This window comes from Littorina saxatilis, linkage group LG15 (genome assembly GCF_037325665.1).
Source record: "Littorina saxatilis isolate snail1 linkage group LG15, US_GU_Lsax_2.0, whole genome shotgun sequence".
In the NCBI taxonomy this organism is placed as follows: Eukaryota; Metazoa; Mollusca; class Gastropoda; order Littorinimorpha; family Littorinidae; genus Littorina; species Littorina saxatilis.
Window position 1 is genome coordinate 21,636,075 of NC_090259.1, and position 144,179 is coordinate 21,780,253.

The 144,179-nt window shown below is 43.3% G+C and overlaps 3 protein-coding genes across 4 annotated transcripts in view; all 3 read right to left on the minus strand.

The window, feature by feature from the left end:
• Positions 1-8,540: 8,540 nt before the first annotated feature.
• LOC138947951 (uncharacterized) lies at positions 8,541-107,894 on the minus strand. Its single transcript, XM_070319475.1, has 15 exons — positions 107,776-107,894; positions 105,219-105,356; positions 96,420-96,549; positions 31,761-31,854; positions 27,734-28,836; positions 25,817-26,041; positions 24,888-25,037; positions 22,119-22,196; positions 21,411-21,599; positions 20,374-20,683; positions 13,362-13,563; positions 12,504-12,627; positions 11,163-11,420; positions 10,182-10,340; positions 8,541-9,461 (listed from the first exon to the last, which is right to left on the minus strand). Exons 3-15 carry the CDS (start codon positions 96,513-96,515, stop codon positions 9,186-9,188), a joined length of 3,264 nt encoding a protein of 1,087 aa, XP_070175576.1. The 5' UTR covers positions 96,516-96,549; positions 105,219-105,356; positions 107,776-107,894; the 3' UTR covers positions 8,541-9,185.
• Positions 45,530-95,427, minus strand: LOC138948310 (uncharacterized). The gene is made up of 12 exons (XM_070319821.1): positions 95,346-95,427; positions 94,889-94,891; positions 92,317-94,046; positions 87,585-87,809; positions 82,136-82,285; positions 67,709-67,891; positions 60,768-61,077; positions 52,774-52,969; positions 52,040-52,163; positions 48,789-49,046; positions 47,323-47,481; positions 45,530-46,833 (listed from the first exon to the last, which is right to left on the minus strand). Exons 1-12 carry the CDS (start codon positions 95,425-95,427, stop codon positions 46,612-46,614), a joined length of 3,642 nt encoding a protein of 1,213 aa, XP_070175922.1. The 3' UTR covers positions 45,530-46,611.
• Positions 107,895-114,427: 6,533 nt separating the features above from the next.
• The window catches only part of LOC138948811 (uncharacterized), a 37,039-nt gene continuing 7,287 nt past the window's right edge, over positions 114,428-144,179 (minus strand). For both annotated transcript variants that reach the window (XM_070320436.1, XM_070320437.1), the window contains 9 exons: positions 142,370-142,585; positions 141,671-141,820; positions 141,105-141,344; positions 138,531-138,834; positions 137,780-137,981; positions 126,698-126,821; positions 117,212-117,646; positions 115,913-116,071; positions 114,428-115,199 (listed from right to left, as the gene is read on the minus strand). In XM_070320436.1, coding sequence (XP_070176537.1) covers positions 114,639-115,199; positions 115,913-116,071; positions 117,212-117,646; positions 126,698-126,821; positions 137,780-137,981; positions 138,531-138,834; positions 141,105-141,344; positions 141,671-141,820; positions 142,370-142,585 — 2,391 coding nt within the window. In that variant the 3' untranslated portion in view covers positions 114,428-114,638. The remainder of the gene's footprint in view (positions 115,200-115,912; positions 116,072-117,211; positions 117,647-126,697; positions 126,822-137,779; positions 137,982-138,530; positions 138,835-141,104; positions 141,345-141,670; positions 141,821-142,369; positions 142,586-144,179) is intronic.

Here is a 144,179-nt window from a genome sequence, read left to right on the forward strand (position 1 = left end):
TGTCTGTGTGTGTGTGTAGAGCGATTCAGACTAAACTACTGGACCGATCTTTATGAAATTTGACATGAGAGTTCCTGGGTATGAAATCCCCGAAAGTTTTTTTCATTTTTTTGATAAATGTCTTTGATGACGTCATATCCGGCTTTTCGTGAAAGTTGAGGCGGCACTGTCACGCCCTCATTTTTCAACCAAATTAGTTGAAATTTTGGTAAAAGTAATCTTCGACGAAGCCCGGACTTCGGTATTGGATTTCAGCTTGGTGGCTTAAAAATTAATTGATGACTTTGGTCATTAAAAATCTGAAAATTGTAAAAAAAATATAAAAATTTATAAAACGATCCAAATTTACGTTCATTTTATTCTCCATCATTTTCTGATTCCAAAAACATATAAATATGTTATATTTGGATTAAAAACAAGCTCTGAAAATTAAATATATAAAAATTATTATCAAAATTAAATTGTCGAAATCAATTTAAAAACACTTTCATCTTATTCCTTGTCGGTTCCTGATTCCAAAAACATATAGATATGATATGTTTGGATTAAAAACACGCTCAGAAAGTTAAAACAAAGAGAGGTACAGAAAAGCGTGCTATCCTTCTTAGCGCAACTACTACCCCGCTCTTCTTGTCAATTTCACTGCCTTTGCCATGAGCGGTGGACTGACGATGCTACGACTACGAGTATACGGTCTTGCTGAAAAATGGCATTGCGTTCAGTTTCATTCTGTGAGTTCGACAGCTACTTGGAGGGCCCCAAAGGGTTTAAAACCGTGATCGTGATTGGCGTTTTTTGACCTTTCTGTGACCGTGATTGCCGAAATTTCCATTTCTGTGATCGTGATGGGACTTTGCCCGTGATCCGTGATGACAAAAAAATCAAGTCTCGTGATCGTGATCGTCATTTGTTTTCGTGATCGTGATGGGCATTATTGCAAAGCATTTTATTTTCAACGTACATTTTTTCACAGCTGTATTACACTCTATGATCCTCTAGTCTATTCGGTAAGGAGCCAACCCCGATTGAAAGGGAAGCAACAACACATTCAGAAATATGATTTTGAGAGCGATTGCTTCCCTTTAAAAGAACCAATTACACACTGACAAAAAGAGATCCAATCAGAAGGCAAATTGCAAAAGTCTACCAAACTTCATCCAATGGAAGGGCTTCGTGCAAAAGTTTTGAGTGAAATTCGAATTCGAAGATCAAAAATGGCGTGCAGCGGTACTGTCATCGAACTTCTGTTATATTTTGTGTATTCAAGCCAGACCAAAGCAGGCGGCGAGAATGCCTTCCTTGGTGGAAAGGTCAGGCTACGGGTCGGTCTTTCTGAAGACGAAATACCAAGGTATGTTGATCTATGTTGCTCTATGCCTGTTCTGAATGTAGGCAAAGATCTTGAAATTTGTTCAAGATCTTTGAGTTTGAGTGAGATCATTGACATTGTCGACATTGCCACGTCCGGCTGTCACTCGCTCAGTGTGACCTCGACTGGCTCGAGATCGAGTCTGCGTTTAGCCAAAACCGAAACTAGAAATGTGTTTTTCATCCCAGCAACGTGGACACGCTTGGCATAGATTCTAATTGTCGCTTCTTTGCATTAAGCTTAGATTTATTTTAGCGCCTGTAAACTTTAATATCAACAATGGGTTAAATTCAGAAACAATGGCGAGGGCCCCAAAGGGGGGGTATCATCACGATCACGGAAAGGGAAATTTTAGCTTTCACGATCACAGTTACCTTGATTTTTGTTTTCACGATCACGAACACCAGTGGCAAATCACGGTCACAGTAAAAGTTGCATGTACAGAAAGCACGTGTCAAAGTAAACACAACCACACAGTAATTCGCTCCTCTGGATCTATTGTTTATTCAACACAAAGTGAGAACTGTTGCACTTTCTTCTTATTATTTTTTGAATTCTCTTTCATACACACATAGAAATACATATCATGATTTGTAATAAGTAACAAGAATGTTGTTTTCATTGTTTTCTCTCTCTCTCTCTCTCTCTCTCTCTCTCTCTCTCTCTCTCTCTCTCTCTCTCTCTCTCTCTCTCTCTCTCTCTCCACTCATACACATTCAACTCCCACACCCTCACTCACACACATGAATATATACTTGCACAATTTCACATTTCCAGAGCTAAATCTTGTAAACCCATTTTCTCAAAAACTATTGGGTGGATTGAAATTAAAGTACATGTGATGGGTTCTTTATTTTCAACTTTGCCATACAATTTGAGGTACACCATCGCCTGATTTCATGGCCTTGAAAAACAAACAGGAATGCTGCAGGCCAAAAATGGTTTTACCTGAAAGAAGCGCGCAGTGCCAGTGGCGAAGCCACAAGCCTGAGCCTGCGAAGCAGGCGAGCCAACTAGGGGGGTCCGGGGGCATGCCCCCCCGAATTTTTTTTCAAAAAACGGTTAAAATCTGTGCAATCTGGTGCATTCTGGGCATCATTTTCAGGGCTGTAATAGTGTTGTGATCTTGTTAAAAATCCCATTTTAGCCTCCCCCCACCACCATTCAACACACCTCCAAACTGGTGAAAACAACACTACTGTGCGCTGGCTTCATTCAGACCGGCGCCCGGTCGCGTTGCGCGATATTCACACGGATCGTTTTTGCGGAAATGTTTCAACTTCACCGGAATAAATTTGACTTTACCGGATTTTGAAAACGGCTTTATCGGATTTCCGGCAATTACCGGAAAAGTAGCATGCCTGACAAAATCCCCAACGAACATGACTTTGATCGTCTTTGACATGAGGATCAAGTGACCCAAACTGGCACGTCTCCCCGCCATTGTTTCTGAATTTAACCCATTGTTGATATTAAAGTTTACAGGCGCTAAAATAAATCCAAGCTTAATGCAAAGAAGCGACAATTAGAATCTATGCCAAGCGTGTCCACGTTGCTGGGATGAAAAAACACATTTCTAGTTTCGGTTTTGGCTACACGCAGACTCGATCTCGAGCCAGTCGAGGTCACACTGAGCGAGTGACAGCCGGACGTGGCAATGTCGACAGTGTCAATGATCTCACTCAAACTCAAAGATCTTGAACAAATTTCAAGATCTTTGCCTACATTCAGAACAGTCATAGAGCAACATAGATCAACATACCTTGATATTTCGTCTTCGGAAAGACCGACCCGTAGAAGGAAGGCATTCTCGCCGCCTGCTTTGGTCTGGCTTGAATCCACAAAATATAACAGAAGTTCGATGACAGTACCGCTGCACGCCATTTTTGATCTTCGAATTCGAATTTGACTGAATGCACTCAAAACTTTTGCACGAAGCCCTTCCATTGGATGAAGTTTGGCAGACTTTTGCAATTTGCCTTCTGATTGGATCTCTGTCAAAATCATATTTCTGAATGTGTTGTTGCTTCCCTTCAATCGGGATTGGCTCCTTGACGAATAGAGGATCATAGAGTAATACAGCTGTGAAAAATGTACGTTGAAAATAAAATGCTTTGCAATAATGCCCATCACGATCACGAAAACAAATGACGATCACGATCACGAGACTTGATTTTTTTGTCATCACGGATCACGGGCAAAGTCCCATCACGATCACAGAAATGGAAATTTCGGCAATCACGGTCACAGAAAGGTAAAAAAACGCCAATCACGATCACGATTTTAAACCCTTTGGGGCCCTCAATGGCGGGGAGACGCGCCAGTTTGGGTCACTTCCTCATGTCAAAGACGATCAAAGTCATGTTCGTTGGGGATTTTGTCAGGTATGCTACTTTTCCGGTAATTGCCGGAAATCCGATAAAGCCGTTTTCAAAATCCGGTAAAGTCAAATTTTTTCCGGTGAAGTTGAAAAATTTCCGCAAAAACGATCCGTGTGAATATCGCGCAACGCGACTGGGCGCCGGTCTCAATGAAGCCAGCGCACAGTAGTGTTGTTTTCACCAGTTTGGAGGTGTGTTGAATCAAACACTGTACATATTGTAGTTTCTTTGGTTGAATGGTGGTGGGGGGAGGCTAAAATGGGATTTTTAACAAGATCACAACACTATTACAACCCCTAAAATGATGCCCAGAATGCACCAGATTGCACAGATTTTAACCGTTTTTTGAAAAAAGTTCCGGGGGGGCATGCCCCCGGACCCCCCTAGTTGGCTCGCCTGCTTCGCAGGCTCAGGCTTGTGGCTTCGCTACTGGTACTGCGCGCTTCTTTCAGGTAAAACCGTTTTTGGCCTGTAGCATTCCTGTTTTTTATTCAAGGCCATGGAACCAGGCGATGGTGTACCTCAAATTGTACGGCAAAGTTGAAAATAAAAAAACCCATCACACATACATGTACTTTAATTTCAATCCACCCAATAGTTTTTGAGAAAATGGGTTTACAAGATTTAGCTCTGGAAATGTGAAATTGTGCAAGTATATATTCATGTGTGTGAGTGGGGGTTGAATGTGTATGAGTGTAGAGAGAGAGAGAGAGAGAGAGAGAGAGAGAGAAAAAAAACCCAATGAAAACAACATTCTTGTTACTGATTACAAATCATGATATGTATTTCTATGTGTGTATGAAAGAGAATTCAAAAAATAATTATAAAAAAAGTGCAACAGTTCTCACTTTGTGTTGAATAAACAATAGATCCAGAGGAGCGAATTACTGTGTGGTTGTGTTTACTTTGACACGTGCTTTCTGTACATGCAACTTTTACCGTGACCGTGATTTGCCACTGGTGTTCGTGATCGTGAAAACAAAAATCAAGGTAACTGTGATCGTGAAAGCGAAAATTTTCCTTCCCGTGATCGTGATGATACCCCCCCTTTGGGGCCCTCTACTTGACTAAATGTATTTTCGCCTTACGCGACTTGTTAACTGTTTTTCCCTCCAGGGAGCCCGGGTTGTTGGAGCTAAACTGTATTGGCCAGATTTTTTTTTCTTCGCATAATTCAACATTGTCATGCTCGCCCGTTTTTAGGAGTTACACTGTATCAGTCATATTACCGTATTCCTTTCGCAGAATTCAAAATTGTCATTCAGTTTCCTTTTTACAGTTAGTCAAGTTATGACTAAATGTTTTAACATCGAGGGGGGAATCGAGACTCGAGGGTCGTGGTGTATGCGTGTGTGTGTGTGTGTGCGTGCGTGTAGAGCGATTCAGACTAAACTACTGGACCGATCTTTATGAAATTTGACATGAGAGTTCCTGGGTATGATATCCTCAGACGTTTTTTTCATTTTTTTGATAAATGTCTTTGATAACGTCATATCCGGCTTTTCGTGAAAGTTGAGGCGGCACTGTCACGCCCTCATTTTTCAACCAAATTGGTTGACATTTTGGTCAAGTAATGTTCGACGAAGCCCGGACTTCGGTATTGCATTTCAGCGTGGTGGCTTAAAAATTAATTAATGACTTTGGTCATTAAAAATCTGAAAATTGTAAAAAAAACAAAAACATTTATAAAACGATCCAAATTTACGTTCATCTTATTCTCCATCAGTTGCTGATTCCAATAACATATAAATATGTTATATTTGGATTAACAACAAGCTCTGAAAATTAAATATATACAAATTATTATCAAAAATAAATTTTCCAAATCAATTTAAAAACACTTTCATCTTATTCCTTGTCGGTTCCTGATTCCAAAAACATATAGATAGGATATGTTTGGATTAAAAACACGCTCAGAAAGTTAAAACGAAGAGAGGTACAGAAAAGCGTGCTATCCTTCCCAGCGCAACTACTACCCCGCTCTTCTTGTCAATTTCACTGCCTATGCCGTGAGCGGTGGACTGACGATGCTACGAGTATACGGTCTTGCTGAAAAATGGCATTGCGTTCAGTTTCATTCTGTGAGTTCGACAGCTACTTGACTAAATGTTGTATTTTCGCCTTACGCGACTTGTTACTTTATATTATGTACTACTGTAGAGGATGAGCCGAATGTATGTTTGTTACAGAAACGTTCAAGAATACTAGTTCTTAAAAGCGATCTATTCTTACCTTGCACGGTCACCAAAACATCCAATTCAATAGTTTGAAAATAGCCGATTTCTTCAGTATCTGCGCAATCTTCTGTGACCTATATATATATCTGCTAAAGATAGCTTAGGCACAATTCTGCGACAGTAATACCGCATTTATGATTATAATCTCTTGGCAAAACAATTTGGAGTCAAGTTGGGTTTGCGTCGGTTCGGATGAATAAATAACGGATCTAAGACCGTCGGAGAGAGAGAGGGGGGGGGGGGGGCAGGGAGGGAGAGAGAGAGAGAGAGAGAGGGAGAGAGAGAGAGGGAGAAAGAGAGGGGGAGGGAGAGACACAGAAAGAGAGACAGACTGACTAACAGACAGACAGACAGAGACAGTCAGACACAGAGACACACGCAGCGAAGACAGAGGGGGGAAGGATTGCAAATATGAAATACAAACTATGGTTCAGCTTATAAATGTAGACAATGTAATAAAAAAAGTTCAGCCTGGTAAGCTCTTCGTCATGGCCAGTTATGAATATTTCTCCAAGCAAGCAGAAAAAAGAGTTGAATCTTATTTCCAATCTATTGTGATGATCTCGTCTCTGAAAGGGTTCAGTTCATCCTTTTGTTTGCTCTGCGCGCGCACATGTGTGTGTGTGTGTGTGTGTGTGTGTCAGTGTGTGTGTGCCGGCGCGCGTGTATGTACATGTGTCTAACCTAGTATAATGACACCATGTGTCCTTGTCGTACCATGATTTGAGTAGCTGGCTTTCAGACTTGTTGAACTTATCTAGTGCTTCGCTTAGCTTCTTGATTTTTTTTGAAAGCAGGCACCAGGCTCTGTCAAAAACGAGTTACCGTCATATTTTGAGTGTATGAAGGAGGTGCAGCCACTGACACGCCTGCAATGGGGACTGGGTGGCCGAGTGGTAAGCACTTGCGCTCGGAAGCGAGAGGTTGCGAGTTCGACCCTGGGTCAGGGCGTTAGCAATTTTCTCCCCCCTTTCCTAGCCTAGGTGGTGGGTTCAAGTGCTAGTCTTTCGGATGAGACGAAAAACCGAGGTCCCTTCGTGTACACTACATTGGGGGTGTGCACGTTAAAGATCCCACGATTGACAAAAGGGTCTTTCCTGGCAAAATTGTATAGGCATAGATAAAAAATGTCCACCAAAATACCCGTGTGACTTGGAATAATAGGCCGTGAAAAGTAGGATATGCGCCGAAATGGCTGCGATCTGCTGGTCGATGTGAATGCGTGATGTATTGTGTAAAAAATTCCATCTCGCACGGCATAAATAGATCCCTGCGCCTTGAGTCCGAGTCTGGAGATACGCGCGCGATATAAGATTTCATATTATCATATTATTATCAATGGCACTTTCCATGCAGACGCCATGTGCTGAGGTGCACGAACCGAAAGTGGGTGCTAACAAAACGGGAGAGAAAAAAAAATGTGGGGTCTAATTCCGACATTCGTTGAAATCGCAACAAATCTCAGTTTTAGCCAATTCCAACAACGCGGCTGGCTCCCGTGTGGGTACTAACTTCTCGTGCATCTCAGCCCAAGAAACCAACAACGCTGAAAGGGGAGCTATTACGTTTACTTCTGAATGTCATCATATTCTGTGGTTGTCTCCCTTGACTGTGATTACAGCTTTTGGCACTATTTACTGTGTGAACTGGACTCTGGTGGGCTGCGCTCCCATGTTGAAATTGTTGATTGTGTTTTATTGCATGGTTTGGGGGTGTGGAAGGGGGTTTAGCTTATCAGAAGTATTCATCTGTTAAACCACTGGGCGGTGCAAGGACAAATTGCTTGCTTTGAGGTTGTACCCAGTCTAGAAGCTCAACAGCCATCTGATGATCAATACAAATACATGTAACAAGTTATACACGCGTGACACACGAACAAACGAGAGAGAGAGAGAGAGAGAGAGAAAAAAAACCATACATAGTTTAGAGGTAGAAGAGAGACAGGATAGTAAACATTCCATGCACATACAGGGTGACCCAAAAAAAAAGAGTACCCAAACAAAACGTCATAAATTGAACAAAAATAAAGCAATCTTCATAAAATTTATTTACACACACAAGTAGCCTCTGCATGATTCCAACAGAAAATGTTAGCGTTCTAGCTTGTCTTTCAGGACAGTTATGCTCATTCTACAGAACATGCTCCAAATGGCCTCCCCCGGATTTAAATCCCCCAGATTTCTATCTTTGGGGGTTCCTGAAAGACAACGTCTGCAGAAACAACCCACAGACAATCGCAGAACTCAAGCGAGCCATCACAACAACCATTCGCGGAATCTCGCAACAGGAGTGTGTGCGGGTGATTGATAACTTTGCGCGGCGAGTTCAAGTTTGCCTGAATCGGCGCGGAGGCCATTTGGAGCATGTTCTGTAGAATGAGCATAACTTTCCTGAAAGACAAGCTAGAACGCTAAAATTTTCTGTGCAAATCATGCAGAGGCTACATCGTGTGTGTAAATAAATTTTATGAAGATTGCTTTATTTTTGTTCAATTTATGACGTTTTGTTTGGGTACTCTTTTTTTTGGGTCACCCTGTAAAAGCAAGCAAGATGGTTTGTAAATATTATTTATTACGATGTCATCATTCATGTACAAAAACAAATCGTCAAATGCAAAATAACTAAAACAAGTTTTGAACACATCCAATTTTTTTTTTTTTTAAACACAGATACATGTATATATGCATTTGCGTTCAACTAAGCAGCTGAACAAACCTAAAACTATTTTTAAAACTAAACAAAATAAATTCTCAAGTGATAAGCCTGAGATTAGCCCATCACTTCATAAAAAAGTCTTTTACATAGGCAGAACCCCTCCAACCCCCCCCCCCCCCCCCCCCCATATTATTCCATGAATACAACATCAACAATAACAGGCTCCAAAATGAGAAGATTAAGACGCAAATGTAAAATTAAAAAGGAAACTGATGGTAAACCACTACAAGTACTCATGCCAAACAGACTACAAAGGAACACACGTATGAGGCACCCTCACCCACACAGGGATGAACAAGAGAAACAAAATATCTGTGCTTTTAAAAGTCACAGTCCAAACGTAACACATAGTATAGTAATAAGATTTGGTCCTCAGGAAAGCCAAAAAGCAGGTGACTGAAAAGCTAAAATCCTACTTGGTGTCATTTGTTGCCATGAAATTGCTCAGTGGAGTAACAAAAGTAGTGTTCCTTGATGAACAAATTACACTTTCTTTTTCTTGACAATGTCACCTGCAGGAACATTCTGCGTAGGAGTAGTAGCAGTGGTCGACGTTGTAGCACTGGCACCAGAGGTGGTTGAGACCTCTCCTTTTTTCCCTTTGTCTGCCTCAAGAGAGGCTTTGGCCCGAGCACGCCAAATCTCGGGAAAGTTTCTCACAAACTGCGCCTGCTGAAGGACGGAGATCTGCTTGTTGTCTCGCACCAGCTTGTAGCGGCCACTGGCGCCCTTGTTGATGCGCAGAATCATCGCCATCTCCTGTTGAGGAAGAAAAGTAAAATAAAATCAACAGACCCACAAGCGTAACAGTGTGGAATTTGCAACAAAAGTAACACAGCCTCTCCTTTGTGTACTCTTATGTATTCCTTGTATGTCCATGTATGTGGTCTAGGTACATGCATCTCACTTTTCTCCTTCCAGTTACAAGTTTGATTGATCTTTTCTTGAAATGACCAGCAGTCAGGGTTAAACAATTTACCACATTCTTTCTCTCTCCTTCTCTTAGGCACACCTCTCTCTCTCTCTCTCTGGGCGTGGGTTGAAAAACAAGCTTGGTTGTATTGCTTATGCCACAACCCTCGTAAAATAAAATATAATTTGATTTGGTTTGATTTGACATCTCTCTCTCTCTTCGATTTCAAACAGGCAATCACCACTAAGGCCTAAAAAAAAAATAGGTGTGGTTACGGTAACCCGACCTACCCTATTTTTTTGGGCCGACCCTATAACTTTTTATTACATTTGTCAAAAAAATACCCAAAACAACAAGTAAACGAGTGCAGAAAACGCAATGAAAGCGAAAGCGCCCGAGTCGCACACTTATTTCCCTGTCAAGTAGGTTTAATTTGTACACATTAGAAAAAAAAAGTTTAAAAGAAAAAAAGTGATTGCCTACCTTCCTACCCTATTTTTTTTGGCTATGTTACCGTAACCACACCTATTTTTTTTTTTGGCCTTAGACTCATACACAGCTCTTACCTCTGGTACGATGGAACGCTGATGAGCGATCACAAAGGAACCTCTGACTGGGTCCTCTTTGGTGGTGCTGCCCAGCAGACAGTGTTTTGCAGCCGCCGTGACGAAACGCCGCATTTCTGGGGTGATGCCTGGTCCAATGATCAGCTCTTCCAGCGTCAGCTGAAAAAAAATGCATGGGCATGAGTCCTCATAGGTGAACGTGCACATTGTAAACCATCTGATTTTACCATCCATAGACTGGAGCGTAGCCTAGAGGTTAAAACATTGGCCTTCCATGTGGAAGGTTCAGGGTTCCAATCCTGGCTGCGCCTGTTGGGTTAAGGGTGGAGATTTTTCTGATCTCTCAGGTCAACTGTTGTGCTACCTGCGGGTGTCTTATCCCCCTTCGTGTGTACACGCTAGAAAAAGATCCTGTCATCAATGTCACGAGTTCAGTGGGTTAGAGAAACATGAAAACTCCCAGCATGCATTCCCATGAATTTGAGTATGACTGCCCAAATGGCAGGGAGACGGCCACACACATTAAAGCCCACTAATGCCTACAAGTGCACGTGGGAGTTGCAGCCCACACACACACACAGAAGATGAAGCATAAGAAGAAGACCACATCCATTGGATAGATCAGAACTGTAGATGATTTGATTGTATCCACCGCTCTTGTCAAATTCCAAAACTAGACTCCATTTCTCAGTCTTCCTGAGATCTTGTTCAACTAGATGTTTGCTCAAAAATGAATGAATGCAATGAAATCGTAAGCAAAGCTCAGGTAGACACTCACAGACAAATATAAACAGCAATGAAACGTATAATCTATAAATTGTATAATCTATTGTGAATACCATAATGGAATCCCTGTGAAGTATAATGTACATATACCTCCCACATATGTTTCCGTGTTTTTAAGCCGCCATTCGTATAATGGGGCTTACTGGATTTGCTCTGTTTTTAACCAAATTTCGTTTCACTTTTCGCAACCCTTACCTTTTTGCCATGGTTTACCATCATCTCTACGATAGCGTCTTCAAACCATGGCTGCAAAGGGTTGGCCATCCATTTCTGCTTCTGGCTCAAGGCCTCTTCTGGGGTGTCAGCTGTTTTTTCCTTGGCCGACAGTGCCTCCTCATGCCAGACATTTTCTACACGTTCCTTTCTGGGCGGACCCTCCAGTTTTAATGCTTCTGCTCGTGCTGTTATTTCTTCCAGAGAGGTGGCTTTAGTCAGGTCTTCAACTCCTTCGCTCTGTAAAAACAAGAGGGAAAAAGTAAAAACAAATCAACTGACCTATCATTAATCAATCACTTTGCGATCTAAAATTAAAAACAGGAGGTTCACACTGTAAAAACGGGAGGTAAAAAAATAAAGACTATTAAATTGCCCAATCAATCAATCAATCAAGCAAGCAAGCAAGCAAGCAAGCAAGTAATCTACAAATCTTATCAATCCACCAACTTTTCTTTGCCATGGAATAAAGTTCATCATAAGACCTCTGATCCCCTTTCATCCCAACAAAAAGTACCAAAGAGGTTGATACTGCTAACATCTCTAGCTACATACTAGGCCTACAAAAAATACCAAACAGGTTGACACTGCCAACATCTCTAGCTACATACAAGGCCTACAAAACATACCAAACAGGTTGATACTGCCAACATCTCTAGCTACATACAAGGCCTACAAAACATACCAAAGAGGTTGATACTGCCAACATCTCTAGCTACATACAAGGCCTACAAAACATACCAACCAGGTTGATACTGCCAACATCTCTAGCTACATACAAGGCCTACAAAACATACCAAAGAGGTTGATACTGCCAACATATCTAGCTAGATACAAGGCCTACAAAACATACCAAACAGGTTGATACTGCCAACATCTCTAGCTACATACAAGGCCTACAAAACATACCAACCAGGTTGATACTGCCAACATCTCTAGCTACATACAAGGCCTACAAAAAATACAAAAAACGTCAGTGTTTCCTTTTCCTAGTACGACCCTTTTTTTCTTCCCAACCCCAGAACTTTTTTTGACTCTTTGAAAAAAAAGAGAATTGTGCAGACTTTACAAGGAAAACCAGTCTTAGCTGACATCAAAGGGACATAGCTCGCACGAGTTAGTGCTAATAAAAAGACGTGTCTGGGGGGGAAAAAAAAAACCAAGACTTTTAAATAAAATATACAAAATATACAAAAATGACCAACTTACTAGCCCTCATTTTTTGCCTTGTCATCAAAAACAAACATTTTTATTTTTTGGGACAAACGCTGACACCTTTTCAAAGTCATTACAAACACAAACAGATGAAAAACAAAAACTTACGCTGATGACGTCATTGCTCATGTACATGTCCATCAAAATCATGGCTGCCGCTGCGTTGCGAGCTTTTGGCTTGGAAGCGCCCATTCCTGTGGCCGACTTCTGGCCGTTGACCGACATCTCACACCTGTCAATCAGCAAAAATACAGGAGATGTGGAGAGATGTGGATGACCATGAAAAACACTGCTAGGTCCAAACACATACTTGAAGCCTTATCGAAGAGCCAATAAAAGGAAATGAAAAGCACTATTTTGTCTTGGGCCTGTTTCTCTCTGCCTCTCTCGTATTCATGTGCACACACACACACGCACACACACACACACACACACACACACACACACACACACACACACTATTTTGTCTTGGGCCTGTTTCTTTCTGCCTCTCTCGTATTCATGTGCGCACACACGCACACACACACACACACACACACACACACACACACACACACACACTCACACACTCACACACACACAAAAGCAAGAGACAGATTGATACTGATAGATAAAAAAAACCAGATAACACATGCATTCAATTATTCAGCGTCACACTCTTTAAATATCTAGATGCCTAAACTTATAAAGTTATATGAAGGCAAACACAGACAAAAGACACACAAACTCGTCTTCTCTGTCGGGCTGTTTCTCTCTCTCTTTCCCTGCACTTCTTTCTGTCTTCCTTGGTTTCTTCTTTCTAAATTCACAAAACATCTCTTATTTGTAATATTTTGCGTTTTTTAGACTTTTCATTCTTACTTTTTGTATTGTGTGTGTTCAGTAGATAAGCAAGACCTGTAGAGTATAAGACAGGACCATATAGACCTAAAACTACCCCAATCACTAGTTGATTTCATTTCTCACCTGAAACCATTCAAGTTGTTCCCCTTGTCCAGCTGTTTCCACTCCAGCAGCATGGAGTTCTTGGAGGCTGAGTACTCCAGGATCTTGTAAGCGTTTTCCTCAATGGTGTCGCCCACCATCTCTATGATCACCATGTCGCCCATGCTCTTCGTCAGGTCTGGAGGGTAGCTCCGCAGCGACATCATGCGGTGGTGGTTGTTGCCTGGAAATACAGAAAGGCTGACAGTGGTAACTGTGTGTGAAAGCTCTCCCACCCGTAAATCTGCGCTCTACCGCCTCTGTCTAGTTTTAGCAAGGTGAATTTCTGTTATCACTTTTGCCAGATTACGCCAGTTTTCCTGAATTTTTCCAAAGTTTATAAGAACAACTTTGAGAATACAGTGGAAGACCTCCAAAGATCTGAAAAAATTAGCTCTTAACAAGTCGCGTAAGGCGAAATTACTACATTTAGTCAAGCTGTGGAACTCACAGAATGAAACTGAACGCACTGCATTTTTCACAATGACCGTAGTCCGCCGCTTGTGCATAACGGAGTGAAACTGACGAGCCAGTTCAGCGCGGTAGTAGTTTCGCTGTGCTGCATAGCACGCTTTTCTGTACCTCTCTTCGTTTTAACTTTCTGAGCGTGTTTTTAATCCAAATATATCATATCTATATGTTTTTGGAATCAGGAACCGACAAGGAATAAGATGAAATTGTTTTTAAATCGATTTCGGAAATTTAATTTTGATCATAATTGGCTCACGTAAGTGTAGCCTATGCGATGCTAACTTTTGTCTGTCTGTGCGTGCGTGCGTGCGTGCGTATGTATGTATGTCCGTGGTAGAAACTTTAACATTTGACTGAACACCGAAATACTAATTTTACCTGGTTATTATTCAAGCAACAGCTTCAAAGTATTGAAGCTATGATCAACATTTCGTCGGCACGTATGTAGTTATAAGTGTGTATCCAAAGAAAACGGGCAGTGGGGAGTTTGGGGGGGGGGGGGGGGGGTAAAAGCACCTGACTGGTTTGTGTCGTGTGTGGTATGTAGACCAGGTCAGGGGTCAAGGTTAGGTCAGATCGCGTGAAGGATTGTGGTATAGCAGTGATGGCGCTAGTATTTGTTCAAACCGGTACGCAAACTTTTATGATGCAAACAGTCCAGAAAAAACCGGTGGGCTCGTCATTGGAATAGTACAACTCAGAGTACTGGTTTTATTGTTGGCAGGTTTCACGGTATTGATTTCAGCCATTTCCCATTTTCTCACACTTCCAGTCAAACATAAAACTGTGAAATACTGTGAACATGGATGTTATTGTAATTAATTAGGATCAGTACCACACAAAACAAAGAAAAAAATTATACGCAGAGTCTTATTTTCCATAGAAAATCAAGCGAAACGAAAGTTGCCCCCAAAACGTGAAAATCTATCAAACAAACTTGATGCAAGCCTGACTCCAGAAAGAAGACAGAAAACCACAAATACTAAATGATTTACATAAAGTTTAAACATATAACAGATTTTCACAACAAAGTTCCTTGCCTGAGGCTGTCTATATGTTTGCATGATGCTGTCCTTGATCAGAACGCCATTTTCACCTAAACCGGCCGGCGAAATGGTTTTTTTCACATTTCAAGGTCTCCATACACTAACAAAAGTCACATGTTTTGAAAGTGTATTTATGTGTGTACAAGATAAAAACAGATAAGTACTTCTTTATCATTTTTTTAATGGCAGAAATAAACTTATACTATCGATACCCCCTAATTTAGAAAACGGCAAGAAGAGCCAAGATACCTGTTTCATTAACAAGGAACACTTTTTTGTTCATAAAAAGACACTCACTCATTGTGATATAAAATAATAATCAATTGCATACATATATGAATACAGAATGTTAAACAAATCTACTTTTATTTTAAGTGGAAAAAACACACAACAAAAAACACGCACATAAGTGACGCACACAAACTGAAGGCTTACCACCAAAGACTGTGGGTACCCTAACTACTCTCCTCACATAGGGAGGGGGGAGATAGAAGGATCCCTAAACAAAGCCTGCCTCAACACGACTTTAGTAGGTAGCCGTGCCTGCTTGGTCATCCAATTATGCCGTCGAAAAACAGAAACAAAGAAGAACAAGTCGCGTAAGGCAAAAATACAAAATTTAGTCAAGCTGTCGAACTCACAGAATGAAACTGAACGCAATGCAATTTTTCAGCAAGACCGTATACTCGTAGCATCGTCAGTCCACCGCTCGTGGCAAAGGCAGTGGAATTGACAAGAAGAGCGGGGTAGTAGTTGCGCTGAGAAGGATAGCACGCTTTTCTGTACCTCTCTTCGTTTTAACTTTCTGAGCGTGTTTTTAATCCAAACATATCATAGCTATATGTTTTTGGAATCAGGAACCGACAAGGAATAAGATGAAAGTGTTTTTAAATTGATTTCGAAAATTTAAAGGCACAGTAAGCCTCCCGTAAACCATCACAGAGCTCCCCGAGCGTCTACATACAGTACAAGCATACTTCCATTTGAACGCTCACCGAACGGGAACATCCTGGCTGCTTTCTGTCGAGCGTGAGAAATTTTCAAAGAATTTATTTTCGTGGACTTCTCCTTAACAACAATTGCGCCTCGTTTTGGTGCTGGCCGGGACGGCTGTTATGAATATGATACCGGAAATCACGCCCGGACAGTAAGCCTCCCGTAAACCATCACAGATACTGTCAGGCTTTTACACACATTACAAACACCCTTCCATTTGAACGCTAACCAAACGGGAACATCCTAGGTGCCCTACGTAAAGAGCGAGCAATTTTTAAAGAATTAATTTTGCAGATTGTCTCGAACACTTTTTGGACCCATTCTGAACTCAGGTCAAAAATGAGTTACTTCCCTTCTATCGATGTAAACTGTCGATAGACGTGGATCGATGATTATCAGAATGTTTTTGGACCGTGGTGCGTTTTTGCGCTAGACCTAACTTTTAAAATCTAAATAATAAATTGACAGCTTGTTACAACATTCTTTAATCATAAAAGAATTTGTTTGTCATCAAGACAAGATCAGAAAAGCCCGGAAGCAGGGTCACGCAAGGGTCGTCGCAGACGACGGTTTACAGTGCATATCGCCGTTCCTCTCAACAGTCAAAAGCCATCGCTAGAGTTCTTGTGAACCACAACCGTTTGTTTCGTGCATAAAAACGTGCTATTGTAGATAAGCTCACATCGAGTCACATTCAAATGACTAACTGACGACTACATTGTGAAAAAGGGAAACTGGATGACACGAGTTTACGATGGCTCAGGGGTAAGATAAACCACGCAAAAATAAATTCTTTGAAAATTGTTCGCTCTTTACGGAGGGCACCTAGGATGTTCTCAATCGGTGAGTGTTTAAATGAAAGGGTGTTTGTACTGTGTGTAAAAGCCTGACCGTATCTGTGATGGTTTACGGGAGGCTTACTGTGCCTTTAATTTTGATCATAATGTTTATATTTTTAATTTTTAGAGCTTGTTTTTAATCCAAATATAACATATTTATATGTTTTTGGAATCAGAAAATGATGAAGAATAAGATGAACGTAAATTTGGATCGTTTTATTAATTATTTTTGTTTTTTTACAATTTTCAGATTTTTAATGACCAAAGTCATTAATTAATTTTTAAGCCACCAAGCTGAAATGCAATACCGAAGTTTGGCCTTCGTCGATGATTGCTTGGCCAAAATTTCAATCAATTTGATTGAAAAATGAGGGTGTGACAGTGCCGCCTCAACTTTTACAAAAAGCCGGATATGACGTCATCAAAGGTATGTATCAAAAAAAAGAAAAAAACGTCCGGGGATATCATTCCCAGAAACACTCATGTAAAATTTCATAAAGATCGGTTTAGTAGTTTGGTCTGAATCGCTCTACACACACACGCACACATACACATACACCACACCCTTGTCTCGATTCCCCCCTCAACGTTAAAACTTTAGAAGACACTTGCAAGACAAATTTTCGCGCCGCGGTGCCGATGACGCAAATAACTCTCGCGACAAAACGATTGGTCCGTAAAGTCGCGTCATCAACCGGTTCATGAATGGCCCGTGTATGAATGGTATTCCTTCTGTTGTGATGACGTGCGCACCTCGTCATTGATGTGACTTGGAAAATCGGTCGGATTTAGGTACCCCCAAGATCTTATGTCGAAATTAGATACCTTTACCTTACCGATCCAGAACTGCAAAGGAAACGTTAATCAAACTTCTATAATCATTGAAAAAGCTAAAAATCTGATCGAGCATGAAGAGGTAGCGATCGTGTGGTAGCGATCGTTGGCTGACAGACGGCATATTACTCGACAAAAAGGCAACAAAAACAATAAAATCTCACCTGAAAAAAATAATCACAAATCACGCCTTCGGCCTCAACTGTGAAAAGTGTGTAATATGTCACATACGGCATAGGATTGCCCGGAAATGACAACGAACGTGAAAGTAGCGATCGTTGGAAACCCCTGACAGACGACGGTCGGACATTCCAAGAAATGGACACGGCGCGGAATTTCGCGAAATTTCGGTCATTGTAAATGCTTTCCTATGAAGTACAGACTATAAAGGTGTGTTTTCAATGTCAAAATAAAATCATGTTATCATTTCTTGTGGTAAAATAAGCTTACTTGGTTTATCTGTGAAGACTTAGTTTTTCGGACAGACAGCTTCCAGTTCTCGATTCGATTTTTTGTGTGCAAAATATGTAATGCAAAATTCATATTTGTGCTTTTGTTTTTGTTTGTATGGTTAGATATTGCAGCTCTGCTATCAAATATGACCATTCAGTGTGAATTGAGTGCCTTTTCGTTTCAATTTTCACATCAATGGTTGGCTTCTGTCATGCAGAAGGAAATGGCGTCTGTCAGGATTCACACGATCGCTACCAAACACATGTGCATAAAATGCCAACAAAACAACTCAAACGATTTTTTTTTTCAGAATTGTATTCAAAATGACACATTTGTGCATTGCATATAAAAAAAAACACTGAGAAAATTGGTTCAGCAAGTTAGAAATCAGAGCACATTGTGCAGTCAATAGAATGTCTCAATACCGTGAAACCTGCCTGTTCTACCAGCGAAAAAACCCTGTAGTTCTAAACATCAACCGGTAGGTCATACCGGCAGCCATTTTTATTCCGGTATTTTCTCATTTGTGACCCTCCACCACGAAATGAGTCGCATGTCACCTCGCGCGGTTCTGCGCTAGGCTTAATATAAGTCCGGGGAGTGTCTGGTAACAGTGTGAGGGTCACCTTAGTCACAGGCTTATAACTCAAACAGTTTTCGCTCTTTTCTAAAACGGTTTTCACCACTGGATAGAGCATAAAAAACTCTTTAGGAAAATGTAAAAATATGAAAATCATGCAAAGGTGACATGCGACTCATTTCGTGGTGGAGGGTCACATTTCAACCGGTAAAATACCGCTAATTACCGGTTAACGCCAATACTGGGTATAGATACAGTTATCACCAAGCTGCAGTTCGCCGATTCGGAGAAGACGATTTCACATTGTTCGATTTCGTAGCTCCAGAAAAATAGATAAAGATACCAAAGGAGATTTCCTACAGGTTAATCTGCACAGCGTGTTTCCAGTGTCTGCGGTCGAAAGCGCTGTCGAAAGCGCAGTGTCGATCTGGCTATCTGGCAGTCGTGTTCCCGTAAGTAGGCTACAGACAGATCTAGATCTAGTGTCACCTATGCTTACTGTGTGTGTGTGTATGTGTGACGGAGTGATTGAGTTTGTGCAGAGAACAGTATCTCTGGTTTGTGTTACTGTTTGTCGATTTCTTACCTGAGCCTTGAAGGCTTCGCCGCTTGTTTTTATATTTTTAATTTTCAGAGCTTGTTTTTAATCCAAATATAACATATTTATGTTTTTGGAATCAGGAAATGATGTAGAATAAGATGAACGTAAATTTGGATCGTTTTATATAAAACAAAAATTATTACAATTTTCAGATTTTTAATGACCAAAGCCATTAATTAACTTTTAAGCCACCAAGCTGAAATGCAATACCGAAGTCCGGCCTTCGTCGAAGATTGCTTTACAAAAATTTCAATCAATTTTGACAAAAAGCCGGATATGACGTCATCAAAAGTATTTATCGAAAAAAAGAAAAAAACGTCCGGGGATATCATTCCCAGGAACTCTCATGTCAAATTTCATAAAGATCGGTTCGGTAGTTTGGTCTGAATCGCTCTACACACACACACACGCACAGACAGACAGACACACACACATACACATACACCACGACCCTCGTCTCGATTCCCCCTCTATGTTAAAACATTTAGTCAAAACTTGACTAAATGTAAAAACGGTGGAGTTTTTAAAATGGAGGTAAATTTACAGAGGTTATGAACAGAATCTCTGGAAAGGTAAGGCCTGAAAGTTATATGGGGGGAGGTCTTAAATGGGGGGTCATAAATTGGGGGGTCACAAAAAGGGGGGTCATAAATTGGGGGGTCACAAAAAGGGGGTTCTACTGTACCAGAAATCAATCGGCAACTGGTTATGCCTGCTGTTTGATATTTAGTTTTGCAATATTTTTGTCCAGTATAATGATAATGCAATAACTTGATTTGACTGGTTCGCAAGATAAGACGGACCCATTTTTGCAAGAGCCAGGATAATCATAGTTGAATGTCCATGGTTGCTACTCACAATAACACTGGTCATTGATTGTGCAAGATCCAGCACGATGATTTTAAGTACAAAAGTGGTATTCTATGGGATACTTATTATCATGCACTTAATCCTGAGGTCGTGACATAACGGTACCCTGTCATTACCATGGGGATGTCTTCATTATCATCCTGTATCAACACACACACACACACACACACACACACACACACACACACACACACACACACACACACACACACACACACACACACACACACACACACACACACACACACACTTTCTCTCACTCAATCCCTCTTGTAACAAGGTTCAGTTTCAGTTTTTCTCTTACCCGACTGTGGTTTCGCCCCTTTGTGGATGATCTCAAAGAAATTGGGAAGAGCCTCAGGTTGAGGGGGAATCTTGGGCCCTTGAGCGATCTGAGAAACGGGTTCCTTCATCAAACGGCTCTGAATGGAGTTGTACGCGGCAATCTGCGCTTCCTTGCGCGGCCGACCCTCACCTTCACCTATGAGGACATCGTCGTAGTAGATCTCGCAGATGAGGTTAATGTCAGGGTCACCTTTGTAAGGGCTGGTGTTGTACTGACGATTGTATTTCAGGTCGACGACCTTGTAGAGGGCTGCGACACGAATCCCCACCTGTAGATATATGCGAAAGATAGCGTTTCGTCAAAGTGCATGGCGCGCGCAGGGGGAAAAAAAATATCTAAAGTTAAAAGAGCAATGTTGATAAAAGGATAAAAAATATTCCAATAGAATACCACCATGCAAATTTAAAGCACAGAAAAACTGCTTGTATGCATAAAAAAACACACAAGTGAATAGACACATGCAGCGAGAAAACCCAAAGGGATTAAGAAATGATACATACAAAAGCAGGAAGGCAAGGACCAGCGCTGAGGAAGAAAGACATTGCTACCAAGAATACCCCCTTCCCCCCACACTCCCTCTCTTTTGAATGAACCCAACAAAAATTCACCACAAGTACAGTTGAGTCAACTACAGTAGTTATCCACTGCACCCTGTAGCAAATGGTACAAAGAGCAATACAAAAATGACAGCTTGCATCCCAATATAATTTGGATCTCATTCTGTTGCACTGAGACCCTTCAAACCCCAATTGTTTCCCCTTCATCACTACACTACTGGGTGACACAGGCAGAGCTAAAGAGGCAAGGCAACAGCTGGACAGAAGCGGAAAGAACAGCCCAAAGCAGAGTGCGATGGAGAACCGTCGCCAATGGCCTGTGCACTGCTGGGGGAAAAGGGCCTAAGTAAGTAAGTAAGTACTACACTAAATGTTCAATCCTGATTGCAATACTTAAAAAATAAAATATTAAAAACAAAAAGAGAAAAGCAATGTGACCTTGAAACAGAGGACATCATAGCGCGAGGCCATGGCGACGTCCGCCTCCTCCATTCCAGATTTCTCAATCTCCTTCAGAAGCATCATCATCTTGTCCGCCAGGGGGAAGTTGCGCTCAGCGGGCTGCGACTCTGACACTGCTGCTGTTCGAATCTGCTGGGATACGTCCACTTCACCCGCTTGTTTTTGCTGCAAGACGAATGCAGTGTCAACTTCATGTCTTTTTTTCTGCTTTGGAAAACATGCATATGGGAGCTCACTGTTCACTGTGACGCTACTGGTGTGTTTAATTTTAGACTCTCTTTCAAGGAATACAACTCTTCCATGATGCATAAAAACCAACACAGAGATATTTTTTTTATCTGGTAGAAGAACTTTCTGTTGTTACACTATTTGTACACCTCCCCTCCCTTTCACCCCCTTCTCCCCTATCTCTCTCTCAAAGCTTTTCCTTATATCTACCCCACGTCCCAGAATCATAACTATGATCTTTAGTTTTACTCAAATGTTTAGAAGGATTACAGATGGAAAACACCACATAAGAATCAGCTTGTAAAAAAAAACACAAAAAAACACACCCTTCCATCAAAATCAAGTACACAAGTTTAAAAGCATTGCTCATGCACATTCTGAAGTGGAAAACCACCTGAGTTCTAATGGTTAAACTATGACTGGCACGGAAACCTGAATCAATGAACGGGAACTCACTTGTGGTTGAAATTTGCTTGTTGGTGGCAGCTGACTGTGTGGATTTACAGAGGCATCTGTTGAGGATGCAGCCTTAGCCTGCGAAGGCAGAAAGGGAAAACATGGAGAAAAGTAAGTTCCCCTTAAAAAAAAAACATGCCGTATGCATTTAGAGTACTTAGTTCCTTTTGCTTTTTTAGATCTACCTTTAAAAAGCCATTCTGTATTTCTGATGCAATCCTTCTAAACATCATGTCTAATGTTTGAGATTGGAGAATCTTTTGAGAGTGTTAGACAAAGAGGCTAAACTCTTGTATATGAATTTGATCACTTTACTGCAAAAGTGAGAATTTTTCAAAACTAGGCGACTGCACATAAATGCTGATATTGATAACAACAAAACCACTTTGCACCAGCCATTAAAATAGTTCAAAAGTACATTTTCATGCCAAGAAAAAAGTTCCCCCTGTCCCATAATTGATTGACACTTTTCTCACCAAGCTATATATGTATAATTTGACAAAATAATGAAAACCACAATCTCCTTCGTTTCAGGCAGCAAAGTTCCTCACACAAAAACAACAACACAATCCAAAACAGACAGATGGCTTAATTTTTTTTTTTTTTAAATCAAGAATAAAAAAACCAAAGAAACCAAAAAATTTGAACTTTGTACAGTAGAACCCCCTGTTTACGACTTTGGAAAAACCTTGAAAATTAGGTCGTAAAAAGGGGGGGTCTTAAAAGGGGGGTTTGAGTTTTTGGCCGGTCGGTCGTGAATTTGGTTGCGGTGTATCTGGTCATGTTTACACACAAACACACAGTTGCAGTTTACTGTCATATATCAAAACCCAAACACATTACAGCAGAACAACTTGAACTCAAATTTCAAAGAAAATTTACTCATGGCGTAATACTCGCTCCCCGCTGAGTGAAGCACATTTGACATTGTGGCGCAACCAGTAAAATCCGAATGTCCTGCTCGATAAAAAGCATAACGACTTTTCTCCCGAATCCTCTTTCCGCTCATATGAATGATTCGTCGCCTTGCATCGCTAAACTTGACCACGATCGTTGAGGTCTTCGTACAGGCTCCTCTCTTTGCGTACTTTCGCTTCGCTATCCTTCTCACCATCTAGATAACACCGAGTCATTATCCCGGCTTGACGACACGCAGGATTTTCGTATTCCCGACTCCCAAGGAAGTCGCCGCGGATTGCCACTCCGCTCGATTAGCGATTACTTTATTAGCTCTCTTCTCAAGAGTCGGCGCTTTTCTTTTTCTTTCGCGAATCTTCGTTTGTCAACAAGACAGTCGTCGTGACAAGATAGTGTGCAGAAAAAAACCCTGGATGTATCAGGATCTCGCACGCGCACGATTTCGTTTTTATTTCTTCTTGCGATAGTTGGAGGAGCGAGAGCCGCCATGTTGTGTTTCCGTCTGCTCAAAATATGCGCAAAAGTCGTAAATCATCCCCAAAAGCTCGGTCGTAAGTCGCGTTTTGGGTCTTTATCCTTGACGATACACAGGATTTGCGTCTTCCCGACTCCTAAGGAAGTCGCCGCGGATTCTATTGTGCGCGAAATAAAAAAAATTTTTCGTCTCGCGATAGTTCGAGAGCAAGAGCCGCAATGTATTGTTTTCGTCTGTTCGACTACAAATGCGCGAAAGTCGTAATTCACCCCCAAAAGCTCGGTCGTAAGTCGCGTTTTGGGGTGAGTCGTTCACTGGGGGTTCATTATATAGTAGAATGCATCCGTGGTAGCAAAATCGGTCGTAAAAAGGGGGTGGTCGTAAACAGGGGGGTCGCTAAGGGGGAGTTCTACTGTATCTCGAATCTTAAAAAAGCGATTGTGATTTTCAAAACAATCTGAGATGGAAGAGACAACACTCAACTAAGCTTAGTTCTTGTTCTGTTGGGCTCTTTATTGTTGACCGTACAATTCAAAGACCACTAGGTCAATGTATCAGTGCATGTTTGGTTTTGTCTCTCAGTTTGAACCGTCCAATGACTAACCTGTCTTCTTTATTCATTGTTACTCAAAACAATCCCACCTACGACGGGCGCAGTGGTAAGACGTCGGCCTCCTAATCGGGAGGTCGTGAGTTCGAATCCCGGTCGCTGCCGCCTGGTGGGTTAAGAGTGGAAATTTTTCCGATCTCCCAGGTCAACTTATGTGCAGACCTGCTAGTGTCTTAACCCCCTTCGTGTGTACACACAAGCACAAGACCAAGTGCGCACGGAAAAGATCCTGTAATCCATGTCGGAGTTCGGTGGGTTATGGAAACACGGAAATACCCAGCATGCCTACTTAATGAAAGCGGAGTGAAGCTGACTATGCTCTCCGCAGAGTATAGTGTGGAGAACCCAAATGGGCAAACGAGCTCACACGTCACCAGAAAATTCTGGAACGCTGAAGAAGAAGGAGAATCCTACCTACACTGCGAACAAATTGAGAAGTTGTAAGAAGCGTGAGACAGACACCAAGAGTATCACTGCCACACACACCAGCCGACATGTTTTGTTCGTGGGGGCAAAAGTATAGTAAATCCTCCTACTTACATCTGCTGGGTTATTACGAACTTTGAGTGTGACACTCACTGGTAATGACACTCACTGGTAATAAGGTCAAAGTTGTTATTGACCCTATGTTGGTAGGTCTATCGTCTGAAAAAGGAGGGGGTCACCATTCGGAGGATAGTTACAGTGTAAGGCATTGGTGCCCAGAAAATTGGGTCGTTTTTAGGAGGGGCGTTATGGGAGGTTCCACTGTATTTTGTACACTCACAGAGAGGAAAGACTTGAAGGCTTCAATGTCGTCTTTGCTCTGACGTTCCACCTCCTCTCTCAGCGTCTCCTTCCCACAATCCTCCAGGACCAGAATCTCCTCCAAGGAGGAAATCCTCATGATCTCAACCGCTCGCTCAAAACAGTCGTGCTGCACGTACAATTTGCAGCATAAAGTACATGACACATTCTATGTGTACTCATAATCAGCTCTGCTTGGTCCTAACAGTCGTGCTGCACGTACAATTTGCAGCATAAAGTACATGACACATTCTGTGTGTACTCATAATCAGCTCTGCTTGGTCCTAACAGTCGTGCTGCACGTACAATTTGCAGCATAAAGTACATGACACATTCTGTGTGTACTCATAATCAGCTCTGCTTGGTCCTAACAGTCGTGCTGCACGTACAATTAGCAGCATAAAGTACATGACACATTCTGTGTGTACTCATAATCAGCTCTGCTTGGTCCGAACAGTCGTGCTGCACGTACAATTAGCAGCATAAAGTACATGACAGTGACACATTCTGTGTGTACTCATAATCAGCTCTGCTTGGTCCGAACAGTCGTGCTGAATAACTCTAAATCAACCATGTAAAAAATACTTGCCACACACTGTCCGTAACAATAACATTAGAAGAATGGACACCTACCTTTTATTCAGTACAATAGACCCCCCCCCCCCCCTCAATTTAAGACTTTTCCCCCATATATATACAACCCAGCTTTCTCAGAGTTTATGCCCACAGCATCTGTAGGTCTTCCCTTAGTTTAAAACTCCCTCTGTTTTAAAACCTTATTTCTTGCGAGTGTTTGAAGCATTCAACTGGGAGTCCCTTTTCATTCAACCCAACCACAAAATCCCTCGTAATTGTGAGGCAAACTTCTGTATTGTAAAGACAGACAAAGTATGTGTTCATTCTTCTCACCTTCACAGCCTTTTTGCTCAGCCCCAGCCCCCGGGTAAGAAAGACCCCGCCCACTTTGAGAACGCCGGTGAATAGCGGCTTGATGATGAAGCACAGCTGCTCCGCCTCAAACTCAATCTTCACGCTCAGACGACTGGCCGTCTGAGCGTTGCCGATAGTTTGGATGCCGTTCACGCGATCAGGGCAAGTGAGGAAGAACTCCAGGAACTGGTTGAAGGCAGCCGCCTGTGGAGAAACAAATTTTGTTGTTGTGTTTATTTTTATTGAGCAGCCATGGGGTCATAAGAGGAGACTGATTCAGCAGTCTCTTATTTTCTGTTTTGCTCCTTGCCTCCTCTTTAAAATCTATTGTGGGGGGAAACATAAAGGACAGAGCTGTTAATAATAATATCAGACCTGTTCAACCACAACATTTTACAGAGAAAATGGTCCAGTCAAAATAAGGAATCTGACCAGTGGTTACCAACCTTAGCAAAGCCAATCTTATTCCACGCGCATTTAACCCCTTCACTGCCCACCCCGTACTAGGTACGTGGTCATTTTCGGTTTGTCGTACGCCCATAACCGTACCTAGTACGTGGGATTTGCGTGAGCAACATTTCAGGACATTTCTGAAAACTAAATGGGAGGTAACCACTGTCCAAGTACTTGTAGGGGTTCTAAACAGTTCTTTCCCATAGACCGTTCGGATAAGTTAGTACCAAATGGTGAAAACTGTGTTAGAAATGTAGAACCAATCTATAGCATTCACAATGGCGGCCGAAAGTCGGACCTCAACTCGTAGACCCGTTTTCAAGCGATACAGTGTTCTGGAAGCTCTACAAGAAGTGATTTATGGATTACCACACAGAAGAATACTTTTATGGGCTGTAATGTGAGTACCTGATGTTTGACACCAGTTTTAGCAGTGTTTTGTGTGGTTTTACGTGCTGCAATGTGTGTGTGTGTAAGTCCGGAAACTTTAATTTTTGACAAAAATGGTCATTATATCAATTTTTACTTTAACAATCACAAACAAAGTCTAATGATCATGTCATCCTATAATAGCCAAGGGTATAAGCAAAACACATGCCAAAAGATCTAGAGATATCTCAATAAATGATCGAGCAGTGAACAGATTAGTGAACCTACCTACCGAAGAAAGCGAAATTTTGCCCTGGCACACAGCAATACCAAAATGCTGTTATACTGTGGCAGTGAAGGGGTTACAAATCATAATCTGGATACAAACGTGGTATTTCTTGCAAAACATCTTACAGTAATGTAATAAATTACTTCACAATAGTAAGGGTAAATAGGTCTCTGTTATCCTGCTGTCTCAAGCAGTTTCCCTTACTTTGCATGAAAAATTAAATTTTTCTTCCAAATCCAATCCCAAAAAGAAAAACAAAATTGATGCTCTTGAAATTTTCCCCTCACTCATAGTCATAGCTTTTGGCAACAAGCTTTGACCTAAATCCAGACAAACCAATAAAAAAAATAACATGACATTTGCACAAAAGGTACACTTATCTTTCACACCATGACAGAGCTCGCATCAAACCCCTTACTTTCCTCCAGTTCCACCCACTTATTACCTACAGTGCTTGTTTTCACTACCTATTTTATTCATGTTTTTATTACTTAGTTAGTGGAAGAATCTTTTGTATGTATGTTTGATGGTGTATGCTTTTAATTAAGTGTTGCTGACTATGAATGTAGATGTAAATGCTTGTATAACTGTGTTTTAATTTTAAATGTGTCGAGCGCAAAGAGCATAATTCAATTAATTGTAAAGTTATGATGTTGCGCTATATAAATGCTCATTTATTATTATTATTATAATCCTTTTTTTCTCTCTCTACCCTCAGACTTTTAAGCACAAGAACACTATCACAAAAAATCATACAAAGTAAAATGCAGAGTGAAACAACTCACCTCTGGACTCAGAGCGACATTTGATGTTTTGGAAAACTTGCGGGTGTACGCACTGTCCACCATGTCCATGAAAGAGGTGGGCTTACCCGCTGGGCCACCCCTCCCCCTTGCTCCCCGCCCTCTCCCCCCTCTGGCCCGCCCCCCTCTCACCATCCCCATGATGTTGTCTGAAACCGCCTGCACCTGTCCCGCTGTGCTGCCTCTCCCAAAGCCCCCCCCCCTCTGGTTGCCGCGACCTCTGCCCCTGGTGTCGCCTTGACCCCCTCTGCCCCGACTCTGATATCCCCCTCTGCCCCGATTCTGATATCCTGTCTGGTTTTGCGAGTTGTAACTACTGTACGTGTTATCTTGCTCTTCGTAGTTAGAATAGTTGTTGCTGTAGTTTCCATCACCCCCGGAGTAATTCCCTCTACCCCGCCCCCGTGGCTTTTGTTGAAATCCGCCACTCTGGTCGTTGTTCTTCCATGGCTGACCTTGACCTCTTCCCCAACCCCTGTTATCCTGACCTTGTCCTTGCTGTCCAAAGCCGCCTTGACCTCTGCCTCTCCCTCTCGGAGCCTGATTCCCACCAGCACCCTGATCCCCTCCCTGATACTGGAAGCTTTGGCCCCTTCCACGACCCCTCTGCTGAACTTGACCCCTGGCTTGGCCCTGACCTTGCCCCCCTCTAGCCTGACCTCTCCCACGACCTCTCTTCACTACAGCACCCCCTCCTCCTCCATACCCCATCCCCCTTCCTCCTCCAAACTGCATCCCCCCTCCATAACCTCCCCCCCCACTAGCATCGTAGCCTCGCCCTCCGCTGGCATCGTAGCTCCAGTTAGCGTCTGCACCATACGTGGCGCTCTCATTATAGCCATAGCTCTGATCGTACCCCTGCTGACCCTGATTAAGCTGAGCACCACTCTGATCATAGTCGTAGCCTGATCCCCCTTCCACCTCCATTCCTTGTCCGTAGTTGTAGGATTGACCCGACTGCGCCATTTCCTCCTTCAGGAGGACCGTTGGGGGTTTTGGGGGAGGATTGAGGGTAGCGGTAGCAGTGGGTCCAAGAATGGCTTTGAGTCTGTTTGTCAGTGACCCTCCTCCTCCTCTCGAATCTCCTGGGGAATTGTAACAGGGTTTGAATTTATGGAGCGCACAGTTAGTGAAAGAATGAAATTGATGAGACAAAAAGAAAAGGATGAAGTTCAGAGAGTAAATCAAGCTCCAGAGAAAACAACCGTTGTCCTTAATGGCTACGGGAGTGGTATCAGTGAGAACTATGTGCCCAAGTCCCAAAGCGGTGGTTTGAAAGAAAGGGGGGCGAACTCCGGTGAAACCGGCAGTGTAACCCTCTAGGGAGCGAAGTACTGCTGATGTTGTGTTTAAGTAAACGACAGTACAATAGCTGAAGCCGGAAGGCCGCAGCTTGAATGTTAAAGAGATCCCCGGCGAAACGGTCAAGAACAATTCTAGAACCATTCAATAAAGGTTCATGAATATTCATGAATTTATATTCTAGAAGTTTCTTGAATTATTCATAAAGATTAAATGAGATTTCTTGAATTTTAACTAGAATATTTCGATGTTTTGGTAAGGCATATTCTTGAAAAAGGACTTGAATAATTCTAGAATATTCTTGCCTACTTGAAGAATATTCCTAACATTATTCTAGAATATTCCTGACAATATTCTAGAATATTCCTAACAATATTCTAGAATGTTCCTAACATTATTCTAGAATATTCTTAACACTATTCTAGAATAATTAAAAAAAGTTCAGGAATATTCATGAATTTATATTCTAGAAGTTTCTTGAATTATTCCTAAAGATTAAATGAGAATTCTTAAATCTTAACATTTTTCTGGAATATTCTTGAATCCTGCTAACTCAAAGTATATTCTTGAACATGTCTTAAAGGGCAATTTGATGGTCTCTGCTGGCAGCTAAAATACAAAGTCGACACACACAAAAATGGATGTGGAAATGGACTCGGAAACATTGATTTTTTCCTTCAAGGAAAATTTTTCATCAGCCACCATTCTTTCTTTGTTTGGAAAACGGTGCCTTTCCTCTTAAAACTTTCATTTCCAAGGAGACTTCTCAAGCCAGTTTCATGCACTACGTAACTTACCGTATTTGACGGACTACAAGCCGCGCCTTTTTTTCAAAAAAAATCGCATTGCGGCTTATGAAAAGATGCGGCTAAAACGTTACCTAAACTTGAATAGCATTCACCCAGACCTGCCTACCCCTGAAATGTACCATGTGTAGTTTTGGGTGTGAAAATAAGGCAAATGTGTAGTTTGGCAGGTGAATGTGTAGTATTTCAATTCGATCAACCCAAACCGCAAAACAGAACAGTTACTTATACCGTACTAAAACAAACACTCAACACTCCAAACAAAACTATTACAATGTGAACAATACTCCTCATACAAATACAAACAAAGCACCCACAAAAATACAAGCCAAGCATTAAGTTTATTTGTTAAGAAAACATTTATTAACTAGTTTGGAACATTTGTTAAAAAAGAGCTATGTTGAGGGGTATGCAGTTCATTGTACAGTGGGACCCCCTATTCAAGACCTAGAACAATCTGAGAACATCAAGTCACAAAAAGTAGGAACTGGGAGTATGTGTATCAACATGAAGGCAAATTTGCATATATAAACAGAACAGGTTTGCGTCGGCAATAATAATAATAATATGGCAGGTCATTGCCTCTGCTCTGGTTACCGATCTCTCAAAAGTGAGCTTGTCTTGGTCTTCTTTCCCTGGCACGGGTTTCTTCACAAAACAGTCCAATTTTTCCTCTGCTTTGGTCGGGATTTCTCGAATTCCTCATGAGAAGTGCTTTTCTTGTGGCGGTTACACGGTCGTAAAGCCCACTGTGCTTCTCTGAAAAAGTCGTGTTGCACATAACAGTGCAGTGGGCAAAATGCTTCCCTTTTCTCCACGAAACTAGGCATGGATGCTCCTCATAGTACTTTGGCAGAAAAGCCTTGCTGGGAGTTTGACCAAGCTTCTTTTTTTTGCTCCGTGGCGGTTGATCGCCAAAGTCTTCTGAATCCGTGTTCGTCGCTGTAGCCATTTTTTTCCCTCCAGAAAGAATGAGCTACGAAGTGACCGCGTTCAGAAAAGTATGTGCTGAAACGCCCGCGATAGTTGTAATAACAGCAGCAAGACCAACTGACTACGCTACTCTCGCGGGCGCCGGGCATGTTTTGCACGCAGTACACAACCGGTTAGTACAAATTATGGATCGGAACTCGCTCGCGTTTTTGCGTATTCAAAATGTCAAAATGTGTAGTCGAAACGAAACGTTTGCGTAGTATAAGACAAGCATGCGTAGTTGCGTAGTTTGGGGACCAAAATCGTAGTTTACTACGCTCAATGTGTAGTGTAAACAGGTCTGTTCACCTAATGGAAGTCGCCGCGTATTTTCATTTCGCTCGATCAGCGATTACCGGTACTTTATTAGCTCTCTACTCAAGACTCAGCGCTTTTCTCTTTCTTTCGCGAATCTTCGTTTGTCAACAAGTCGTCGTGACAAGATAGCGTACAGAGAAACACCGGATGTATCCGGATCTCGCGCGTGCAAGATTTTGTTTTTTTGTGTCTCGCGATAGTTGGAGGAGCGAGAGCCGCCATGTTGTTTTCGTCTGCTCGAAATGTGCGCAAAAGTCGTAAATCATCCCAAAAAAGCTTATTCCGGGCGGGACTACATGTGTGTGTTGGTTACAAATTGTGTGCGTGATATTTTTCTTCAAACTTTTTAATTTTTCTTCTTTGTTTCACTTGTTTATTCTCGGAGCCGATTTCGCCAAATACCGTACTTTCGTTTGCCTGGTTGTTTTGATTGATTGACACGATCTGATTATATTTTTTTCGACGGCGGCTATTATAGTGACGCGGCCTATACGTGGCTCGTCCCAATTTTTTTGTTAAAAGTCGGGGGTGCGGCTTATAAAACGGTGCGTCTTGTAATCCGTCAAATACGGTAAGGTGTTACAACTTACATTACAGACACAGACGCTTACCTGTGGAGAATGCTCCATCCTCAAATGACATGCCCCCTTCCAGGCCACCATACATAGAATATGCTCCCCCGCCCATTCCCATGCTGAAATCATCCTGCAAAGTAAACACACAATCAGTTCATGCAATGTTGTAACGAACACATTTTGAAAGTGAACTCAACGCCATTGTACGCCATATTCACTCAGTCTTGATAAAAATGAAGTGAAGTAAGCCTTTAAATATTGATACAAAATCACAGGACTTGAACCATACCTGGCCAAAGTCATCTGCAGTGTAAGCAGTGGCAAGCACTTTGGGGGGAGGAGGGAGTGACCCATCTCCGTATCCTTGCTCCCAGGCTCGCTTCATGCCGCTTCAAAGATGGCGCCACGGAAATCAACACCTGTTCAGAAATGCATACATGTAAAACAAAACAGACAACCAGCCTCAGAGAAATCTTTGAAGTCAAAGAGTGTTATTAGAAAAATGTGGTCTATGTATTAAATATATTACAGTGGAACCTCCCTTTTAAGACTTATTAGAAAAATGTGGTCTAGATATGTATTTTATACAATATATATATTACAGTCGAACCTCCCTTTTAAGCATTATTAGATAAATGTGGTGTATGTATTTTATATTACAGGGGAACCTCCCTTTAAGACTTATAAAATCTGAGAAAATCAGTTTTTTAAAAAGCAGGGCGTCTTAAAATGGGGGGTACATTTACAGAGATTAATAATAGAAAGTCTGAGAAAACAAGGTCTTAAAATATATTGTTTTGATTGTTCGTTCATGGGCTGAAACTCCCACGGCTTTTACGTGTATGACCGTTTTTACCCCGCCATACGCCGCTTTCGGAGGAAGCATGCTGGGTATTTTCGTGTTTAATGGAGGGTGTCTTAATTTGGGGGGGGGGGGGGGGGGGGGGGTTCCACTGTAGTATCATGAATAATGATGTAGGTCTCTTGTGGACTACAAGATTTTAATATATAGTAATAGTATAATTGACATCCGTGTCCATTTTTTTCATTTTTCACTTTTTTGTGTGTCTTGTACAACACAACACAACAGATCACAAAACAAACCTCGCTTCAAAACGTTTTTGTTTTTTTTGCCTTGATATTTCAATCAGAAGCTCCCCATTAGGGATTTTTCTCATTAATATATATACAGAAAATGTTTTGTAGACCAGAAAATATGGTAAATTATAAAAATATATCAAATGATAAAAAAAAAAAATACTGAAGAAACAAGTGGACTCTTCTTCCCATAAATCCCAGTGATGAGACAATAAGACATCTTAATTCTTATTCTAAACCCATTACCTTCTTGAGCACTGTGCAGTTTTCAGAAGATGTAGCCAAAGAAAATTATCAGAGACATAATTTCTCTAATAATTACAAATCATTATAAACCTAATCTTCTGTAAAACTGCACGCATGTGGATCAAGACAGATAATGTATAACATTTTTAATTGATATAATCCAATGTTCGGTTTTGTTAAGTGGTGGCAATGCAAAACACTGCCATTTGCAGATCTACCGTCAAAAAGATGATCAATAATTTATTCAAAAGTAGTATTCCCCAGACCTGTTTACCCTAAACCTGAGGCAAGAGTACTTTTTCAAAATGTTAAGTGTATTTTTCAAAAAGTTGGTGTACTTTGCAAGCAAAGCCATATGGGCTAGGCAAAACGTACGCCGTGGGTGCAAACGTGTTTGTGTAAGAATAGTATGTCTTGTGAACATCTTCAGAATTTAACTCCTTCCGATACAACAGGAATAAAACAATTTTATTTACCTGTCAGTTTATAACATTATAACCAGTGTCTTCCAAGCAGATTGATAATGAAAAGATGAAGTTCGTGAAATAACATCTGCGGTTGACAGTGGCAAGTTCATTTTTACAATCATCTCAGAAAACATTGCTTCAGCACGGACTACAGCCTTTTGTTCTGGCAGGATTTGCTTTGCGGGAATGAATTTAATAATTCCTTAGCAGCTTTCAGCGGATTTCTTTGCAGCAACCTTGTCCATGTGAGTTTTGGAACTGCAGTGTCGTTTTTCCCATGGTAGACTCCACAATTCCTGGCTCTTTCTTATATTTCTCCAAGAAAATCTGCTGCTTCTGCTGTTTAGACTTGGTACAGTCATCCGAAACTGGCACAGTTTACCGCTTCATTTTGCCACGATTGTCCAGACGATCGCACGTGCCAACAACTGAACAAGGTTTCCACAGCTGAAGACTCGCTGTCATAGTTATCTCCCTTCGACCGAAACCGGTATCAGTTGTACCATCCTGTAATCAGCACACCAACACCGGAAAACGTATTCTCGACTTTTTCTTATGCGTATTTTGTGCGTGTGTCGCGTATTTGCGTACTGATAATAATTTGGCGTACAAAATACGCCCAAATCGTACTGGTAAACAGGGCTGATTCCCTCTGCAACTGATTACTTTTGTTCATGTTACATGTATGTATTTACATATTATAATATTAATAAACTCGTCAACTCATCAACTTACAAGTAAAAATAGCAATGCACATGAATTTTGCCATAACCACCATTAACAAACTGCATAAACAAGCAATAAGTAGCAAAGCAGTATGCAGTCACTCCACAACTACTTTGCAAGAAAAATTATTGTCATTGTAACATTGCGCAAAGTCTGCATAAACTGCATCTCGAATTTGCAAATCAATGCAAAACTTAACAAGAAGAGCAAACGCTCGATCGAGTCACTTTCGCAGTTCTGAATATTATATGAGGCATCAGATGGACAGGAAGAAATTGCTATTCACAACACAATGAGTCACGTTCACATAAAATTTGAGCCCGGTCACTTTTATAGTTTCCGAGAAAAGCCCAACGTTAAGTTGTGTGTTGCCGAACAGAAAAGGCTAGTTATCTCCCTTGTTTTTCTGATAACGTTCGTAAAAGGCTACAGATGTAAATACTTTGATGTAAAGAATAATCCTACAAAGTTTCAATCACATCCGATGAACTTTGTCAAAGATATAAAATGTCTAATTTTTCCTTTGACGATGACCTGTGACCTTGAAAAAGGTCAAAGGTCAACGAAACCATCGTTAAAGTGTAGAGGTCATTGGAGGTCACGACTAAACAAAATATGAGCCCGATCGCTTTGATAGTTTCCGAGAAAAGTCCAACGTTAAGGTGGTGTCTACGGACGGCCGGCCGGCCGGCTGGCCGGACGGCCGGCCGGACAGACTAACACTGACCGATTACATAGAGTCACTTTTTCTCAAGTGACTCAAAAACCGATTTTTAGTTTGTAACAGTATGATTTCTTTTCAGTCATCCTCAAAGATGGACCTACCTTATTGCCAATTGAACCAAGGCTTCATGCTGTCACTGTTAGTAGAAACAGGAACTGTACCAATGAGACATTTTTTCAAGTGTCAATGGCACAGTTCCTACTGAAGTGACAGTTTTTCGTCTTGCAAGTTTCTTGCTCCCTAGGGTACAATTAGCAATAAGGAAGGGTGACCTACCACCCCCTAGCTCTTTTCACTGTCCATTGTACAGCAAAAATACATTGCAACCACTTACATTTTCACACCAGAGAATGTATCAAGCTGGTACATGTTGTCTACGCAACTTATTTGGGACAAGGAGGTGCAACTATTCCAGTGATCAGCAGCTGCATGGATACAAATTTAATGTAAAATGCCTCAAATAAAAAAAGTGATTCCAAAGACAAAATCATGGACCCTAGTAGACTGGAGTCCTTGACTTGGTATGATTTTTGTCATGCGTTACAACTTACATGTCTTGGAAAAAGTTCACCACTACACATAGGTTTAAGAAGACCTGTGACGCAATGGTACAATGAGCGAGGATCCCATTTACCTGCACACGGAAAGTGTCAATCGGGAGATACTGACTTTCCGTGTAAGTCTCCCTTTCCTGCACCCAGTGTGTCACTGTCAAGTCTCAAGAGTGCGCTGATAAAAGTTCTGCAGTCTTCCAAGGCGTGCTGTTTCTTCACTGTGGTTGAATCATAGTAATTAAACAACAGTGAAGAAGCAAATAAAAATGCTGGTCAAGATTCATTTCTTCATCTTCACCAGCACATGCTTCATATTCATTATTATCATAATCATATTCATCAATATCAAAATAGATACAACAATCAGCACCATTCTTTCTTTCTTTATTTGGTGTTTAACGTCGTTTTCAACCGTTCAAGGTTATATCGCGACGGGGAAAGGGGGGAGATGGGATAGAGCCACTTGTCAATTGTTTCTTGTTCACAAAAGCACTAATCAAAAATTTGCTTCAGGGGCTTGCAACGTAGTAGTACTAGTACAATATATGACCTTACTGGGAGAATGCAAGTTTCCAGTAAACTACAAAGGACTTTAACATTTCTTACAGTATACTGCTTGACTAAAATCTTTACAAAAATTGACTATTATTCTATACAAGAAACACTTAACAAGGGTAAAAGGAGAAACAGAATCCGTTAGTCGCCTCTTACGTTAGTCGCTTCTTCTTCTTCTGCGTTCATGGGCTGAAACTCCCATGTACACTCGTGTTTTTTGCACTAGTGGAATTTTACGTGTATGACCGTTTTTTACCCCGCCATACGCCGTTTTCGGAGGAAGCATGCTGGATATTTTCGTGTTTCTATAACCCACGAACTCTGACATGGATTACATTTACAGGATTTTTTCGTGCGCATGGGCTATATAGTATAAATAATGTCGATTAATGAACTACAATCACTCAGAGGATCTACAGCATCTACATGCATCTTCCCCGTTTGTTATCGAGCAGCCTCTATGTTCTTAGAAAAGCACACCCGAAGAACTAAAGTGCATCGAAATAACAAATGCAACTCTTCTCAAACATTACCTTTGTTGAATTGTTAAACATTTTGATCATTTTGTCCTGGCTTACGAAGTTTTTCCGATCTACAATCCGGCGTCAGATTTCACAGGATGTGACGACACAACTTGCACTGCTAGAAAATGTGGATCGGGGACTGGACTCCGTGTCGAAAAGGAGTTGGTTCTTGTAATGCGCGTGTATTAATGTGTGTGTGTGTGTGTGTGTGTGTGTGTGTGTGTGTGTGTGTGTGTGTGTGTGTGTTTGTGCGTGTGTGTGTGTGTGTGTGTGTGTGTGTGTTTTGAAGGATGATATTGAGCAAATATTTTTGAGAAACTTCTTGAATTTTACCCCCAAAAGCTGCTAAAATAGTTGGCTTTAAAATTGAAAAACAAACTACATTTGTCAAGTTTTGACTAAATGTTTTACTCTTAAATGTTTTAACATAGACGAGGAATCCAGATGAGGGTCTGGTGTGTGCGTGTGTGTGTGTGTGTGTGTGTGTGTGTGTGTGTGTGTGTGTGCAGTGTGTGTGTGTGTGTGTGTGTGTGTGTGTGTGTGTTTGTAGAGGGGTTCCAAGACAACGACTGGACCGATCTTCTTGAAACTTCACATGAAATCGAGTTCTTGCATGGGTATCTGGATTTATGATTTTTTCGCTAGATGTCTTTGATGACGTCATATCCGGCTTTTTGTGAAAGTTGAGGCAGCACTGTCACGCCCTCAATTTGCGATTAAAATTGATAGAAATTTTAGTCAAGCAAGTTTCGATGAAGCATGGACTATGGGATTGCATTTAAGCTCGGAAGCTTAAAAATTAGTTAATTAATTTGCTCATTAAAGTTGTCATTAAAACCGAAATTGTACTAACAGATTAAAAAAATCATTGCATTGTATTCCTCATCTTCTCTCAGAAAATAGATATGTGTTACTTGCACTCCGAATGAAAGAAAATAGGTTGAATATATATAATGTTCGCATGCTTCGCAGAGACGAACATGACCCTTCTCGGTCTTTGGCTGTGGTTGGCCGAGACTATCTGTACGTAGTCTCACCGACTGACTGTTTTTGTTGTTGTTGATCTTTTAATTTGATGCCTACAGATTGACTAAATGTTTTTATATCGCTTCACACGACTTGTTTATACTGTTGGCTCGCGTAAGTGTAGCCTATGCGATGCTAAACTTTGTCTGTCTGTGCGTATGTATGTATGTGACGGTTTTTCGATTTTGAGGCAAAAACGTGTCTTTGAACTTCAAAAAAATTCAGAGCTTCACACAGTACTGCACGTGCTCCAATTGTACTGAAATTCGGGTTAATGTCTTCTTCAAAATGTCCTTAGCAAACTGGTCAAGAGTTTTGCGTTATTTGTGTTTACCGTATACCTTTCAAGGCCAAATAGTAAGCAAGGGTGTCAAAAAATGGGTGTCTTTTGGTTAGAAGGCAAAATTTCAAATGTCTGTAGATCGTCAGAAAAAAATCGTACATGAATGAAAAAATATTCAAAAAATTGTTTTTTTTAGAACACTAACCGATCTGTGAGCAGCTTTTTTAATGTCCTTTTATATTTTATTTATGAAACGAAAATAAAAGAGCAAAAAATGCTGTCTTCACTTTTTATGTCCGTCCTGTCACGTTTACTGAACGCGACTGAAAAACAATGACTGGTCCCTTTTTTTTAGTAATTTTAAATGTAACCAAGAGTTGCGTCCCTTTCGTCGCCTCCTTTCAGGAAAAACCTATCGCCGCGTGGCCTTTACATCTTATTTTATTGGTGTCCTGAAGTTGTCAAAGTGAGTATTACAAATATTTTATGTCCATTGTGTCACGGGGTGTGTGTTAGTGATTAAAACTTGAAATGTGCTCAAATCACATCCAATACGTGGGACTTTGGGACACTTAACTATCTAGATTTGAAATTGCAATCAAATTTGGAACAGGGAGCATTCATTATTATTTTTGTTGAAATTTGTCCATCGTGTCACGGTCCCTCGTGTCACGATCTCAGTCGTGACACGACGGACACAATTGTGACACAACGGACATATTCTTGTGTCTTGTTCGATGTAATTAAGTGATTTATGAATAGGCGATGAAATGGGCTAGCTATACACCTGACAATGTAAGCATGTAGATCTAGTGATACATACACTCTTCAAAAAAAAGTTAAGGATCGGGTAAAAAACGGATCTAATTATAAACAAGAAGGGCAAAGCCCATACGACTCACATGCTTGACCTTGACCTTGACATGACCTTGACCTTCAGGGTCAAGGTCAAATAACTAAACCTAGCAATGACGTCATACACTAAGAACTGCTTTACACATTTTTCCTACCAAAATACATGTGACCTTGACCCAAGGTCAAGGTCATCCAAGGTCATGCAACACAAAGCTGTTAATTCAAGACATAGGAAGTACAATGGTGCTTATTGGCTCTTTCTACCATGAGATATGGTCACTTTTAGTGGTTCACTACCTCATTTTGGTCACATTTCATAAGGGTCAAAGTGACCTTGACCTTGATCATATGTGACCAAATGTGTCTCATGATGAAAGCATAACATGTGCCCCACATAATTTTTTAAGTTTGAAACAGTTATCTTCCATAGTTCAGGGTCAAGGTCACTTCAAAATATGTATACAATCCAACTTTGAAGAGCTCCTGTGACCTTGACCTTGAAGCAAGGTAAACCAAACTGGTATCAAAAGATGGGGCTTACTTTGCCCTATGTATCATATATAGGTGAGGTATTGAATCTCAAAAACTTCAGAGAAAATGGGAAAAATTTGAAAATCAGCTGTTTTTTAGGCAACATTTATGGCCCCTGCGACCTTGACCTTGAAGCAAGGTCAAGATGCTATGTATGTTTTTTTGGGCCTTGTCATCATACACCATCTTGCCAAATTTGGTACTGATAGACTGAATAGTGTCCAAGAAATATCCAACGTTAAAGTTTTCCGGACGGACGGACGGACGGACGGACAACTCGGGTGAGTACATAGACTCACTTTTGCTTCGCATGTGAGTCAAAAATTGCCAACAAATTAAACATCGACATAATAATTAAAAGATTAATGTGTTTGAATTAACAAATAAACAATGAGTCTTGACCTAGAATTTTGTTTGGCAGGCAGAGTTATTTCCCTTTGTGTGACTTCTCAAAAGTTTCTGCATTTTGGAAGAAAAAGCCAGGGGCGTCACACGCTATGAAAAAGTGGTGGGGCTATCAAACAATATCAAGGAATATTTACTTTACACTTACTTGAACGTCAGTGAACGCACAGAAAGGCCCTGTCACGTTGTCCAGTGGGCAGTCACGCCTTTTCACTTTGTCTCACTGTCAAACTTGACAGTTTGAGTGGCCTTGGTGGCCTGAAGAACGCTTGTCCCTGCCAAGTCTGATGTGGTGAACGTGCCAAAGATGTCACGACGATGGGGTGACGCTGCAAAGTTGTTGGCAACATGCACCAAGTCAATTCTGTCTGTGCGCTCCTTGTGCACATGAAGCAACATGAGATGGTTTAAACGTTCTTGCAGCATGTTGGCGCGAAGGTACATTTTCACCCTCCTCATGGCACTGAAAGAACGCTCGCTTGTAGCATTCGTGGCAGGCATCACCAGAACAAGTTTCAAAAGAACACCAACTTGAGACATCAGCGAAATTTGGCTCTTTTGCAGTCCCTGAACTACAGAGATAGAGAACCTGGCACTGTAAATAACCATGCTCAAGAACCTAGGTTGGGTTAGCTTAGAAGATCGAAGAAAAAACAACCGATTGGCCATGCTGTACAAGATCAACGCCGGCATGGTAGGCATTGAACCAACTGCCTTTTACAAGCGCTCTGACCCTAGATCTAGTAACACGAGGGCCAAATCGAATTAATCAAGAACAAGATTACCACCCACACATTCTTCCACAGAGCCATATCATTATGACAAACTATGCACTGAATGTAGTGATGAACTAAAAAGATCTACAGTACTAAATCACAAACTTAACTACACTCAGGGCCGGACCAAATGAGTTGTAAGGGGGGGGTTCCTCCTTTTTGGGGGGGGGGCAAATCAGCGAAGTGGCTAAGCCACAAGCGCGCGCCTGCAAAGCAGGCGCGCGAACTAGGGGGGTCCGGGGGCATGCCCCCCCGGAAAATTTTTGAAAAACGGTTAAAATCTGTGCAATCTGGTGCATTCTGGGCCTTGTTTTGAGGGTTAAGGCCTGTCAGTGTGAGTTGGTGGGGGGGGGGGGGGGGGGAGTACCTTTTTCTCATCGGATTTCACATTGAATAAAATTTGTTAGAGACACACACAAAATTTATTTAAAAAAAAACAAACACTCAAAGCAAGGTACATGCTTTTTCCAGGGGTGGGGTTCCGGAACCCCTGGAACCCCCCCCCCCCCCCCCCCCCCCCCCCCCCCCCCTGGGTCCGGCCCTGTCTTTGGAAATACTATAAGCTTAGCACAATCTCGTGAAAAAGCAGCAGACACACCAAATCGGAACTTTCTGTCTCTATTGCAAAAGAAGAGCGTTATCGAGTTCTTTCCCTTTGAGGCTCTCTCTCTCTCTCTCTCTCTCTCTCTCTCTCTCTCTCTCTCTCTCTCTCTCTCCCTCTCTCTTTTTTGTCTTTTTTTTTTTTTTTTTTAGGGGGGAAAAAGTGGTGGGGCTCCAGCCCCATGGCCCCACCTGGATAAGACGCCCCTGAAAAGGGTGGTTTTTTATAGCCTCATGAAGTTTGCGGAACGCATGCCAGGGCAAAAGGTTGTGATGCACGTGCTACAACAGGGTCCTGGCTATTAACATCGCTCACCACCTTGTGTTTAAAGGTTGACACGCTGACACAGTTATGCACAGTAGCAACATGCCCCCACGAAGAAAACTGAGCGATTAAGGGCAATAGGATGGCTACAAGACGGTGTTGCTGCCAGGCAAGTGGCCCAGAGGCTTGCAGTGGCTCCATCATTAGACTAAAACAGAGATTCCACGCAGCTGGAAGAGTGCAGGAGCGACAACGTTCTCGTCGGGCCAGAGTCACCACACAAAGAGAGGATCGCTTCATTCAGAGGCAGGCCATGCAACAAAGAATGGCTACGGCAAACAACATTAGGCAACGCCTACAAGCTACCACCAACACTGTTGTTAGTGGTCAGACGATCCGAAACCGCTGTGACAACTTTGGCTTGCGTGCAAGGCGTCCAGTCCGAGGAACAACCCTGACTGCTAATCACCGAGCAGCTCGCCGAGCCTGGTGCACTCAACATGTGAGGTGGCAACGTCAGCAGTGGGCTCAGGTGTTGTTTACAGATGAGTCCCGCTTTTGCTTGGAACCTGCTGATGGTCGCATCCGAGTGTGGAGGCGTCGCGGAGAGCGCTTCGCAGAAGGCCCTGTTCTGGAACGACAGCGTTTTGGCAGAGGCTATGTGATGGTCTGGGGAGGGATCAGCACACGTCAAAGGACACCTCTGTACCATGTAGTGGGCAACTTGACCGGTGTCCCCTACCAGAATGAGATCCTGCAACCCCTGGTCGTTCCAGCACTTCAAGCGATCAGCCCTCGTGCGATTCTTCAGGATGTTAACGCACCTCCCCATCGCTCTGCAGCTGTAAACACCTTCATCCAGCAGGCCAGGGTCAACAGGATGCTGTGGCCAGCCAACAGCCCGGACCTGAACCCCATAGTAGAGCACATGTGGGACGAGCTTTGTTGTCGGGTACAGCAACATCACCCTCCTCCTGCCAATCTGGGTCAACTGCTGCAATGGCTCCAGCAGGAGTGGAATGGAGTTCCCAGAGCATTCATATGCAACCTGATCCACTCCATGCGCCAACGATGTGTTGAATGTCTGGCACACGCGTTATTGACACAGATTCACATTGTTGTGAATTCTATTTTCGAGGGTTGTCACGTTTGACACACTCTAGCTAAATTGTCGCCGCAGCGTTCGATCTTTGCTTTGTTTGTCATTACTTTTTGGTTGTTCAATTATATAATTTTAAAAAAAAGAAAGAATTCGGTCTTGTCTGTTATGTGTGGCGTGCTTGTAAAAAAGTGATCCTTAACTTTTTTTGAAGAGTGTAGAAGGAATTCGGCCGGAAGATTATCTTGGGCGTTGGGTGTTTGTCGCTTACAAGATGGCATATCCCGGTCTAGTGGTAGACGTTGACAATGGAGAATACCTGGTGGACTGCTTGCACACACTTGGAAAGGACAATTGTTTCTTTTCACCAAGAATGAAGGACACACTATGGTACCCCATGGAGATATTCTGGCTGTCATCTCTGAGCCAGTTCAAAAAGATGGCTTCTCTGATCATTACACTGTAGATCTATTTGTATGGAATCATGTGCAAGAGAAGCTTTTCCGGAGACACACCCCGTTGCAGTCTTATGTACTCGCTATCATAACAGACATTAAGTTCAAAGACCGTTACCTTTACACTTTTTCAGTCGTTCCTCTTGACTCGTTCAGTTTTTATAAAAATGCCAAGTGGAAAGGCATTCCAATTCTGCTTTTTATATTTAGTCAAGTTTTGTTATTTGCTTAGTTTAATACCCAATTTTTAAAAAATGTAATTTTCAAACTTGCTTCCTTTTGTATGTGCAAATGTCTATCGTGTCACGAGCGTGTCCATCGTGTCACGAGCGTGTCCATCGTGTCACACTGCACACTAAGGCTTGATTTGCAAAACAAAGATGTTGTTTCATAATCAAGGGTTTTGGGTGCTTGTTGCCATCGTTTGGAGTTACTAGTAAAAAAGGTTTCACATAAATGTGTGCATTTGTTTCAGTTTTATGTGTGTTGACGTGTGCTGTGATTTATTACTTTTTCTTTCTACTCTATTATTTTCTGTAATCAATGCCCTTTCTTTTAAAAAAAATCCACATATTTTGATTTATTCCATTGAAGGCTGATCTGTGTGTTGTGTAACTGAAAAGAAATGGACTGACTGATTAAATTTATCATAACAAAATTAAAAAACTTGTCCGTGACACGACATTTTCACATGTGTAAATGTTTTCACATTTTTATATTTTTTCACATAGTTTTGTAAAAGTGGCAAGAAGCGACCTATGGAATACGCAATGTGTATAGTTCAACATAAAATTATTGCTGATTCCTTTGGTGAAGATTATTCCCCCCCGATTTTTTTTTTCCTTTTTGCACCCAAATTGAAAACCCCTCATGTATACTGTATGTGTGTGTGTGTGTGTGTGATAGAAACTTTAACATTTGACTGAACACCGAAATACTAATTTCACCTGGTTATTATCCAAGCAAAATTTTCAAAGTATTGAAGCAATGATCAACATTTCGTCGGCATATCTGAAGTTAAAGTGTGTTGTATCCATAGAAAATGGGTGGTGGGGGGTTTGGAGGGGGGGGGGGGGGGGGGGGGGGCAAGAGCAGGTGACTGGTTTGTGTGTGTGTGGTATGTAGACCAGGTCAGGGGTCAAGATCAGGTCAGGTCGCGTGAAGGATTGTGGTATAGATTCCCTTTTTAGTTCTCACCTCTGCATTCGCCGATTCGGGGAAGACGATTTCACATTGTTCGGTTTCTTAGGCAAAAAAAAAAAAAAAAAAAGTCTGTTTACGGCCAAAAATATAGGGTCGGTAAGTCGGGATTTTTTTTTTCTCCCAAAAAACATATTTAAGTAATTTTGCCAAAAAACAAATACCTTTTTTTTTCCCCCAAAGTAATAGAAACTTTAACATTTGACTGATAGAAACATGTGATAGAAACTTTAACATTTGACTGAACACCCAAATACTAATTTCACCTGGTTATTATCCAAGCAAAATCTTCAAAGTATTGAAGCAATGATCAACATTTCGTCGACATATGTGTAGTTAAAGTGTGTTGTATCCATAGAAAACGGGTGGTGGGGGGTTTGGAGGGGGGGGGGGACAAGAGCAGGTGACTGGTTTGTGTGTGTGTGGTATGTAGACCAGGTCAGGGGTCAAGATCAGGTCAGGTCGCGTGAAGGATTGTGGTATAGATTCCCTTTTCAGTTCTCACCTCTGCATTCGCTGATTCGGGGAAGACGATTTCACATTGTTCGGTTTCTTAGGCTAAAAAAAAAATCGGCTGAATTCGACAAAAAACTCTCCAAAATGGCGGCGTGGACACTACTGTATATCTTTATAAATGTGTATGTGTGTGCGTGTTCGCGTGTGTGTGTGCATGTGTCTGTGTGTGAGATGACTGCACAAGATCTCCTTCAAGGACAACTACACCAACAACAAATACAGTCATTTTATCCGTTTGCCTTCTTGGAAAATTATACATGGAGTAGATATGATGCGTTAGTTTTAACTCTGTGTGATGTGGGTGTTGGTGTGTGAGAGTGTTTATATATACATGTACATACGGTCTCCTTATTAATGTAAACGCCTCGGTACAAATGATTTGTTTTGTTTTGAATATTATTCCATAGTTATCGTCGTTGTTGTCTGTTGTTGTTGTTTTGCTATGAAGAAATGGCCTAAACATTCCATGTACATGTATAAAAGCAAGAAAGATGTTTGTAAATATTATTTATTACCATGTCATCATTCATGTACAAAAACAAATTAATGCAAAATAACTAAAACAAAGTTTTGAACACATCCATTTTTTTTTCAAACACAGATATTATACGTTATTTGCGTTTTTGACCAAAATATGACATTTTACACAGATCGAGACAGTCATTGTTCTCCGAGACCGCGATAGCGGTCGAGGTGAACAATGACTGTCGAGATCTGTGTAAAATGTCATATTTTGGTCAAAAACGCAAATAACATTTATGTATCGATCGAATTCCTTTCAGGTACTGACTTTGTTGTTGTTTTGACGATTGAACGAGCACACACACATGCAATCAAACACACACACCAAGAACACCTGTTTACACCAAACACATACACTTCAATGCGCCACAAAAATAGTGCAACTTCAAAAGTTTATTTAACTCCTTCAATTAACATTAGAATATTTGATTATCGCAACATTTTATTCAGAACATAATCAAAGGAACGGAAAATTCATGAACATCGAATAAAACATCAATTAAATTGCTACATCTCTTTGCACCGTCAGTGTCAGTAACTGTTGTACACACTTGTCGTCACCCTGTCTCGCGATCAAGACTGGACGAGTTTATTGAGTTAGCTTGTGGGGTTAAAATCAGAGACAATTAACACGTTTGGTCTTATTTTGTTATTGTGATGTTCAAGTTGTTTATGGTACAGTTGTTGAAAGTAGGCAGAACTTGCATTGTCGTGGATGGTGGCATGCCAGGTTCATTTTCTGCACTGAGGAAGAAATTCATATCTTTAAAGCCGACATGTCGAAACTACTTGCCCCGCGCATATCGACTCGGCCGGTGGCTGTGTGTGCGACAGAGCTGAGTGAACTTCGAGAGGGGTTTTAATTTGGCCGCGGCAAAACTTGGAGTTGTGTGTTGCCTGCAATATGAGGGAGTTAAAAGTCGTCCTTTGTGCAAATCGCTTCATTTTTACAGTTTGGCAGACGTGTGTTTTGATCTGTGGGTTAATCCGCCTGTCCCAAATATGAAGTAAGTAGTTCCTTTGAAGTTTCGGTTAACCTGAAACGCCCAAATATGAAGTTTTGTAGGCCTCTGACGTCACATGGCTCAAAGAAGAGAAATCCAATGTCCAATCGATACATATGCATTTGCGTTCAATTAAGCAGCTGAACAAACCTAAAACAACTTTTTTTTTAAACTAAACAACTGGCCTCAGATTAGCCCATCACTTCATAAAAAAGTCTTTTTACAAGGGAAACAAAATATCTGTGCTTTTAAAAGTCACAGTCAATCAAAACGTAACACATAGTAATAAGATTTGGTCCTCAGGAAAGCCAAAAGGCAAGTGACTGAAATGTTAAAATCCTACTTGATGTCATTTGTTGCCATGAAATTGCTCAGTGGAGTAACAAAAGTAGTGTTCCTTGATGAACATATTACACTTTCTTTTTCTTGACAATGTCACCTGCAGGAACATTCTGCTCAGGAGTAGTAGTAGCAGTGGTCACCGACATCAGAGGTGGTTGAGACCTCTCCTTTTTTCACTTTGTCTGCCTCAAGAGAAGCTTTGGCCCGAGCACGCCAAATGTCGGGAAAGTTTCTAACAAACAGCGCCCTCTGAAGGACAGAGATCTGCTTGTTGTCTCGCACCAGCTTGTAGCGGCCACTGGCGCCCTTGTTGATGCGCAGAATCATCGCCATCTCCTGTTGAGGAAGAAAAGTAAAATAAAATCAACAGACCCACAAGCGTAACAGTGTGGAATTTTGCAACAAAAGTAACACAGCCTCTCATTTGTGTACTCTTATGTATTCTTTGTATGTCCATGTATGTGGTCTAGGTACATCTCACTTTTCTCCTTCCAGTTACAAGTTTGATTGATCTTTTCTTGAAATGACCAGCAGTCAGGGTTAAACAATCAATCCCTCCCTCCCTCCCTCCCTTCCTCCCTCCCTCCCTCCCTCCCTCCCTCCCTCTCTCTCTCTCTCTCTCTCTCTCTCTCTCTCTCTCTCTCTCTCTCCCTCTCTCTCCCTCTCTCTCTCTCTCTCTCTGGGTTGAAAAACAAGCTTGGTTGTATTGCTTATGCCACAACCCTCGTAAAATAAAATTTGATTTGGTTTGGTTTGATTTGACATCTCTCTCTCTCTTCGATTTCAAACAGGCAATCACCACTTAGACTCATACACAGCTCTTACCTCTGGTACGATGGAACGCTGATGAGTGATCACAAAGGAACCTCTGATTGGGTCGTCTTTGGTGGTGCTGACAAGCAGACAGTGTTTTGCAGCCGCCGTGACAAAACGCCGCATTTCTGGGGTGATGCCTGGTCCAATGATCAGCTCTTCCAGCGTCAGCTGAAAAAAAAAAAAAAAAAATGCATGGGCATGAGTCGTCATAGGGGAATGTGCACACCGCAACTGTAAACCATCTGATTTTACCATCCATAGACTGGAGCGCAGCCTGGAGGTTAAAACATTGGCCTTCCATGTGGAAGGCAGGGGCGGATCATTTGCTTTGTAAGGGGGGGGTGCACTTTGAATTGAAAGTGAATGTGATGGGTGCGAAGCGCCCGAATTTGCTAGGGGGGTCCGGGGGCATGCCCCCCCGGACATTTTTTTGGCCAAAGAAGCAAAATGGTGCCATCTGGTGCCATTTGAACTTAGGAATGGTCATAGAATCAGCTTTCCAAATTTGTTTAAAAATTTTTTTTGCTGGAGGGGGGGTGCACCTGCACCCTGTGCACCCCCCCCTCGTCCGCCCCTGGAAGGTTCAGGGTTCCAATCCTGGCTGCGCCTGTTGGGTTACAGTGCGTCTAAACCCTCCAAACAAAGTTTTGAGTGTGTGAATAGGGTTTCCAGTTATGGCATTTTTCGGCACTGAAACCGCTCAGCGCTTAGTCGTTCGCAAGGAAACGCCCACCGACATGTGAGTTAAATTTGCTGATCCGGACTTTGCCGAGAAAACCCGAGAACTACCGAAGCGCCAGCTGGTAACTTGTGACGTACTGAGGGGAACAGAGCGAAATGGCGGACACTCGTGGTGCAGGCAACTTGTGGAACAACAATCGCGTTGTACCGTATCAGTTCGAGCTTCCAGCACAAAAACATGAGAGGAATGTGGAGGAAAATAATCATTTTGCTGACAACAACGGCGCATGTCGCCTTGGGAACACAGACTGGTGAGTAAAGAATTCACGTTTACCGTGTAGATTGAGTAAGTCGGATGATACGAAGGCGAAAGTCTCATTGTTTACGTTTCTAGCGGTGTTTTTTTTTTCTGAAGAGAGCAGTGGCAAGTTACATTTTTGGAATTAATCTTATTGTTTCTTTCAAGTGAAATCTAAGCACGTCTGAACACAAGCGTGTTGAAGACTATACCGGCGGTATGTCCCGCGCATGTGCGGGCTGCCGGTGAGGGGAGGTAACTACCAGGCCTTGACTACAAGGTTTTGCTTTGTTTTATGAGTTACCTCCCCCTGTTACCAGGGTCTGTACTTCAAGGTCTAAGCATCAAACGGAACTTAATGCTATATAATATGTGAGTTGGCGTAAGAATATGTTATTTAATGGAATCCCTGTGAAGTATACTGTACATATACCTCCCACATATGTTTCCGTGGTTTTTTTTAACCAAATTTTGTTTCACTTTTCGCGAACCTTACCTTTTTGGCATGGTTTTCCATCATCTCTACGATAGCGTCTTCAAACCATGGCTGCAAAGGGTTGGCCATCCATTTCTGCTTCTGGCTCAAGGCCTCTTCTGGGGTGTCAGCTGTTTTTTTCTTGGCCGACAGTGCCTCCTCATGCCAGACATTTTCTACACGTTCCTTTCTGGGCGGACCGTCAAGTTTGAGTGCTTCTGCTCGTGCTGTTATTTCTTCTAGAGGGGTGGCTTTAGTCAGGTCTTCAACTGCTTCGAACTGTAAAAACAGGAGGGAAAAAGTAAAAACAAATCAACTGACATATCATTAATCAATCACTTTGCGGTCTAAAAGTAAAAACAGGAGCTTCACACTGTAAAAACGGGAGGTAAAAAAATAAAAACTATTAAATTGAAAATTTTAAGAGTAAATTTTCCTTTGATTAATATACCCGAATCACATAAAGCATTGACGCAGTCTGGGATGGTAAGGTCTGAAAAGGCTAACCGTCTTAAACAATTTTAAAGGGAAGTAACCCCACCACAAAAAGTGTAAATGGAGCCATGGTAATGACAACAGACCCAGGGAGTTACCTCCCCTTGGTGTGTACTACGTCACTACTGTTCCTCAACACGTGGTCAAGATCATACGGCTTTAAAGAAACTAAAAAACCATAAGCAGGGTTGGTATATTAATCAAATGAAAATTTACTCTTAAAATTTTCGATTATATTACATATTCTTACTCCGAATCACATAAAGCAGATAGCTTCAACAACGCGGTGGGAAAGAAAAATCTAACTCACTCTAAAAATCCTTGCCAGAAACTGGCCCGCTGCCAACAAGTCAGGAAGGGCCCGATGCGAAAGAAAAATCTAACTCGCTCTAAAACCCTTGCCAGGAACTGGCCCGCTGCCAACAAGGCAGGAAGGGACCCGAGAACCGTCCTGATTGACAGCCGCGAAGGACAACTTCCGAGAGCCAGTAAGCTGTGCCCAGCACTTCGTCCAATATCCTGGACCGTAAAACGGCCCGGGAAGAGACCCAAGCCTTGGATTAATAAACCCGAGCCGAGTCGAGGGAAAGACAAGCTGCCCCCCCCCCCCTTTCTATTGGAAGGAAATGCCAATGCGCCCTGGAACGATCCGTGCGTAAGGTTGTCCACTCAGTGCTGAGAAGGACGAACCCTCGAGGTGACTGTAAGACAATCATGCCAAAGTATGCAAACCTTGGGATGGAGTGAAGCCCGAAAGGCCTGTGAGATAGAAGTCAGCTCAATAGAAGAGTGACCGATCTCCACCAATGAGAGAGAGAGAGACACCTGAGTACAAGGTACCAGAGTCCAACTCGAGAAAATCTCAAAAGAGAGATGGTCGCCAGTTATCCTCTACCAGTCCATGCAAACGCAGAGAGAGAGGTAGTACAAGGAAGCAGCGACTTACGATTGTGCGTAAGTCACCGGAAGTGCGGAAATCACAGTGGTCGAAGCGTGGTGTGACTGGTGACCATAAACAAAATGGCTAAAAGCCAGAGTGTCCGCAGTTCCGTCTGCTTGTAGGTAAAAAACAAAAATGGTGGCCAAACAATAAGTTACTGGAAAATGTACAAATCCAAAACGGACGAAAATTCAGCAACTACAACGAAATTCCTGTCAAACTAATGACCAAAAAGGAAAGAGCTTACCAACTAACAAAGCAGAAGGCAAGTAAGAAGGTAATATTAGGTTATCCTCACCATTACATCAGCCTTGCCACATTTTATCGCTGTCAGCCATGCTGACCAACAAAAATGGCGGCCAAACAATAAATTACTGGAAAATGTACAAGTCCAAAAACGGACGAAAAGTCAGCAACTACAACAACATTCCTGTCAAAATAATGACCAAAAAGGAAAGAGCTCACCAAATAACGCACACCAAGGGGAGGTAACTCCCCGGGTCTGTAGTCATTACCATGGCTTCATTAATTACACTTTTTGTGGTGGGGTTGCTTCCCTTTAAAATTGTTTAAGACGGTTAGCCTTTTCAGACCTTAGCATCCTAGACTGCGTCAATGCTTTATGTGATTCGGAGTAAGAATATGTAATTTAATTGCCCTATCAATCAATCAATCAATCAAGCAAGCAAGCAATCAAGCAAGTAATCTACAAATCTTATCAATCCACTAACTTTTCTTTGCCATGGAATAAAGTTCATCATAAGACCTCTGATCCCCTTTCATCCCAACAAAAAGTACCAAAGAGGTTGATACTGCTAACATCTCTAGCTACATACAAGGCCTACAAAAAGTACCAAACAGGTTGATACTGCCAACATCTCTAGCTACATACAAGACCTACAAAAAGTACCAAACAGGTTGATACTGCCAACATCTCTAGCTACATACAAGGCCTACAAAAAGTACCAAACAGGTTGATACTGCCAACATCTCTAGCTACATACAAGACCTACAAAAAGTACCAAACAGGTTGATACTGCCAACATCTCTAGCTACATACAAGACCTACAAAAAGTACCAAACAGGTTGATACTGCCAACATCTCTAGCTACATACAAGACCTACAAAAAGTACCAAACAGGTTGATACTGCCAACATCTCTAGCTACATACAAGGCCTACAAAACATACCAAACAGGTTGATACTGCCAACATCTCTAGCTACATACAAGGCCTACAAAACATACCAAACAGGTTGATACTGCCAACATCTCTAGCTACATACAAGGCCTACAAAAAGTACCAAACAGGTTGATACTGCCAACATCTCTAGCTACATACAAGGCCTACAAAAAGTACCAAACAGGTTGATACTGCCAACATCTCTAGCTACATACAAGGCCTACAAAAAGTACCAAACAGGTTGATACTGCCAACATCTCTAGCTACATACAAGGCCTACAAAAAATACAACAAAAAAGTCAGTGTTTCCTTTTCCTAGTCTGACCCTTTTTTCTTCCCAACCCCAGAACTTTTTTTGACTCTTTAAAAAAAAAGAGAATTGTGCAGACTTTACAAGGAAAACCAGTCTTAGCTGACATCAAAGGGACATAGCTCGCACGAGTTAGTGCTAATAAAAAGACATGTGTCTGGGGAAAACAAACAAACAAGACTTTTAAATAAAATATACAAAATATACAAAATATACAAAAATGACCAACTTACTAGCCCTAATTTTTGGCCTTGTCATCAAAAACAAACATTTTATTTTTGTTGACAAACACAGACACCTTTTCAAAGTCATTACAAACACAAACAGATCAAAAACCAAAACTTACGCTGATGACGTCATTGCTCATGTACAGGTCCGTCAAAATCATGGCTGCCGCTGCGTTGCAAGCTTTTGGCTTGGAAACGCCCATTCCTGTGACTGACATCTGACCGTTGACCGACATCTCACACCTGTCAATCAGCAAAAATAAAGGAGATGTGGATGACCATGAAAAACACTGCTAGGTCCAAACACATACTTGAAGCCTTATCGAAGAGCTAATAAAAGAAAATGAAAAGCACTATTTTGTCTTGGGCCTGTTTCACTCTGCCTCTCTCGTATTCATGTGCGCACACACACACACACACACACACACACACACACACACACACACACACACACACACACACAGACACACACACACAAAAGCAAAAGACAGATTGATAGATAAAAAACAAACAGTTAACACATGCATTCGATTATTCAGCGTCACACTCTTTAAATATCTAGATGCCTAAACTTATATGTAGGCAAACACAGACAAAAGACACACAAACTCGTCTTCTCTGTCTGGCTGTTTCTCTCTCTCTTTCCCTGCACTTCTTTCTGTCTTCCTTGGTTTCTTCTTTCTAAATTCACAAAACATCACTTATTTGTAATATTTTCCGTTTTTTAGTCTTTTCATTCTTACTTTTTGTATTGTGTGTGTTCAGTAGATGAGCAAGACCTGTAGAGTACTGTATAAGACAGGACCATATAGACCTAAAACTACCCCAATCACTAGTTGATTTCATTTCTCACCTGAAACCATTCTCACCCTTGTCCAGCTGTTTCCACTCCAGCAGCATGGAATTCCTGGAGGCTGAGTACTGCAGGATCCTGTAAGCTTTGTCCTCAACGCTGTAACCCACCAACTCTATGATCACCATGTCGACCATGCTCTTTGTCAGGTCTGGAGGGTCGCTCCGCATCAACATCATGCGGTGGTGGTTGTTGCCTGGAGATACAGAAAGGCTGACAGTGGTAACTGTGTGTGAATGCTCTCCCACCCGTAAATCTCTCTCTAACGCCTCTGTCTAGTTTTAGCAAGGTGAATTTCTGTTTTGCCAGATTACGCCAGTTTTCCTGAATTTTTTCTAAGTTTATGAGAACAACTTTGAGAATACAGTGGAAGACCTCTTTCTTTCTTTATTTGGTGTTTAACATCGTTTTCAACCACGAAGGTTATATCGCGATGAAGTGGAAGACCTCCAAAGATCTGAAAAATTAGGTCTTAAAAAGGGGGGAGTTTTTAAATGGAGGTAAATTTACAGAGGTTATGAACAGAATCTCTGGAAAAGTAAGGCCTTAAAGTTATATGGGGGGAGGTCTAAAATTGGGGGGGTCATAAATTGGGGGGTCACAAAAAGGGGGTTCTACTGTACCAGAAATCAATCGGCAACTGGTTATGCCTGCCGTTTGATATTTAGTTTCGCAATATTTTTGTCCAGTATAATCGGAAGTTTCAAAAGTAAACTTACATTTAATTAATATACTTACCAACTCACATACACTCTTCAAAAAAAGTTAAGGATTGGTTGAAAAAAACGGATCTAATTATAAAAAATTGCCAAAAAATTAAACATCGACATAATAATTAAAGATTTTGTTTGTTTGTTTGCTTAACGCCCAGCCGACCACGAAGGGCCATATCAGGGCAGTGCTGCTTTGACATTTAACGTGCGCCACACACAAGACAGAAGTCGCAGCACAGGCTTCACGTCTCACCCAGTCACATTATTCTGACACCGGACCAAGCAGTCCTAGCACTAACCCCATAATGCCAGACGCCAGTCGGAGCAGCCACTAGATTGCCAATTTTAAAGTCTTAGGTATGACCCGGCCGGGGTTCGAACCCACGACCTCCCGATCATGGGGCGGACGCCTTACCACTAGGCCAACCGTGCCGGTCTATAATTAAAGATTAATTATTTTGAATTAACAAATTAACAATGAGTCTTGACCTAGAATTTTGTTTGGCAGGCAGAGTTATTTCCCTTTGTGGGACTTCTCAAAAGCTTCTGCATTTTGGAAGAAAAAGGGTGTTTTTTATAGCCCCATGAAATTTGCGGAACGCATGCCAGAGCAAAAGGTTGTGATGCACGTGCTACAACAGGGTCCTGGCTATGAACATCGCTCACCACCTTGTGTTTAAAGGTTGACACGCTGACACAATTATGCACAGTAGCAACATGCCCCCACGAAGAAAACTGAGCGATTTGGATAGAGGAAGGGCAATAGGATGGCTACAAGACAGTGTTGCTGCCAGGCAAGTGGCCCAGAGGCTTGCAGTGGCTCTCTCTGTCATCATCAGACTAAAACAGAGATTCCACGCAACTGGAAGAGTGCAGGAGCGACAACGTTCTGGTCGGCCCAGAGTCACCACACAAAGAGAGGATCGCTTCATTCAGAGGCAGGCCATGCAACAAAGAATGGCTACGGCAAACATTAGGCAACGCCTACAAGCTACCACCAACACTGTTGTTAGTGGTCAGACGATCCGAAACCGCTTACACAACTTTGGCTTGCGTGCAAGGCGTCCAGTCCGAGGAACAACCCTGACTGCTAATCACCGAGCAGCTCGCCGAGCCTGGTGCACTCAACATGTGAGGTGACAACGTCAGCAGTGGACTCAGGTGTTGTTTACAGATGAGTCCCGCTTTTGCTTGGAACCTGCTGATGGTCGCATCTGAGTGTGGAGGCGTCGCAGAGAGCGCTTCGCAGAAGGCGCTGTTCTGGAACGACAGCGTTTTGGCGGAGGCTCTGTGATGGTCTGGGGAGGGATCAGCACACGTCTAAGGACACCTCTGTACCATGTAGTGGGCAATTTGACCGGTGTCCGCTACCAGAATGAGATCCTGCAACCCCTGGTCGTTTCAGCGGAAGTAAGATACAGGGCATCACTGCCCCCAACAACCTAGAACCCTAAAGGGTTGACGTCGGAAGTTGCGGACAGGAAAGAAAAAAGTGCTACGATCATCTGGAACGTCGGAAGACGAACCAGAAGTAGCCGGAAACCCCAGTGCAGAAGCACCCGCAACAACGTGGTGGTGCGAGCTGATGCTAATGCGTACGATCCTTCACTCGTCGGAACAGCCGAAGTGAAATCGGAAGTGAGAGACAGGATACCGCTGCCACCAACGACCTGAAACCCAAATGGTTGACAACGGAAGTCTACTGGCAAAGAGTCATCGTTCCCGGAACCATCATTGGCCGAAGCCGGAAATGATTGTCCCCCAGTACCGGAACCCCGTGCAGCCACACTGTGCGGAACCGGTAAAGAATGAACGCTACCGCAATCCGAAACCGACGAAGCGGAACCGGAGGTAGCCGACAATGTGCCAAATGCAGAAGGTGGTGGAGCTGCAAGATGAGAAGCAGCTGTCACCCCTCCTGCAAATAACTAGAAGTAACTTCAGCGGCCAAAACCAATGGCCGAGGAAGTCTCTCCTTGACTCGAAAGGTAGACTCGACCTCTGAAGAGTCGTCCCGATCTTCGTCGAAGTCCGTACCGTCAACAACAAAGTTGTCCGACGTAGACTGATCATTCCTGGAACCATCATTGAAACATGCCGGAAATGATGATCCCCCAGTACCGGAACCTCGTGCAGCCGCACTATGAGGAACCGGTAAGGAAAGGTTGCTACCATACCCCGGAACCGGAGAGGCGGAACCGGAGGTAGCCGGCAATCCCGATGTGAAAACAACCGGAAACACAGAAGTGTTCTGCCCGGAAGCTGACACGTTCAGTCCCCCACCATCCGCAACCGAACAAACGGAAGCGGAAGTGAGGAACGGATTGCCGTTGCCACCAACAACCGGAAACCCCACCGGGCTGTCGCCGTAAGTCGATGGCAACGAACGAAAAGTGCCACTATTAACCGGAACACCCGTAGGTGAACCAGACGTGGCCGGAAACTCCCTTGCCGATGCACCCGCGTGAGCGGATGCCAAGGCAGACGATCCCATACACGAAGAGCCGGTCGTACTGACAGGCTCAACGAGACGGGTAGGGTAACCGTCGAGGCAAACTTAATTTTTTGACGGTGCGGTAAGCAGCGAACTTTTCAAAACACGTACCTCGTCGGCAGAACCCGACGGTTGAGGGAAAGTCACATCAGCAGAGGTCACGGTAGCTGACGGCCGAAACCTCGACATCTTCAAAGGTCAACATCTCCTTCCTGCATCTGTTCTTGACGCTCGAAACCAAGGAAAGAGACGCCAAGACTTCTTTGACCTTCTGAACAGGAGACAATAGTAGGCGATAACACAATAAAGGGTCGAAACGACCCGTAATGATTCTATGCTAACCTGGTCGAAAAACTTCCCGACCAGTTAAAAAGCAAGAAAATCCTTAATTAGAGTGTGATTCCTTAGCCTAGGTAAAAGAAGATCTCTGTAGAAAATTCACTTCGGCTTAAGCATAAAAAGAAAGACGAACTGCTCAGCAGGAAAACGAATGTCACCTGCCTGGCAGCGCTACAGCTCTTGTCCGCCATGTTGAAAAACTACAACTCCGTGAAGACGGAGACACCAAGTTTACAACACAATTTACCAAAATGCAAATGGCGGCACAAGCTATAAACAAGAATAATCTGTTGCAGATAAGTCACTAGACTTAAGCTTAAACAACAGTATGAACTGCTCGGCGGAGAAAGGCCAAAACTTGTCTGAGTGAGCAACTGCTCTCGTCCGCCATTGTGAAAACAAAACGAACTCTGTGAAAGCGGAGAGAGACATTTTCACCAGTGAACAGTTACAATAAACAAAAGTTGTAAACAAGAAAGATCTCACCAACAGCTTAGCAAGATGTACCTAGTGTCAATGGCCTTCCTCACAGGAGGCCAAAGGCTGAAAAGCCTAGAAGAAGTACAAACACGTCTGAACACAAGCGTGTTGGTCGGGAATGAGTATACCGGCGATATGTACAGCGCATGTGCGGGCTGCCGGTGAGGGGGAGGTAACTACCAGGGCCTTGAATTCAAGGTTTTGTTTTGTTTTGGGAGTTACCTCCCCCTGTTACCTGGGTCAGTACTTGAATGTCTAAGCATTAAACGGAGGTTAATGCTATTTCATACCTGTCAAGTCCTACGCATTCTGCGTAATTCTTACGGTTTTTCGGTGTTTTTTGGGTCCTACGTCGTATACCTCAAACCATACGCATTTTCAGCATTTAAAAAAAAAAAAAAAAAAAAATTCTTTTTTTTTGTTTTTTTTTGTTGTTGCTGGCATGGACTGGCGTTCATTCATTTCTGAGGAGGAGCTTGCACCAGCCACACAACAGAAGTTCTGGCATGATGTGCGCCAGTTCTACGTGGCCTGTGTGAGGAAAATGTTGAATAAATTTCCATTTGGCAGTGAAACCCTGCAACACCTTCAAGTGCTGGATCACAGTCTGGGAGCTGACACACTGACTGCCTTCTTACAGGTCAAAATTAACTCTGATGCATGCTGCCATGATTTTAAGGTGACTGGCAGCATGATTGACAAAGCAAAGATTTGCACAGATGAATACAACAAAGAACACAAGTGACAAGTGACAAAAAAAATGAACGAACAAGAGTGCAGTGTAAATGTATTACATGTAGTGGTAAATAAAGAGCAGTTTGTGTAGAAAGGAATTTATGTGTTTTACTTTTAGTTTGCGAAAAACAATCTGATTGGTTTAGTGTGTATGCGTGAGAAGTTGAATTTGTGCGTTTAACCACATCCTGATCCACGCATTAACTATGGTTTTTGATCCCCAACTATGGTTTCTTATGCCATTTACTATGGTCAGAGGCCAAAAGTACTTGACAGGTATGCTATTTATGTGAGTTGGAGTCTTTCTTTCTTTCTTTGTTCATGGGCTTAGACTCCCACGTTCACTCACGTTTTTAGCACGAGTGGATTTGTACGTGTATGACCGTTTTTACCCTGCCATTTAGGCAGCATACGCCGATTTCGGGGGAATGTGAGTTGGAGTAAGAATATGTGATTTAATCAGCCAATCGTCCAGGTATGTCCTGAGACGGATACCTTGACCCCTGATCAATGCGCAAAACTGGCGCACTACTACGGTAAAAATCCAAGGAGCCAAAGAGAGGCCGAAGGGTAGGGCTCTGAATTGAAAGATCCTGTTGCCCCAAACGAACCGTAGCCATTTCCGGTCTGTTTGATGCGTCGGTTAAATCTATTGATGTGACCCAATCGGAAGGCCTCAGGGCCTCCCTCACTGAAGTGGGTGTCTCCATCGTAAACCTGACCTTCCTCAGAAACTTGTTTAACTGTGAAAGATCGAGAACCGGACGCCATCCTCCCGAGGCTTTTGGAACGATAAACGGACGTCCGTAAAAGCCTGGGGAGGCATGATCTTGAACCTCTTCCACAGCTTCCTTCTGAAGCAGAAAGTTGACCTCGGTCTGAATTGCCTCTCTGGCTTCTGCTTTGGCCGGAAACCAAAAAGCAGGAGGGGTTCTGGCCAAAGGGGCTCTGTGCGTGCTCCAAAGGAGCCGGAACCCCGATCGGAGCACCCCCGCAATCCAGTGGTTGTTTGTTTTCCTCAACCATGCTGGTAAGGCCCGGAAAAAGGCCTCCCGCCACCAAAACAGTGATGGCTGCAGGGGGGCATCATTGAGGGTTAGGTTTTCGACCTGAGCCCCTCTTTTCAAAGGAGGGCCCGGTCTTGGGGTAGGGTCGAGACCTATTCTTTCCCTGAGAAAATGAACCAGACTTTGAACCCCGGCCAGTGTTAGCTGGCGCTGAGAATGAAGGAGCGGGAGGTCCGCTGCGTTTGGTTTGTTGTTTTGAAAATGCCATTTCTGAGAGCTTCACAAATTGCAAGTCTTTGGCTTGCTGTGCTTGCTTCTGCAGTGCGTCCAGTGAATCCTGCCCAAGAAGAGATCCTTCGAGAAAAGGAGAGACTCAAAGAAAGTCAAGCAGATTCTTATCTTGGAGGCCAGAACCTGTCAAAAAAGCTTCTCGTCACCAAAAAATGGCCTGAGAATAAAGTCTCGCCGACAGAGCCATTTGCTCGGATGAGACCTTGGCCAAAGTAGCAAACAACACAGAAACATCTTTGGATCTGCGTCCTGACGGAAAGCAAAGGGATCCAGTGAGGACGTAACCGCACGAGAGAGGGAGCGAATCAGAGTCTCCGTCAAAGACGATAACTCTAAAGAAGTGCGGCTGCATTCCTCCACAGCCATGAGATCCTTGTCTTTGCAGACAGAAGGCCTCTCTTTGTTATACCCATCCTGACGAATGTTCGTCAAGTTCGGTGTAACAGGAAGTGATCCCGTAGGCAGCGCCAAGGACGTGATCAAGTCCCTAGGCTTGTTGGTCAACCAAAGCCTATGGTTAGCGCTCAGCGAGTGATGCGCTACTTGCCCAGGTGACGCAAGCCACGGCAACGCCGCAGCTGGGGCATCACCATGCGCTGCCAGCAGAGGCGGAAGAGGAGAATTCAACTAGAAAACTTTCGCAATCTCGAATGCCACCGAGGGAGACTCCAAGAACTTAAAGTTCGAAGGTTTCTCTTGAGAAGCTGTAAAATCAGCTAACCCGCACGAGAGAACGAACCCACGCGAGAGACTTTGCGTTTCCAACTCCCGACGGGAGGGGCAGTGAAGCAGACAAAGCTATCTGCCGCTCCGTCGCTAACATGTCTTGCACCTCAGTCTTAAAAGAAGACAAAATGGCCAGTAAATCAGCCTTGCTCAAACTTTGCTTGGCTTGAGAAGCCTGAACTTTCTCCGAAACTGATAAGTCAGTTGAGGTAGACTTGCCATCAATAGAGACTAAAAAAGACTCCTGAGTCTCCCGGTTGAGAACGCTCACGACAGACGAATTCTCACTAAGAGAATTTTTCGAACTCTGAGAACTACGAGAAGTAGAGGCCGTAGCCATCTTAGCTTTAGCTTTAACCGCTTTGCCTGATTGCGAACCTGGAGAGCTGACCTGCTTGGCAGAACTCCGAGATTTATTCTTATCTTTCGCTTTGTCAGCCATTTTGAATTCACAAATGTACTCACAACAGTTAAAAAAGACAAGCGGCAAAACTCACAAATTCGCTTAGAAAAATTCTTGATATAAGAAAAATAAAAGATCTCACCAATTCCTTAAGAAAGGAAGAAGGATGAATAAACGTTACCAAGATTCGATGGCCTTCACACAAGGAAAGGCCAATGGCTAAAGAAAAGCCAGAGCACTTCAAACATGTCCAGCGCCGTGCGTTGAAGGAAAAGGAATGAGTGTCACCGGTATACATCCGGCGCATGCGCGGGACACCGGTAGGGGAGATAACTACAACGGACCATGCCTTATCTGGCATGTAGTTTTTGTTTTAGAGTTATTTCCCCATGTTACCATGTAAGAGTGCTTCAATGTCTTAGCAACCAAACAAAGTTATTGCTATCTATGTGAGTTGGGTAAGAATATGTAATTTAATGATAATGCAATAACTTAATTTGACTGGTTAGCAAGATAAGGCGGATCCATTTTTGCAAGACCCAGGATAATCATACTTGAAGGTCCATGGTTGCTACTCACAATAACACTGGTCATTGACTGTGCAAGATCAGCAAGATGATTTTAAGTACGAAATTGGTATTCTATGGGATACTTATTATCATGCACTTAATCCTGAGGTCGTGACATAACGGTACCCTGCCATTACCTTGGGGATGTCTTCATTATCATCCTGTATCAACACACACACACACTTTCTCTCACTCAATCCCTCTTGTAACAAGGTTCAGTTTCAGATTTTCTCTTACCCGACTGTGGTTTCGCCCCTTTGTGGATGATCTCAAAGAAATTGGGAAGAGCCTCAGGTTGCAGGGGAATCTTGGGCCCTTGAGCGATCTGAGAAACGGGTTCCTTCATCAAACGGCTCTGAATGGAGTTGTACGCGGCAATCTGCGCTTCCTTGCGCGGCCGACCCTCACCCTGACCTATGAGGACATCGTCGTAGTAGATCTCGCAGATGAGGTTAATGTCAGGGTCACCTTCGTAAGGGCTGGTGTTGTACTGACGATTGTATTTCAGGTCGACGACCTTGTAGAGGGCTGTGACACGAATCCCCACCTGTAGATATATGCGAAAGATAGCGTTTCATCAAAGTGCATGGCGCGCGCAGGGGGTAGAAAAAAAATCTACAGTTAAAGCCCCAGTATGTCTCAAATGGTTTACAAAACGATTTCAATCTTCTACTGAGAAAACAAGTTCTAAGCTTATGGAACACACTTGCAATAGCATTTAATAGCATTACATGGAACAGTTCGTTTGCATTGCTATTTAGCTCGCGTAAACCACACACCAGATTTCGTGGTTTATCTAACCCCTGAGCCATCGTGAACCCGTGTGATCCACTTTCCTTGTTTTCACATTTTAGTCGTCAGTTTGTGATTACAAGTCAATGCGACTGGCTGTATCTGAAGTCCAGATGAAGAAAATACCAAGAGGACAAACAAAGTCAAACAGACTAAGTCAAAACGGCTGAACCAGCCGGAGCGTACATCAAACACGACCAGTCAAACTGGCGCTGAGCTTTGGAATGAATTGCATATGGAGACGTATGCGCGCGCATACGGAAGGCAGCCTCGTTTCCGGGCTGGCCAAGACACCCTTACGGGTCTCAGGTCACTCTTTTTTAGAGGCGTCTTCCTTGTTACCAAGGGGACGCGTACAGCGTTACCAGCACTGAACCAGGGTTAATTGCCATATGTAAGTTGCCAGTTGGGTAAGATATGTAATTTAATGCAATACATTCATCAAAAAAGTCAAGCATGACATCAAAATGCCTCACTTTGACCGATAGTTTGCTTAATGTATCCCTTAGAGAACCCCACTATGTTAGGTACTGTCGGAAAGCTCATTGCATCAGCTTTCCCGCCGTGTATTTCTTTGGTTAAAAATACCCACCCACTTCCTCCAAATAAGGAAATCGTGACGTAAACAAACTTTAAGATTTAACCAATCAGCTTTGTCTGCCTTCAAAAAAGGCTAGCAACGGCCTCCTCATTGGTCAAAATCAGCCCAGGGAAAGTAACACTGCATCATTTCCTATCGCTATACGAAAGCATGGCTGACGTCGGTACACCGATTGACAGCGCTTCTCAACTGCGATTCACGTGAAAATAACCACGAACTCCGAGATTTGTTGTCGGATTTCTTTGCACAAGACGTTGCTGGATTCAGTGACTGCCGATTCTGATGCGTCTGACGCCGAGATATGTAACGCTGATGCTGAATATGCGGACGAAGAGAAGTCAGACCGTCCCCTCGTCAGTGTGTTTCTAATCTAATAGCACTGCATCAACTGCACGAACACATGTAGTTGAGGCAAGTGGTGGAGGAGATATTATGGAGGTGCATGCTGCAGTTCCTTAATTGCAACAAGGCTGTGATGTGTTCAAGAGAGCTCGCCTTTGTTGCTGCAAAGCCAATGGAACTGGCTGCAAACAGATTAAAGTTCATGACGCTGCACCCGGTGACACTCGTCGTGGATGTATCACCCAGTTTGATCCGGAGGAGATAGTAGCTCTACAGCTCTCAGTGCAAGACATGGATAAAGGTGAGGTTGGAGGTGGTGTCAACATTGCTGTGCAAGAGCTTTTGTGGTGAACAGACTGTCACAGTGGAGGAGTTCCTGTGTTTGGGATCTACATTCTGATCTGTACATTATTCCTATTCGATGCCAACAAAGTGACTGATACGAGTAGGTTGATTTTGTTCAAGTGTTTGTTAAATGGACAAAAACGTGCGTGTGATGCATGTAACCTCTTTAATCCTGATAATGACAGTGAAAATGTTTGCTGATGTGTATGACATTTATTTCACCGTTTTCCTCCACGTGTATGATGTAAACAAAGCCTTCAAAAATGGTGATAATTGTTCTTTTAACCCTTCGTTTTGGATTTAAAGGATGCATGAAAGATCAAAGTACACTTGTGCAAAATTTGGAAGGGTTAGGTTAATTTTCAACCCCCGTCGCTAAGGAAAATGTAAAGCTGGTGCCTTCCAAAACTTTAAAGCCCGATTTCTCAAAATGGCCGCCGGTCAACTTCTTTAAAAAAAATGGCCGTAATATCGTTATTTATTGACCTAGAGCTTTAATTTTTTTTGTTAAACATCCAGGAAAGACTCACAATATCAAAATAATAACTAACTCAAATCATCCAAATTCCGACTTAACACTATCAGTGATGTTCCTAGGACTGGAGGGCAACAGGACAAAATGTCCTGAATCAAAAAACTAATAGGACATCATGTCCTGACTACAAAAAAACAATAGGACATTCAGATCAAGCTAACCTTTTTAGATGACTGAGAATATATGAATAAAGGCAAATAAAAACTGAACAGTTCCAAATTTATTTTAATATTTTAAATGCAACAGTGTTCAGTAGGGTTACTTTCACACACACAGACACATGCTTCAGAATGTCATAAGTGATCTTTCACACACACACACTGAGACACACACACACACACACACACACACACACTATGCTTCAGAATTAATGTCACAAGTGACAAGTGATCTTTCACACACTTCAGAATGTCACACGTGAAAACCAGCTCTGCACAAACTTTCTGGTCGCCCCTACTTTCGTTTCTTGCGTCTCTTCCTGCGTCTCTTTCTGAGGTTGTAGATCTATTGGCTCACCTTCTGAGGCTTCAGTCTCCGACGGGGCCGAAGGCCCTGCAACTTGACTGTCCGTGTCGTCCTTTTTTTTAACAAAGCCACTCAAAAGTGTCTGCCCTTTTCCCACGCAAACCTTTTTCTTCGGCGGCATCTTTGCAGAAATGTGGCGGCGGAAGTAAAGTGTCGCTGTCAAAAGTAGCGAGAGTTGTGGCTCTTGTAATATTGTTCGGTCGAGAGTTGCGTCCCTTGTGTTATTGTTCGACCGAGAGTGAAAATTGAAGTTCAAGTAGGCCCCGATTCGAACTCGTTTTAACGGGGTTTGATACTTCAGTTTGTACAGATTCTTCTTGCAGTGACCGCTCTAGACGTAATACTATCGGACAATGACCGCTGACTTCACGATCGGATCGGACATTTGACGGGACAGAGGTGTTTGCAATCGGTCATTTTACAACCTAAATCGGTCTATGACCGATGACCGACGCCTCGGAACATCACTGCACTATTGTGACTAGCATTGCCACGGCGTTAACGTCCTGCCTGCCCAAGCTTGCCACCAAGAAACTTCCCAAAAAACAGTAACTGTAAAGAAATCTGTCTAGTAAGCTTGAATTAAGTCCAATCACCACCAAATTTTGTGTACTAATTAAAACATGGATGCCCAGTTCAGTCGTGCTATTTATAAGTTTGTCACGCGATTTGTTTTAGCAAAGGGGGGTGAAAGGGGGATAATTTGTGTTTTTTAACGTTTTTTTGTGTGTGTTTTCTTTTCCACTGCTTTTTTAAAAGTTATTTTTTAACAGAAAGTATTATAAATAATGTTATAACCAAACAAGGTGTAAAACCTGTGAATTAGCTGAAATATTGTTAACATTGTACACAGAAATAAGGAGACAGTACAAAGAAAAAAACAAGCAAATCACGCATTCACTCACAGCATCCTGACTCAAATGAAACAAAACTGTGACACTCACCAAATGATGTCTAGGTAATCCATATTGAATATAAGTCACATTTTCACAACAAAGTACCAACTGTACACCTGTGAACATTTCCAAAAGGATTAGGAGGCTCCAGCCATCCATTGTTATCAGTGCTGCCATGCCCCCTTGCACATACACGATTCCGAGATATCACAGTACCACCCCTGCCACGTGTACTTTGCCGACTCATACTAGCAACAACAGGACTGTTTCTTCCTTACTATCACTGCTATTATCGCTTTCTTGAGGCGAACACGACACGTCGGAATCATGATCTACAGGATCCTCAAGATCCAACATTCGGAGAATCTCCTCCCGTGACAAGGCTCGCCTTCGATTCATTTTTTTGTTCGAAAAAACCACGCAAATCTGCACTAATTTGATCTGTGCGGAAGAGGAAACCACGTGTATCAAGGGAAACAACTCAATTTATTGCAAGCTTCAAAAACCGGGAAGCAATCACGAGTCGTGTACCTTGTATGACTGTTACTGAAAAATGCACATCCCGTCCATGGGCGTGTCAGCGCTGCTACTGATTTATTCACCTCCCGTCGCGAAAGTGTCAAGACTGATTTTGTGATGGACTGTCACATATGTGACCCTCCACCACGGAATGAGTCGCATGTCACCTTTGCATGATTTTCATATTTTTACATTTTCCTAAAGAGTTTTTTATGCTCTATCCAGTGGTGAAAATCGTTTTAGAAAAGAGCGAAAACTGTTTGAGTTATAAGCCTGTGACTAAGGTGACCCTCACACTGTTACCAGACACTCCCCGGACTTATATTAAGCCTAGCGCAGAACCGCGCGAGGTGACATGCGACTCATTTCGTGGTGGAGGGTCACATATTACCTTACTGGGAGAATGCAAGTTTCCAGTACAAAGGACTTAACATTTCTTACGTACTGCTTGACTAAAATCTTTACAAAAATTGACTACAGACCTGTGCACACTCAAAACGATCATCAGTAGTAAACAAACCAAATTTCAGTAGTTTTTGGCTCACGTAAGTGTAGCCTATGCGATCGTAACTTTGTCTGTCTGTGCGTGCGTGCGTATGTGCGTATGTGCGTATGTGCGTGCGTGCGTGCGTGCGTGTGTATGTCTGTGATAGAAACTTTAACATTTCCGAGTCTATGGATTACGTCAGTCTCGGTCAAAAGTGTTCGACGTGTGTGATAGAAACTATTTGAAGACGTCACATTATGACGTAAGAGGGTTAGACGTCACGCAAAGGAATTACTGAAAGTCTCGGTCATTGTTATTGTGAGCGGGCCGAGACTACTTGGCAGATCCAGGGTCTCGCTTTCTTGCACAGTTTCACCTATGCTTACTGTGTGTGTGTGTGTGTGTGTGTGTGTGTGTGTGTGTGTGTGTGTGTGTGTGTGTGTGTGTGTGTGTGTGTGTGTATGTGTGACGGAGTGATTGAGTTTGTGTTACTGTTTGTCGATTTCTTACGTGAGCCTTGAAGGCTTCGCCTCTTGTTAAAATGTTTCATTAGTAAGCTGTAACGACAGTTCAAGACATAATTATGCTCACAAAGCACACAAACTGAAACACTATGACGCAGTAGAATGGGAATTACTCCAGGTTGTCTTGAGAATAACTGGACTTCCAGCACTGTTGTGTCGTTTTCTTCTTCTTTGGTGACAGAGCTTTCTTTCTTTCTTTTCTTTCTTTATTTGGCGTTTAACGTCGTTTTCAACCATTCAAGGTTATATCGCGACGGGGAAAGGGGGGAGATGGGATAGGGGAAAGGGGGGAGATGTGATAGAGCCACTTGTCAATTGTTTCTTGTTCACAAAAGCACTAATCAAAAAATTGCTCCAGGGGCGGTGACAGAGCTGGTGTCTCTTCTTCACTATCTGAATCTCGCACTCTTTTTTTTCTTTTCCATGTTTCACTTCAATCACAAGTTGCCACGCAGACGCTGGACGAACTAAGTCTAAGAACAAAGACTCAATGCTGAGAACACGCGCGCTTCCGGTAAATCGGAAAACGTCTTTTCAGCGCAACGGCCAACTAATTGGTCAAAACATCTTAAAACAGAAGAAATTTTTTTAATTTTTTTAATTTTTTTAGTAAAACATAGCAATTTCGGAATTTTAATTAATAATCCATAGCACCGTATTCTGCATATAAAAATCGGAGAAATTACGGAGAAAGCGTAGATGTGCACAGGTCTGTGACTATATTCTATACAAGAAACACTTAAAGGCACAGTGCAGCTCACAGCCTTTGTTTTGCGTTTTTGTTGCAGCTGAGTGCATTTACAGTTCAAAAATCCTCCTATGGTAGTAAAACAAACCCAAAACTACCCAACGACGACATCTGTGAAGCTCGACAGTTTCTTGTTCACGCGAGTGCATAAATTATCCTAGTTATTACGTGGCGTTTGGTCGGAGTTTGATTCAACTGAGTGATTCCGGCCTCCATTTTGTTTTACACAAACTCATGATGATGTCTGACATAGTTTGCTAGTGACGTGTCTTTTTGTGCATGATGTGGTGATCTACCTGATCTAAATTTAGATCCAAAAATAGGTCAAGACCAGCCGGGTCCGAGTACGAAATTAATTCGTAAAAAAATCGCAGTTCTTGACTCTTTGGGTGCAAGTCAATGAAACTTGGTAGTTCTTCTAACGGATAGCTGCCTGAGGTATGACTAAAAGCCCCAGGGGCTCCGTGCACCTGGATTTGACAAGTTCAGTACCTTTAACAAGGGTAAAAGGAGAAACAGATTCCCTTAGTCGCCTCTTACGACATGCTGGGGAGCATCGGGTAAATTCTTCCCCCTAACCCGCAGGGGGGAACCATAAGTCACGCTTAACAGTTTTAAACCATACTGAGAGAGAGCGAGAAAGAGGGAGAGAGAAAGAGAGAGGGGGGGGGGGGGGGGGGGGAGAGAGAGACAGAGAGAGAGAGAGGGGGGGGGGGGGGGAGAGAGAGAAACAGAATGACAGACAGACAGACAGAGCTGTCGGCATCAAGGTAACAGATTAACAACAACAGTCGTCGCCGAGACCTTATTTCGGCTACAAAAAAATACAAGTTTAAAAACAAATAAAGAGAAAAGCAATGTGACCTTGAAACAGAGGAGATCATAGCGCGAGGCCATGGAGATTTCCCTTCCAGCTTTCCCAACCTCCTCTATCAGAAGCATCATCATCTTGTCCACCAGAGGGACGTTGCGCTTGGCGGGCTGCGACTCTGACACTGCTGCTGTTGGAATCTGCTGTGACACGTCCACTTCACCCGCTTGTTTTTGCTGCAAGACGAATGCAGTGTCAACTTCATGTCTTTTTACATTTAGTCAAGTTTTGACTAAATGTTTTAACATAGAGGGGGAATCGAGACGAGGGTCGTGGTGTGTGTGTGTGTGTGTGTGTGTGTGTGTAGAGCGATTCAGACTAAACTACTGGACCGATCTTTATGAAATTTGACATGAGAGTTCCTGGGTGTGAAATCCCCAGACGTTTTTTTCTTTTTTTTCGATAAATGTCTTTTATGACGTCATATCCGGCTTTTTGTAAAAGTTGAGGCGGCACTGTCACACCTTCATTTTTCAATAAAATTGATTGAAATTTTGGCCAAGCAATCTTTGACGAAGGCCAGACTTCGGTATTGCATTTCAGCATGGAGGCTTATAAATTAATTAATGACTTTGGTCATTAAAAATCTGAAAATTGTAATTAAAATTATTTTTTTACAAAACGATCCAAAATTACTTTTATTTTATTCTTCATCATGTTCTGATTCCAAAAACATATAAATATGTTATATTTGGATTACAAACAAGCTCTGAAAAGTAAAAATATAAAAATTATGATTAAAATCAAATTTCCGAAATCGTTTTAAAAACAATTTCATCTTATTCCTTGTCGGTTCCTGATTCCAAAAACATATAGATATGATATGTTTGGATTAAAAACACGCTCAGAAAGTTAAAACGAAGAGAGGTACAGTAAAGCGTGCTATGCAGCACAGCGCAACCGCTACCATGCTGAACAGGCTCGTCACTTTCACCGCCTTTTGCACTAGCGGCGGACTACGGTCATTGTGAAAAAATGCAGTGCGTTCAGTTTCAGTCTGTGAGTTCCACAGCTTGACTAAATGTAGTAATTTCGCCTTACGCGACTTGTTTTCTTCTTTGGAAAACATGCATACGGGAACCCACTGATCACTGTGACGCCACTGGTGTGTTTAATTCTAGACTCTCTTTCAAGGAATACAACTCTTCCATGATGCCAGAGACATAGATAGAAGAGATGCGAAGCGCTGTCTTCCCGCTCGCGTTATCTTCGCCTACGGCAGGGGCAAGTAATCCTCTGTCTAGCACCGGCCGGCTGCGAACTGAGCTATCATTTACCAAACTTTGCACTCCAAAATAAAATATAAATAATAAATTGACAATAAAAGTGACATAATGTATGGGAAGAATGCATAATTGTGCAAATGTCTACTTTACCACAAAAAAACACCATGGACAGTTGAATAAAACGTTTTTGCATCCATAATTTAGAGAAAAATAACCATTTAACTCTTTCAGCCCTGCGCCCGACAGTTTGTCGGGCGCTCCTCCTTAGCAGCTTTCAGCGCCTGTGCCCGACAAACTGTCGGGCGGTGACACGCATTTTCTCTGACCTTGTTTCTGATCTAAAAATAAAAGACAGGTCACGCGCAAGGGAGGTAAATCTGTTCCCACTTCCTTCTTCTTTGTTTGGAGCAATTTGGCGAACGAAAATCGTCCGATTGAGTGTATTTTGAGCATTTTTCCTGCGAAATATGAGCAACCAACGCCGCTACTCATTGAGGCAGGTTCTTGACGAATCCTCGACGATGACAGTGATTATGATGCCGAATGCGATGTTTCTTCGTCTCAATCGGGTGAAACAAGTGGTGATTTGAGTGCACAAGACCTGTGCGAGGGATTCGATGCAAATGTGAGACAGAAACATCCTGTGACTTGTTGGAACAATGGTGACAGAGTGGTTTGTTAACATACTTTTTGGTGTTGTGTTTGTGACTTGGAAGAAAGATTTCTTTGAACTTTACACACTTCAGAAGGTACTGACTGCTACTCAACAGGTAAGAACATGCACTTATCATACAACACACAAAATCTTATGTGTCTACAACTAATAGTTGCAGAGTTAGAAGCGCTTTAGTGAAGTACCCATCAGATTGCACTACAGTGCCAAAACCCTCCAGGCTGGAGAGGCTGCTGAGCCTGCACTGCAGTCAGGGCTGATGGGTTAAAGGTAAACGTTGATAATTGTTGTGTTTTTAAAGAATTATAACTGTTTCATAGAAAATCATAGATAATAGAACATGCAAACTGTTCATTATTTGCACTCAAGAGAAACAGAAAATCACAAGAAGAAAATTATTGCATCATTTGGTGATTAGAAGATGAATCCTAAAGAAAGCAATTTTGCTCATTTCTCCTTTATGAACTTGTAACTTTGTATCCACACGCCAGTGTAAGTGTAAGTGCGAGAACCACTTTTGAGTGAGACATAAAAGCATCAAATTTAATTACAGCGCGTCAACAATTATACAAACAGATTAATGTACACACTTTTGCTAGTTAAGGGAAAGTAAAGTTGCGCACAAAAGATAATAATAGCATCCAAACATTGCCTCCACGCACAATCTAAGGCAAGGAACAACAGCGTCCCAGAATCATAACTATAAAGTTTCAAAAGTAAACTTTGATTTAATTAATATACTTACCAACTCACATAGATAGCAATAACTTCATTTTGTTGCTAAGGTATTGAAGCACTCATACATGGTAACATGGGGAGGTAACTCTTAAAACAAAACTCTATGCCATATAACATTATAAGGCATGGTCCATGGTAGTTACGTCCCCTACCGGTGTCCTGCGCATGCGCCGAACATACACTGGTGACACTCATTCCGTTCTGAAATACATACCCCTTTAAACACAATATGCGGGGCAGGTTGGGAGGGAATTCAGTATGTGAGTAATTAAATCGAAAATTTTATTGTAAATTTTCATTTAATAAATATACCTACCCGAATCACATGTAGCATTGACACAATCGGAGATGCTAGGTTCTGTACAGGCTAACCGTCTAAGGGAAGCAACCCCAACCACAAAAGTGTAAACGTAGCCATGGTAATGCCCATACACCCGGGGAGTTACCTCCCCTCGTGCATGCCATGTCACTACTGCTACTGAACACGTGGTTCCTATCATTCGACCTAAAGAATAAATTCTCCAAATCAAAAGCGGGGTTGGCGGGAGGGAATATACTATGTGATTCGGGTAGGTATATTTATTAAATGAAAATTTACAATAAAATTTTCGATTAAATTACATATTCCTACTCCGAATCACATGTAGCAGATTACAACAACAAGGCGGTGGGAAAGAAAAATCTAACTCACTCAAAAAACCTTGCCAAAAACCTGGACCGCTGCCAAAGAATCAGGGAGGTCCCAGTGGGAAAGAAAAACTAACCCACTCAAAAGCCCTTGCCAGGGCTGGCCCACTGCCAACAGGCAGTGAGGGAACCAAGGAAAGTCCTGATTGACAGCCGAGAAGTATCTCAGGCGAAAAGCGAAAGAGACAACCTCAGAGATCCAGAAAGCTGTGCTCAGCACTTCTTCCAATCTCCTAGCCGTAAAAAACAGCACAGGAATAGACCCAAGCCTTGGATAATAACCCTGGTGAGCCAAGGGAAAGACAAGCTTCCCCCCCCCTTTTATTGGAAGGAAATGCTAATGTCCTGAGAAGATCCGTGCGTAAGGTTGTCCCCTCAACTGAGAAGGACGAACCCCCGCGGTGACCTTAAGACAACCATGCCAAAGTCTGCAAACCTTGGGATGTAGTAAAGCCCAAAAGGCTTGTGAGAAAGAAGTCAGCTCAAAATAAGAGTGACCAATCACAAATAGAAGGTCGCCAGTTATCCCCTACCAGTCCCTGCGAACGCAGGGAGAGAGGTAGCACCCGACAGCAGCCACTTACGACTGTGCGTAAGCTACCGGAAGTGAGGACCCACGGTGGTCAAAAACCGATGTGACTGGCAACCATAAACAAAAATGGCTAAAAGCCAGAATGTTCCCAAAACAGTCTGCTTGAAGGTAATCGAGAGTGAATCAAAAACCGAAAGCAGAAAACCAAGACTGGTAAACGTAACCGTGAAGCCAGCCAGCCATAAGACTCCCGAAACCAGAGTTCTCAGGGAAAAAACAGGCAGTTAACTTCCTAGCCAAATCAAGAGCCTACCTGAGTTTGGCCAGAAAACCCAGAGCGCGTCTGTCCCTGTCTGAAGACAGAGTCCAACGCGGAGAAAAACGGACAACCGCCCTAGACAAAGTTGCCTTTTTGTAGCCGGGTGACTGTAAGGAAACCCGACCCAACAGACGTCATCCTGACTCGCCTCATACTAAGATGAGGAAGAAGAGAGGAAAGGCCCAAGACTGAAGTCACAGGAACCGAACCTTAGCTAAACCTCTGCCCGAAGGAGAAGAGTAGCCAAAACCTGAGAGAGAGGAGGAAAGCCACAAAGAACTACTCCTCAACATCCATTGTCCAAGACAATACCCCCTCAGGAAAACCTGAATGTTACTTCCGAGGCCAACTCAAGCGTACCTTAAGTTCGGACGAAACACCAGAACGCGTCTGATCACTAGAGAAAGACAGAGTCCGACTCGATGAAAGACAACAAGGACCAAAGTCCAAACGTTTGTGGCCAAACAGGGGTAACCTGAAGCCAGAGAACCCCACAAGCCACAAGAAACGGGAAGGCAACACCACCATCGCCGCAACGTGGAATGGCTGTTGCCCGGCCAAGGCTGCCTATTGGCTGCCAGCTTAGCTTAACCAGAGGAATGAGCATGCTTTTGCTAAGCATGTTTCTGAGTATGCTAGCCTTACCTTCCTTCAACCCTTGTAAAGCAGTCAGAGACCTGGTGATCTCTATTCGACTGAATCTCTACTGCAGGCAAAGTTTAAGCGCCTCTCTTTGACTGTTCAGGGAACTGAGAAAGCGAAAGAAACGAGTCCCTCCGACACCCGCCGTACGAGCGTAGTGAAGGAAGGGCAGCCTCATCTGCTCCATGCTCACCCTAGCAAGGGCTGGCCAACAGAGTAGAGAAAGGAGGCAAGTTCCAAAGGCTGAATAAGCAAGAAGGAACAAAAGGTGAAGCCCGTGTAGCCGAAGCCAGCCAAGGCTGAGCATGTTCCGGAACTGAACCATAGTAGAAACAGCGGCAGAACCAAAACAGTAGAGATACCACCTTCGGGAGGAGATGGCCTAGCCAAAACCTCAAACCGTGGTACCTACAAAAGGTGACTAAGGAACCGGAAGTAGGAAAACATCCTATCTTCCCGGAACGGAAGTCCGACATCGACAACAAAGTCAACCAACAAGGAAGCCACCAATGTCGATGCACCCAAGGGAAATCCTGAGCCGAAGCTTGAGCTTCGACGGAAATCCAGAACGTGTTCGATTGCTGACTAAAGACTGAGAACCAGAATAGCTCAGCTACGAACGCAAACCGAAGTCACAGCTGCTGGTGGTAAACTGATGAATGAGAAGACCGGAAACCGGAAAACCATCCAACCGGAAAAAGACCTGACTCATCCCCCTACTGACGGTCGAGAATAGGGGAAACGTCCAGGGCCACCTGAACTGAATAGGCAGTAAACGCAACACCCAACAGGTAAAGTGAAGACTGCCCCGGCTGAGGCTGAAAGCCTAAATGCCCGTAGGCCAGCCGCTGTTCCTCACCCACCGACCTCCGGAGGAGTGTCAGGAAGAGGAGAAGTGTATCCGAACAGAGCCGGAAATGCAGCAGACAAAACCGCAAAAAAACGGAAGCGAAAGTTGCATAGAGTAGACTGAGGCCGGAAGCCTAAGCGCCCGTAGGCCAGTCCTCTGTCAACTCCAGTCAAAACAGCAACGTGTACTTGAAATGGAGGACTTATGCTTCCAGTAAAACCGGAAACACCACGCCGACAACGGCTTCTGCACTTGTGAAACACAAATGCCCACGACGGAACAAGAGTGAGACAGGACAGAAGAGGACTGGGGCCGGAACCCGAACGCCCGTAGGCCAGTCCTCGATCAACCCCAGACAAGCCACTACGTGCGCTTGTGATGGAGGACCTATGCTTCCAGACAGGAAGTGTAGGAGGCCGAAACCCCGTCCGGGAAAACCTTCGACGTGACCTCTGCCGCAGCTTAGAGGACAGCGTTAAGCCTTTTTCCCAATAACCAGCACATGTGGAATCGCTGACGACAGACTGAATGTCCGACACAACCGGCGAAAAAACCGAAGTCCACGTACTGGTGGAAGGCCGGTGAAACGGCATAACCGGAAAACCGGAAATCCGTCCCCCCCGACGTCGTCCTAACTCATGCCTCGAACAGGCTAAGAGAGAGAAGACGGCAAGTCTGCAGCCGCAGGAACCGGAACGGCAGTCGACGCGACAACCGAAGGTTGAAACGCTGACTACATCGGCCAGGGCTGAGACAACACCTGCCCGAAGGGCTGGCGTTGCTCCTCAGCTACCGACATCCGGGAGGAAGTGGAAGCGAAAGGAGCAGTAAATCCGGGCGGAGCCGGAAAGCACAAGACGAGACCGCGAAAAGCGGAAGCGCCGAATGCGAGGACGGAGGCCAGAAGCCCGAATGCCCTAAAGGCAACGTCCGGTCAACCCCGGAAACGACCACAGCGGGTGCGTACGTCAGAGGACCTATGCTTCCAGCGAGTGCCGGAAGCGCAGCGCCATAAACGGCTACCGCCATTGCTCCGCCACACAATGGTCTTCAAGGAAGCCAGGGTGTGACTGAACAGAGGACGAATGCCCGGGGGGCAACGTCCGGTCAACTCCGGAAACGACCACAGCGGGTGCGTACGTCAGAGGACCTATGCTTCCAGCGAGTGCCGGAAGCGCAGCGCCGGAAACGGCTACCGCCACTGCTCCGCCACACAATGGTCCTCAAGGAAACCAGGGTGCGACTGAACAGAGGACGAATGCCCGGGGGGCAACGTCCGGTCAACCCCGGAAACGACCACAGCGGGTGCGCACATCGGGGGACCTGGTCAACCCCGGAAACGACCACAGCGGGTGCGTACATCGGGGGACCTATGCTTCCGGCGAGTGCCGGAAGCGCAGCAGTCGGAAACGGCTAGACAACTCCGGAAACGACCCCAGCGGGTGCGTACGTCGGAGAAGTAGCCGGAACCAACTGCCGCCATTGCTCAGCCACACAATGGTCTTCAGTGACGCCAGGGTGCGACTGAACAGAGGACGAATGCCCGGGGGGCAACGTCCGGTCAACCCCGGAAACGACCACAGCGGGTGCGCACATCGGGGGACCTGGTCAACCCCGGAAACGACCACAGCGGGTGCGTACATCGGGGGACCTATGCTTCCGGCGAGTGCCGGAAGCGCAGCAGTCGGAAACGGCTAGACAAATCCGGAAACGACCCCAGCGGGTGCGTACGTCGGAGAAGTAGCCGGAACCAACTGCCGCCATTGCTCAGCCACACAATGGTCTTCAGTGAAGCCAGGGTGCGACTGAACAGGGGTTTGCGGGTCGTGAACCCGCCGAAAAGAGCTGTGTCCCAGCAGGGACTGTCCGACGGCCTCACGAGGGCCTGTGGACCAGCTCGACTTACTTGAATCGCCAACCACAGCGGTAGAAGACGAAGAAGCAAAACATCCGCCCTAGACAACGTCTCGGCCGGAAGCGTCAAAGAAGCCAACAAGGTGACGTCGCCCACAGACAGCGGGACCAACGGAAGACGCAGGCTTGGACGCGAACATTTCTTCACAAAGATAACTCAAACACCTGATCTGCTAACGGCAGAGAAGGCGAGGAGAAGAAACAGGACGTACAACAGTATATGACTGCCCCACAAAGTGTTTGTTCGAGGCAGAAAGAGTAACGAACAAAACATAACAAACATGTTAAATTCGAAACCACGACAAGTCCTACGGACTGGTAGATACCTGCTAAAGCCTAGCCAAGAAACTGTCAGCGACGCTGATACACAAAATGGCGGCCAAGCGATAAGTTACTGGACAAAATTTAGAAGTCCAAAACGGACGAAAATTAAGCAATAACAAAAATTCCTGTCAAAGTAATGACGAAATATGAAATGGCTTACCAACTAACAAAGCAGAAGGCAAAAACGCAGGTAAAGTAAGGAGAACCTCACCATAACATAGGCCTAGCCACCGAAATAAGCTGTCAGGAAAGCTGAGCAACCGAAAGTGGCGGCCACAAGATAAGTTACTGAAACGCATTTAGGAGTCCAAACGGACAAAAAATTCAGCAACTATGGATAAATTCCTGTCAAACTAAAGACAAGAAGGAACAAGCTTACCAACTAAACAAAGCAGCAAGCAAGTAAGAAGGTAAAAATACGTTTACCTCCAAAATACATCGGCCTAGCCACAAAAACTGTCAACTCATGCTGACAACAAAAATGGCGGCCAACAGTAGTCACTGAAATATCACAGGTCCAAACACGGACGAAAATCAGCAACTACAACAAATTTCCTGTCAAAATAATGACCAAAATGGAAAGAGCTCACCAACTACGAAGCAGGAGGCAAGATAGACGGTAACGTGGCCGGTGGGTGTCAAAACAACACCAACAGCGCAGCCACAGGGGAGCCCAAAAATACAACAACCTGCTCCCTCGAAAGCTGTAAGGTCGAATGATAGGAACCACGTGTTCAGTAGCAGTAGTGACATGGCATGCACGAGGGGAGGTAACTCCCCGGGTGTATGGGCATTACCATGGCTACGTTTACACTTTTGTGGTTGGGGTTGCTTCCCTTAGACGGTTAGCCTGTACAGAACCTAGCATCTCCGATTGTGTCAATGCTACATGTGATTCGGAGTAGGAATATGTAATTTAATCAAAGTTTACTTTTGAAACTTTATATTAAATTACATATTCTTACCCAATTCACATAGATAGCAGATTGATAATCAAGGTGGTGGGAAAATATTCACAGTCAATATCTTGTAAGTACTTGTCCGGCAGCGGCTACAGCTGGCAGACCATGTGTACTATAATAGCGGGTACTTGATATATCCCGCAGATAAAAACTCATGAATACGTCCTTGGAAGTCCAATAAGCTGCATTCAAAACTTCTGCAAGTCTTCCAGACTTGAGAACAGCTTCACTCTGTTGTCAGCTTCTTTGCTGCCATTCCCCTCGGTTTCTTCTTTGGGCGACCTGGTTTCCTGTGCTGGGAAGCAGCTGTGGAGCTTGTGGATGGTTCGGATGACGGAGCTTTAGACGATGGTGGGAAAAGTGAAACATTCTGTTTTGCACAGTGACTCGGCTCGCTGTCATTGGGCTGAGGGCACACAGAGCCCTGGTGATCAGAATGCACACGCTCTCTGATCTCATCAGTCATGGTACAGGTACCGTTGCCTTGGAATCGAAAGACCAGCTGGCTTGATAGCAGGTGGTGCGTTGTGAAATCCACTGGTGCTTTCTGAATTCAGCATGTTGTAGATCTGCACAGCACTGCCCACCCGCTCACGGCATAAGACCTCACCTGTAGACAATCAATGAAATGTTTTGTAAACAATTTGTTAACTTTTATCTTCAAGATATCTTGGATTTTTTTTAGTTTATGTTTTTTGCACAATGCATAATAATACAGCATTATGTGTAATTAATACTACTCATTAGGTTAAGGAAACAAATACAAAGTCATCCCCACTCCACACTCACTCTCCCCTTCCACTCTGTAAGCACCCCCGTTAAATCCCCCCCCAAAAAAAAAACCAAAAAAAAACCAACCCAACACTCAACCAAGGCCAAATTCCATTCACTTACCTGAAGGCTGGAATTCAAAGAGCAGGAGCAGGAGCAGGTAAAGGTGCCTAACAGTTTCTTGTCTGGCTTTCCAGCATTAAGACTGAAGCTTGAGGCATCACACGATTCGCAGGTGGACCGGTCTGGAAAAGCGAAGACTGGTGGTTGGTCGATCAAGCTCCCAGTGCCACAGTCATTTTCTGCAACAGTTGCCATACAGAAATATATATCCAGGATTCAAAACTGCCCATACACATGACTGTAAGAAGCAACACAACTTAAGCAAAACATGATACAAACAAGACAGACAGACAATGATATTTAGCTGTAAAGGCTGTGAATTACAGTTAAACTAATCCTGCTGGTTTTTTTTAACCCAGATCAAAACACATGGCATTCAGACTTTCACCTGCAACACGACATCAAACAGTTGCATTTCAGATTTCTATATCAGTATATGAAGACCAGCCAGTGCAGCAAGTTTGTTCAACATATTGAAGTTGGCTGCCCACAAGTCACAACAAAGAAGAAGAAGAAGAAAGGCTTGCGAAAACTTTAGGCCAAAGGCTATCTATTCTTATTATTAAACCAAAACAACGTGTTACCTGCATCACTAGGGAGATCCACATCAGATTCGTTTTCCTGATCAGATGCACTTCCCCATCCATCATCAACTTTATTGTCAGAAGAATGTCCAAAGTACTCTGTTATGCCTTTATGGCATCTTGAAATTCTGGGGACATCATTCCACCCGTCTCATTCAGCAACCTGGCAATGTGCCAAGCTCTATGGTCCGCCATTCTAAATTTAGATCTCGACCGCGACGTTGCATACAACCTCGCTACCACGAATTAGTTTGGGACACAAAACAGTCGCTTGACGCTCAAATCATTATGTGCGTGTAGAAAAAAGGTTCGGCCTCCAAAAACAATTGATTTTAATGTCAAACCCGCGTTGAAATAGACGAGAGAAGTCAACAAAATCGCTGTGGGTACAAGTCGCAACGTAACCTCCACGCCCCACGCTTCGAGAACAAACGGCTGAAATGCCTACGCCGCTAACGGAAAACCTTCAGCAAGAAGGTCTAAAAATAACCCGGGGCCCTTTCACAACTGTGAGTTGGTGTCCTCCGCAACTACACGGTGGTTACTGAATGAAGTGAGTTCCCATTCATTGATTCAGGTGGTTACTGAATGAAGAATGTGTAGTGCCTAGACCGGGCAAAAGAGTCCGACATTTTGAGGTGCTGTTGTGGCAACCCGAGTGAAACAAATGCAAAAAACACAACCTTTTTGTCTTTATTTCAGCATGATATTTCACACATATATTGTTTAGATGCTTAAGATTCGATTTTAGGACAAATACGAAGAGTGATGACTTGTAGGGTCATCACTAGTTTTGGCGTGTATCTCGAAAGCGTCCCGCGCGACTAATACCAGATTTTCTTGTGCACTTAATGTTTAGAAGGATTACAGATGGAAAACACCACAAAAGCATCAGCTTGTAAAAAAAACCAAAAAAAAAACCCACCCTACCATCAAAATCAAGTAAACAAATGTAAAAGTATTGCTCTATGCACACTCTGCTACTTAAACTATGACTGGTACGTAAACCTGAATCAATGAATGGGAACTCACTTGTGGTTGAAATTTGCTTGTTGGTGGCACTACTGACTGTGTGGATTTGATTTACAGAGGCATCTGTTGAGGATGCAGCCTTAGCCTGCAAAGGCAGAAAGGGAAAACATGGAGAAAAGTAAGTTCCCCTTAAAAACCATGCCGTGTGCATTTAGAGTACTTAGTTCCCTTTGTTTTTCAGATCTACCTTTAAAAAGCCATTCTGTATTTCTGATGCAATCCTTCTAAACATCGATCATGTCTAATGTTTGAGATTGGAGAATCTTTTGAGAGTGTCAGACAAAGAGGCTAAACTCTACTATATGAATTTGATCACTTTACTGCAAAAGTGAGAATTTTTTCAAAACAAGGCGACTGCACATAAATGCTGATATTGATAACAACAAAACCACTAGGCACCAGCCATTAAAATAGTTCAAAAGTACATTTTCATGCCAAGAAAAAAAGTTCCCCCTGTCCCATAATTGATTTTGACAATTTTCTCACCAAGCTATATATGTATAATTTGACAAAATAATGAAAACCACAATCTTCTTCCTTTCAGGCAGTAAAGTTTATCACACAAAAACAATAACACAATCTAAAACAGACAGATGGCTTAAGTTGGTTTTTTTAAATCAAGAATAAAAAAGAAAGAAACCAAAAAATTTGGCGTAAGAACGATATTTAATTTGAACTTTGTATCTCGGATCTTAAAAAAAGCGATTGTGATTTTCAAGAAAATCCGAGATGGAAGAGACAACACTCAACTAAGCTTAGTTCTTGTTCTGTTGGGCACTTTATTGTCGTCTGTACAATTCAAAGACCGCTAGGTCAATGTATCGGTGCAGTCTTCTTTTTTCATTGTTACTCAAAAAAATCCTACCTACACTGCAAACAAATTCAGAACTTGTAAGAAGAGTGAGACAGACACCAAGACAGCACGAGTAGAAAACTTTAAAACTGCCACTTAACCCTTACACTGGTGCAATTCTGTAACAATGTTACATAGCCGCTGGTGAATTAACAGAGAGAAAAATAAAGAAAAACGGTCATTTTGGTTTTCGCATCCATGGGAGGTAATCCGAGCTGACTAAACAGACAGAGCCAGTAGCACGACATATGTTGTGACAACCAGGTGGCAGTATACATAAAGTAGCGTGACATATGTCGCGACAACCAGCCTAAAGGTTAACACGTACAGTAGTGACCACTTGCAAAACCAGACGGGACAGAGGGCAACATCATGGAAGAGGTGAGAAAGGGGGGGGGGGGGGGGGGGGGGGGGCAGAGCAGGGAGCACGGGGGAGGGGTGGCCCACGGAACATAAGTTTTATTCATGGGGACAAAAGTATAGTAAACCCTCCCACTTACATGTGCTGGTTTATTACGAACTTTGACACACACTGGTAATAAATAAGGTCAAAGTTGTTATTGACCCTATGTTGGTAGGTCTATCGTCTTAAAAAGGAGGGGGTCACCATTCGGAGGATAGTTAAAGGGCAGCTGTCGGGTTGTGGCTCTCAAAATCTGTTCCTTAGAATGAGTTATCATGTAACTGAAACTATACTTAAAAGTTACTTGGTGATTTTGACAGCTTGATAACACAAGTCCGAAGACTTTAGACATGCTACAATGTCTTTAATCGAAGAAAGTTTGCATTCTTGGCCGAGTCAATGCAGCCCGCTCGAAAATTACTTCCCTTGGACGCGTGACGTCAGCCGCGGAATCGGCCGGGTTGAACGGTGCTCTCTTTATGCCGTGTAATGGGCGCAATCGGGTTGTCTAGTCAAGCCCTCAAGCATACTTCACGGGTAGGTGAACAGAAACTTAGGATGGGGTGACTTCTCCCAGGCCAAAATTTCGCAGTAAAAAACGGAGTTCATAACATGTCTTCCGCCCCCCTCCTGCTTTTGTTCCACTTGAACCCTGTTTTTGTTCAACTTATTGGCAGATATTGTCACGCGTCGAGGAACACAAACACACACACACAAACACACTCACACACACACACACACACACACACACGTGTTATCACACATATACACAGACACACAGACACACACACACACACACACATACATACACACACGCACAAACACACACACACACACACACGATAACCATCACAAACACAGTTTGACAAATTCATCTTTGATTTTTTGCGGCCGAACCCCCCTCCCCCATTTTCCACACTAGATCCACTGTTTCATCTTTGTCTCCGTCTCTCTTCCCTTTATCTTATCTCGTCTATCTACTTGAGTGAGTAACTGAAGATGTATTATCATCATCTCTTTCCTAGATTTTCCCACCGACAGAGTTGGCTTTTGTCTTGAATTCAGTACCTCACACGTACACGGTAATTGATGTGACACCTCAAGCGGACCTTCTTCATAAGTGTACAGTGTCTGCTGACAAGGGACACGAGGGTCTGTGGTTGAGCAACTTTATGGTTTAACCGGGTGGACTGGAGGAGTAGCAACAGCATGTGAACCACTTTAGAAATGACTTGTAAAGGTTGCAGTCGCTCAGATCAAAGAAGAGAAAATGGGAACGTGGGTCTTGAGAAGATAACACCATCCTAATACTTTACTTTGTGCGAGAATCAATCACGCGTACAGCATTACAGATGTCCGGCTGTAGTCTACATTGTACTGTAAACTTCACAGCGGCCTTATCGGCTTCCTCGAGTGACGTCACAGCAAGGCTAACGCTGCGGCGTCTTTCTTGTGCTGACAGAGTTGTCGGTCGCGGATTTTGAGTCGTTTCGGCCTGCCAACTGCTTCGTTTTTTTGCGGATTGTGAGAACTAGCAGAAAGTTTCACGCATTTTAATGGTTTCAAACTAATGATGAAAGTGTCTTCTTCTGGACCAAATCAACAGTCTTTAGTTGAATCAACTCGGAAAACTCTTAAACGCGTTTTTGCACGCGACTCCGCGCATTTTTGAGACCAGGCAACCCGACAGCTGCCCTTTAAAGTGTAAAAGGCATCGGTGCCCAGAAAATTGGGTAGGTTTTAGGAGGGGGCGTTATGGGAGGTTTCACTGTATTTTGTACACTCACAGACAGGAAAGGCTTGAAGGCTTTAATGTCGTCTTTGCTCTGACGTTCCACCTCCTCTCTCAGCGCCTCCTTCCCACAATCCTCCAGGGCCAGAATCTCCTCCAGGGAGGAATTCCTCAGGATCTGAACCGCTCGCTCATAACAGTCGTGCTGCACGAACAATTTGCAGCATAAAGTACATGACACATTCTGTGTGTACTCATAATCAGCTCTGCTTGGTCCGAACAGTCATGCTGAACAACTCTAAATCGAAAATTTTAATAATACATAATATGTGATTCTGGTAGGTATATTAATCAAATTTACAAAGTAATTTACTATGGAACTTTACTTACCACATAAAAACACACTTTAAACAAAAGAGTAAATCAGCAATTTCTTTTAATTTAAATTATGTTTTTTGTTGTGTAAAACCAAGTATAAAAAGCTGACTACAATTTTTTTTCTAAGTTGCTTTCTTGTTTTGTTTCTTTTTCTTTATGTGTGTGTTATTAATATTACTGTTAGATCAAGCAGAAGTATATAATTGCATACCAGCCAAATTTACCACAGCTTAAGTCATAAATAATCAAAAGCATTATATTTCATTTCTATTTCCTAATGAAAACAAACAGATGTTCAGATTTCCTGATCCTGGAACAGCCTTGACGGTCATATGACCACCTCTAGCCAATGGTTACCTCCTACATGCATTGCGCATGCGTACTCTCGCCGCCATGTTATTCATTCTCTCGAAGCGCCCTTTTATTTTTAGGGGATCTAAAGCGGGGTAGGCGGGAGGGACTTTAGAATGTGAATTGGGTAAGTATATTAATCAAATGAAAATTTACTCTTAAAATTTTCGATTAAATTACATATCTTATCCCAATTCACATATATTTAGCAGATTGCTAATTAAGGTGGTGGGGTGCTCACCTATGAGCTAGGCAACAATTGCCCTGCTGCTACCATACTGGTAGTGCCTTGGTACAATCCTGCCGCGCACTGGAAATGTCGCGCATGTAAAATTAGATAAGACATCCTCCGATCTCCAGTAGGAGGAGTCCAGGACATCATATAGTATGGTTAGAAGGAAGACATGTCGCATACTGTGACAATTAAACAATTAACTCTTCCCCCGGCTTTACAGACACTGAGACAGAAGAAAAAAAAATCACAGACAGATTTTTTTTAAATTTTTTTATTATTAATTTTTTTTTTTAGGGGGGGGGGGCCTGGACCCCCGTAACAACCCCCCTAATCCGCCCCTGGATTATATGTTGCTTACTGCAACTGAAACAATCAGCTTTGCTGATTTAACTACATCAGACACCAGTTCTCTGAAACTTTTTCAAGCCTTTAACTTTAATTTCTTGAAAGTAAAACTCTTCCAATCTTGTGCTAATCTTGACAAGCCTTGGGAAACATGACTGGTAAAACACCAATAAAAAAAAGTGTAGGGTGAGCCATTTTAATTGGAAACCACAATTTGGAGGACGCTTTTCATTCTCTGGCTCAGCAGATTTCGATTCGCGGTGACTATCATCTGCTATGTCGTCTGCTTTGACCGACTCGACAACACTACTACCACTCACACTGACACTGTCCACATTTGCGGTGTTCCTGTCATTTTGTCCGGAATCACTTACCTTGGCGAAGGGTAGCAAACCTTGGCCAATTTAGTTTTTTCTTTTTTGGTTGCGACATGATGTTCAAATCCAAATCGAAAGCACTGACTGATTGATAAACTATCGCGAACCAGCGAACGCAAATGCTGAGAGTGTGGTTTCCCTTATCCAAGGGAAACCACTCTGGTATCTATATTTTTTGGCACTGGCTTCCGTTCAAAACATTGATGTTTCGTTTTTGGTATTCGCGAAGGAAATAAATGTCAGTCAGTTGACTAAGTACATCGGCAGCAGTTTTAGCAATCAAAGCCTGACCAATAAAAAAAAACTGGACAAACTTTGGCCGATTTAGGCGAATACTCTTCGGACATTTGGCCGATAGGGACATGAAAGTTTTGGCCAAAGTAAAAAAAAATCGGCGATTGGCCGAAGGGCCGACCCAAACGACACCCCTGAATGGTCACCCATCCCGGTAGTAACCGGGCTCAATAGCAGTTAACCTCGGTGGTCGGAAAAGACCGTGTTGCTGCCTTTGGCTGTGAAACGGAAGTCTATGCCACAACTGCGAGAAGCGGGTATACTTTCCCTGTTTGCAAAAGCAGGGGTGAAAAGTCAGGAGTATTGAAAACCTGATTGCCTGTTAGTTCTGTGTTAATCGGCCCGCAATCGGGAAAGACACGTCTGGGTATCGGTAACCTGATCCGCTCTCAGACCATGCTCCTATCAAATACCGTCCCAAGGGAGGAGTGAGTGAGCGTCTTACGAGTTTTAAATTGCCGATGACGATGGCTACAGGCATTACGTATAGCTAGTTCTGAAACCTTGGGAAAATATCTTCAAGGAAAGAGAACTGGCTTTGGAAAAGAAGTGGAAAACCACTCGAAGAGTTCTTCGTACAACTCATCATAGGTTGTTTTTCTTCTCTTAACACATTTTGCCGTCGATCTGGCACCGGAGTCCCACTGACTGAGAATTTGTGTTCGATCAGCTTTTATGTTGGAAATTTGAGTTTTTCCGCAATTCAGCTCATCAGCAACTTTTCGAACGGTCTTTATGACATCGACTCTCTCTTCTAAAGTCAAAATTTTTCGTTTTGGCATGATGAGACGAAGACGAAGGATGAGACGAAGATGCATCACAGAACAGAAAGTAGAAACCCGAAATGTTTGTGAATTTACGGCATCGACCAATGAGCGTGCACCATACAAAAATCAACTTCTTTCAAGTGCTGTCATTGGCTTACAAAATAAGCTTCTCGCGCGTTCACATCGCCAGCGAGATTGTATTTGCAGAACCAAGATGGCGAACCAGCGTCTGCTAAAAGCTGTCTGCTTCAAGGGTTTGTCCGTTGTTGACAAGTAACGAACCCGATCGGGACCAAAAAAGGGTGTCCGCGTCCGCGCCTTTGAGGTGTTCGCTCTTTTAAGGTGTTTTTGAGAGTAAAATACATCCGTCCTCACTTGAATTGTCCGTTATGCTAAGGTGTCCGCCGAAATAAGGGTCCGCTGGATGCAGGTTTTACTGTAGTAACCTCTGCTATCCATGTTAACAAAGATGGCAGCTTCGCTGAAAGTCGAAAAGAGGCGTCTCCATCTGCCTCAGAAGCTTAGTCTTCCAAATCCTCATCATCCTGTTCAGTAGTATCCTAACTATCTTCGAAAGGATGAGAACCGGAAACCAATCCCGAAAAAGCAACACTTGCCAAAAGGGAAAGGTTTTGGAAAAATTTCCCAAAAGCCGGAACTCCGTGAACGGATATTCCATCCACCTGCCTCATGCCAGCTGAAAGCCTGGAAAAGGAAGTGGATGTAGCCTGAGTAACAGCACAGGAACCGCAGCAACGGAACCGTAAGCCGAAGACCGATGAGCGCCAACTACCAACACCACAGTGTTAACGGCAGAAGGCTATACCATCCTGTAACCGGAAGCCACAGCCGCAAAAGCGGAAGCAAAACCGGCCGTGGATTGGCAAATATCAGAATCAACCGGATGCATAAACATGCACCAGAAGATCCTATTGTACCTTGAAGCCGCTTAAGCCACCAGTGCCACTGCACTTGACAGCGTAAACGGCAGTTAGAATTCAGTGCAACCACCTCTGCGGAAGCACCGTCTTCTGAACAGCCGTCCGGCACTACCGTGCCATCCGGAAGCTGACCCCTTGCTTGACTGCCATAGTCAAACAGAGAGCCAGCTATACTGTTCCCTTCCTGCCCCCTGGGCGGAAGCGAAAGACGCACACCCTTACCACATTCTAAAGAAGCGGGTGGGTGCAACAAATCTTCCGTTCGCTCTCCAAGGATCCTAACCGCCACCGACACCTGCTGCCGAAGCAGTCAGGGCCAGCCTCAGCTTCGAAACTTTCACCCACAAAGCCGGAGCCCGGAGTTACTTGAAACCTTGTCTAAAGGTTTAGCAGTCAGGTATTCGCAGTAGGAGGCATGTCAACCAAAACATCGATATTTTTTGCAAAGACGGTTCAAGAACCGAAACAAAAACCTGTCCGGAAGCCTTGGCTTTCCTAGGCGTTTACTTTGTCGGCGAAGAATCAGCAGTTACTTGTTTAGACGACTGCCGCTTCTTGGCGTTATCCGCCATGACCAAAACAACTCACGAAAAATTTTGTAAACAAGAAAATTTCACAAGTTCAATTTAAGGTCAAAACGCCCACAAACACAAGCAAAAAACCAGAAAGATCTCACCTCAACATGTAGAGACGATAAGACAAGCAAGAAGATACCAAGAGGTAAGTGACCAAGTCCGTAGACGAAGTGACAAATGGCTGAACACAGCCAGAGCGTACAAAAACACGACCAGTCCCACTGCTCGCTGAGTATGGAATGATGCATATGGCGGCGTATGCGCGCGCATACGGAAGTCGGAAGTATGTATTAATATGGCCTTATGGGTATTGGTCACTCTTTTTTTAGAGGGGCTTCCCTTGTTACCAAGGGGATGCGTACAGCGTTACCAGCACTGAACTAGAGTTAATTGCTATATCGTCGCTGTCGTCCGCTAACCGTGTAACCGACAAAATATGATTTTTTTTTTTTCATCTCAAACCCTAATCACAGACTTCACGCATGTCTTCTATAAATATCTTGTGTCTGCGACCAATGGAAATGCTCTAATTTGTCACATGTTGTAAACGCTAACCGTGTATGTGCATGAGAGACGCGAGCAGGCGGGACGGAGTACACGGTTAGGGGACGGAGTACACGGTTAGGCTCTCTCTCTCTTCTCTCTCTCTTGACATATTATGTACCACTTACACGGTTAGCTCTCTCTCTCTTGACTCTAACCGTGTAACTTCAGTCAGATTTTCTGTCGTCAAGCGTGTAACTGAAATAATACGAACATTTTAGATAGTTTGCATTTTTTTTATTATATCACATGTTTACACATAGGTAAAGCATAAGAAACAAGTTCATGTCAAATGTGGGATGACGTTGCAGCCGTCGACAACGCGTTTTTTGAGGCTCCTGTAAAATCACTGATTCTGCAGTTGCACGGTTAGCGGACGACAGCGACGATATGTGAGTTGGGTAAGATATGTAATTTAATAACATGGCGGCAAGAGTACGCATGCGTAATGCATGTAGGAGGTAACCATTGGCTAGAGGTGGTCATGTGACCGTCACGGCTGTTCTATTTTTAGGGTTACTTCCCCCCCTACCAGGGTGGAGCGTAGTTTCAGCGTTCTAGCACTAAACTGAAGTAAATTACTCTTTGTGAATTGGGATAAGATATGTAATTTAATTCCTTTTTGCGGAAATCCATGATTTCGCGGACAATGCCCATGCCTGGTAAAGACAGACAAAGCATTTGTTCATTCATCTCACCTTAACAGCCTTTATGTTCAGCCCCAGCCCCCGGGTGAGAAAGACCCCACCCACTTTAAGAACGCCAGTGAAGTGCGGCTTGCTGATGAAGCTCAGACGCTCCGTCTCAAACTCAACCTTCACGCTCAGACGACTGGCCGTCTTAGCGTTGTCGATAGTTTGGATGCAGTTCACGCGATCAGGGCAAGTGAGGAAGAACTCCAGGAACTGGTTGAAGGCAGCCGTCTGTGGAGAAACAAATTGTTTATTTTTATTTTTTTAATTGAGCAGCCATGGGGTCATATGAGGAGACTGATTCAGCAGTCTCTTATTTTCTGTTTTGCTCCTAGCCTCCTCTTTAAAGGCACAGTAAGCCTCCCGTAAACCATCACAGAGCTCCCCGAGCGTCTACATACAGTACAAGCATACTTCCATTTGAACGCTCACCGAACGGGAACATCCTGGCTGCTTTCTGTCGAGCGTGAGAAATTTTCAAAGAATTTATTTTCGTGGACTTGGTCCTCTACAACAATGGCGCCTCGTTTTGGTGCTGGACGGCTGTTATGAATATTCAATACCGGAAATCACGCCCGGACAGTAAGCCTCCCTTAAACCATCACAGATACTGTCAGGCTTTTACACACAGTACAAACACCCTTCCATTTGAACGCTCACCAAACGGGAACATCCTAGGTGCCCTACGTAAAGAGCGAGCAATTTTTAAAGAATTAATTTTGCAGATTGTCTCGAACACTTTTTTGGACCCATTCTGAACTCAGGTCAAAAATGAGTTACTTCCCTTCGGGTCTCATTCTATCGATGTAAACTGGCCATAGCCGTGGATCGATGATTATCAGAATGTTTTTGGACCGTGGTGCGTTTTTGCGCTAGACCTAACTTTTAAAATCTAAATAATAAATTGACAGCTTGTTACACAAACATTCTTTAATCATAAAAGAATTCTTTTTTCATCAAGACAAGATCAGTACAATTCGAAGTTGTGAAAGTTTGAAAAAAGAAAAACCTGGAAGCAGGGTCACGCAAGGGTCGTAGCAGACGACGGTTTATGCATATCGCCGTTCCTCTCAACAGTCAAAAGCCATCGCTAGAGTTCTTGTGAACCACAGTCGTTTGTTTCGTGCATAAAAACGTGCTATTGTAGATAAGCTCACATCGAGTCGCATTCAAATGACTAACTGACGACTACATTGTGAAAAAGGGAAACTGGATCACACGGGTTCACGATGGCTCAGGGGTAAGATAAACCACGCAAAAAAAAAATTCTTTGAAAATTGTTCGCTCTTTACGGAGGGCACCTAGGATGTTCTCAATCGGTGAGTGTTTAAATGAAAGGGTGTTTGTACTGTGTGTAAAAGCCTGACCGTATCTGTGATGGTTTACGGGAGGCTTACTGTGCCTTTAAAATCTATTGTTGGGGAAAACATAAAGAACAGAGCTGTTATCAGACCTGTTCAATCCCAACATTTGATCGAGAAATGGTCCAACCAAAATGAGGAATCTGACCAGTGGTTACCAACATAAGCAAAGCCAACCTTATTCCACGCACATTTAAAAGTCATAGTCTGGATACAAACAGAGTATTTCTTGCCCAACATCTTATCACAATGTAATAAATTACTTCACAATAGTAAGGGTAAATAGGTCTCTGTTATCCTGCTGTCTCAAGCAGTTTCCTTTACTTTGCATGAAAAATTGATTTGTCCTCCAAATCCAATCCCAAAAAGAAAAACAAAATTAATGCTCTTGAAATTTTCCCCTCACTCATAGTCATAGCTTTTGGCAACAAGCTTTGACCTAAATCCAGACAAACAAATAAAACAAAATAACAAGACATTTGCACAAAAGGTACAATTATCTTTCATACCATGACAGAGCCCACACCCCCCGCGGGTTAGGGGGAGTCCCATATTGGTTGGGACTAGAAAGAATTTACCCGATGCTACCCAGCATGTCGTAAGAGGCGACTAACGGTTCTGTTTCTTCTCTTCTTTTGTCTTATTTCTGCCTTACCAGTCCTTTCACCTATATTTCCTTCCAAGAAAACTCTCCCTACTATTCCCTGCAGTTTTCCAATTCTTTTCTTGTCTTATTTCTACCTGACTGGATCCATCACCTTTATTTCACTTACCAAAAGTCTTCTTTTCCACATCCTTATTTCTCTGCACCCCGCATGTCGTATGAGGCGACTAACGGATTCTGTTTCTCCTTTTACCCTTGTTAAGTGGTTCTTGTATAGAATATAGTCAATGTTTGTAAAGATTTTAGTCAAGCAGTATGTAAGAAATGTTTAGTCCTTTGTACTGGAAACTTGCATTCTCCCAGTAAGGTCATATATTGTACTACGTCGCAAGCCCCTGGAGCAATTTTTTGATTAGTGCTTTTGTGAACAAGAAACACTTAACAAGTGGCTCTATCCCATCTCCCCCCCCCCCCCCCTTTCCCCTATCCCATCTCCCCCCTTTCCCTCGTCGCGATATAACCTTCGTGGTTGAAAACCAAATAAAGAAAACAGAGCTCGCATCAAACCACTTATTTTCCTGCAGTTCCACCCACTTATTCCCTACAGTGCCTGTGAAAGTCAAACCTTTTTACATTTAGTCAAGTTTTGACTAAATGTTTTAACGTAGAGGGGGGGGAATCGAGACGAGGGTGTGGTGTGTGTGTGTGTGTGTGTGTGTGTGTGTGTGTGTGTGTGTGTGTGTGTGTGTGTGTGTGTGTGTGTTATGCGATTCTCAGAAACTACTGGACCTATCTTCATGAAACTTAACATGAGAGTTCATGAGTATGGCCAGGCCATGTTGGGTTTGATGCGTGCATGCCTGGTTTTCTCCTGTAGATGGGTGTCGGCACAGAAGGTCTGCCCGCTGTCCTCAGCCAACATGCTCCGTCTTCATGGCAGCTCAAATTTTTTATCGAGGTTCTCTCCTCTAGATCCGCCGTGTTTCGCCTAGGGGCTTGCGCTGCCTAGTTGATAAGGTCACCTCGTAGAGGATGTGGTCATAGACCACGCACGGTCGGTCTTGGGATAGGGAAACGTTATGCTAGTCCGGAGGGATTACGCCACAATGGCCACCTCGCGAAGACCCAGGGTCCTAGACTAGGGAGGTCCAAGGGGGAGCACCGGGAGGGCTACCCCTCTACCCGCACCTCCAACACAATCCCTTCCCCTGGTAGCTTCATCCCCAAGGATGAGTATTATATCTCCAGACATTTTTTTTTGTTTTTGGATAAATATCTTTGATGACGTCATATCCGACTTTTTGTGAAAGTTGAGGCGGCACTGTCACGCTCTCATTTTTCAACCAATTTGGTTTACATTTTGGTCAAGTAATCTTTGACAAAGCCTGAACTCTGGTATTGTATTTCAGCTTAGAGGCTTAAAAGTTAATTAATGAGTTTGCTCATTAAAGTTGTCATTAAAATCGATTTTTCGCAAACAGATTTAAAATTGATTGCATTGTATTCTTCAGTAAATTTTGAATCTAAAAATATATACATATGTCATGTTGACTTTTAAAATGTGATCACAATTAACAAAAATAGGTTGATTAGTACTTCGATTATTATTTAAGAAATCGATAAAACAAGAAGGGCAAAGCCCATACGACTCACATGCTTTACACATTTTTCCTACCAAAATACATGTGACCTTGACCCAAGGTCAAGGTCATCCAAGGTCATGCAACACAAAGCTGTTAATTCAAGACATAGGAAGTACAATGGTGCTTATTGGCTCTTTCTACCATGAGATATGGTCACTTTTAGTGGTTCACTACCTTATTTTGGTCACATTTCATAAGGGTCAAAGTGACCTTGACCTTGATCATACGTGACCAAATGTGTCTCATGATGAAAGCATAACATGTGCCCCACATAATTTTTAAGTTTGAAACAGTTATCTTCCATAGTTCAGGGTCAAGGTCACTTCAAAATATGTATACAATCCAACTTTGAAGAGCTCCTGTGACCTTGACCTTGAAGCAAGGTAAACCAAACTGGTATCAAAAGATGGGGCTTACTTTGCCCTATATATCATATATAGGTGAGGTATTGAATCTCAAAAACTATAGAGAAAATGGGAAAAATGTGAAAAATAGCTGTTTTTTAGGCAACATTTATGGCCCCTGCGACCTTGACCTTGAAGCAAGGTCAAGATGCTATGTATGTTTTTTGGGGCCTTGTCATCATACACCATCTTGCCAAATTTGGTACTGATAGACTGAATAGTGTCCAAGAAATATCCAACGTTAAAGTTTTCCGGACGGACGGACGGACGTCCGGACGGACGTCCGGACGGACGGACGGACGACTCGGGTGAGTACATAGACTCACTTTTGCTTCGCATGTGAGTCAAAAATGATTTCATCTTATTCCTTATCATTTCCTGATTCCAAAAACATATAAATATAATATGTTGTATTCAAAACAAGCTCAGAAAGTTCCCTGCTTACTGCAGTACACTATTTCGCTATTCTTGCATGTCAGTTTCACTTCGTGCTGCACGAAAAAAAATGAGCAACTTCCTTGCCGCGTGGATTGACGAAGGTGTTTTGACTTGGTGACAAAAAAAAATGCAGTGCGTTCAGTTTTATTCTGTAAGTTCGACAGATTGACTAAATGTTGTAATTTCGCCTTACGCGACTTGTTTTCTCTCTCTGCCCTCAAACTTTTAAGCACAAGAAAACTATAACAAAAAATTGTACAAAGTAAAATGCAGAGTGAAACAACTCACCTCTGGACTCAGAGCGACATTTAATGTTTTGGAAGACTTGCAGATGTACGCACTGTCCACCACGATGTCCATTAGAGGGGTGGGCTTGCCTGCTGGGCCACCCCTCCCCCTTGAAACGGCCTGCACAAGACCCGCTGTGCTGCCTCTCCCAAAGCCCCCTCCCCTCTGGTTGTCGTGACCTCTGCCCCTCGCGTCGCCTTGACCTCCTTTGCCCGGACTCTGATATCCCCCTCTGCTTGGATTCTGATCACCCGTCTGGTTTTGCGTCTGGTTTTGCGAGTCGTAACTACTGTACGTGTTATCTTGCTCTTCGTAGTTAGAATAGTTGTTGGTTCCATCACCCCCGGAGTAATTCCCTCCTTGACCTCTTCCCCGACCCCTGTTATCCTGACCTTGTCCTTGCTGTCCAAAGCCGCCTTGACCTCTGCCTCTCCCTCTCGGAGCCTGATTCCCACCAGCACCCTGATCCCCTCCCCGATACTGGAAGCTTTGGCCCCTTTCACGACCCCTCTGCTGAACTTGACCCCTGGCTTGGCCCTGACCTTGCCCCCCTTGGTCGCCTTGACCCCCTTTGCCCGGACTCTGATATCCCCCTCTGCTTGGATCCGGATCACCCTTCTGGTTTTGCGTCTGGTTTTGCGAGTCGTAACTACAGTACGTGTTATCTTGCTCTTCGTAGTTAGAATAGTTGTTGGTTCCATCACCCCCGGAGTAATTCCCTCCTTGACCTCTTCCCCGACCCCTGTTATCCTGACCTTGTCCTTGCTGTCCAAAGCCGCCTTGACCTCTGCCTCTCCCTCTCGGAGCCTGATTCCCACCAGCACCCTGATCCCCTCCCCGATACTGGAAGCTTTGGCCCCTTTCACGACCCCTCTGCTGAACTTGACCCCTGGCTTGGCCCTGACCTTGCCCCCCTTGGTCGCCTTGACCCCCGTTGCCCGGACTCTGATATCCCCCTCTGCTTGGATCCGGATCACCCGTCTGGTTTTGCGTCTGGTTTTGCGAGTCGTAACTACAGTACGTGTTATCTTGCTCTTCGTAGTTAGAATAGTTGTTGGTTCCATCACCCCCGGAGTAATTCCTTCCTTGACCTCTTCCCCGACCCCTGTTATCCTGACCTTGTCCTTGCTGTCCAAAGCCGCCTTGACCTCTGCCTCTCCCTCTCGGAGCCTGATTCCCACCAGCACCCTGATCCCCTCCCCGATACTGGAAGCTTTGGCCCCTTTCACGACCCCTCTGCTGAACTTGACCCCTGGCTTGGCCCTGACCTTGCCCCCCTTTAGCCTGACCTCTTCCACGACCTCTCTTCACTACAGCACCCTCTCCTCCTCCATACCTCATCCCCCCTCCTCCTCCAAACTCCGTCCCCCCTCCATAACCTCCCCCCACACTAGCATCGTAGCCTTGCCCTCCGCTGGCATCGTTGCTCCTGCTAGCGTCTGCACCATACGTGGCGCTCTTATTATAGCCATAGCTCTGATCGTACCCCTGCTGACCCTTATTAAACTGAGCACCACTCTGATCATAGTCGTAGCCTGATCCCCCTTCCATCTCCATCCCTTGTCCGTAGTTGTAGGATTGACCCGACTGCGCCATTTCCTCCTTCAGGAGGACCGTTGGGGGTTTTGGGGGAAGATTGAGAGACTTGAGGGTAGCGGTAGCAGTGGGTCCGAGAAGGGCTTCGAGTCTGTTTGTCAGTGATAGTGACCCTCCTCCTCCTCTCGAAGCTCCTGGGGAATTGTAACAGGGTTTCAATTTATGGAGCGCACAGTTTGTTTGTTTGTTTGTTTGCTTAATGCCCACGACCACGGAGGGCCATATCAGGGCGGTGCTGCTTTGACATATAACGTGCGCCACACACAAGACAGAAGTCGCAGCACAGGCTTCATGTCTCACCCAGTCACATTATTCTGACACCGGACCAACCAGTCCTAGCACTAACCCCATAATGCCAGACGCCAGGCGGAGCAGCTACTAGTTTGCCAATTTTAAAGTCTTAGGTATGACCCGGCCGGGGTTCGAACCCACGACCTCCCGATCACGGGGCGGACGCCTTACCGCTAGCGTACAGTTAGTGAAAGAATGAAATTGATGAGACAAAAAACAAAGTCTTGCGCAGGGGAATGTACACGCTCCCCTCTCACACTCTACCTAGAGGGTCCAAAGACCAGATCAATGGTTTATATTCTTGCTTTCCAAACGGAAAGGCAAAATCCTCAAGCACACATGATCTTTGGAACGCTCATTGTTAAAATGAGAACTGCTGGAAGCTCTCTGAGCCCATAACAAAAACATAATAGTCAGTTAGAATACTTAGATTAACTCAGTAAATTTGCATCATATGGGTGAAGATCTGGCAGAATATTTTCTGAAAACAGTATCGACGGTACACACGACCAGGAATATGTTACGTTTTGTGCGTTGTGGAACCCCCTCAGTGAATTTCTAATATGGTTTGTTTTTTCAGCTTCTACTTCTAGTGACATGCAATTTTGAGGAGACATGGTATAAATTAACCAGGAAACAAACAAACATAGTCTTTTGCTTGTTCTGGTATTAATATATCACTGACCATCTGGGGTACGTTTGCAAATTTTATGCAGTAAATGATCATGTTTTTTTTTAATATATATAGCTTCATTAGGCTGCACATCCATTTAGTCAAATGTATGAAAAACTTGATGATGGTCTAGAGCAAACACAAAAGTTAACATTTGAGTTTCAAGACATTTTGAAGGACCCTCATGGCAGAGCAAACCAAAGTAAGCCATTTTAAGAGCAGTTTGATGGTCTCTGCTGGCAGCTAAATTACAAAGTCGACCAAAAAAAATAAATGGATGTGGAAATGGACTCAGAAACATTGATTTTTTCCTTCAAGGAAAATTTTTTATCAGCCCCCATTCTTTCTTTGTTTGGAAAACAGTGCCTTTCCTCTTAAAACTTTAATTTCCAAGGAGACTTCTCAAGCCAGTTTCATGCACTACGTAACTAAAGGTGTTACAACTTACATTACAGACACAGACGCTTACCTGTGGAGAATGCTCCATCCTTAAACGACATGCCCCCTTCCAGGCCACCATGCTTGGAATATGCTCCCCCGCCCATTCCCATGCTGAACTCATCCTGCAAAATAAACACACAATCAGTTCATGCAATGTTGTAACGGACACATTTTGAAAGTGAACTCGAACACGGGCGTCTATTGTACGCCATATTCACTCGGTCTTGATAAAAAATGAAGCGAAGTAGGCCTCTAAATATTGATAAACAAGAAGGGCAAAGCCCATACGACTCACATGCTTGACCTTGACAGCAATGACATCATACACTAAGAACTGCTTTACACATTTTTCCTACCAAAATACATGTGACCTTGACCCAAGGTCAAGGTCATCCAAGGTCATGCAACACAAAGCTGTTAATTCAAGACATAGGAAGTACAATGGTGCTTATTGGCTCTTTCTACCATGAGATATGGTCACTTTTAGTGGTTCACTACCTTATTTTGGTCACATTTCATAAGGGTCAAAGTGACCTTGACCATGATCATATGTGACCAAATGTGTCTCATGATGAAAGCATAACATGTGCCCCACATAATTTTTAAGTTTGAAACAGTTATCTTCCATAGTTCAGAGTCAAGGTCACTTCAAAATATGTATACAATCCAACTTTGAAGAGCTCCTGTGACCTTGACCTTGAAGCAAGGTAAACCAAACTGGTATCAAAAGATGGGGCTTACTTTGCCCTATATATCATATATAGGTGAGGTATTGAATCTCAAAAACTTCAGAAAAAATGTGAAAAATGTGAAAAATAGCTGTTTTTTAGGCAACATTTATGGCCCCTGCGACCTTGACCTTGAAGCAAGGTCAAGATGCTATGTATGTTTTTTGGGGCCTTGTCATCATACACCATCTTGCCAAATTTGGTACTGATAGACTGAATAGTGTCCAAGAAATATCCAACGTTAAAGTTTTCCGGACGTCCGGACGTCCGACGTCCGGACGGACGGACGGACGGACGGACGGACGACTCGGGTGAGTACATAGACTCACTTTTGCTTCGCATGTGAGTCAAAAATCACAGGACTCAAAACATACCTGGCCAAAGTCATCTGCAGCATAAGCAGTGGCAAGCACTTTGGGAGGAGGAGGGAGTGACCCATCTCCGTGTCCTTGCTTCCTGGCTCGCTTCATGACGCTTCAAAGATGGCGCCACAGAAATCAACACCTGTTCAGAAATGCATACATGTAAAACAGACAACCAGCCTCAGAGAAATCTTTAAAGTCAAAGAGTGTTATTAGAAAAATGTGGTCTATGTATTATATATATAGATATAGATATATATTACTGTGGAACCTCCCTTATAAGACTTATAAAATCTGAGAAAATCAGTTTAATAATAGAAAGTCTGAGAAAACAAGGTCTTAAACTATATAAAATGGAGGGTGTCTTAATTGGGAGGTATTTAAAGGCATATGTACGCGCTCCCGTGTTTACAAAGTGTAGTTTGCCCATAATCGATGTCAAACGCACCATAAGACCATATAATGACGATATGTCACCATGCGCGGACCATAATACATGCATTACAGCTTGTTCTAGCCTCTGAAAAAGTGAGGATGTCAACAAAGCCGCGGTGTTAGCTCCCTTGCATCAACGTTACATGTGTTGCCAAATCTATAAATAGGACGATCCAGATCAAAATGAAAATTAACATATCTCAACATTGAAGGGGTCCTAGACCACAATATTTTGCAGGGAACTTAATTTAGCATGTCTCCAGCTGTTGGTAAAGCAATTAGCCTGTATAGTCATCGAGGACATATGGCTTTAAAGGGGGGTTCCACTGTAGTATCATGAATAATGATGTAGGTCTCTTGTGGACTGCAAGACTTTAATATAGTAATAGTATACTTGACATCCGTGTCCATTTTTCACTTTTTTGTGTGTCTTGTACAACACAATAGATCACAAAACAACCCTCGCTTCAAAACGTTGTTTTTTTGTGTGCCTAGATATTTAAATCAGAAGCTCCCCATTAGGGATTTTTCTCATTAATATATATAGAAAATGTTTTGTAGACCAGAAAATATGGTAAATTATAAAAATATGTCAAATGATAAAAAAAAAAATTACTGAAGAAACAAGTGGACTCTTCTTCCCATAAATCCCAGTGATAGTGAGCATGTTGACCAATTTCAGATTGCTATGACAGTTCGAGACAGTTGTTGTACTGAAACTAGTGCTTCATGAGTCCCTCGTTTCGAATTTTAATAGATGCAAGATATTTGCAAGGTTGTTTTTTTTTTTTTTTCCTCTTCTCTCTTCCCCCCCCCCCCCCCCCTTTTTTTTTTTTGTCTTTCCTTATCTTTTTTATGTATTTATTTTCATTTTTTGTTTGTTTGTTTGATCCTCTTTTTGCTTGTTCCGACGCTTGTGCCTTCTCCCAGTATGCTCCCACGCCGCCCCGTCCCAGCACTCACTGCAACATCCACCCCCGAACTTCGTTCCGCCGCCAGACTTTGTCGAATCCATGAGCCCCCAGTGTTGGTCAGGCACCTGGACACCCTCACAAATCTTACAGACACTCCAGGGAAGGATGTCAGGCGGCTGCCTTAGGCTACCCTCGGAAGATGACACTGCACTGCTGCTGAGTCACTTCGACGGTGTTCAGTATTGGTCCTGTTCCTGGCCAGAGACACAGGCACTGCTACCTACTAAGTCCTCTACTTACAACACTGACTGTTGAGTCGCGGAGCCAGACTGAGTGAGCGTCTCCTCAGAGAGCAAACCGCCACTGCGTCCTTCCGTCGACCCCCCTGGAGCATCCCAGGGTGGCAGCAGAATATTCAGGGATGGCTGGAACAGGAACACTGGGACCAAGGTCACCATAAGAGCCCTGGGCAGAAAGGGTCACAAGAATCGAGACAAGTTTGTTTATTTTCACGCTTTTTTAGTCAATCGCATTCGTGAAATGAATGACACTCGGCTGTGTGATCCCAGCCTTCCCATTGGAACTTTAGCACTTCCACTCTGGGTAGGAGCCGACCGAAGCCTGAAAAACCCACGCACCCCTTATGGGATTCGAACCACGATCTCCCGGCCCGCAGTCCGATGCGCTAACCACTGCGCCACGTGGACCGATCACTTTACAGAAACCATGAAAAGAGCTTTTGCAGCTTGAACTGAACGTACCGCAGCTTGTCTTCACACTTTGGACTGCAAACTTTGATCAGTTTGGCCAAGCACTGGCGGTTCTGATTTCCATGGGTTTTTGCACTGGACCACATACACTATATGCGCGGTGGCTTTCTGTGCATCTGCGTGACATGTGTCAGCTGTTGACAAGGATTCCAGCTGTGTATCAAGCCTTCTACCTGGGTGCATTTGTCGTCAACAAAACCCGGCGGCCATTCTGATCCATTGCGCTTGACCACGCACATGAGCAGTGCTTCTTCTTCTTCTTCTGCTTTCGTGGGCTGAAACTCCCACGTACACTCGACCAAAGAATGCATTTGCAGAAGTTGATGCCAGGATATTTGATGGTGCTTTCATCGTTCAGCTTGTATCTCCAAAGACATGACGCACGTTTCAGGAGTATGCAGATTTCGTCTTTATACCATACGTGCTTTCTCAGCTGGAAAACGTGTCAAGAGTGGATGTTGTCTGGGATATCTACCTTCCTGACAGCTTCAAGTCCTCAACACGGCGGATACGTGGCCATGGGCAGCGACAGAAAGTGACTCCAACTTCCCCAATTCCATCGAACTGGATGAGCTTCCTTCGAAACGATGGCAACAAAGAAGATTTGTTCCAGTTTCTCGCAAGAGAACTGATCCGCCAGAAGGTCACGGACAAAGTTGTCATTGCTACATGTGGAGAAAAAGTCCTCTGCTCTTCCCCTGATGTTATCCTGTCCACCATTGATAGTTGCAGTCAAGAAGAAGCGGACACACGCATGTTTCTTTATGCTGCACACTGTATTGCACAAGGACACAGAAGAATCGCGATACGAACTGCAGACACTGACGTTGTTGTCCTTGCCATTTATTTCGCTGAAAAGTGGCATGGTAATGAGCTGTGGGTATCATTTGGTTCGGGGAAGCATTTTCACCACATTGCTGCACACAAGATTGCTGGTAGTCTTCCGCCTGAGAAGGCGAATGCCTTGTCAGTTTTCCACGCATTAACAGGATGTGACACCGTGTCTTTTTTCTCGTCAAAGGGCAAGACAACAGCATGGACAACTTGGGCAGCTTTTCCAGAAGTAACTTCAGCTTTCTTTGAACTTGCTGCAATGAGAAAACCTTCCAGCGATTGCATCAGTCTATGACCTATTTTTAATCTAATGTAGGTCATCACACATATCAATCGATCAAGTGTTTTGAAAAGCTTGCAGATTAATACAGGACATTACGTGATCGATTGTTTTCAATTATATCCCTGTAACAAAAATTCATTTATTGATCTGTATAAATGTTTTCACGGAGTGTATGGAGACTGTCGAGTCCGGGTGGGATCCCGGAAAATCCTCCCCCCTGTGCTCTCAGGGTAGGACGTACGGGCCATGAGCAAAGGGTGAGGTAACCCCGACAGAAAACCCCGAATGCTGAAGACGGAGGACCCGGGCCGCACGGCGCATTCTAACAAACCACGGGTACACGCACTTACGCAAATGATGACACAATCAACCAGCACAGATGGAAATGGCGCTCGCCCATTGAGGACCCCCCAGGGTGGAGCAGCGTCGGGTCCCATGCCTCAAAGGGACCCAGCCCCAACTACTGGAGGTCCCTCCCGTCCGTCTTGTCACGCCAGGGGACGCGGGAGGAAAGTGACTGGCACCACCACAACCAGGAAGAAACCCAGTCAGCAGCGACCTTTTCAGGTCATGCACTGGAACGCAGAAAGTATCCTGAACAAGAAGACAGAGTTGGAGCATATCCTGCATGAGAAAAACATCAACATCTGCTGTATTCAGGAGACGCACCTGACACCCCAAAAGTCCTTCAAAGTGAGAGGCTACCAATGCCTTAGGTCCGACAGAACAGACCGAAGCAAAGGAGGAATCCTGACCCTCATCAGGAACAACATCAACGCACATGGAGGACTCCGAATATCAGGTGATTCGAATCCAGACGAAGACATCAGAATTCCATCTTGTCAACGTCTACTGCCCCAATGATAGACACCTCGCCCTTGACACGATCCCCGCAAAGGCCTCCAACTTCATCGTGGTGGGTGACTTCAACAGTCATTCACAGAGTTGGGGATATGTCCACCTGGATCGGAGAGGAGAAGAGGTGGAGAACTGGCAGGACGACAAAGGTCTCATCCTTTTGAACAGTCCCTTTGACTGCCCTACATTCTACTCCAGAAGATGGCACACTACATCAACTCCTGACCTAGCCTTCTGCACGGAAGACATGCACCAGCTAACCAGCAGAGAGGTCGGAGAACAGCTAGGTGGAAGTGACCATCGGCCAGTCTTTTTGACCCTGGGCATGGAGTCCTGCACTGAAGCTTCCTTCCCACGGTGGAACTACAAAAGAGCGAACTGGTTCCTCTTTAGACACCGCACCAGCGAACTCACCAAAGACATCAGAGTCGAGGGTCGAGACATCAACATGGTGGCGAAGGACTTCAACATGAGCATCCTCAGAGCAGCGCGTGAGTCCATTCCCAGGGGTGCCAGGAGAGACTATAAGCCCTACTGAAGCAATGAATTGCAGGAACTGGATGATGATCTGGCAGACGCCAGAAGGGAAGCAGAAGTCAACCCGTCACAAAACAACAACATCCGCCTCCAGGAAGCCAAAGCCAAATTTCTCAAAAAGAAGCTACAGGCAAGACGGAGAAGCTGGCAAGAGAAAACAAGCTCTCTGAACCTTGAGAAGGATGGCAGAAAGCTCTGGAGGCTCACCAAGCAGTTGAATGATGAGAACACCAGCAGAGGAAAGATCACATTAGAAGAGAACGGGAAGGTGCTAACTGGAAAGCATGCTGCCAACCAATTTGCTGAAAGCTATGCAGCTGAGAGCAACCTCCATGTTAGCCCCGAGAAACAGAGAGAAGCAAGAAGAGAGAAAAGAGAGAGACCTGCCAGACAGTCGACAGTGGACGCCATGAGTCAACCACTCACACTCCACGAGCTGCACTCAGCTCTGAAAAAGTCAAAGGCGAAGAAGTCCCCTGGCCCAGACGGCATCACCAACGAGATGCTAACCCACCTTGGTAGTGCAGCAGAGAACAAGCTACTCGAGGTCTTCAACAGCAGCTGGCAAGAAGGATCGCTACCACAACTCTGGCGAGAAGCGATCATGATCCCCATCTTAAAAAAAGGGAAGGATCCAAAGAAGGCCACCAGCTATCGCCCAATCAGCCTCACCAGCTGTGTTGTGAAGACCCTGGAGAGAATTGTGAACGAGCGCCTCAGGTGGTACCTGGAATCCAGGAACCTCCTCGCCCCTGAACAAGCTGGATTCCGACAGTTCCGCAGCACTGAAGATCAGGTCACTTACCTGGCGCAAGAAGTTGAAGATGCCTTTCAGGAACAGAAGCTGGTCTTCGTCACCTGGATAGATCTTCAGAAGGCCTTTGACAAGGTCTGGAAAGATGGACTCCTTGTAAAACTGCTGAGGAAAGGCGTGTCCAGCAACATGTACCAGTGGATTCGCTCTTACCTCTATAACCGCAGGGCAAGAGTTAACGTCGACCAGACCAAAAGCAAGAAGTTCCTCCTTCGTCATGGCGTCCCTCAGGGCGGAGTCCTCTCCCCCACACTCTTCCTTCTCTTCATCGACGATCTGGTGTCTGAGATGCCCAAGGGGATCAAAGCTGCTCTCTATGCAGACGACCTTGTGATCTGGTGCAAGGAGGAGCACGCAAGTACTGCCACCTACAGAATGCAGCAAGCGGCAGATAGGCTGAACGCATGGGCAGAAGATTGGTGCGTCTCTATCAACAAGGAGAAATCCTCCACCACCCTATTCACACTGTCGCCAAAGCAGAAAGCCGGAACCATTAGGCTTGGTGGAACTCCTCTGAGAGAGGATGAAGAAGCAACATACCTTGGTGTCACCTTTGGTAGACGGCAGACCTGGAAACCACACATTGCACAGGCAGAGACGAAGGCCCGGCGCAAGCTAGCCATACTCAGGAAGCTGGCAGGTACCACCTGGGGAGCGAACGAGAAGATACTGAAGACAGTATACCAGGGAACAATCAGACCCCACCTCGAGTACGGCTCCACAGCGTGGTCAACCTCAGCCAAGACAAACCTGCAGACCCTTGACCGTGTGCAAAACCAGGCCCTCCGACTCATCACCGGTGCAATGAAATCCACGCCCATCAAGGAAATGGAGAAGCTTACCACCATCCAACCCCTCTGTCAGAGAAGAGAAGCCAAGACTATGGTACAGGCCGAGAAGCTCAAGTGCCTACCCGACCACCCCATGAAGCACAGACTGAGCAACCTCACCAAGAACCGGCTTAAACGGAGCAGTTTTGTACACGAGAGCAAGAGACTTTCTCGACAGTACAGGGAAGTCCTTCCACAGAACACTCTACCTCTGACTCAAGAAGAAGAGGAAACCCCCAAGGCAACAGAGAAACCAGGCATCCAGATCTGCACCAGTGTTCCACATGTTACCTCAGGAGAAGATCAGAATGACACAGCTCGACAGGCACTCATCTTAGCCCTGATCGACGAACAGTACCCAAAAGAGGCGTGGATCCATGTATACACCGATGGATCAGCAACTAACGCCGTGCTCAATGGAGGTGCAGGCATTCTCATCCAGTTCCCTGGGGGACATACAGCTACATCCAGCGTTGCCACTGGCAAACACTGCACAAACTATAAAGCAGAAGCAGAAGCTCTCATGCAGGCCGCCTCCTTCGTTCAGGACTCCGCAGACCCTTGCTACCAAGTTGTCTTCCTCTCGGACGCCCTTTCAGTCCTTCAGGCCCTAGAGAACGACAAACTCCCACAGCTGGCCAAAGCATTACAGATGGTCAGACAAACCAGAAGAGTTGTCCTCCAGTGGATACCAGCACACTGTGGGATACCAGGAAATGAAAGGGCAGATGAGCTGGCAAAAGAAGGAGCCGTGGAAGACCAACCTGAAAACAGTGTCAGCTTTAGTGAGCAGAAGACAATCATCAAGGCATTGATGAGGCCAAGGACAAACAGAGATGACTACCACACAATGTCCAGAGAGCAGCAAGTCAACCTCATCAGGCTGCGTACTGGCCACAACAGGCTCAATGCTCACATGAACCGAAAGTTCAAGCTGGCGCCATCACCAACCTGTGCCTGCGGTCAAGAGGACCAAACAGCGGAACACATCTTACAGCGATGTCCCTTACTAGATGAGGAACGAAAAGAAGTGTGGCCGTCACCAACTCCCTTGCAGACCAAACTATACGGCAGTCGACAGGAGTTGGAGAAAACGACAACATTTATCACCAGTGCTGGACTGATTGTGTAACCTCTGCGAACGCCAAGAAGAAGAAGAAGAAGAGACTGTCGAGGGCATACCGTGTGACCTACTTTTGAAGCGTTGATACCCAGTGTCAGTCAATACAAACGCTTGCCTCTATTAAAAATATTCATCTGCATGCTTTTCCACACAGGTGTGTAAAAAAGGCATGCTTCGAACTCGATTTGCATTCTAATGGGGGTCTGTGTTGCTCAACATGCTCACTATGATGAGACAATAAGACATCTTAATTCTTATTCTAAACCCATTACCTTCTCTTGCACTGTGCAGTTTTCAGAAGATGTAGCCAAAGAAAATTATCAGAGACATAATTTCTCTAATAATTACAAATCATTATAAACCCAATCTTCTGTAAAACTGCACGCATGTGGATTGAGACAGATAATCATAATGTATAACATTATTAATTGATATAATCCAATCTTTGGTTTTGTTAAGTGGTGGCAATGCAAAACACTGCCATTTGCAGATCTACCGTCAAAAAGATGATCAATTATTCAAAAGTAGATCCCTCTACAACTGATTACTTTTGTACATGTATGTATAACAATACATATTATAACTATTATAATATTAATAAACTCATCAACTTACAAGTAAAAATAGCAATGCACATGAATTTTGCCATAACCACCATTAACAAACTGCATACACAAGCAATAAGTAGCAAAGCAGTATGCAGTCACTCCACAACTACTTTGCAAGAAAAATTATTGTCATTGTAACATTGCGCAAGGTCTGCATAAACTGCATCTCAAATTTGCAAATCAATGCAAAACTTAAAAACCGATTTTTAGTTTGTAATGTTCAGTATGATTTCTTTTCAGTCATCCTCAAAGATGGAACTACCTTATTGCCAATTGAACCAAGGCTTCATGCTGTCACTGTCAGTAGAAACAGGAACTGTATCAAGGAGACATTTTTTCAAGTGTCAATGGCACAGTTCCTACTGAAGTGACAGTTTTGGTCTTGCAAGTTTCTTGCTCCCTAGGGTACAATTAGCAATAAGGAAGGGTGACCTATCAACCCGGCTCCACCCGGTAGCTCTTTTCACTGTCCATTGTACAGCAAAAGTACATTGCAACCACTTACATTTTCACACCAGAGAATGTATCAAGCTGGTACATGGTGTCTATGCAACTTATTTCGGACAAGGAGGTGCAACTATTCCAGTGATCAGCAGCTGCATGGATACAAATTTAATGTAAAATGCCTCAAATAAAAAAAGTGATTCCAAAGACAAAATCATGGACCCTAGTAGACTGGAGTCCTTGACCTGGTATGATTTTTGTCATGCGTTACAACTTACATGTCTTGGAAAAAGTTCAGCACTACACATAGGTTTAAGAAGACCTGTGACGCAATGTTACAATGAGCGAGGATCCCATTTACCTGCACACGGAAAGTGTCAATCGGGAGATACTGACTTTCCGTGTAAGTCTCCCTTTCCTGCACCCAGTGTGTCACTGTCAAGTCTCAAGAGTGCCGTGATAAAAGTTCTGCAGTCTTCCAAGGCGTGCTGTTTCTTCACTGTGGTTGAATCATAGTAATTAAACAACAGTGAAGAAGCAAATGAAAATGCAGGTCAAGATTTATTTCTTTATCTTCAACAGCACATGCTTCATATTAATTATTATCATAATCATATTCAGCAATATCAAAATAGATCCAACAATCAGTACCATGTCTGGCATGTTTGCATAATTTGTAGAATTCTAGAAACATTAAATTTTAAGCAGTACATCAATGCAACAGTAATAAAAGTAAATATAATGTATTATAATATTAATAATTTTATAATGCAGCAAATTTGTTCATGAGTTTAAGGGGGAGGTTAAGTCAAATAATACCTGCAAAAGGCACAGTTTTCAATTGCTTAGTGCGAGATTTGTTTCTTGACCAGTTCTCTTGATTGTGGTACCGTTGTGTTCTTTAAAGACTCTGCACTTGCCTTTGATATAAAGCTCAGTGTATAACTTCTATAAGTAAACTATAACTGGGTCAAACATGGTAGTCGCGTCGCTAATGAATAAAGTAATTAGTGGGTTTTTTCTGATTAAGGTACATACAGTGACTAATTGGAACCTGGCAGTGGGGAGGGTAACACTTCAACAGTTAGCCTACATCCTTATATGTACCCGTCTACGTATGTTTGGTTTTAATTATCTGCAAGAGGAAGTAAATACCAACAAAATATAAATTATGGCCACCATTCGCATTTCATATTTTCCAAAATATCTAATTCCTCTTGCAGATAATTAAAACCAGTTAAACAGCCAACAAAAATAAAGTAGAAAAGGCTGATAACTCGACTGTGTGGGTTTAAATACATGTAATATCAGGCAGACATAAGAATGACATTCTGAATCTGAGAGTTGCATGCTTTCAGTTTTACAGCTGCTGTGTAAAACTAAAATGGCTATTTGTCAAGATTTCAGTTTCACAGCTGCATACTGCGTAACATTTTTATTTGCCAAGTTGGGGTCGATGTTAGGAACACATTAACTTAAAGCAGCCCAGGCACAAGTGGTTTGATTTTGTCAGACTCAGAACAGGCAGTCACAGAAAACAGTTCTTGGGCGCCCTTTTTGGTATACTTTGCGCCCAGAAAGCCCTCTCTGTGACAATTCATGTTCAACTTCAACTTCAATGTGACCGTGTTGAGGCTCGATTTGACAAACAATGGTTTGACAAGACTGCTAATATTTATACCTGCCCAACATACAACTCCACTGTAGACACTATTATACCCGCTTTTACCACAAAACTCTTCTTTTATTAGTTCCAAAACTTGTCTTCATCGTCGACTGATCATGTATATGATGGTTCAAGTTGAACTTCAACGGTTCAATGGTTCATTGGTTGTTCACTTATTGGGATGGCAATGCACGGCTGCTCATAGTCATAGTTAAAGAGTCATAATAAATGCATAGGACTAGGAGTTGGGAAAAAGTAGACCTTACAAGCAAACAGTGTGGAATGAAACTGATTGTGAATGCCAAAACGATCGACTTATCCCTGGACGTTCAGCTCAAGCTAGTAACTAGTTCAAGGCCGAATAGAATACATAGCGTGTCATAGGGCTGGAACCGAGACTGTGGGAGTGAGATAATAGTTTAATGGTTGTGGCTACATCCACGGGTCCGTGCCTCGAGTCCCCATGCTATATCCACGGCACTGGCTCGAAACCACTCGGAATCGTTTGGATTCACTCGGCAGTTTAGTCGTAGCCTCGCGCTGGCACAGTTGGCGCCATATTGTTGAGATGGAAGCGGGGGAAGAAACGACTTGTGTCGGCGAAACGTTCAACTCTTTTGACATCCTACAAACCAAACTGAAAGCCTTTGAGGAGCGCACTCATAAACAACTTTCGAAACGTTCTTCGAGATCGACAACACTCACTTTAAATAGAAAGCGTTTGAGAAAGCGACACATGCATCACATTGTATCAAAAATCACCACAAACTAGGAAAATGCAAATCCCGAATAAACATGGAAGTTTAGCTAACGAGGTTCGTATTAAGGCGGGGAAAGTGCTGCTGATCGATCTTTGGACGCTGTATACCACTCATGAAGTTTAACTTTTGATTAAAAGTGGAATTTTGACTTTGATATCTGACAGCTGACGTCCTAGTCATGTCAGTGAAGTGCCGAACCGAAAGCAGGAAAATGTTGGGCGAGAGTAGCGTCCCTTGGGTCAGTGCCGTGGATATAGCACCGGGACTCGAGGCACGGACCCGTGGATGTAGCCACAACCATAGATCTATGTGTATTGCCTCAAGGGATATCTATGCCACAACCTAGTTTAATACACTACATCAGTACATGAGGTGATCTACATGATACATCTTCCCCGTTTGTAATCGAGCAGCCTCTATGTTCTTAGAAAAGCACACCCGCAGAACTAAAGTGCATCGAAATAACAAATGCAACTCTTCTCAAACATTACCTTTGCTGAATTGTTAAACATTTTGATCATTTTGTCCTGGCTTACGAAGTTTTTCCGATCTGCAATCCGGAGTCAGACTTTACAGGATGTGACGACACAACTTTCACTGCTAGAAAATGTGGATCAGGGACTGGACTCCGTATCGAAAGGGAGTTGGTTCTTGTAATGCGCGTGTATAAGTGTGTGTGTGTTTTGAAGGATATTGAGCAAATATTTTTGAGAAACTTCTAGAATTTTACCCCCAAAAGCTGCTAAAATAGTTGGCTTTTTAAAAACAAACTTTTTCTTTATTTATTTGGTGTTTAACGTCGTTTTCAACCACGAAGGTTATACCGCGACGTCTTTTTTAAAACATTTGTCAAGTTTTGACTGATTGTTTTAACATAGACGGGGAATGTTAACATTTAGTCAAAACTTGACAAATGTTTAAAAAAAACAAAAAAACCATTTCTCAAGTTTTGACTAAATGTTTTAACATAGACGGGGAATCGAGATGAGGGTGTGGTGTGTGCGTTTGTGTGTAGAGCGGTTCCAAGAAAACTACTGGACCGATCTTCTTGAAACTTCACATGAAAATGAGTTCTTGCATGGGTATGATTTTTTCGCTAGATGTCTTTGATGACGTCATATCCGGCTTTTTGTGAAAGTTGAGGCAGCACTGTCACGCCCTCAATTTGCGATTAAAATTGATCGAAATTTTAGTCAAGCAAGTTTCGATGAAGCATGGACTATGGGATTGCATTTAAGCTCGGAAGCTTAAATATTAGTTAATTAATTTGCTCATTAAAGTTGTCATTAAAAACGAAATTGTACTAACAGATTAAAAAATCATTGCATTGTATTCATCTTCTCCTAAATTCAGAAAATAGATATGTTATGGTTACTTGCACTCAGAATGAAAGAAAATAGGTTGAATATAATGTTCGCATTGCTTCGCAGAGACGAACATGACCCTTCTCGGTCTTCGGCTGTGGTCGGCCGAGACTATCTGTACGTAGTCTCACCGATGACTGTTTTTTTTAGTTGATCTTTTAATTTGATGCCTACAGATTGACTAAATGTTTTTATATCGCTTCACACGACTTGTTTATATTGTTTTACTAATATTGTCACATTTTCTTTCTTTATTTATTTGGTGTTTAACATCGTTTTCAACCACGAAGGTTATATCGTGACGGGGAAAGGGGGGGAGATGGAATAGAGCCACTTGTTAATCGTTTCTTGTTCACAAAAGCACTAATAAAAAAATTGCTCCAGGGGCTTATTTGCAACGTTGTACATGTCACATTTTGATAAAATGTATTTCGGTAGACTTGGAATAGAGACCAGGGCGATGGTGAGTGTGCTGGTGTGTAAATATGTGTGTGTGTAGAGCGTTGAACAAGAAATACAACTACTGTACAAATCTCCATGAAACTCTACATTTGCCAATTCTACCAGATTATGATCCCACCCCATTTTTCGGAATTGATCTATTCTCTGCTTATCGTTCTTCCAGGACCATTGTAGGAATGGGATCTGGTTCATGGACACCCACACACGAACAGCAGAGAGAGAGAGAGAGAGTGAGAGAGAGGAATCAACAGAGAAAGAGAGAATGGAAACAAAATCTATGCATATAAAGGGGAGTAACATGCACTTATTAGCTTCTTAATGTTTTATTGTAATGCCATTGACATTGTTCATTTGCAAGAACAAAAGCAAAAAAAGAACTTCAACACACACACACACACACACAGATCGATGCACACACACACACACACAGACACAGGCACAATTAAAGTGTTTTTCTCTTCAGGACAAAAAGTACTCAGCCAATCTATACAAAATGAAAGAAAATTTTAATGATGCTGCAGGTTCTTAGCTGTACACATGAAAATTGTTAAATTGATCAGATGTTTGATCTTTGAGAAATTGTGATAACAGTGAAATGATAATAGATTTATTGAGGAATACGACATTGGCTACTCCTCAGAGTAACTTCATGTTAACAGAATTTATTTTAACATTTCAGTAATCAGATTCTCGACTTCATGAAAAAAATGTTTTCTTCTTCTTTGGTCTACATGAATGTTGTAAGCGATTTTGGTTTGTTTTCATTTAAAATGAATATAGCTTCTTATAAATCATGCCTACGCCAGACCAATTAAATATAATATTGTAATGCTTGTGTGTGTGTGTGCATAATTGTGTGTGTGTGAGTGTGTGTGCATGAATGTGCGAGTGTGTATGTGTGTGTGTGTGTTTGTGAGTGTGCATATATACATGCATGCTTGCACATCTGCATCTATAATCTGATAAGGCCAAAACAATACACCCTTTCGGAGTCTCAGGCGAGAGCAAATCTCGCGTCGCGAGAAAATCCGCGCATTGCATGCTGGGATTGCAAATTGTCCCAAACACGAGGTCTTCAGAAGAGGTACATTGCCGATTGCGTTCCAGTTTTCCCTCGTAAGCTCCACGATAGTTTCCTGGATCTCAACTCGGTGAGACTGTGGAAAGTGCCGCAGCTTCAAAATTGAAACAACTTATGAGTTATTGATTCTTTTATGAACCAGAAGGGAGGCCGTGAGCGTTTTAAGAAGCAAACGAATCTTTCTTTCTTTTCTTTATTTGGTGTTTAACGTCGTTTTCAACCACGAAGGTTATATCGCGACGGGGAAAGGGGGGAGATGGGATAGAGCCACTTGTTAATTGTTTCTTGTTCACAAAAGCACTAATCAAAAAATTGCTCCAGGGGCTTGCAACGTAGTACAATATATGACCTTACTGGGAGAATGCAAGTTTCCAGTACAAAGGACTTAACATTTCTTACATACTGCTTGACTAAAAGCAAACGAATCAATGTACATAATTTGCTCAAGCAGCGAATTAACGTACCTCGATTCGTTTGATCATGTTTTGGTTTCTGGGCACACATATTTAAGTGCATAAATACGCCCAACAATAGGCGATACAGTGAAATCTGGTTATGTTATATTTTTGAAACACTTGAATGACCATAAGAAAAAAGGTCGTACAGTGGAATTGAAATATAAACAATAATTACAATAACCTCATTGCCTTAATTTAGTCAAAACGCCTTCAACAAAAATTAATTGGCACAATCAGGTTTCACTGTATCATCACATTTATAACAATCTTATGACAAATGTCAAGGCTCCAATATTTATTTTGCACAAAGTGACAAACACAAAAGTAATCAAAAACACAATATTGTAAATCTGCTTCCTCCAAACTTACAACTGGTCCAGACAAGAAACAAAAAAATGTATGTTGATATACATTTTCACTAAATTAAGCAAAAATTAACAACTTTTCATTCAGACATATTATATTTGATAATAATATAGTAATATTCATGTTTCACCTTTGGCAGGCTTGTCAGCAACAACTTACATGAACTTAAAAACATTGTCCGATTTTTCCTGTGAGAAAATAAAACCAGTAAAGAATGTGAATTGAGCTTGAAATGAAACAATGTCAACAACTTAAAAATGCATATGGAAAATTGCATTTTGCTTAATTTTCAAGTGAGAAAATATAACAACCGTTCATTCAGATATATATATACATATTTGATAGAAATCTGCAATGAAGGAAAGCCTGACACAGAAGCTGCAGCCATTCGTATCATAAAACTGATCTCTTACATCATTCCTCCAGCTCACCACATGCGCATTTAAAGTTGAATTTAAAAGTATGGATGCTGCAGTCACTGCTCTTTGTGTACGGTACACTGCAGAGTGTTTGGTACAACGGAGCGCCCCCTGCCGCCAAAAATGTGACAAGCCGCGCATGCGCACTCGAAACTCCGAAGAGGTGTATTCTGGCCAAAATCTCCTTTAGAACAACATCATCACTACTTAATGCCAGTAGAATTTTCAATGCCAAATTAGTACCGTAAAATCCCTAGCAAACGCCCACCCCCCCTCCACACAGATTTCGGGTAAAAGTAGGGGGTGGGTGTTTGCTAGGTATACACCCCTTTACAAGATAACGTGTCATCACATTTTCACGAGAGAAATAAAGTGGTACAACCATGTGATTTATGCAATTTTAATGAAAATTAAACACACCGTTTGTTTACACAAATAAATCTGTGCTAGAAAGAAAAGAAAAACAAGTCGCGTAAGGCGAAAATACAACATTTAGTCAAGTAGCTGTCGAACTCACAGAATGAAACTGAACGCAAGGCAACGCAGCAAGACCGTATACTCGTAGCATCGTCAGTCCACCGCTCATGGCAAAGGCAGTGAAATTGACAAGAAGAGCGGGGTAGTAGTTGCGCTGAGAACGATAGCACGCTTTTCTGTACCTCTCTTCGTTTTAACTTTCTGAGCGTGTTTTCAATCCAAACATATCATATCTATATGTTTTTGGAATCAGGAACCGACAAGGAATAAGATGAAAGTGTTTTTAAATTGATTTGGAAAATTTAATTTTGATCATAATTTTTATATTTTTGGCTCACGTAAGTGTAGCCTATGCGATCGTAACTTTGTCTGTCTGTGCGTGCGTGCGTATGTGCGTGCGTATGTCTGTGGTAGAAACTCTAACATTTGAAGACGTCACATTACATTGACGTCACATTATGACGTAAGAGGGTTAGACGTCACGCGAAGGAAGTACCGAAAGTCTCGGTCATGGTGTGGTGTGGTGTGGTGTGGTGTGGTGTGGTGTGGTGTGGTGTGGTGTTGTGTTGTTGTGTGTGTGTGTGTGTTGTGTGTGTGTGTGTGTGTGTGTGTTGTGTGTTGTGTGTGTGTGTGTGTGTGTGTGTGCGTTACTGTTTGTCGATTTCTTACGTGAGCCTTGATGGCTTCGTCTCTTGTTAATTAGATGAATACCCGCTTCGCCGGGTACCGGCTTCGCCGGGAAGGAGTAACCTGGGACCCGGCTTTGCACGGAGGAAGGGAGACAAACGCGGCTGAAAACACTGGAGAAGATAAGGAAGAGTTACTGGGAATGGATCGAGAGAAAAACCAAAATCGGTTCAGTGCTGCGCGCGAAAAACCAAAATCGGTTCAGCGCTGCGCGCTGAGAGCACGTGTTGAAATATCTCATCGATGAGGTTGTGTCCGGGGTGTAGCTGAATACGGTGTCCGAATTTGAAAAAGATCCACCGAGAACTTTGGCCGTGCATCGCGAACAGACAGACAGACAGACAGACACTAGTCGTATATATATATAGATTTTCAGAGCTTGTTTTTAATCCAAATATAACATATTTATATGTTTTTGGAAACAGAAAATGATGGAGAATAAGATGAACGTAAATTTGGATCGTTTTATAAAAAAAACAATTTTTTTACAATTTTTGAGATTTTTAATGACCAAAGTCATTAATTAATTTTTAAGCCACCAAGCTGAAATGCAATACCGAAGTCCGGGCTTCGTCGGAGATTACTTGACCAAAATTTCAACCAATTTGGTTGAACAAGAAGAGCAAACGCTCGATCGAGTCACTTTCGCAGTTCTGAATATTATATGAGGCATCAGATGGACAGGAAGAAATTGCTATTCACAACACAATGAGTCACGTTCACATAAAATTTGAGCCCGGTCACTTTTATAGTTTCCGAGAAAAGCCCAACGTTAAGTTGTGTGTTGCCGAACAGAAAAGGCTAGTTATCTCCCTTGTTTTTCTGATAACGTTCGTAAAAGGCTACAGATGTAAATACTTTGATGTAAAGAATAATCCTACAAAGTTTCAATCACATCCGATGAACTTTGTCAAAGAGATAAAATGTCTAATTTTTCCTTTGACGCTGACCTGTGACCTTGAAAAAGGTCAAAGGTCAACAAAACCATCGTTAAAGTGTAGAGGTCATTGGAGGTCACGACTAAACAAAATATGAGCCCGATCGCTTTGATAGTTTCCGAGAAAAGTCCAACGTTAAGGTGGTGTCTACGGACGGCCGGCCGGCCGGCCGGACGGCCGGCCGGACAGACTAACACTGACCGATTACATAGAGTCACTTTTTCTCAAGTGACTCAAAAATGAGAGCGTGACAGTGCCGCCTCAACTTTCACGAAAAGCCGGATATGACGTCATCAAAGACATTTATCAAAAAAATGAAAAAAACGTCTGAGGATATCATACCCAGGAACTCTCATGTCAAATTTCATAAAGATCGGTCCAGTAGTTTAGTCTGAATCGCTCTACACACACACACAGACAGACAGACAGACACACATACACCACGACCCTCGTCTCGATTCCCCCCTCTATGTTAAAACATTTAGTCAAAACTTGACTAAATGTAAAAAGAACACAAGTGACCTTGATTCTTCTAATTCTCGGACTAACGTCAGCACAAACACAGTTTCTTCTCTTGTTTGGAGATCTGGTAGGGTTGATGATCGTGGGCTCATTCTAGTCCTTCAAAGTCAACATCATTGTCTTCACTGTCGTCTCCACTCTCAGCTTCTTCTGGAAGAAAACTCGCGGGCACATACCGAAACATTGTCTGCAGCTTCGTTTTCAAGATATTTCAAGGCTTTTAGTTTGTACGAGCGTATGTCACTGTAAAGGATTTGTGCTTCGGCATGGCTGAACATAGAGAAGTGTTAAACACTCATTAAAAAACGTCACTGAACGACTTCCCTGTGGGACATGACGTGATTTTATTCCCACCCAAAAAAAAGGAGAACCATTGAACAGTGTGCACCAATCGTAGATATAGGAGGCCGACTGTCCTAAAACTTGTTTTCTTTAAACCGGGGTGGGCGTTTGCTAGGTATTGACCCCTCTGCACAACTTTTGGCCAAAAGTGGGGGGTGGGCGTTTGCTAGATACTGGGCGTTTGCTGGGGATTTTACGGTAGTAGTCATTAATGAGGTCACTGAGTGGTCGATGTTATTTACGCTGAGGAGTCAGAGTCAGAGGCCTCTTCTTCCTTCAGTTTGTCTGCCTCATCAAGGTTGTTAGTAGAAGTCGTAGTAATTGTTGATGATGGTACTCGTGTAGACGTGGTCGATGTTGTAGCAGCTGAGGAGTCACAGGCAGAAGCCTCTTCTTTTTTCAGCTTATTTTCCTCATCAAGGTTTTCGGTAGAAGTCATAATACTTGTTGATGATGGTACTGATGTAGAAGTGGCCGATGTTGTAGCATCAAAGGAATCAGACACAGAGGCTTCATCTTCTCTAAGTTTGTGTGCCTGAAAAAAGGCTTTGGCAGATTGTTCCAAAGACGTCAATAATGTGGAATTGGCCAATGTTGTGGCAGCTGGGGAGGCAGACACAGAGGCCCTTTCTTTTTTCACTTTGTCTGCCTCAAAAAGGGCTTTGGCCCGAGCACGCCAAATGTCGGGAAAGTTTCTAACAAACAGCGCCCTCTGAAGGACGGAGATCTGCTTGTTGTCTCGCACCAGCTTGTAGCGGCCACTGGCGCCCTTGTTGATGCGCAGAATCATCGCCATCTCCTGTTGAGGAAGAAAAGTAAAATAAAATCAACAGACGAACACACAAAAAATACACACTCCTCCCAAACACACATTAAGGCCTGTCATTAATTGAGCAAAGTATACTTCCCGAAGCTTGCTGCACGAAGCTATAGCATTGAATTTTTGTTAAAAAGAATTTGCATAGTCTTCGCGAAGTCGACTTTGGGCTCAATTAAGGATAACCTTTATGCATTTGATCCACGGACACATACAGACACCTTTATGCATTTGATCCACAGACACATACAGACACATCAATACAACAGATTACAGATTTGACTTCCTGAATTCAACAGTTTTTATCTGTCTTGGCAAATGCGTACCAGCACTGATTAAAATGTGACAAACGGAGGTGCGACTATTTGAGACAGGAAAGTGGGTATGACCACCATTCGTTGAATCAAATTGATTAGCATAGTTACAGACCACTTTCAAGCTAATTACTGCAAATGTGTCTAAATTTCAGTACAGTGAATGTCCCCGAAACTGTTAAAAATTCTAATTTGCCAGAAAACTTTCCCAAACCGGCGCCCTAAATGGTATGCCTTTAAATATGTGAACAAATGATGCAAAGAGTCCAATTTGCTGCAATCTGGCGATACTGATCTCTGAAGTTTTGAAACTGTTAGGAATACATGTATGCCACTTGGTAAAAAAGTCACACGCCTGAGTGAAGCTAACGAATCAGTCACCTCAGGTGGAATAGAGCGTTGACACACAGCCAGGAAAGAACCTCTGACTGGGTCGTCTTTGAGGCTGGCACCCAGGAGGCAATGTCTTGCTGCTGTTGTGACGAAGCACCGCAGTTCTGGGGTGATGCCCGGTCCGATGATCAGCTCTTCTAGTGTCAGCTGAAAAAAGGCGTTCGACTACATGAAAATCATGAAGGTCAGACTACATGAAAATCATGAAGGTCATCATGAGGATTGAGAGAGAGAGAAAATGTAAGTCTTACACCCTCACGGCAAAGCCATTAGCGGAAAGTGAGACGGGGAAAACTTGGCTCTGCTTAAAGAGAAAGGAAATCAAAATACTGTAAATAAAAAAATTATCAATAAAAATGTGGCAGCTGGGGGGGGGGGGGGGGGGGGGGATAGCCAGCTGCGGGTGGCTAGAGGAGAACTACATTTGGCTAGGGACCTGGCTGGGTCATCTTGGGTCAGTGCTGTGAATGGTCAGTTAAGGAGTTGTTGGGCCGATGGAGCAATTTAAGGGGCTTTATATTCTTGGCATTTGCGCTATCTTGCATGCGTGTATTCCATGTGGCCGGAGGATGAGAGTCTTTTGTTCATTTCAATGCTTCTTATTCTCTATAGTAACAGGAGACATGCAGGTTTTACAAAGATCTCATTTACTGCTGTTGTCCACAGAGTTATGATAACCAAAGGGAAGTAAGCGCACTAAATGCATACGACATGTGTAATGGAGTAAGCCAAAGTTATACAGAACTAATTACTTGGCACCTGAGAGAATAACAAGCATTGAAATGAACAAGCGACTTATATCCTCAAAAATGGATGATGGCTGCTAGCTCATATGTTCATCATTCTCCATGGCACTCTAACTAACACTTATGTACAGTCCTACACAAGAACCATCTTTTATTCCTGACCGGACATAGTCCTTAGATCAAGACTGGTTTTTACATTAAGAGTATTTTTCCCTCTGGTTTTTTTTTAGATCTTTTCAGACTATGTGTTGACGCAAATAAGAATGTTGAGTAGAACTGCAGCACTTTTTATTTCACTCTTCAAATCTATGGCATACAGTGGAACACCTCTTTTAAGACTCCCCAAAATCTAAGAAAATAAAGTCTTATAAAGGAGATTATGTGAAAATTGAGGTACATTTACAGAGGTTAATATTATTTCCAGAATATCTGAAGAAAAAACCCACCGTTTCAAAAGGGGGTGAGTCTTAAATTAACACGTCTTACAAGAGGAGTTCCACTTTTACAAATTGTATTCCACTTTTTGCAAACTAGCTCTCACCCTTTTGGCATAGCTTTCTATCATCTCTACGATAGCATCTTCAAGCCAGGGCTGCAAAGGGTTGGACATCCATTTCTGCTTCTGGCTCACTCTGTCTTCGTTGCTGTTGGCTGTTTTTTCAGAATCTCGATCCGTGTTCGACTGTTCCTCAGGCTGTATTGTGTTGGCCGTTTCTTCAGAATCTTTCTCTGCGTCTGACTCTTCTTTAAACTGTGTGTTGTCAGCCATTTCTTCAGAATCTTTCACTGCTTCCAAGTCTTCCTCCTCCGGCAGTGTTGGGTTGGTCGTTTCTTCCGAATCCGTCTCTTCCTCCTCCTCAGGCCAGACATTTTGAACACGTTCCTCTCTCGGTGGACCCTCCAGTTTCAATGCCTGCGCGCGTGCTGTTATTTCCTCCACAGGGATGGCTTTACTCGGGTCTTCAACTCCTTTGTTCTGTAAGAAAGAAAACAATAAAAAGATTAATAAATCAATCTAATCAGGGGTGTCAACAGTTCAACTGTGTGATGTTATCTAAAGTACTACAAATAATTCAGTTGAACACACACACACACACACTAACACACACGTGCATGCCTGTGCCCCCCTACACACACACACACATGCTGATGCATGCACACACACACACTAACACTCATGTGCATGTCTGTGCCCCCCTACAAACACACACCCATGCACATGCACACACACACACACACACACACACACACACACACCAGACCTGTCAACCCCTTCCAAGGCCAACCTGTACTAATATGTTTAAAAACTGTAATCAGGGCAACAATCCCTTACACACTCCCAAAAAATGAACACACGCAAACCTCAGTTCACACACAAGACTCGCAATTCACTCGCACGACATAAAAAAGAAGAAAGACCAGCTGGTAAATACTCAACATTTATTTTGTATTCATAAAACACATCTGATTTAGCATTAATAAATACATACAACTACTGTAAAACGCACCCACACAACTACTACTGTCCACCAGGAAAAATCACAGACCAGATCACTTTAAGCTTAAATTTATAACACGGTCACACCCACACAACTACCGTATTTGACGGATTACAAGACGCACCGTTTTATAAGCCACACCCCCGACTTTTAACAAAAAAATTGGGACGAGCCACGTATAGGCCGCGTCACTATATTAGCCGCCGTCGAAAAAAATATAATCAGATCGTGTCAATCAATCGAAACAACCAGGCAAACGAAAGTACGGCATTTGGCAAAATCGGCTCCGAGAATAAACAAGTGAAACAAAGAAGAAAAATGAAAAAATTCAAAGAAAAATATCACACACACAATTTGTAACCAACACACACATGAAGTCCCGCCCGGAATAAGCTTTTTTTGGGATGATTTACGACTTTTGCGCACATTTCGAGCAGACGAAAACACAACATGGCGGCTCTCGCTCTCCCAACTATCGCGAGACACAAAAAAACGAAATCTCGCACGCGCGAGATCCTGATACATCCGGTGTTTCTCTGTACGCTATCTTGTCACGACGACTTGTTGACAAACGAAGATTCGCGAAAGAAAGAGAAAAGCGCTGAGTCTTGAGTAGAGAGCTAATAAAGTACCGGTAATCGCTAATCGAGCGAAATGAAAATCCGCGGCGACTTCCATTAGGTGAATGCTATTCAAGTTTAGGTAACGTTTTAGCCGCATCTTTTTATAAGCCGCAATGCGATTTAAAAAAAAAAAAGTCGCGGCTTGTAGTCCGTCAAATACGGTTCTCTCTCCAATGACAGCCAGCCCGTCGGGCAATGCTTCAGGATCTCCAGTTCATCCACCTCGGCGAAGAGTTGAAATGAGCGGTAATCTACTTTTCGTTTTGAGCTATACCCCCTCCCCCATACACTCACACAGAGACACACAAACAACAGGATTGAGTCTATGCTAATCGCTTCTTGTGGCTACTAAACAATAACAATAAACTCCTAATACTTCTTTAAACGTTCTGTAAAAATGATTTGCATGAAAAGTGTTGAAAAGAAGAGATAAAATAAATCCTCAAGGCAGTGAACACACTCACCATGCACTGACATACGAAAGCAGCCACACAAACACAGCACTGAGGAGCGTGTGCAGATGCTTTGCAAGAATAAGCTTGAAAACCAGTTTGAATAAATAGCAGCAGATAAGAGTTGCATGTTATTCATAATCTTGTAATTTATTTTCTTCTTGTCTGGCTTTATTGACTGCATGCCGATCATGTGGCATGGCAGTGACTTTTCACTCTTCAGTCAAAAATACACTGTACATAACACAGCTCCCACTCTCCCTCACTAATGCCTACCCCAAGCCGTGACAACTGATGCTTGGAAATTGTGTGGAAGAGTACACCTCTCTATTTCTCTCCAATGCTCTTCCTGCTGACATGCAGTGACACCGGACACCCCACAGAGTTTAGCCAGCTACCCCTCCCCCCCTCTCTCTCTCACTCCCTCCAGCCATGTACTGATTTGGGCTGTGGCCAGAGAGGCCAGCTGCACATTCACTCAGAGCAAAACCAGTTGACTGTGTCGTAACTTTTGACAAAGCAAGACAACTGAAGGGTTCACAGATTAGGCAACCGACTCACTGGTCAAGGCTGAGGGGAAACAAGAGTATCTTGTCAATGAAAGAGGTTACACACAGACACACAATGCTGATAACTGTGGCCAGTTTTTCACTCTCTTTCCCTCAGGACCTTCATCGACTGTGGTTTCTGTTGTTTACGTCCAACAGACAAGAATAAAGAGCACAGTGCAGTTTCATGTTGGCATCTTCGCATGTACTCCACTCCTGACCAAAAATACCCCCTCCTGATGGGTACACGTGCACTCAAGTTATGAGCGACTGTCATCACGCCATTGCGGCTGTGATCTTTGTACCAAGAGCCGGACTGCTCTATTATCGATTTTGTTGTGGTGAAAATTTGACAATGGTCTGTCCGTACATTGGAGGTATGACCTGCTGTTGGGACCGAAAATGAGTGTCCGCGTCCACGTTTTGCAGGTGTCCGTTTAACACTATTGTGACTAGCATTGCCACGGCGTTAACGTCCTGCCTGCCCAAGCTTGCCACCAAGAAACTTCCCAAAAAACAGTAACTGTAAAGAAATCTGTCTAGCAAGCTTGAATTAAGTCCAATCACCACCACATTTTGTGTACTAATTAAACAAGAAGAGCAAACGCTCGATCGAGTCACTTTCGCAGTTCTGAATATTATATGAGGCATCAGATGGACAGGAAGAAATTGCTATTCACAACACAATGAGTCACGTTCACATAAAATTTGAGCCCGGTCACTTTTATAGTTTCCGAGAAAAGCCCAACGTTAAGTTGTGTGTTGCCGAACAGAAAAGGCTAGTTATCTCCCTTGTTTTTCTGATAACGTTCGTAAAAGGCTACAGATGTAAATACTTTGATGTAAAGAATAATCCTACAAAGTTTCAATCACATCCGATGAACTTTGTCAAAGATATAAAATGTCTAATTTTTCCTTTGACGCTGACCTGTGACCTTGAAAAAGGTCAAAGGTCAACGAAACCATCGTTAAAGTGTAGAGGTCATTGGAGGTCACGACTAAACAAAATATGAGCCCGATCGCTTTGATAGTTTCCGAGAAAAGTCCAACGTTAAGGTGGTGTCTACGGACGGCCGGCCGGACAGACTAACACTGACCGATTACATAGAGTCACTTTTTCTCAAGTGACTCAAAAATGGATGCCCAGTTCAGTCGTGCTATTTATAAGTTTGTCACGCAATTTGTTTTAGCAAAGGGGGGGTGAAAGGGGGATAATTTGTGGTTTTTTACGTTTTTTTGTGTGTGTTTTCTTTTCCACTGCTTTTTTAAAAGTTATTTTTTAACAGAAAGTATTATAAATAATGTTATAACCAAACAAGGTGTAAAACATATGAATTAGCTGAAATATTGTTAACATTCTACACAGAAATAAGGAGACGGTACAAAGAAAAAAACAAGCAAATCCCGCATTCACTCACAGCATCCTGACTCAAATGAAACAAAACTGTGACACTCACCAAATGATGTCTAGGTAATCCATATTGAATATAAGTCACATTTTCACAACAAAGTCCCAACTGTACACCTATGAACATTTCCAAAAGGATTAGGAGGCTCCAGCCATCCATTGTTATCAGTGCTGCCACGCCCCCTTGCAAACTACACGATTCCAAGATCCATGCAGTACCACCCTACCACGTGTAGTTTGCCGACTCATACTAGCAACAACAGGACTGTTTCTTCCTCAATATCACTGCTATTATCGCTTTCTTGAGGTGAAAACAACACGTCGGAATCATGATCTACAGGATCCTCAAGATCCAACATCCGGAGAATCTCCTCCCGTGACAAGGCTCGTCTTCGATTCATTTTTTTTGTTCGAAAAAACCACGCAAATCTTCTCTAATTTGCACATGGCGGAAGAGCAAGTCACGTGTATCAAGGGAAACAACTCAATTTATTGCAAGCTTCAAAAACCGGGAAGCAATCACGAGTCGTGTACCTTGTACAGTCGAACCCACTTAAAACGAACACGCTAGTTACGAATTTTGACTTATAACGAATTAGTTTTAAGTTCCCAACTGAATACCTCTTTCTTCATGCTTAAAAAAAATGCTTAAAACGAATTCTTTATAACGAATTTACGCTTATAACGAGCACTTTTTGGATTCCCAAGCATGCATAATGTCTGTAATTTACTCACGCTTATGACGAAATCTTTAAACTCGTCCCGAGATCGACATATCATGGGAATTTGAGAAGTTTGAATACACGTGTGTCAAAGTCTTCCCTTGCGTCGACTGCTTGAACCATTGCTCAACCGATCACTGAATAAAGTTAAACTGATTACACTGTACTCACAAAACAATTTCAAATTTAGAATCAAAGTGATTGATAGCTCAGACACTGAACATGAATGACTGACTGACGTTTATTTCCTTCGCGAATACCAAAAACGAAACATCAATGTTTAGAACGGAAGCCATTGCCAAAAAATATAGATGCCAGAGTGGTTTCCCTTGGACAAGGGAAACCACACTCTCAACGTTTGCGTTCGCCGGTTCGCGATAGTTTATCAGTCAGTCAGTGCTTTCGATTTGGATTTGAACATCATGTTGCAACAAAACAAAACAAAAACTAAATTGGCCAAGGTTTGCTACCCGTCGCCAAGGTAAGTGATTCCGGACAAATGATAGGAACACCGCGAATGTGGACAGTGTCAGTGTGTGCGCGTGTGTGTGACCAAAAACGTAACAACTGGATGAAACATCTGTGTGCTCACTCTCACTCAAACTCAACAATCATCACTCAACATGAGACACACATGAACATGTACCTGAATATGTCACTTTATTGTCTAAACGTGAAGCAGCATGAAAGTTGCGAAAGAAACAAATTGAAACACCATAAAATGTACAAGACTTAAAAAAAAATTTTAAAAAAAATAAAAAATCGATCAATTTTCTTAATACGAATTTTGGTTAAGACGAACTTTTTTTCCGATCCCCAGTGATTCGTCTTAAGGGCAGGTGGGCCAGTGCAAAATTGACCAAATCGTTCAAAACACTGTTTTGGGTATTTTAGCAGATTATGTTTCCATAACATACCTATCATCCATGTGTGTCGGTGTTTTTGTCAAAAGTGTCCTATTTATCTGTCAAAAAAGACAAAATGTGAACATGTGTGGCATTGATTGTCTTCTGTAGTCGATATTCCCCCGCCAAAAAATGTCTCATTTCAAAGGCTAGTTACAGCTTTGTCCTCAGCAAAACAGTGCATTCACGACATACGAAACTGCGCAGCAGCTCTTGACCTATAACATGACATCAGTGTTTTGATGAATGTTCCATTCACTCAGCCACTTGTCCGTTGCAAAGGCAGCAATCGTAATCGAACGGAAATGTCCTTATTTGGAAGGTACTCGACATCCATTGGTTCGTTTCATAAACCGAAATCGGGAACCAGTTTACTTTGTGAGTGCGCATGCTCAGCTTACGAATTTTGCATACGGAAACTACCGAAGAGACTCTCGGCCATGACGGGAACACCCGAAGTTCACTCGGTTTTACAACATCCTGGTTACACATCAAACGATCGGTGACAACCGAAAGCGAATTTTTCCTTGAGAAACAACCTTTGATACGATAACAATGGCTCGAAATAAGAAAGAGGACAATGTCTTTATTAGTTCGGTTAGCAACAACAAGTAGTTCCGCTGGTACTAGGCCAAAGTTTGGATTCTGTCGGTGTTTCCGATACAGAGGAAAGCTTTGATCTCTACGCAGATCCACAGGTCGCCATTTCCGAACACGCCATGCAGCACACTTTTTACGTCTCGGCACTGGCTTGCTTTGCGCTGAATTTGAGTCAGTTTCTGTGCAGTATCTCCTCGACAAGCAAGTTGAGCATTTGCTACGCAAAAAAACAAAAACAGGAGAAAGTATCCAACATCAGTCAGATTATCAGTAATGTTTGCTGGGCCTGCCATTTCCCGAACGAAACTGGATCAGCAACTGTTAGTATCAATCTGCACTTTCGTAAATTCCGTCACTGTCTTGACGAACTGTGTCATTTTCTTCACCGCGATACACAGTTCATTGCGAAGAGCTTCCTCAGTAAATCGTTCAGATTCCACGTTCGATTTGTTCTCAAAAAACAACTCAAACGAAAGTTTCAAACTCATCATCCTCCATCTTGCTTGTCGAAGCACCAAAGTACTGTATCGATGTAAAAACAAAAGCAGAAAACTTCGAGGAAACCAACAAATCGACGAGATAACGGAAGGAAATAAGTCTCGTTCTGGCTCAAGTAAGTTACCGTTAAAAATACCGTTATTCTCGCATGCAAATACAAACGAGAATCGGGTCATTGATACACGTTTAGCGCTGGGGCAGTATCCCCATGCTGGTTGACAGAGGGAAAGAAGGGATGGACGCATAAATTCTCTGCTGGCGTGCTAAAGGCTAAGTAGTTTGCAATTCAAATAAACTAAGCTGTTCATTCATAACACAGTGTTGTCCTTGTGTGTCTGTTTCAATAGTGTTTCTGTGGTGCTCAATCTTCAATGTCGTTTTTCTCAGTTCAGCCATTTTGCCTACGGTTACGTCTTGGGTTACGCGATTTCTCTGGCTGTAATTTAGCTAGAGCAATATTTTCTTTTGTAGTTTGTGCAGAATATAACATTCTAGGGGATTACGAAGGGATTTTGCTGAAATTTTATTATAGTCATATCCAGATTATTTCAAAAAATAATTTCGCAAGCGTTACCCTAAAGTTTGACAGTTGTAACAAAGAAGTGTTCCTAACTCCAAATATAAATATAATAAACAAGATCTGCTTCGTAATCCCCTAGAGCATACCCAGAAGGATAAAATAAAACAATAATTAGAAGTGTGACAATCACATCTGATGAAAATCCGTGTATCTCCTGTACTCCACTTTTGTCTGTATTTTGACTGTTTTTGTCGCGTAAAACAAAAACCAGCAACCGAAAATACAAAAAGTGACTATTCTTTGTCATCATTTGTTCATTTCTTTCATAAAATAACATTCAGACACAATAAAAGATTCAAAATTAAAAAAAAGGTAGTGCACTGGCCCACCTCCCCTTAAGCGAGTTCGACTGTATGTCTGTTACTCAAATAGTCACATCCCGTCCATGGGCGTGTCAGCGCTGTTACTAATTTAGTCACCTCACGTCGCGAAAGTGTTAAGGGGGGGGGCAAATACAGAAGGAAAACACTCCGTGCCGAGCAATTGTGTCCGTACATGTCAGGTGTCCGCTCACGCCGGGGGCCGTACATTGCAGGGACTGCTGTACAGCAGTCCCTGCAATGTACGGCCCCCGGCGTGAGCGGACACCTGACATGTACGGACACATTTGCTCAGCACGGAGTGTTTTCCTTCTATATTTGCCCCCCCTTAAACGGACACCTGCAAAACGTGGATGCGGACACTCATTTTCGGTCCCAACAGCAGGTCATACCTCCAATGTACGGACAGACCATCGTCAAATTTTCACCACAACAAAATCGATAACAGAACAGTCCGGTTCTTGGTACAAAGATCACAGCCGCAATGGCGTGATGATAGTCACTGATAACTTGAGTGCACGTGTACCCATCACTGAGGAGGGGGGGTAGTTTTGGTCAGGAGTGGAGTACATGCGAAGATGCCAACATGAAACTGCACTGAGCTCTTTATTCTTGTCTGTTGGATGTAAACAACAGAAACCACAGTCGATGAAGGTCCTGAGCGAAAGTGAGTGAAAAACCGGCCACAGTTCTCAGCATCGTGTGTCTGTGTGTAGGCCTAACCTCTTTCATTGACAAGATACTCTTGTTTCCCCTCAGCCTTGACCAGTGAGTCGGTTGCCTAATCTATGAACCCTTCAGTTGTCTTGCTTTGTCAAAAGTTACGACACTGTCAACTGGTTTTGCTCTGAGTGAACAGTGCAGCTGGCCTCTCTGGCCACAGCCCCCAACAGTACATGGCTGGAGAAAGGGAGAGAGAGAGGAAGGGGGGGGGGGGGGTGGAGGGTTAGCTGGCTAAACTCTGTGGGGTGTCCGGTGTCACTGCATGTCAGCAGGAAGAGCATTGGAGAGAAATAGAGAGGTGTACTCTTCCACACAATTTCCAAGCATCAGTTGTCACGGCTTGGGGTAGGCATTAGTGAGGGAGAATGGGAGCTGTGTTATGTACAGTGTATTTCCGACTGAAGAGTGAAAAGTCACTGCCATGCCACATGATCGGCATGCAGTCAATAAAGCCAGACAAGAAAAAAATAAATTACATGATTATGACATGCAGCTCTATCTGCTGCTATTTATTCAAACTGGTTTTCAAGCTTATTCTTGCAAAGCTTCTGCACACGCTCCTCTGTGCTGTGTTTGTGTGGCTGCTTTCGTATGTCAGTGCATGGTGAGTGTGTTCACTGCCTTGAGGATTTATTTTATCTCTTCTTTTCAACACTTTTCATACAAATCCTTTTTACAGAACGTTTAAAGAAGTATTAGGAGTTTATTGTTATTGTTTAGTAGCCACAAGAAGTGATTATCATAGACTCAATCCTGTTGTTTGTGTGTCTCTGTGTGAGTGTATGGGGGAGGGGGTGGTGTGGTCACCCCTCCCGTGACCGGACACCTGCAATGTACGGACAGTTTTGCTATGGCCCAAGGGTGTCCGTTCATGAGAGGGACTGCTGTAGTAGCAGAAACATGCATTATCACAAGTTGTTTGACTGGTACTCACGCGGTCTCTTTGATGACCGAGAGGAAACTTGACCAGGGTAGTAGTAGCAGAAACATGCATTATCACAAGTTGTTTGACTGGTACTCACCTGGATTTCTATTTCAGCCACAGGCGCTTCCGTTAAATAAGCCGCAGAGGTCAAGTGTGAGAAAAAAAGTTGCGCCTTATAGTCGGACACAAACACACAATCTATACACACACCAGTAAAAACTTACGCTGATGACATCATTGCTCATGTACATGTCCATCAAAATCATGGCTGCAGCTGCGTTGCGAGCTTTCGGCTTGGAGGCACCCGTTCCTGTGACTGATTTCTGACCATTCACCGTTATCTCACATCTGTGGATCAACACAATTCACAGTAAGATAAGGAGATAATAACCATTAGAGATGTCGACAATGCAACATATCACACCGCTGTTCCCAAGGCTTCATTTCTGCTTCCTTAGCTGCAGGCTATTTTTAGCACCCATCCTTTCCCCACAGCAGAGATAACACAGCAATAGCGGTGTCACTAAAAGTCGAAAAGACGCGAAAAGACGCGAAAAGACACGAAAAGTCCTGGTACATGTAACTGTTTTTAGTCGAGATTGGTGATTTAATATACACAATCATCAAAACATGCACTCTCTCTCTCTCTCTCTCTCTCTCTCTTCCTCTCTCTCTCTCTCTCGCTGTCTCTCTCTCTTTCTCTCTCTCTCTCTGCATGTGTGTGTGTGTGTGTGTGTGTGTGTGTGTGTGTGTGTGTGTATGAGCTTGTGTGTGCGTGTGTGTGTATACGAGGGTGTGTGTGTGGATGAGTGTGTGTGTGTGTATGAAGTGTTTGAAGTGGGCGGTCATTTGTGAAAAGCTCGCCAAAAACGGATCGCTTGGGCCCCAGGTGGTCGTAATGTAATGTGCCGCCAGCTTGACTCGGTATGTTGGGGGAATCGGCGTTTTGTCAAGTAGATGTTAATTCCTTTGTCGGATCGGATGGATAGAATACCAGCTCAGCTGGCGTGTGGTCAGTTGCGTAACTTTTATGAGTTACCCGGGGTAGCCGCTGATAACACGTTCGTGTGGGAATGTTTGATGCGCTCAGATCAAAGCCTCATTTAAGAGATAGCGAATTCCGTTGCAAGCCCCTGGAGCAAATTTTTGATTGGTGCTTTTGTGAACAAGAAACAATTGACAAGTGGCTCTATCCCATCTCCCCCCTTTCCCCGTCGCGATATAACCTTGAATGGTTGAAAACGACGTTAAACACCAAATAAAGAAAAGAAAAGTGAGGAGGTGATTGTTACAAGAAGGTGTGAATGCACTGTGTGAGTGTCAATGGTGAAAGGGTCAAAGGTTCAGAGAGAGAGAGAGAGAGAGAGAGAGAGAGAGAGAGAGAGAGAGAGAGAGAGAGAGAGAGAGAGAGAGAGAGAGAGAGAGAGAGAGAGAGAGAGAGAGAACTCAGAATTCAGAACTTTATTACATAAGGATAAAGGTTTTAGGCTTAGCTTAATCTTCCAACCTGTCATTGAAACATACTACAGAGAATAATTGTAAACGAAAGCAAAGACTGCACACATACACACACACACCCTCGTATACACACACACGCACACACAAGCTCATACACACACACACACACACACACATGCGAGAGAGAGAGAGAGAGGAAGAGAGAGAGAGAGAGAGGAAGAGAGAGAGAGGAAGAGAGAGAGAGAGAGAGAGAGAGAGAGAGAGAGAGAGAGAGAGAGAGAGAGAGAGAGAGAGAGAGAGAGAGAGAGAGAGAGAGAGAGAGAGAGAGAGAGAGAGAGAGAGAGAGAGTGTGCATGTTTTGATGATTGTTTATATTAAATCACCAATCTCGACTAAAAACAGTAACATGTACCTGGACTTTTCGTGTCTTTTCGACTTTTAGTGACACCCGCTATTAGCTCTCTCAGTGCTATGCACTGATCAGGCCAATCTCCCAGTAAAGCGCGGAAGCAGTTGGGTATAACAGGCAAGCGAGCTTAACAGTGTGCTGGCTGCAGCTGCTGGTAGCCAAACTATTCTCTCTGCTGGGCTATTTTTAACTCACACTAAAACACAAGCTAGGAACAGCCGTGATCAGACAATTTTGATTCAACAATATCACAGGCTTTACAGTACAGATGGTGTTCGGAAATAACTGTTCCGGGGTTTATGGGCTATAGAAAAAGACATGTGCAAACACCAACACTGGTGAAAATAAGTTTTTTTCTAGTTTCAGATAATTCTTTCATCACTTTACTTAGTCAAGTTGCTTTAGTGTCCTTGGTTTTTTTCCTTGTGCGATTCCTGGTTTCTTTAAGGTTTTTTCTCTCGGTTATTCTACTTTCCTTGATGTATAGTTCCTTTCAAGGATGTGGGCTACCTGTCAAACAGACAAATTCTTGCTTGTTCTACCTATCTAAAAAAAAGTTAGGTTAATATCCATGTATTGTCCAAATATTAATGACCTCATCTGACTTTTGCTATCTTGAGACTGAAGAAACAACACTTTACTAAGCTTAGTCTGTTTAATGTTCAATGAGACTGAAGAAACAACACTTTACTGAGCTTAGTCTGTTTAATGTTCAATGAGACTGAAGAAACAACACTTTACTAAGCTTAGTCTGTTTAATGTTCAATGAGACTGAAGAAACAACACTTTACTAAGCTTAGTCTGTTTAATGTTCAATATCTCATGATTATTTGTTTGTTCATGACTGCAAAGTTGACATATTTTGTTTTGTCTGCAAATAATTCCAATAAAAGCCGTTTTTGTTTTTCATTGTTGGATTTTGACCATTAGCAGTCTCTTTCAGATTTTTGTCTTTTTAAAACTAAACAATATTTTATTTTATTTTACCTGAATCTAGATTTCTTGAAGTGATTTTTTTCATTTTATTTTGATTATCTATTTTTGTTGTTGCCTGAATCCATTTAGATTTCTTTTTGTTTGTTTTTTCTTTTATTTATTCATCTATTTTATTTTACTTTATTCCCTTTAGATTTCTTGGTGTTCGTTTTTATATTTAGTCAAGTTTTGACTAAATATTTTAACATCGAGGGGGAATCGAAACGAGGGTCGTGGTGTATGTGCGTGCGTGTGTGCGTGTGTGCGTGCGTGTGTGTGTGTGTGTAGAGCGATTCAGACTAAACTACTGGACCGATCTTTATGAAATTTGACATGAGAGTTCCTGGGTATGAAATCCCCGAACGTTTTTTTCAGTTTTTTTATAAATGTCTTTTATGACGTCATATCCGGCTTTTCGTGAAAGTTGAGGCGGCACTGTCACGCCCTCATTTTTCAACCAAATTGGTTGAAATTTTGGTCAAGTACTCTTCGACGAAGCCCGGGGTTTGGTATTGCATTTCAGCTTGGTGGCTTAAAAATTAATTAATGACTTTGGTCATTAAAAATCGGAAAATTGTAAAAAAAAATAAAAATTTATAAAATGATCCAAATTTACGTTTATCTTATTCTCCATCATTTGCTGATTCCAAAAACATATAAATATGTTATATTCGGATTAAAACCAAGCTCTGAAAATTAAATATATAAAAATTATGATCAAAATTAAATTTCCGAAATCGATTTAAAAACTATTTCATCTTATTCCTTGTCGGTTCCTAATTCGAAAATTTTATTGTAAATTTTCATTTAATAAATATACCTACCCGAATCACATGTAGCATTGACACAATCGGAGATGCTAGGTTCTGTACAGGCTAACCGTCTAAGGGAAGCAACCCCAACCACAAAAGTGTAAACGTAGCCATGGTAATGCCCATACACCCGGGGAGTTACCTCCCCTCGTGCATGCCATGTCACTACTGCTACTGAACACGTGGTTCCTATCATTCGACCTAAAGAATAAATTCTCCAAATCAAAAGCGGGGTTGGCGGGAGGGAATATACTATGTGATTCGGGTAGGTATATTTATTAAATGAAAATTTACAATAAAATTTTCGATTAAATTACATATTCCTACTCCGAATCACATGTAGCAGATTACAACAACAAGGCGGTGGGAAAGAAAAATCTAACTCACTCAAAAAACCTTGCCAAAAACCTGGACCGCTGCCAAAGAATCAGGGCGGTCCCAGTGGGAAAGAAAAACTAACCCACTCAAAAGCCCTTGCCAGGGCTGGCCCACTGCCAACAGGCAGTGAGGGAACCAAGGAAAGTCCTGATTGACAGCCGAGAAGTATCTCAGGCGAAAAGCGAAAGAGACAACCTCAGAGATCCAGAAAGCTGTGCTCAGCACTTCTTCCAATCTCCTAGCCGTAAAAAACAGCACAGGAATAGACCCAAGCCTTGGATAATAACCCTGGCGAGCCAAGGGAAAGACAAGCTTCCCCCCCCCCTTTTATTGGAAGGAAATGCTAATGTCCTGAGAAGATCCGTGCGTAAGTTGTCCCCTCAACTGAGAAGGACGAACCCCCGCGGTGACCTTAAGACAACCATGCCAAAGTCTGCAAACCTTGGGATGTAGTAAAGCCCAAAAGGCTTGTGAGAAAGAAGTCAGCTCAAAATAAGAGTGACCAATCACAAATAGAAGGTCGCCAGTTATCCCCTACCAGTCCCTGCGAACGCAGGGAGAGAGGTAGCACCCGACAGCAGCCACTTACGACTGTGCGTAAGCTACCGGAAGTGAGGACCCACGGTGGTCAAAAACCGATGTGACTGGCAACCATAAACAAAATGGCTAAAAGCCAGAATGTTCCCAAAACAGTCTGCTTGAAGGTAATCGAGAGTGAATCAAAAACCGAAAGCAGAAAACCAAGACTGGTAAACGTAACCGTGAAGCCAGCCAGCCATAAGACTCCCGAAACCAGAGTTCTCAGGGAAAAAACAGGCAGTTAACTTCCTAGCCAAATCAAGAGCCTACCTGAGTTTGGCCAGAAAACCCAGAGCGCGTCTGTCCCTGTCTGAAGACAGAGTCCAACGCGGAGAAAAACGGACAACCGCCCTAGACAAAGTTGCCTTTTTGTAGCCGGGTGACTGTAAGGAAACCCGACCCAACAGACGTCATCCTGACTCGCCTCATACTAAGATGAGGAAGAAGAGAGGAAAGGCCCAAGACTGAAGTCACAGGAACCGAACCTTAGCTAAACCTCTGCCCGAAGGAGAAGAGTAGCCAAAACCTGAGAGAGAGGAGGAAAGCCACAAAGAACTACTCCTCAACATCCATTGTCCAAGACAATACCCCCTCAGGAAAACCTGAATGTTACTTCCGAGGCCAACTCAAGCGTACCTTAAGTTCGGACGAAACACCAGAACGCGTCTGATCACTAGAGAAAGACAGAGTCCGACTCGATGAAAGACAACAAGGACCAAAGTCCAAACGTTTGTGGCCAAACAGGGGTAACCTGAAGCCAGAGAACCCCACAAGCCACAAGAAACGGGAAGGCAACAACCACCATCGCCGCAACGTGGAATGGCTGTTGCCCGGCCAAGGCTGCCTATTGGCTGCCAGCTTAGCTTAACCAGAGGAATGAGCATGCTTTTGCTAAGCATGTTTCTGAGTATGCTAGCCTTACCTTCCTTCAACCCTTGTAAAGCAGTCAGAGACCTGGTGATCTCTATTCGACTGAATCTCTACTGCAGGCAAAGTTTAAGCGACTCTCTTTGACTGTTCAGGGAACTGAGAAAGCGAAAGAAACGAGTCCCTCCGACACCCGCCGTACGAGCGTAGTGAAGGAAGGGCAGCCTCATCTGCTCCATGCTCACCCTAGCAAGGGCTGGCCAACAGAGTAGAGAAAGGAGGCAAGTTCCAAAGGCTGAATAAGCAAGAAGGAACAAAAGGTGAAGCCCGTGTAGCCGAAGCCAGCCAAGGCTGAGCATGTTCCGGAACTGAACCATAGTAGAAACAGCGGCAGAACCAAAACAGTAGAGATACCACCTTCGGGAGGAGATGGCCTAGCCAAAACCTCAAACCGTGGTACCTACAAAAGGTGACTAAGGAACCGGAAGTAGGAAAACATCCTATCTTCCCGGAACGGAAGTCCGACATCGACAACAAAGTCAACCAACAAGGAAGCCACCAATGTCGATGCACCCAAGGGAAATCCTGAGCCGAAGCTTGAGCTTCGACGGAAATCCAGAACGTGTTCGATTGCTGACTAAAGACTGAGAACCAGAATAGCTCAGCTACGAACGCAAACCGAAGTCACAGCTGCTGGTGGTAAACTGATGAATGAGAAGACCGGAAACCGGAAAACCATCCAACCGGAAAAAGACCTGACTCATCCCCCTACTGACGGTCGAGAATAGGGGAAACGTCCAGGGCCACCTGAACTGAATAGGCAGTAAACGCAACACCCAACAGGTAAAGTGAAGACTGCCCCGGCTGAGGCTGAAAGCCTAAATGCCCGTAGGCCAGCCGCTGTTCCTCACCCACCGACCTCCGGAGGAGTGTCAGGAAGAGGAGAAGTGTATCCGAACAGAGCCGGAAATGCAGCAGACAAAACCGCAAAAAACGGAAGCGAAAGTTGCATAGAGTAGACTGAGGCCGGAAGCCCAAGCGCCCGTAGGCCAGTCCTCTGTCAACTCCAGTCAAAACAGCAACGTGTACTTGAAATGGAGGACTTATGCTTCCAGTAAAACCGGAAACACCACGCCGACAACGGCTTCTGCACTTGTGAAACACAAATGCCCACGACGGAACAAGAGTGAGACAGGACAGAAGAGGACTGGGGCCGGAACCCGAACGCCCGTAGGCCAGTCCTCGATCAACCCCAGACAAGCCACTACGTGCGCTTGTGATGGAGGACCTATGCTTCCAGACAGGAAGTGTAGGAGGCCGAAACCCCGTCCGGGAAAACCTTCGACGTGACCTCTGCCGCAGCTTAGAGGACAGCGTTAAGCCTTTTTCCCAATAACCAGCACATGTGGAATCGCTGACGACAGACTGAATGTCCGACACAACCGGCGAAAAAACCGAAGTCCACGTACTGGTGGAAGGCCGGTGAAACGGCATAACCGGAAAACCGGAAATCCGTCCCCCCCGACGTCGTCCTAACTCATGCCTCGAACAGGCTAAGAGAGAGAAGACGGCAAGTCTGCAGCCGCAGGAACCGGAACGGCAGTCGACGCGACAACCGAAGGTTGAAACGCTGACTACATCGGCCAGGGCTGAGACAACACCTGCCCGAAGGGCTGGCGTTGCTCCTCAGCTACCTACATCCGGGAGGAAGTGGAAGCGAAAGGAGCAGTAAATCCGGGCGGAGCCGGAAAGCACAAGACGAGACCGCGAAAAGCGGAAGCGCCGAATGCGAGGACGGAGGCCAGAAGCCCGAATGCCCTAAAGGCAACGTCCGGTCAACCCCGGAAACGACCACAGCGGGTGCGTACGTCAGAGGACCTATGCTTCCAGCGAGTGCCGGAAGCGCAGCGCCATAAACGGCTACCGCCATTGCTCCGCCACACAATGGTCTTCAAGGAAGCCAGGGTGTGACTGAACAGAGGACGAATGCCCGGGGGGCAACGTCCGGTCAACTCCGGAAACGACCACAGCGGGTGCGTACGTCAGAGGACCTATGCTTCCAGCGAGTGCCGGAAGCGCAGCGCCGGAAACGGCTACCGCCACTGCTCCGCCACACAATGGTCCTCAAGGAAACCAGGGTGCGACTGAACAGAGGACGAATGCCCGGGGGGCAACGTCCGGTCAACCCCGGAAACGACCACAGCGGGTGCGCACATCGGGGGACCTGGTCAACCCCGGAAACGACCACAGCGGGTGCGTACATCGGGGGACCTATGCTTCCGGCGAGTGCCGGAAGCGCAGCAGTCGGAAACGGCTAGACAACTCCGGAAACGACCCCAGCGGGTGCGTACGTCGGAGAAGTAGCCGGAACCAACTGCCGCCATTGCTCAGCCACACAATGGTCTTCAGTGAAGCCAGGGTGCGACTGAACAGAGGACGAATGCCCGGGGGGCAACGTCCGGTCAACCCCGGAAACGACCACAGCGGGTGCGCACATCGGGGGACCTGGTCAACCCCGGAAACGACCACAGCGGGTGCGTACATCGGGGGACCTATGCTTCCGGCGAGTGCCGGAAGCGCAGCAGTCGGAAACGGCTAGACAAATCCGGAAACGACCCCAGCGGGTGCGTACGTCGGAGAAGTAGCCGGAACCAACTGCCGCCATTGCTCAGCCACACAATGGTCTTCAGTGAAGCCAGGGTGCGACTGAACAGGGGTTTGCGGGTCGTGAACCCGCCGAAAAGAGCTGTGTCCCAGCAGGGACTGTCCGACGGCCTCACGAGGGCCTGTGGACCAGCTCGACTTACTTGAATCGCCAACCACAGCGGTAGAAGACGAAGAAGCAAAACATCCGCCCTAGACAACGTCTCGGCCGGAAGCGTCAAAGAAGCCAACAAGGTGACGTCGCCCACAGACAGCGGGACCAACGGAAGACGCAGGCTTGGAACGCGAACATTTCTTCACAAAGATAACTCAAACACCTGATCTGCTAACGGCAGAGAAGGCGAGGAGAAGAAACAGGACGTACAACAGTATATGACTGCCCCACAAAGTGTTTGTTCGAGGCAGAAAGAGTAACGAACAAAACATAACAAACATGTTAAATTCGAAACCACGACAAGTCCTACGGACTGGTAGATACCTGCTAAAGCCTAGCCAAGAAACAGTCAGCGACGCTGATACACAAAATGGCGGCCAAGCGATAAGTTACTGGACAAAATTTAGAAGTCCAAAACGGACGAAAATTAAGCAATAACAAAAATTCCTGTCAAAGTAATGACGAAATATGAAATGGCTTACCAACTAACAAAGCAGAAGGCAAAAACGCAGGTAAAGTAAGGAGAACCTCACCATAACATAGGCCTAGCCACCGAAATAAGCTGTCAGGAAAGCTGAGCAACCGAAAGTGGCGGCCACAAGATAAGTTACTGAAACGCATTTAGGAGTCCAAACGGACAAAAAATTCAGCAACTATAGATAAATTCCTGTCAAACTAAAGACAAGAAGGAACAAGCTTACCAACTAAACAAAGCAGCAAGCAAGTAAGAAGGTAAAAATACGTTTACCTCCAAAATACATCGGCCTAGCCACAAAAACTGTCAACTCATGCTGACAACAAAAATGGCGGCCAACAGTAGTCACTGAAATATCACAGGTCCAAACACGGACGAAAATCAGCAACTACAACAAATTTCCTGTCAAAATAATGACCAAAATGGAAAGAGCTCACCAACTACGAAGCAGGAGGCAAGATAGACGGTAACGTGGCCGGTGGGTGTCAAAACAACACCAACAGCGCAGCCACAGGGGAGCCCAAAAATACAACAACCTGCTCCCTCGAAAGCTGTAAGGTCGAATGATAGGAACCACGTGTTCAGTAGCAGTAGTGACATGGCATGCACGAGGGGAGGTAACTCCCCGGGTGTATGGGCATTACCATGGCTACGTTTACACTTTTGTGGTTGGGGTTGCTTCCCTTAGACGGTTAGCCTGTACAGAACCTAGCATCTCCGATTGTGTCAATGCTACATGTGATTCGGAGTAGGAATATGTAATTTAATCCAAAAACATATAGATATGATATGTTTGGATTAAAAACACGCTCAGAAAGTTAAAACAAACAGAGGTACAGAAAAGCGTGCTATCCTTCTTAGCGCAACTACTACCCCGCTCTTCTTGTCAATTCCACGTGCACTGTCTTTGCCACGGGCGGTGGAGTGACGATGCTACGAGTATACGGTCTTGCTGCGTTGCGTTGCGTTCAGTTTCATTCTGTGAGTTCGACAGCTACTTGACTAAATATTGTATTTTCGCCTTACGCGACTTGTTTTTCTTGTATTCATTCATCAATTTTATTTTACCAGAAGCCTATCATACTAGAAGTATGCATCTACTATTACCAGCAGTCGACACGCGGTGATACATATGTCCTTTGACCTTTCCTTGGGGATATCCCATACTAAAAATAGAATACGGAATTGTGGGAAAGATGTTTAAGGGCACTCACGCATTATATTTGATTTTCAATACACGACTCAAAACCTTTGGGATAAATAAAAAAGAATAATATACAAGTACATCGAGTTCAGAAAAGAAGAAAAAAAAGTTTAAAATTCATGATTTACAGACTTTGGGGACTTGAACTTGAGACCACCGGCTTTTGGAGGCAAACGTCTTACCACCGCGCCACAAGGCTTACACAATCGAGGCGTGAAAACTAAGACTTGAACTGACAACTTAACTGCCTGGTGTGGGCCGAGTTTTTGAATCGAGCATTTGTTCACTCGTTGTTATCCCCATTCGTATTTGTGTTTTGTACGTTTTCTTGATATCATCATTACATGTAGTCGTGGTGTTGCCCGGTATAGGGCAATCAATTTTCAACAAAGTCGATGTCACGTTTACTAAAACAATCAAAAATGAATGGGTAATTCTGGAAGTACTCAAAATTATGCAACTGTTTTTATTATTTCGATTAATTTCATTATCCAAAACGTTTGGAATGAAGCAAATGAATAAAATACAAGAATTACGAGTTCAGAAAAAAATAATAAAATAACAGACCCTACGCTCCCGGTCACTTCGTATAAGTTTGGAAAGCGATATGAAGTAGCGATAATTTCAAGCGTGACCGACATTATTGATACAAAATGCATTGACCAATCGCATGAAAAATACCCAAAATCCTCTATTCTCGATGACATACCAAGGAGTTAGTTCGGGAGAACGACGATCTATGGACGGTTTCTATATCTATATACGGCTTGTGTGTGTGTGTCAGTCTGTCTGTCTGTCACTTCGCGATGCACGGCCAAAGTTCTCGATGGATCTGCTTCAAATTTGGTGGGCATATTCAGGTAGACCCCGGACACAATCTGGTCGATGAAAATTTTCAACACGTGCTCTAAGCGCGGCGTGGTGAACCAATTTTGGTTTTTCTGTAGATCCATTTCCAGTAACTCTTCCTCATCTTCTCCAGTGTTTTGCGCGTTTATCTCCCTTCCTTCGTGTGGCGTCAATCATGTCAACACGTGCTCTAAGCCGGCGAACCGCCACACTGCATACTCTGTCTCGCGATCCACCCGGCGAAGCGGGTAATCGTCTAGTATTATATAAAGGGAAGCAAGCAGTTAAAAACGGGCGTCGATAGAGCCAATAAACAGGGATGGGAACTTCTAGTGTGATAGACATCTGATTTTACCTTATTCCCTTTAGAATTCTTTTTGTTCGTTTTTTCTTTTATTTATTCATCTATTTTCATTTACTTATTCCTTTCAGATTTCTTTTGTTCACATTTTATTACTTTTATTTTTTTAATTCTATTTTACCTGAATCCATTGAGATTGTTCCCCGTGCCCAGCTGTTTCCACTCCAGCAGCATGGAGTTCCTGGAGGCCGAGTACTCCAGGATCTTGTAGGCGTTGTCCTCAATGCTGTCGCCCACCGTCTCTATGATCACCATGTCGCCCATGCTCTTCTTCACGTCTGGAGGGTAGCTCCCGAACGACATCATGCGGTGATGGTTGTTGCCTGTGAGAAAGAAAAGGTAACAGTAGAGTTTTTCGTCTTCTGGTTATGAAAACGCTCTAATTCTAAAAACTGTGCTCTGCTGCTTCTGTCTCCGCTATCTTTCTTCATGCAAGGAACTGAAAATATTCAAAATGAATTATAATTCAGTGATTACCTGCAATATGAGACCCCTCTGGTTACAGGTACATCCCAATAAAGGACACCTGCTGTCCTGTTATCTCTTAGCTTAACCAAAGTATACCTGTTATACAGTCGTTTCTTGGGCAACTCTCGCCACAAGGGACGCTAGGACGCTGAGCTTGCTCGCTTGGCGAGAAAACATGACGGCCACACTGCTGCCAATCCGATTGGCTGTCCATGGGTGTTTACCGACCAGTGCAGATGACTTTTCGGTATCAACCAATGGTGTGAAATTCTTGCGTCGCCAGCCATAAAACCGTTTCATACACACTCTCGCCTCTTAACTCTGCAAGCGGCTAGCCAAAATAATATCTCGCCTGAAAGAAACACGCGTCATGTCCACTATGCCCCATACCCTCTGAAACCTACCCTGTCTGGCTCCTTTGTGGACGATTTCAAAGAAATCGTGAAGAGCTTCGGGTTGTTGGGGAATCTTGGGACCCCGGGCGATCTGGGAGACGTTTTTCTTTGTCAGAAGATTGTAGATGCTATTGTACGCTGCAATCTGTGCTTCCCTGCGTGAATGACCCTGACCTTGACCCACAAGGACATCGTCGTAGTAGATCTCGCAGATGAGGTTAATGTCAGGGCGACCTTTGTAAGGGGTGGTGTTGTACTGACGGTTGTCTTCAAGGTCGACGACCTTGTAGAGGGCCGAGACACGAATTCCTACCTGCAGACATTTGTGAAGACGCCATTCTGTCAAAGAGTATGTACGATGAAACTGAATACTGGAAGGACTAAGCTCGACAGACATTAAACAACTATTCATGTTAAAACAAATGAGCAAAACAATAATTTGAAATCGCCGAAAACATTGCATTTATTTTGACAAAAAAGACGGTTCAAAAATAACAGTGCAAAAAATTTTAAGGGCTGTGGAAGAGTTGCTTAAAACTGAGGTGAATTTTCTGTGTGATAATTATACTGAGTTAAACCACACTGAAAACAAAATGACCAGTTGAAAATGCACTCTAATGTGCATTTTTTTGCTGAGGCCGTTGTGTTTTCTTCTTTCCCAAATATGCACATCGAAGCTCACAATCACTGTCACCATAATTGCTTGGCTGCCCAAGGACAAGATATCACATGTATTAGCTTTGTAACACACGACCATGATCAACACACTTGGCAACTTTTCAATTACCAGCTATGTAAGCGATCAAGGCGGCATCGGTCGTGATCGAGCGCCAATATCAGACCTGGGAACCCCTGTTTTGCACTTGGAGTATTCTCAAACAAACTTCGTGTATTTTCAGAAAAATGAGCGTGCTCCAGACAGCATTTGAACATCCATGATTCAAACATGCTTCATATGCGTCCGTCGCAGCGTTAATTAAGTTTACCAAGACATTCAATACAAATCCTTCTCTCAATGTTTACTGACAAAAAACTGTAATCATGTGTCAAAATACTGGATCGGCTTACGGAAGCGTTTGTGAAGAAAAGTAGTCTAGGAATATTAACTCGTCGTACTTTTTCCCCACTGACCGTACTGATCGTATTCTGGACAATCATGCGTACAAAATACGCCGAAATCGTATAGGTTCCCAGGTCTGCAATATGCATATTTTTCAAAAGAAGAGGGTGACCACATCAAGCAGACACTGCATTGTCTCATTTTTCACTCAATATGATGAGTTCATCTCTCAACAAGAAGGGCAAAGCCCATACGACTCACATGCTTGACCTTGACATGACCATCATACACTAAGAACTGCTTTACACATTTTTCCTACCAAAATACATGTGACCTTGACCCAAGGTCAAGGTCATCCAAGGTCATGCAACACAAAGCTGTTAATTCAAGACATAGGAAGTACAATGGTGCTTATTGGCTCTTTCTACCATGAGATATGGTCACTTTTAGTGGTTCACTACCTTATTTTGGTCACATTTCATAAGGGTCAAAGTGACCTTGACCTTGATCATATGTGACCAAATGTGTCTCATGATGAAAGCATAACATGTGCCCCACATAAGTTTTAAGTTTGAAACAGTTATCTTCCATAGTTCAGGGTCAAGGTCACTTCAAAATATGTATACAATCCAACTTTGAAGAGCTCCTGTGACCTTGACCTTGAAGCAAGGTAAACCAAACTGGTATCAAAAGATGGGGCTTACTTTGCCCTATATATCATATATAGGTGAGGTATTCAATCTCAAAAACTTCAGAGAAAATGGGAAAAATGTGAAAAATAGCTGTTTTTTAGACAACATTTATGGCCCCTGCGACCTTGACCTTGAAGCAAGGTCAAGATGCTATGTATGTTTTTTGGGGCCTTGTCATCATACACCATCTTGCCAAATTTGGTACTGATAGACTGAATAGTGTCCAAGAAATATCCAACGTTAAAGTTTTCCGGCCGGCCGGACGGACGACTCGGGTGAGTACATAGACTCACTTTTGCTTCGCATGTGAGTCAAAAACGTACACAATGGAGCTCATCCTTTAATGTGATGCTATTGCGTGTTTTGACCTTGCTTGACACCTTGCAAGAATAAACAACTTGTCCACAGCTAGTGCATATAAAAAACGTAGTGAAGTTATTTCTGGTAAAAGTCAACTGACGAACTTTTTCACAGTTGGTGAAAGGCAATGCCAAGGTCTGCTTAAAATTTCAGAAAAAATACTAAACCAAAACCAAGAATGGTAAGTTATTGGAACGTTTCATTTATGACAAAACAAAACATTACAATCACGGGACCTCAACGACACAAAGGCCTTTAAAGTGGACAGACAGACGAACACTTATCGTTACGCTCATAAGAAAAATGACATAGGCAATTATCTTATGAGCGTGACATTATCGTAGAGATAATGAACTTATTAGCGTAGAAAGGGTTTCTGTTTCCAGTCTCTGGAAATGACTGAATATGACCGAAACTTTAAGGCCCTTCCAAAATTTTCCAAAGAAAATAAATCCTAGTAACATCCCTGACCTTGGAGCAAAGGTCGTCGAAGCGAGGAACCATGGCAGAATCTTCTTTCCCCAGGTCAGATTTCTTCATCTCTTTTTGAATCATCTTCATCTTATCCGCCAGAGGTAAGTTTCGCTCTACCGACTGCAATTTTGACTCCTGTGTGGTTCGAACTTTCCGTGACGTGACAATTCCACCTGCTTGTTTGTCCGATATGGTTCGAACATTCTGTGATGTGTGCGCTTCACCTGCTTGCTTTTGCTGCAAGACAAAATATATACAAACAAACTTGGTGTGTGGCAAAAAAACATACGGAGCAAATGCTCATATGATCCACCTTTGCCACATACACACACACACAATATTTGACATTAGGAGACAACCAGACTTGGATCTAGGAAAAAGTGCTGGAACTGTGTGAATTAGTTTCAAATATCTTGTTTCAAACACGTTCAAGAAAGTGATAAATATACAAAAACTTGACTAGGATCGACCAGGCTTAATCTGAAATGCCTGGAGGTCATCAAACCCTGGACATGTTAAGTTTCAAATATCCAGCAGACAGTAGCGACAATGTGTACACTCACAGAGAGGAAAGTCTTGAAGGCTTCAATGTCGTCTTTGCTTTGATGTTCCACCTCCTCTCTCAGCGTCTCCTTCCCACAATCCTCCAGGGCCAGAATCTCCTCCAGGGAGGAATTCCTCAGGATCTGAACTGCTCGCTCAAAACAGTCGTGCTGCACGTACAATTCACAATGTATAATTCATCACCAATTGCTCGTCAATGTGTAAAAACCCATGAAACATTCAGCTAGTACCTAATTGATTTGCTCTGACGCACCTAAATGTTGGGGTAAAAACTGTCATGCACTTGAAAAATCCACTCAAGCAAAAAGCACAAGTATACGTGGAAGTTTCAGCCCATGAAAAAAACGAAGAAGAAGAACAAAAAGAAAAGAAGGTACAGTGGAACCCCCCTTTTGAGATCTAAAAAAATCAGAAAAAATCAGGCCTTAAAAAGGAGGGGCTCTTAAAACAGGGGTAAATTTACAGAAGCTATGAACAGAAAGTCAGAGAAAACAGGGTCTTAAAAGGGAGGGAGTCTTTCTTTCTTTCTTTATTTGGTGTTTAACATCGTTTTCAACCACGAAGGTAAAATCGCGACGGGGAAAGGGGGGGAGATGGGATAGAGCCACTTGTTAATTGGAGGGAGTCTTAAATTGGGCGGTCTTAATAGGGGGGGTTCCAGTACCACTGTACTCAAGTCTGAAATGCATCACTCTCACCTTCACAGCCTTTTTGCTCAGCCCCAGACCACGGGTAAGAAAGAACCCGCCCACTTTGAGAACGCCGGTGAAGAGCGGCTTGATGATGAAGCACAGCTGCTCCGCCTCAAACTCAATCTTCACGCTCAGATGACTGGCCTTAAGTGCTGTCTGTATGTCGTTTGCATTATCAGGGCTGGTGCGGAAGAATTCCAGGAACTCGTTGAAGGCAGTAGCCTATGGATGTGTTAGAATTGTATGAAAGGGATTAGCACGCCTGACAACCTTACCATTGAAAACCAAACATTATTAGGGCACCCCCTGAAGATGAGCAAAAATACTTGAAATTCTAGTGAGGTCTGGAAAATGTGTGCAACTTAAATGCAAAGTAGTGCAATCTGATGCACATCTATATGTTTCTTATTTCTTACATTTCGTGGAAATCTGAAGAAAAAAAGTGGCTGCCCTAGCTCCTTTATTCAGACAGAACTTCAGATTGAAATCTTGTTCAATATCACATAATATTGCTATTTCATATGTTACGTGGATTTCCATTGGTCAATTGGGCAAAATTGAGCTCAGTGCAAAAGTGATATCGACGACATTTCCGTCTTTATTGCTTCCCCACTTCAAAAACAAAAACACCTAAATTTAAAAACAAAAAAATAAATATATGAAAATGTAATTATCCCAGAATGTAGTTGAGCAAGTGACTAAAGACTTTTTGAAAGAAAAGACATTTTAAAATACTAACAAGAAGGGCAAAGCCCATACGACTCACATGCTTGACCTTGACATGACCTTCAGGGTCAAGGTCAAATAACTAAACCTAGCAATGACATCATACACTAAGAACTGCTTTACACATTTTTCCTACCAAAATACATGAAGGTCAAGGTCATCCAAGGTCATGCAACACAAAGCTGTTAATTCAAGACATAGGAAGTACAATGGTGCTTATTGGCTCTTTCTACCATGAGATATGGTCACTTTTAGTGGTTCACTACCTTATTTTGGTCACATTTCATAAGGGTCAAAGTGACCTTGACCTTGATCATATGTGACCAAATGTGTCTCATGATGAAAGCATAACATGTGCCCCACATAATTTTTAAGTTTGAAACAGTTATCTTCCATAGTTCAGGGTCAAGGTCACTTCAAAATATGTATACAATCCAACTTTGAAGAGCTCCTGTGACCTTGACCTTGAAGCAAGGTAAACCAAACTGGTATCAAAAGATGGGGCTTACTTTGCCCTATATATCATATATAGGTGAGGTATTCAATCTCAAAAACTTCAGAGAAAATGGGAAAAATGTGAAAAATAGCTGTTTTTTAGACAACATTTATGGCCCTTGCGACCTTGACCTTGAAGCAAGGTCAAGATGCTATGTATGTTTTTTGGGGCCTTGTCATCATACACCATCTTGCCAAATTTGGTACTGATAGACTGAATAGTGTCCAAGAAATATCCAACGTTAAAGTTTTCCGGACGGAAGGACGTCCAGACGGACGGACGACTCGGGTGAGTACATAGACTCACTTTTGCTTCGCATGTGAGTCAAAAAGTACAAGAAAAACGTGAACAAAAAGAAATAATAATCAGAGGGAGGGATATGGAACAGCCAAAACTGAGACAAATACTTTTGTAATTTCTTTACAGTAAATACAAAATGTCCAGAGAATTAGCAATATATCTAACATTGACTGACTGTGTGATGATATCTTCTGCTATTGGTCCGTTTCGACAGTGATATCACTGTCTCAACAGACCATAGCAGAAGATATCATCAGACAGTCCGTCAATATCACATAACACACACAGATCATC

Excerpts from the sequence above, each read along its gene's own strand:
- LOC138948310 (XM_070319821.1), bottom strand. The coding sequence starts at position 95,427 with ATGGGAATGGGCGGGGGAGCATATTCCAAGCATGGTGGCCTGGAAGGG. Across the intron at positions 87,810-92,316 it reads ATGTCGCTCTGAGTCCAGAG|ACGGCTGCCTTCAACCAGTT; the intron begins GTGAGTTGTTTC and ends GTTTCTCCACAG. Across the intron at positions 82,286-87,584 it reads TGAACATAAAGGCTGTTAAG|CACGACTGTTATGAGCGAGC; the intron begins GTGAGATGAATG and ends TTGTTCGTGCAG.
- LOC138947951 (XM_070319475.1), bottom strand. The coding sequence starts at position 96,515 with ATGAAGCGAGCCAGGAAGCAAGGACACGGAGATGGGTCACTCCCTCCT. Across the intron at positions 21,600-22,118 it reads CAAGCAAATTTCAACCACAA|CAAAAACAAGCGGGTGAAGT; the intron begins GTGAGTTCCCGT and ends TTCGTCTTGCAG. Across the intron at positions 20,684-21,410 it reads ATGATGTCCTCTGTTTCAAG|GTGGGGATTCGTGTCGCAGC; the intron begins GTCACATTGCTT and ends ATATATCTACAG.